This window comes from Camelina sativa, chromosome 1, assembly GCF_030686135.1.
Source record: "Camelina sativa cultivar CO46 ecotype springtype chromosome 1, ASM3068613v1".
NCBI classification, from domain to species: domain Eukaryota; kingdom Viridiplantae; phylum Streptophyta; class Magnoliopsida; order Brassicales; family Brassicaceae; genus Camelina; species Camelina sativa.
The window spans coordinates 10,970,240-11,090,758 of NC_141880.1; the positions used below are offsets into that span (position 1 = coordinate 10,970,240).

General features: G+C 34.2%; 16 protein-coding genes, 4 long non-coding RNA genes and 3 pseudogenes across 26 annotated transcripts; 18 read left to right on the forward strand and 5 right to left on the reverse strand.

Annotated features, from left to right (window-relative positions):
* Positions 1 to 8,697: 8,697 nt before the first annotated feature.
* Positions 8,698 to 11,873, forward strand: LOC104788246 (putative E3 ubiquitin-protein ligase XBAT35). Of its 2 annotated transcripts, XM_010513982.3 has the most exons (10): positions 8,704 to 9,077; positions 9,202 to 9,316; positions 9,677 to 9,757; positions 9,855 to 9,943; positions 10,044 to 10,135; positions 10,275 to 10,356; positions 10,455 to 10,557; positions 10,644 to 10,715; positions 10,887 to 10,972; positions 11,064 to 11,873. In XM_010513982.3, the coding sequence occupies exons 1-10, from the start codon at positions 8,976 to 8,978 to the stop codon at positions 11,634 to 11,636; spliced, it is 1,395 nt and encodes a 464-aa protein (XP_010512284.1). In that variant the 5' UTR covers positions 8,704 to 8,975; the 3' UTR covers positions 11,637 to 11,873. The 2 variants fall into 2 exon arrangements, with proteins under 2 accessions (XP_010512292.1, XP_010512284.1); XM_010513990.3 differs by lacking the exon at positions 10,644 to 10,715 and having other exon boundaries at positions 8,698 to 9,077.
* A 3,706-nt stretch (positions 11,874 to 15,579) lies between these two features.
* On the forward strand, positions 15,580 to 17,060 carry LOC104788269 (protein LIGHT-DEPENDENT SHORT HYPOCOTYLS 4-like). The gene is made up of 2 exons (XM_010514003.3): positions 15,580 to 16,013; positions 16,516 to 17,060. The coding sequence occupies exons 1-2, from the start codon at positions 15,729 to 15,731 to the stop codon at positions 16,816 to 16,818; spliced, it is 588 nt and encodes a 195-aa protein (XP_010512305.2). The 5' UTR covers positions 15,580 to 15,728; the 3' UTR covers positions 16,819 to 17,060.
* Positions 17,061 to 20,982: 3,922 nt separating this feature from the next.
* Positions 20,983 to 24,383, forward strand: LOC104788277 (putative methyltransferase PMT1). The gene is made up of 8 exons (XM_087456606.1): positions 20,983 to 21,492; positions 21,661 to 21,966; positions 22,068 to 22,232; positions 22,316 to 22,498; positions 22,576 to 23,170; positions 23,286 to 23,398; positions 23,499 to 23,719; positions 23,811 to 24,383. The coding sequence occupies exons 2-8, from the start codon at positions 21,685 to 21,687 to the stop codon at positions 24,127 to 24,129; spliced, it is 1,878 nt and encodes a 625-aa protein (XP_087312732.1). The 5' UTR covers positions 20,983 to 21,492; positions 21,661 to 21,684; the 3' UTR covers positions 24,130 to 24,383.
* Positions 24,384 to 28,162: 3,779 nt separating this feature from the next.
* LOC104788309 (uncharacterized) lies at positions 28,163 to 33,361 on the forward strand. The gene is made up of 14 exons (XM_010514056.3): positions 28,163 to 28,637; positions 29,109 to 29,499; positions 29,950 to 30,124; positions 30,529 to 30,612; positions 30,694 to 30,935; positions 31,031 to 31,256; positions 31,439 to 31,518; positions 31,618 to 31,702; positions 31,863 to 31,994; positions 32,093 to 32,206; positions 32,324 to 32,371; positions 32,474 to 32,558; positions 32,654 to 32,710; positions 32,859 to 33,361. Exons 2-14 carry the CDS (start codon positions 29,276 to 29,278, stop codon positions 33,011 to 33,013), a joined length of 1,707 nt encoding a protein of 568 aa, XP_010512358.2. The 5' UTR covers positions 28,163 to 28,637; positions 29,109 to 29,275; the 3' UTR covers positions 33,014 to 33,361.
* On the forward strand, positions 32,859 to 34,953 carry LOC104788317 (uncharacterized protein At4g14342). Its single transcript, XM_010514069.2, has 4 exons — positions 32,859 to 33,647; positions 33,837 to 33,922; positions 34,031 to 34,154; positions 34,726 to 34,953. The coding sequence occupies exons 1-4, from the start codon at positions 33,642 to 33,644 to the stop codon at positions 34,771 to 34,773; spliced, it is 264 nt and encodes an 87-aa protein (XP_010512371.1). The 5' UTR covers positions 32,859 to 33,641; the 3' UTR covers positions 34,774 to 34,953.
* Positions 34,954 to 35,042: 89 nt separating this feature from the next.
* LOC104788327 (putative pentatricopeptide repeat-containing protein At3g23330) lies at positions 35,043 to 37,436 on the forward strand. Of its 2 annotated transcripts, XM_087456603.1 has the most exons (2): positions 35,169 to 35,466; positions 35,579 to 37,367. In XM_087456603.1, exons 1-2 carry the CDS (start codon positions 35,312 to 35,314, stop codon positions 37,233 to 37,235), a joined length of 1,812 nt encoding a protein of 603 aa, XP_087312729.1. In that variant the 5' UTR covers positions 35,169 to 35,311; the 3' UTR covers positions 37,236 to 37,367. The 2 variants fall into 2 exon arrangements, with proteins under 2 accessions (XP_010512381.2, XP_087312729.1); XM_010514079.2 differs by having other exon boundaries at positions 35,043 to 37,436.
* A 531-nt stretch (positions 37,437 to 37,967) lies between these two features.
* On the forward strand, positions 37,968 to 40,183 carry LOC104788337 (receptor-like kinase TMK4). The gene is made up of 2 exons (XM_010514090.2): positions 37,968 to 39,292; positions 39,393 to 40,183. The coding sequence occupies exons 1-2, from the start codon at positions 38,029 to 38,031 to the stop codon at positions 39,926 to 39,928; spliced, it is 1,800 nt and encodes a 599-aa protein (XP_010512392.2). The 5' UTR covers positions 37,968 to 38,028; the 3' UTR covers positions 39,929 to 40,183.
* Positions 40,184 to 40,601: 418 nt separating this feature from the next.
* LOC104706944 (receptor-like kinase TMK4 pseudogene) lies at positions 40,602 to 41,873 on the forward strand (annotated as a pseudogene). Its single transcript, XR_015596931.1, has 2 exons — positions 40,602 to 40,983; positions 41,126 to 41,873. The product of XR_015596931.1 is annotated as a receptor-like kinase TMK4 pseudogene (transcript).
* A 1,876-nt stretch (positions 41,874 to 43,749) lies between these two features.
* Positions 43,750 to 47,480, forward strand: LOC104788345 (casein kinase 1-like protein 10). Its single transcript, XM_010514102.3, has 14 exons — positions 43,750 to 44,257; positions 44,361 to 44,401; positions 44,542 to 44,611; positions 44,710 to 44,858; positions 44,954 to 45,049; positions 45,135 to 45,205; positions 45,502 to 45,563; positions 45,676 to 45,739; positions 45,837 to 45,921; positions 46,021 to 46,147; positions 46,310 to 46,383; positions 46,487 to 46,550; positions 46,771 to 46,889; positions 47,068 to 47,480. Exons 1-14 carry the CDS (start codon positions 44,182 to 44,184, stop codon positions 47,299 to 47,301), a joined length of 1,332 nt encoding a protein of 443 aa, XP_010512404.2. The 5' UTR covers positions 43,750 to 44,181; the 3' UTR covers positions 47,302 to 47,480.
* A 122-nt stretch (positions 47,481 to 47,602) lies between these two features.
* On the forward strand, positions 47,603 to 48,319 carry LOC147949761 (uncharacterized). The gene is made up of 3 exons (XR_015560866.1): positions 47,603 to 47,725; positions 47,808 to 47,919; positions 48,007 to 48,319. It is a non-coding gene; the product is annotated as an uncharacterized LOC147949761 (long non-coding RNA).
* LOC104788356 (putative protein phosphatase 2C-like protein 44) lies at positions 47,901 to 49,255 on the reverse strand (annotated as a pseudogene). Its single transcript, XR_015560862.1, has 5 exons — positions 49,181 to 49,255; positions 48,776 to 49,043; positions 48,467 to 48,692; positions 48,241 to 48,362; positions 47,901 to 48,164 (listed from the first exon to the last, which is right to left on the reverse strand). The product of XR_015560862.1 is annotated as a putative protein phosphatase 2C-like protein 44 (transcript).
* Positions 49,256 to 51,609: 2,354 nt separating this feature from the next.
* Positions 51,610 to 55,163, forward strand: LOC147949762 (uncharacterized). Its single transcript, XM_087456631.1, has 6 exons — positions 51,610 to 51,803; positions 51,915 to 52,008; positions 52,392 to 54,003; positions 54,122 to 54,421; positions 54,507 to 54,763; positions 54,844 to 55,163. Exons 1-6 carry the CDS (start codon positions 51,749 to 51,751, stop codon positions 55,064 to 55,066), a joined length of 2,541 nt encoding a protein of 846 aa, XP_087312757.1. The 5' UTR covers positions 51,610 to 51,748; the 3' UTR covers positions 55,067 to 55,163.
* An 18,164-nt stretch (positions 55,164 to 73,327) lies between these two features.
* LOC147949763 (uncharacterized) lies at positions 73,328 to 74,215 on the reverse strand. The gene is made up of 2 exons (XR_015595508.1): positions 73,894 to 74,215; positions 73,328 to 73,697 (listed from the first exon to the last, which is right to left on the reverse strand). It is a non-coding gene; the product is annotated as an uncharacterized LOC147949763 (long non-coding RNA).
* A 211-nt stretch (positions 74,216 to 74,426) lies between these two features.
* LOC147949764 (uncharacterized) lies at positions 74,427 to 75,147 on the forward strand. Its single transcript, XR_015595511.1, has 2 exons — positions 74,427 to 74,680; positions 74,840 to 75,147. It is a non-coding gene; the product is annotated as an uncharacterized LOC147949764 (long non-coding RNA).
* Positions 75,148 to 75,427: 280 nt separating this feature from the next.
* LOC104788377 (CRIB domain-containing protein RIC5-like) lies at positions 75,428 to 77,026 on the forward strand. 2 transcript variants are annotated; one of them, XM_010514129.2, is made up of 5 exons: positions 75,428 to 75,635; positions 75,731 to 75,802; positions 75,948 to 76,026; positions 76,112 to 76,212; positions 76,303 to 77,026. In XM_010514129.2, the coding sequence occupies exons 3-5, from the start codon at positions 75,969 to 75,971 to the stop codon at positions 76,756 to 76,758; spliced, it is 615 nt and encodes a 204-aa protein (XP_010512431.1). In that variant the 5' UTR covers positions 75,428 to 75,635; positions 75,731 to 75,802; positions 75,948 to 75,968; the 3' UTR covers positions 76,759 to 77,026. The 2 variants fall into 2 exon arrangements, with proteins under 2 accessions (XP_010512431.1, XP_087312774.1); XM_087456648.1 differs by having other exon boundaries at positions 75,452 to 75,631.
* Positions 77,027 to 77,313: 287 nt separating this feature from the next.
* Positions 77,314 to 78,392, forward strand: LOC104706963 (large ribosomal subunit protein eL42z/eL42y). The gene is given in 6 exon segments (XM_010423208.3): positions 77,314 to 77,355; positions 77,406 to 77,456; positions 77,458 to 77,469; positions 77,674 to 77,853; positions 78,021 to 78,095; positions 78,192 to 78,392. Coding segments are annotated over 6 exon segments (420 nt in total). The 3' UTR covers positions 78,252 to 78,392.
* Positions 78,393 to 78,566: 174 nt separating this feature from the next.
* Positions 78,567 to 80,330, reverse strand: LOC104788391 (plastid-lipid-associated protein 6, chloroplastic). The gene is made up of 4 exons (XM_087456655.1): positions 79,846 to 80,330; positions 79,504 to 79,740; positions 79,009 to 79,135; positions 78,567 to 78,907 (listed from the first exon to the last, which is right to left on the reverse strand). Exons 1-4 carry the CDS (start codon positions 80,107 to 80,109, stop codon positions 78,693 to 78,695), a joined length of 843 nt encoding a protein of 280 aa, XP_087312781.1. The 5' UTR covers positions 80,110 to 80,330; the 3' UTR covers positions 78,567 to 78,692.
* A 5,317-nt stretch (positions 80,331 to 85,647) lies between these two features.
* Positions 85,648 to 87,012, forward strand: LOC147949765 (uncharacterized). Its single transcript, XR_015560874.1, has 2 exons — positions 85,648 to 85,829; positions 86,776 to 87,012. It is a non-coding gene; the product is annotated as an uncharacterized LOC147949765 (long non-coding RNA).
* A 2,397-nt stretch (positions 87,013 to 89,409) lies between these two features.
* Positions 89,410 to 93,021, forward strand: LOC104788398 (long-chain-alcohol oxidase FAO3). Its single transcript, XM_010514149.3, has 3 exons — positions 89,410 to 89,900; positions 90,136 to 90,408; positions 91,169 to 93,021. Exons 1-3 carry the CDS (start codon positions 89,682 to 89,684, stop codon positions 92,924 to 92,926), a joined length of 2,250 nt encoding a protein of 749 aa, XP_010512451.2. The 5' UTR covers positions 89,410 to 89,681; the 3' UTR covers positions 92,927 to 93,021.
* Positions 93,022 to 93,134: 113 nt separating this feature from the next.
* On the reverse strand, positions 93,135 to 99,385 carry LOC104788408 (phosphate transporter PHO1-like). The gene is made up of 15 exons (XM_087456577.1): positions 98,662 to 99,385; positions 97,483 to 97,575; positions 96,883 to 97,102; positions 95,908 to 96,265; positions 95,766 to 95,814; positions 95,597 to 95,668; positions 95,380 to 95,509; positions 95,137 to 95,257; positions 94,753 to 95,002; positions 94,546 to 94,650; positions 94,420 to 94,464; positions 94,184 to 94,336; positions 93,828 to 94,106; positions 93,622 to 93,758; positions 93,135 to 93,529 (listed from the first exon to the last, which is right to left on the reverse strand). The coding sequence occupies exons 1-15, from the start codon at positions 98,908 to 98,910 to the stop codon at positions 93,439 to 93,441; spliced, it is 2,352 nt and encodes a 783-aa protein (XP_087312703.1). The 5' UTR covers positions 98,911 to 99,385; the 3' UTR covers positions 93,135 to 93,438.
* An 11,387-nt stretch (positions 99,386 to 110,772) lies between these two features.
* Positions 110,773 to 111,671, reverse strand: LOC147949766 (uncharacterized). The gene has a single exon (XM_087456662.1). It carries the CDS (start codon positions 111,251 to 111,253, stop codon positions 110,894 to 110,896), a length of 360 nt encoding a protein of 119 aa, XP_087312788.1. The 5' UTR covers positions 111,254 to 111,671; the 3' UTR covers positions 110,773 to 110,893.
* Positions 111,672 to 114,012: 2,341 nt separating this feature from the next.
* Positions 114,013 to 115,849, forward strand: LOC104788426 (uncharacterized). The gene has a single exon (XM_087456666.1). The coding sequence runs from the start codon at positions 114,378 to 114,380 to the stop codon at positions 115,698 to 115,700; it is 1,323 nt and encodes a 440-aa protein (XP_087312792.1). The 5' UTR covers positions 114,013 to 114,377; the 3' UTR covers positions 115,701 to 115,849.
* A 607-nt stretch (positions 115,850 to 116,456) lies between these two features.
* On the forward strand, positions 116,457 to 119,205 carry LOC104706996 (uncharacterized; annotated as a pseudogene). The gene is made up of 14 exons (XR_015595512.1): positions 116,457 to 116,691; positions 116,773 to 116,872; positions 116,981 to 117,076; positions 117,152 to 117,198; positions 117,268 to 117,391; positions 117,490 to 117,552; positions 117,635 to 117,694; positions 117,764 to 117,925; positions 117,993 to 118,065; positions 118,146 to 118,240; positions 118,310 to 118,446; positions 118,522 to 118,598; positions 118,696 to 118,805; positions 118,894 to 119,205. The product of XR_015595512.1 is annotated as an uncharacterized LOC104706996 (transcript).
* The last annotated feature ends 1,314 nt before the right edge of the window (positions 119,206 to 120,519 follow it).

A 120,519-nucleotide genomic window follows, 5' to 3' on the forward strand; every position in this document is an offset into this window, starting at 1 on the left:
TGCTCACATTTGTTAAAGATTAGTTTGGGTGGGGAAGGAGGAGACACCAAGTTACAATTTGTCTCTTTGTTTCTTTTATTGTTTTTATTTTTCTATGTTGATGGTGTTCAATTGGTTATGGTGGCTTTGGTTTAAACAGTTTCTTGCTCTTTGATTGGTGTTGATTGTTCAGATCGTTTGATTTTGTTGTTGTCTATTCTATTCATTTTCGACAATCTGGATATTAAGATGAAAATTTTACTGATCTCATGTCTGGTGCGAAAAAAAAAATCTGATGGGTTAGCATTCGGGTACCCATGGGTAGGTTTAGTATTATCGGGTTTTTTTTTTGGTTTACCCACAATATGTAAAACCCAAATGGGTTTTTTTGAGTTTGGGTTTTTTGGATGGGTTTTCGGGTACGGATTGTGCCGGGTTTTTTACCCACCACAACATCTCTAGTGGTATCAATCGATGCAAGATTGGATTTCGCGAAAAAGTTAAAATTAAACATTACGTTTTATAAAAGGAGGAACTCGAGGGTTTGGTCGAGTTTGACCGTTTCTGGGGAAAAAGAAAGAGAGAAATAAGTTTTTGAGTGTTCTTGAGAGCTCTTGGTGTTTGGTGGTTGTTCCAGTAGAGATCTGTAGCTAGAATCTTTGTAGGAGTTTGCTAGGAGGGTAGATCTGCTTGTTTGGATGTCAGCAAAGGTGAGTGCATGACTATGGCTTATCTAAGCTTGAGATTTATTTGATTTGCCTGTTTATGTGTTTAATTGGCTTGTTAGAACGTTGTTGAGTCGCAATAGGCTTTGGGAAGCTTTTTTTGTGGCATTGGTTTGTGTGTTTTGGTGTTTTAGGGACGGAGATCCGGCGAGAAGCTTCGGGGAAGAACGATGCTCGGCAGGTGCATCGGTCGATGCACTTTGTGTGTCAATCGATGCAATGCGAGGACGGCGCGGTTTGACCTAGGAGCATTGGTCGATGCCATGTGGAGGCGTCGGTCGATGTAATTAAGGATTTCGTGCAATGTCGAGCATGCGTCAGTCAATGCAATGTTAGTGTCGGTCGATGCAGGTATTGTAACACCCGCAAATCATTTTTGGTTTTTTGGTGAGGGTGTCGATCGACACGAGTATGGTGTCGGTCGACACCGGTTGCAGACGGTTTGATTGGTTCGATTTTAATCGTCCGGTTTGCAAGGTTGGTTTAGGGAAATCCCTAAACTTGATTTATAAGAGAAAACTCGACTACCTTCGTCCCTTTAGCCGTTTCTGTGAGTTTTAGAGAGAAAAGAAGAAAAGAATGTTCAATTGCTTGTTCTTGAGGTTTTTGGGAGTTTCCTTTGATATGTGAGAGAGTTTCTTCCTAGAGAGTGTGGATCCAAGGCTAGGGACGTGGTGGGAAGGTTGTTGTGGTGATAGCTTCGTCGTTTGGGCTTAGATCTCGTTGTTTGGCTAAGTTGAGTGCATTACCATGGCTTATCTAAGCTAAGATCTCTGTTTATATGATATTGTGTTTGGTTGTTTATTTTGGTTGTTTGTGAGTTTTTCATAGCTCCTGAGGCTTGGTTTTGTTCCTCGGATCGTGTGGGACGAAAAGGAGACGTATGGTGGCGAGATTCGGAGGTTCTGTTTGAAGAAAATCACTGCGACACCAACGCGAGGATGACTCGGGGACTTAGCGAGCGTCAGTCGACACCATGCGAAGGTGTCGGTCGACACCGTTAGGATTTCAGGAGTGTTGAGCAGGTGTCGGTCGACACCCAAGTGGTGTCCGTCAACACCTAATTTCCAGTGTCGGTCGACACCCTTCTGACAGTAACCAGCTTCCGAGGGGTCTCAACCGAGTCACTATGAAGAACAAGTACCCACTTCCCAGGATCGATGAGTTGTTGTATCAGCTGAGAGGTGTTACTTGGTTCTCCAAGGTAGATCTGGTGTCGGGTTATCATCAGATTCCGATAGATGAGGTAGATGTGAGGAAGACTGCTTTCAGGACTAGGCATGGGCATTATGAGTTTGTGGTGATGTCGTTTGGGTTGACAAATGCGCCAGCAGCATTTATGAGGTTGATGAACAGCGTGTTTCAAGAGTTTCTGGACGTGTCTATCATCATCTTCATCGACGACATCCTGGTTTATTCTAAGAGTCTTGAGGAGCATGCAATGCACTTGAGAGCAGTTATGGAGAAGCTGCGTGAGCAGAAGTTGTTTGCTAAGTTGAGCAAGTGTAGTTTCTGGCAGCGTGAGATGAGTTTTCTAGGTCACATATTTTCTGCAGATGGGGTTTTAGAGACCCGGAGAAGATTAAGGCTATCAGGGATTGGCCTAGACCGCAGAATACCACAGAGATCAGGAGTTTTCTTTGGTTGGCAGGTTACTACCAGAGGTTTGTGCAGGGTTTTGCAAGCAGAGCACGTCTGTTGACTAGGTTGACAGGGAAAGATGTTTCTTTTGTTTGCTCACAGGAGTGCGAGGAGGGCTTTGCAAGCCTGAAGGAGATGTTGACTACTAGTCCAGTTTTGGCTTTGCCTGAGCAGTGAGAACCCTATGTGGTTTATACAGATGCATCCAGAGTTGGTTTGGGGTGTGTGTTGATACAGCATGGGAAGGTAATTGCCTATGCTTCGCAGCGGTTGCGGAAGCATGGGGACAACTATCCTACTCATGACTTGGAGATGGCTGATGTAATTTTTGCCCTGAAGATTTTTGAGATCTTATCTTAATGGTGCAAAGGTACAGGTGTTTACAGATCATAAGAGCGTGAAGTACATATTCACTCAACCTGAGCTGAATTTGAGGCAGAGGCAGTGGATGGAGCTGGTGGTGGATTATGATTTGGAGATAGCCTATCACCCTAGTAAGGCTAACTTGGTTGCAAATGCCTTGAGTCGGAAGCAGGCGGCTTCGGCTCAAGAGCAGAATATGGAGTCACTGGTAGGTGAAATCAGTGCATTGAGTTTTTGTGCAATTTCTCAGGAGTCATTGGGTTTGGTTGCAGCTGATAGAGCAGATCTGTTGAGTAGAGTGCGCTTGGCTCAAGAGAAGGATTTGGGGCTGGTGAATGCCTCTAAGGATGTTGGCTTGGAGTATCAGGTCTCAGCTAATGGTACTGTTTTGGTACATGGGCGGATTTGTGTGCCTAAGGATGAGGAGTTGAGGCAGGAGATTTTCAGAGAGGCTCATGCGAGCATGTTCTCTATTCATCCAGGAGCGACTAAGATGTACCGTGACCTCAAAAAGTACTATCATTTGGGTCGGGATAAAGAAGGATGTGGCTAGCTGGGTCGCGAGGTGTGATGTGTGTCAGCTAGTGAAGGCTAGCATCAAGTACCAGGTGAATTGCTGAAGAGTCCTCCCATTCCAGAGTAGAAGTGGGATATGATTATTACGGACTTCGTGGTAGGTTTACCAGTGTCCAAGACGTTTCATGCTATTTGGGTCATTGTGGACCGGTGACTAAGTTGGCACATTTTCTCGTCATTAAGAAGATTGATGGAGCAGCGGTTTTCAAGGCGATAGTCAGATTGCATGGAGTGTCAGCGATATTGTCTCTAATATAGATTCCAAGTTCACTTTGGTGTTCTGGAAGGTATTTCAGGCAGAGATGGGCACTAAGGTGCATATGAGTACAACTTATCATCCCAAAACAGATGAACAGCCAGAGAGGACGATCCAGACGTTGGAGTATTTGCTGAGGATATGTGTGCTGGATTGGGAGGGTCATTGGTCAGATCACCTGAGCTTGATAGAGTTTGCTTACAACAACAGTTACCGGGTTAGTATTGGTATGGCTCCTTATGAGGCTTTGTATGGGAGGCCTTGTCGTACACCGTTATGCTGGACCCAGGTGGGTGAGAGGAGCATGTACGGGGCAGATTTTGTTCAGGAGACCTCAGAGAAGATTCGGGTTCTCAAGCTGAACATGAAGGAAACTCAGGATCAGCAGGGGAGTTATGCTGATAGGATGAGGAGATATCTTGAGTTTCAGGTGGGAGATAGAGTGTAGCTCAAGATGACCCTGTTGTGGGGTCCGAACACAACATTGACTGAGACTAAGTTGAGTCCAAGGTATATGGGTCTGTTCAGGGTGATTGAGCGGGCTGGACCAGTGTCATATAGATTGGAGTTACCTGAGTTTATGCGTGCATTCCATAAGATTTTCCATGTTTCTATGTTGCGGAAGTATCTCCGTGAGGATGATCAGTTGTTGGCTAAGATTCCTGAGGATCTTCAGCCTAATATGACTTTGGAGGCGAGACCAGTGATGGTTCTCGAGAGGAGGATCAAGGAACTTCGGAAGAAGAAGGTTCATTTGATAAGAGTCCTTTGGGACTATGATGGTGTTGAGGAGTAGACTTGGGATCCAATGGCGAGGATGAAGGCAAGGTTCAAGAAGTGGTTCGAGAAGCAGGTCACGACTTGAACTTGTATAGCCTGGTCCCAGTTGTAGTCTGTGGCTGGAGCGGGAATAGAGTATTCCAGCCCATCTCTCTTGTTTACTTGGTCGCTTAGGGGTGGTTGGTTTTGCGACTAAGTAACAAGATGAGGTGGTGTTCGAGGTACGAAATTTCTATGAGGCGGTGGTTTGAGGGAAAGTTTCCAGAAGTGGAAAGTCAAAAAATGTAAAGTTTTATGTGAGTTAGAATTTGTCCATTTTTAGTCGTTGTGTGGCCTTTGTGGCGGGTTGTTTAGCCAAAGTTGCTTGTTTAGGCGGTCCTTCGGGACGAGTGATTTTTGTGACGGTCCTTTGGGACGAGTGGCCTTGGTGGCAGTCCTGTTTAGGATATTTGTTTGGCTTTGGTGGCGGTCATGTTTAGGACATTTGTTTGGCCTTTGTGGCGGTCATGTTTAGGTCATTTGTTTTGTTTTTTTGGCGGTCCTGTTTAGGACATATGTTGGCCCTCGTGGCATTGAGATGACCCTTGTGTGGTCATGAGGTATTCCAATGAGGGGATATGTGGTTGGTAAGGCATTGTGTTGTTCTACGCGAGCCACGGGAAGAAAACCTAGTTAGGGATAGGACTAAGACGTGTTCAGAATTGTTTGCTCACGACTCTTAGGGGACTTCGGTTCTCCTAGTTCTGCTATATTCTAAGTTTTGTGGCTTGATAGTATAGTTGGTATATTGACTTTGGATGACGATCCGGAGGAGCGCTGTAGGGTTGCAACCCAAGAGACGAGTATTGGATTTCTCTATATTATGGCATGCGGGCTTAGGCCCGATGAGGAGCCAATATTATGGCATGCAGACTTTGGCCTGATGAGGAGCCAATATTATGGCATGCAGGCTTCGACCTGATGAGGAGTCAATCAAAACTCAAGGTTTAGAACAGTGAGTAAAGAAAAATCCAAAAGTCAAGAGCAAATAATGCCTGGAACGTGAGTCTATCGCCTATAGGTGACCTTTTTGTAGATCATTTGGAGGAGTGCGGGCTGTAGAGATGGTTGCACGAGAGTCCTTGACTAATGTTTGTTCGAGATTCGAGGACGAATCTATGTTGGTGGGGCTGGTGTCGGTCGACATCGGTTGCTGACGGTTTGATCGGTTCGATTTTAATCGTCCGGTTTGCGTGGTTGGTTTAGGGAAAGCCCTAAACTCGAGTTTATAAGGGAAAACTCGACTTCCTTCGTCCCTTTAGACGTTTCTGTGAGTTTTTGAGAGAAAAGAAGAAAAGAGTGTTCCATAGCCTGTTCTTGAGGTTTTTGGGAGTTTCCTTTGATCTGTGAGAGAGTTTCTTACTGAAGAGTGTGGATCCAAGGCTAGGGACGTGGTGGGAAGGTTGTTGTGGTGGTAGTTTCATCGTTTGGGCTTAGATCTCGTTGTTTTGCAAAGGTGAGTGCATGACCATGGCTTATCTAAGCTAAGATCTTTGCTTATGTGATATTGTGTGTTGTTTGGTTGTTTATGAGTTTTTCGTAGCTCCTGAGGCTTGATTTCGTTTCTGGGATCGTGTGGGACGAGAAGGAAAAGTTTGGTGGCGAGTATTGGAGGTTATGTTTGAAGGAAATCACTGTTCGGCAGTGGTGTCGGTCGACACCAATGCGAGGACGACTCGGGGACTTAGCGAGCATTGGTCGACACCATGTGGAGGTGTTGGTCGACACCGTTAGGATTTCGGGAGTGTTGAGCAGGTGTCGGTCGACACCCAAGTGGTGTCCGTCAACACATGATGTCCAGTGTCGGTCGACACCCTTCTGACAGTAACCAGATTGTGTCAGGTCGCTTGTACATGTTCCTGGTTTGTTTTTTTGTTGTTGTTTGTGGCATGAGAGATCTTATTGCTTGTGTGTATGGACCAATAGAGAATTGCCTTAGTGAGTGTTTATCAAATACTCATGCATCTCAATTTGTGTTTGTGGTGCAGGTAAAGGCAAAGTATGATCGTGAAATCAAGGCAATGAAGAGGAGGATGTTCCGGGGACTCGATTGGATGTTGTATGGCATTGTTAGGTTGCTAAAGTTGGGTCTTTAGAACTTGCTAGGTTGTTGGTTATTTGTTTCTTACAGTTTGATTTTGGAATTGTTATGTTTTGGATATTGGTTATATTATTATTGGATATTGGTTTTGGTTATGTTATTCGTTGTTGTGTGTTTGTGGTTAGGTGACTGGTGGGTATAGGACCACTAGCTGTAGAGTATTTATTTATTTATTATTAAAAAAAAAACGGGTCGGGCCATTTCAGTTCAATTGGTGACAGCTTGTCCTGTGGGGAGGTTGTTAAAGGGTGGATACCAGGGTTCGAGGAATGTCTGGCGCACCAATAACCTACTCGTAGATTTGGATGATTAGTTCCATTTCCACGGTGAGGGGTTAGGATCGATGCCATGCACGACCAGTTTGGGGTCCATTGGGACGGTTAGCGGTGGGCTAGTGGGGTCCGCGGGACGAGTTGTCATAGGTAAATCTTGTATTAGTCGATACAAGCCTGTGTCGGTCAATGCAACCCCAGTTGGTGTCGGTTGATGCAACCCAGTTGGTGTCGGTTGATGCATGGATTGGTGTTGGTCAATGCAGTTGTCCTAGTTTTTTGTATGGTTATTGATTGTTGTTTGTTGGTTAGAGATATTTCAATTGCTTGTGTGTATAGCCCAATACATGGGAGGATTGCATCACTGAGTGTTTATAAAATACTCACGCATCTCATATGTTATGTAGTGCAGGTAAAGACAAAGTGTAATCGTGGAATCGAGGCGATGAAGAGGAGGATGTTCTAGTGGCTCGTTGATGTGTTGTATGGCTTCTGTTAGGTTGCTAGAGTTGAGTCAGTAGGACATTGCTAGGTTACTGATGTTATGCTCTATGACTTGGTTGAATTATTATTGTTATTGGGTTATTAATTATTGATTATTGGTTGATGATTTATTGGTATATGTTGGTTATTTCCGCTGTTTGGTTTTATTGTGGTTAGGTGGCTAGTGGGTATAGGATCACTAGTTAATTAGTTCATTATTTATATAAAAAATAGGTTGGGTCGTTTCAAATTGTCTCTATGATTTGGATCTTACACTTCCAAGGTTCACCACTGCCAACTCTGTCATCGTTGTGCTAACTGTCAATGTAATAAATGTTGTCGTGAGTAAAAAAACCTGATCCAACCCGTACCTGAATTAAGCCCATCCATCAAAAACCCGAATTCAAAAAACCTAGATGGATTTTGAATCTAGTGGATAAACCCGGAAAAACCCGATTGATTTTGGGTAGTTTATAGATACCCGAATTTTTATACATCAGTTTTACTTTTTTGAATTTTTCTAAATTTATGTGTATTTATTAGTTATATATATATATATATATATATATATATATATATTCAATTTATATTTTATAACAATTTAATGATAGTAGTTTGATATAAACATTATAAATGTAAATTCAATTGTAAACTTCTTATATGACAAAATTGGATTTATAAAAAGAATAAACTGTAAATATAAAACAAAAACACATTTCCCCATTATAGCTGATTTGCAACAACAACACAAAAAAAAAAAAAGCTGAATGATACGTAATCAATTAAAGAAATTGACAATTTCGAATAAGTACAACAATCAAATCCCACGATAGCCAAAACCAAGAAAAATCAGACCGATCTTCACAGCTTCTAATAGCAGATTCAAAATAAACCAAGCACTTCTTCAAAATTCCTGAAAATATCAGAACATGAATAAGATCAAGATCAAACGAAACCTTAATCATCAAATTTCATTTCATTTTCAGTTAACATTTCCAAATCTGAAACCAAACGGGATCCCACAAAATCTAAAATCAATCGGATTAAGGTTCAGGGTTTGTGTTTTGATTTTTTTTAGGGTAAACTGGAAAAGTTAAAACTTTATCATATTGGTACATCACAGGTAAAAAAAAAACTGACGATACCCATATTCCTATAAGATAAACCTGTGTAAGACTCTATAGTTTCAGGTTCCCATCCATTTTAAATTAATAAATTTTTTACTAAAAAACAAGTCCGCAAGCCGATAATAAATATGGGTTTCGGGTACCCATTGGGTTTTAATCCATTTTTAACATTCCTAGAGCTAATGTGTAACTTAATCATCTTATTCTCCTAAACAGAGGATGAAATCTTTATACTTTACCAACAAAACTTTAAATAGGGTGTTATAAACTTAAAAATACTTAGAGGGAACAAAAGTGACATTTCCTAAAATATAGGGAGTCATTTTGTAAAATCCAGCAACTCTATAGAAACGTCAAACGTGAATTACGAAGTTTTTTCCTCCTCTGTTTTAATTAATTTATCGCAACTCTGCTTTGCTAAGGAACCAATCTCCCAACTGTGTTTGGATAGATCTTTTTCTCTTTTATCTCTTCTCTTTGTTTGATAAAAACTTCAATCATCCCGAGATTTTGTTTTTGTATATCTCTCGATCGATTCTACTCCTAAAGGTTGAAGCTTTATCTTGTGGGTTGTGTAAAGTTTCCACCTTTCGTCGTCTTCTCTCAATCGTGTCTTATCTGAATCTGTGAGAAATGGGGCAACAGCAATCAAAAGGGGAATTACTGTATCAGCAAGTGAGTTATGGTAACTCAGAAGGGATTCGAACTCTTCGTCGTGATGGTGCAGACCTTGAGGTTTCTTCCAATTTCTGTTAATCAAATTCTGGTTGGATTAAATCGAAATTTAGGGTTTTTACAGGGGACACACAATCGTGTTTTGATTTCGTGTGTGTGTGTGTGTGTGTGTTTGGGATTGTAGTGGATGGATAGAGAAGGGAAAACTCCATTGATCTTGGCTTGTATGAACTCGGAGCTTTATGATGTTGCTAAGACTTTGATTGAGTTGGGCTCTAATGTTAATGCTTATCGTCCTGGTATGTCGTCTAAAGATCTTCCCTTTTTCTCAAAATTGGTTTATTTGAAGTTTGGATGTTTATGCCCAAATTGAACTTGTTGGTTTGTGGTTTATATACGAAATAATGGAGCTTGAGTAGCTGAGTCAATCCTAAGTTAGGATGTCGGTGGCATTGTTATGTTGTGATAGTCATTGAAGTGTTACTTTGTCTAGTTGCAGCTAGTGGAATTTATGAATGTATTTAGAGTTTGAGACCTGTTTGATTCTGTTGAAAGGTTGCATGATCATAGTTTTAGATTTTGAAACCGTTATGTGATCATCAGAAAGAAGTTTTAGTTTTAGAGTATGGTTGAGCTAATGTGTTCATTTTTTCTCTCAGGTCGTCATGCTGGGACTCCTCTGCACCATGCTGCAAAAAGAGGTCTTGAGAACACTGTTAAGCTACTTCTTTCGCACGGTGGTAAGTGTTTGTCCTCTTTTACAACTTGATCAATTTGAGTTTTATAATTTACTTATGGTGTATTTTATCTCATTTGGCGTATCCCATTTTCTTGCAGCAAATCCACTTATTCTCAATGATGATTGTCAGACACCACTTGAGGTCGCTAGAGTCAAAGGGTTCAGCAATGTCGTACGTGCAATTGAGGTATGTTTGAAATACGTGTTTGATTATCTGCTGGTAGCCAACTTGTGAAATACAATTAACCTTTGTGGATTAATAGTCTTTTAATTTGTGGATTCTGTAGAGTCATATCTGCTTGTTCTCTGGTTGGATGCGTGAATTTTACGGCCCTACTTTTCTCGACTTATTTGCTCCGCAGCTTCTTTCTAGAAGAGTGTGAGTATCCTTCCATTGAACTTGACCCTTATCTTTCTTTCTTGTCATGGAAAACTCAGTTTCTTTTCACTGAATTCTGAGGATTATATTTCTGTTATGCACTTGACTATGAAACTTCTTTAAAACTCTTGATTTGCAGATGGGCAGTCATCGTACCAACTGGTTCAAGAAACGCTTCAAAACCTTTTAAGTTGGAGCTTGTTGTATATGCTAGTCTGCAGGTATATGATCATCAATAGATATCAATAAATTCATGACGTGTAACTTTCAATGTTTTCGTATAGCTAATCTGTCTATAAAACTTGTCTGATTTAATCAGGATGCACAGCCACGCACAGTGATGCCTTTGTGGAAAGCAAACTTGGAAGAACCAAAAGGGAAGCAGTCCGATACTTCAGTGATGATTGTTGATAACTCCACAAGTAATTTTTCCGGAACTTTTTATATGCTGTTGCCAATGCAACCTCTAGTTTTGTGGATGTTGATTGAATTTTGTTCTGGTGGATAGTCCCAAGCCGCAGGAAGAAGAAACGAAGGGCCTGCGCCTCCCACGGGAGACGTGGGCCTCAAGTAGTTAGGCGTAAGTCTACCCTGTTTAGTTGCTGACAACTATCCTTAGTTTGCTTAAGAATTTTGTTGACCTCCATATTTTAATGTGCCAAAATTGATGTATCTGTTTTAACTGTTCTTGCGTTATAAGTTTATTTTTTCAGTGAATAGAAACATCTAATCTTGTCTCTTTTCCTTACAGAAACACGTCTTAAACTCGCACCTTCGACTGAAGGTGACACACAACAGCTAAAGTGGTTTTGTGATGCTTGTAAAGGGATTCCACAGGTAATGTCGAAAATAACATCCATTAGGTTTATTGAGATTTCTTGTTTCGTTTCTTCCTTATTGAAACTTGCTTGGAACATATAATATACAGCCTATGCATCCACCGGTGTTTCTCCAAACAGAACCATCTGCTCCACCACCACCATCAGAAGATGAACTAGCCATGGCAATGAACGCCTCACTTCATACTACTACGAGTGATCCATCAAATCTCAGTCACCATTCCATCAACCAAGCAAGTTCCTCATCTGGTCCAAGCTCATCAATAGCACCTCCTCCTCGCTCAGGAAAAGCAAGCGCCTTTGATTACAATAGCCATGGAATTGGCATCGTTCTAGAATCTTCACCATCAGCTCCTCCATTGACAGATGATGATATAGCAACTGTAGCAGAAGGTCCGGTTCATTACCCATCAATCGACTCAACACCAGTCGATGTCCCATCTGCTTCTTCTCTTCCAGCGACAACAGATGGTGAAAGGAAAGAAGACGGGAGCACTGGAACATGTGCGATATGTCTGGATGCTCCATCTGAGGCGGTTTGTGTCCCGTGTGGACATGTCGCTGGATGCATGTCTTGCTTGAACGAGGTCAAATCCAAGAAGTGGGGATGTCCTGTCTGTCGTGCCAAGATCGATCAGGTTATTAAGCTGTACCGTGTCTAAAAATAGACAGGTACAACAAACTCCATGAGAGTGTATCTATCTTTCAACCATTGTTTGAAACTATCTCTATCAAACAACCAAAATCAATTCCTTATTTCTCGTAATCAAAAGCGAAAACAATATGTTTATGTTTTGGAACTTTAAAAACAGTCCTTATGTTCTGTATATATTATGGTTTTGGACGAAAGGAAGAATGTAAAAAAGAGTGTTAATATATTGATGTTTCTATTTTTCTCAGATTTATAGTCGTAGTTACATTCGAAAATTACTAGTGAGCTAAGTCTTAAACATAAAAACTCTTCCCTCCTCCTTCCCTCTTTCCTTTGAGTTAGGCTCTCATCTCAAAGGTAAACTTTATGATTGTTCAATTAGATGGTGGGAGCTAACGTTAATGCTTTCAACTCCTGGTAAATTCAAGATTCTTTACTTAGTTCTCGGAATTGGATCAATTAGAGATTTTTTATGTTTTGCCCTGTTGTCTATTCAATGACTTGAACAACTTCAGCTTTTCATTTATAATGATGGAGTCATCAATCCCAAGTTAGGATCCCTGTGCCATGAATTGTTGTGAATGTTTGCTTGGAGTTTGGAGTCTGTAACCGATCGATTTGTGGGTACCAAACTTCCAAGAATCAAACGAGTGGCAGTCTAGTACCTCAGCGACTACTACTGATCAAGGTAGTATCCTCACAATTTTTCTATGTTGCTGAAAAATACACATTAGTGTTTCAATGAAGTGGAAACATGTAAGTTTGTCTTTGTTTATTTCAGATACAGCTCTTAACATTAGCACCTGCAACTGAAGGTGATAGCCAGCAGCTGAAGTGGTTTTGTGATGCATGTAAAGAGATTCTAAATGTTTAATGTCAAAAACAAAACGTCCATTGAGATTTCTTGTTTCTGTTTCTTCCGTCTTTGTTTTTATAGACTCTTTGAAAATTTAAAAATATATACAGCCCATGCAACCACTGGTCGTTCTCCATACATCACCAACACCTCCTCCACTGACAGATGATGTTGTAACAGCGATGAAGAGAGGTCTGAATCATCATTTCTCGTCAAGCGATTCAACACTTGTCCATGTCCCATCATCTTCTTCTCTTCGAGCTTCAACAGATGGTGGTAACAACGAAGCTGGGAGCAGTAGGCAGTGTGTGATATACTGATATGTCTGGATGCTCCATCTGATGCCGTTTATGTCCAGCGTGGACATAGGCCGGGTTGCATGTCTTGCTTGAAGAAGATCAAAGCCAAGAAATGGGGATGTCCGGTATGTCGCGTCATTATCAATAAGGTTTATGAGGCTTTACCTTGTCTGAAGGAGACTGTTCCAAAGTCCATGGGACTATTTTTCTGTGTGAGATGTTAAAAAATTCAACCATTGAAACTATCTTTTTTCTCTATTGCTCAACAGAAAAAAATTCAATACCTTCCTAACTTGTTGTCTTACAAAAGCTAGAATAGTTCTTATGTTAGTAATTAATGAGTATTGTTGTTATATCTAATCACTCTTTAAATTATTGTAATGAATCCGAGATTGGTTCCAAAAAGCAAGAACAGCATAATTAATCATTGTACGGAAAAACGAAAAAGGTTGGATGGTAAATAAACTGGTTGTGTTCATATAACTTTTTCCCGTTAATTACTCTTTTCTTTTCGACATGTCTAGCTAGCTCCTTGATTCACAATAAGTACATTGAGCAATTATTGTATGTCCTCAATTAAATCTTATAGAAACAAAGATGGGCATTTTGATTAGCTACATTTCGAGGATGAAACATATAACTTTGTCACAACTATAGTTTTGTTATTTTAGAAAATTACAAAAATTTATTACTATTGATTATTTGATATAAAGTTGTAATAGCATAAACCACAATAGTATCTTAATGATATATTGTCAAAGTTTAAAAAAAGGAACAATGATTTATATATAAGAGGATTACATATTCAATTGAAAATTACTACTTTTGTTTGGAAATTGGAGTGAAATAAGTGGGCTTAAAGATAAAGATATCCCCACCACCAAATGTAGCATAAAGAGAAGCTTCATGTCATTGCTATTAATGGCATCAACTATAGACTAGATGTATTAAACAAAACCAAAAAAAAAAAAAAAAAACGAAACTATAGGGTACATGTCTAACAACTAATTAATAACTCTCATATGTGAGGATCGATTAAAAGGATTTTTCATTCTAAATTAACTAATACTTTTTTTTGTTAAAGACAATCTACTGATCTTAACTTTATAAGCTCAATATAATTAATATAAAAGAAGTAAACAATTTACATAAGTTAGGGTTTATTTTTAGTTACAAATTATACCAAAAATATAACAATACGTGAGTCGATTGAAAAAGGTAGTTTGTACAATCTACCAGACTTCGACTGTTTCATACATTTTAGGTATAGAAAATTAATAATTAGTGTTATCATGTATTCTGTGAAAGTTTGGTCAGTTGCTAAATGATGCAACTTTAAGAAAATTAGACGTCTACTTTGTTTTTATACAAGAGAGAAAAGATCCAAAAAGAAACAAACCAAAGTGAATTTTTTTTTCACATGGTCCACAATGACATGAAAATGGAACAGTGTAGATTTGATTGATTGACTCAACATTTCTCCTTCCTTTATTAAGAAAAACCATTCAAAACACACTCCACTGCTCATTTTTTTCCCTTCTCTGTCCCCATCCAGTTTTGTACCTCTGCCACAAGTTAACCCTTGCCCCTAACTTCTTTCAGGGGTTATCTCGTCTATTCATTCCAGGTGTTGTCCACTCACACCAAGAAACCAAAAAGCCATCGTCACTACTATATTCCCCCTCTGCCCACCCCTACTCTCTCCTCTAATTAGTTGATGTATCAACTTGATTTGATTCCATGTTTCTCATTTAACTATAAACTACTGTATTTGTCTACATTTGTAGATGAGTGTGGAAATGAATCATTAGCTTGTAAGTTAGTTTGGTTTAATTCAAACTTTCATGCAATTTTGGTGTAAGAGACTAAGAGACCATCCTATTTGGTTGGAGTGAGTATTTGTGAATAATCTTATTCAGTTATTTTTTTCAAAGATTATGAATTATTGTTGGAGACACCATAGGGAGCCATACATATATGTGATTTTTCTTCGTCAGAAAGAATGAGATATGAGGCGCTGCAAGATATCAACATTACGCAACTTATACTGGCACTATCGAGCCATTCTATAAAATGTATATGGGAAAGCAAAAAATTGTCCATGATCATATATAAAATTGAAAAAAAAATATATATGATCATGAAAAGATTACGTAAACGTAAGAAAATAGGGGCTTAGGCGCTTAGCTCATTCCCATCATGTAACTAGGTCGGTTCCTTCTTCTCCGGTCCAATATATCTACGAAGTGGCGCTAATCTAAAATTTGTTCTTGGGAAAGTATTGAGTCTATTGACTAAAAGAAATGCTGAGAATAAGTCCATTGAAAATATTCGTATGAGTGTTCAGAGATAATATAACCAAAGAAAGGTAATCGAGGAGTGGTGAACAATTTACATGTAAATTTAGGTCAAAGATCATTGATTTGCTACTATACCTGACCTTGTACAAAAAATAATTAATGCAATTAAACATTTGAACCAAATAAAAAGTTAAGTATACTAGATGAAAACTCTTACCAAAAAAAAAGTATACTAGATGAAAATATATATTTTATAAGTACTACTATTTTATATAACATTTTCAACCATACGTGCGCCAAAACTATTCAAGGTCTTCTTACACAACAAATAATGATTAAAGAGATATACGTAATGTTAGTAGTGTTTAACTCAATCTCTATAGTCAAAATACAAGCTTGCATTATTATTTATATCACTGTTATTAGTCAAGCAAAATATTAAATGATAAAAAAAAAATAATAATATATATTTATATGACTCCATTCAATCCACTCTTTATAGCAATGACTCCGATACCCTCTTCCTCTTCTTCTTTTCCTCCCATCATCTTCCCTTATCAACTTAGAGACTCCTAAAGCTCCTCTCTCATCTTCATAACCTAAAACCAAAAAGGAAAACAGATCTTAGCTTATCAGATCTTGATATCATGGATCCTATCATCGGCTTTATGGGCACAACATACATCTCATATAACACAAACCTTATGATCGCCGCCGCAGCCACCACTGCTACCACCTCCTCATCTTCCTCGTCTTCCTCCGGCGGCTCGGGGACTAACCAGCTGAGTAGGTATGAGAATCAGAAGAGAAGAGATTGGAACACTTTCGGACAGTACCTACGCAACCACCGTCCACCACTTTCTCTCTCTCGTTGCAGTGGGGCTCATGTTCTTGAATTCCTCAGGTACCTGGACCAATTCGGCAAGACCAAGGTATAACATTTACACTTACATATGTGTATGTATCTCTTACATTTAAATACTCTCTGTGATAAGTTTTCACTTAACTAGATCCAAATAAAACCCTATATATGTCTAATATATTTGGGTTTCCTTGACCTAAAAACCTAAAACCATTTTTTTTTTGTTATAGTTGGGAATATGATTCTTAGAATAGATGTGTAGTAATATAACAAACGAGATGAGCCTCACTGATCTACATTTATTTAATCCAACTTAGGTTCTATATCTATCATATATTTTCATCTATCACCGACAAATAGTATTGCAATATGATTGTTAATTGTATTTATTCAAAAACTTACTCAATCATTATATGCATATAAATAAAATATAACAGATATGTTCTATGATTCTTACTGGATTCTTACTGTGGTGATAGTTGTGTATATGCTATGATGAATCGTCCTAGAAATGTTATAGAATGAAATTTGCTGATGAAGTTAAATCACCAACTTTGATCTTGTATCTTCAGGTTCACACACACCTATGTCCGTTCTTTGGACACCCAAACCCACCAGCACCATGTGCATGTCCACTTCGACAAGCGTGGGGTAGTCTGGACGCACTCATTGGCCGTCTTAGAGCCGCTTTTGAAGAGAACGGCGGTTCACCAGAGACGAACCCTTTTGGTGCACGAGCCGTTCGACTTTACCTAAGGGAAGTGCGTGACTCGCAGGCTAAAGCACGTGGAATCAGCTATGAAAAGAAGAAGCGGAAGCGACCTCCTCCGCCTCTACCACCGCCTCAGCCCGTGATTTCAACGAGCCCTAATTAGCACTAAGTCATGAGTAAGATGTTTCAGTGATTACGTTTCTTTACAACTTTTATATATAGTATTTGTCAATGACGTCGAACATGCACGAGCTATTTTAAAGTCACATGCCCTTTTTTTTTCCTAATCCTTTATTTGGCAAGCTAAAGAATTTTTTTTTGTATTAAATAAATTTGTAATTCTTTTGCTTGGCCTCACATAAGAGTGTCCTCACATAATGTGGATACATAATTATTTTATGTTTACTTTTAACATATACAGACATTATTAGGCAAGTCACAAGTTTTACCGTAGCACTAAAGGACCATATTATTTTCATTTTTTTTACGAAATTGAACTACGAAAAACTGTAGTTATGTTGGTTCATTATTTCATTTACTGCACGAGTAATTAAAAAAATAACATACAGTACATTTCGTATATGTTGTAAGAAAATGCATAACTAATATATATATAAAAAAATTACGGTTTGCCGTTTGTTCAAAAACGCGGCCGTCGAAGCTGCTTAGGCGCTGGATAATCGCTCGGCGGCAGAGATCTGCCGCGATTTCAGCCAAATAGGAGTAAAAATCGGGAACAAAAAAAAATTGCTAAATTTTGTCTTTTTTGATTTGAAATAATATAATATAAGTTGGATCTATTATCTAGTTAGTGAAAACAGTTTAATTGGAAGTGAATTCTGTTGGAATTCACTTTTTGATTAATATCTAAATTAGTAAGAAAGGTGAAGAAGAGTAAGAAATAAGAGGAAGAAGTCACACAGCTTGAGAAGGGACAAAGGAAGAGTCAAGATCGAGAAGATGAAGAAGAAGACGTGTGTTGTTTTGGTGTGTTTAATTGACAAAGGCTTTGGGCCATTAATTATGTTTAGGCCCATAACTGTTGATGGGTTGTTAAGACAAAACTATAGGTTAAGTCTAAAAGTATATATATGTGAGGTATGGTGTACAATGAATCTTATCCAAGAGAGATTAAGCTAAGACAAAAAGTTCTAAAGTGGCTAAACCTAATAGTCGAACATGGTATCAGAGCTCGGTCAATCCCAGTGACGTGAACCTGCATAAAGTTAACGGAGAGAATGTCTTGATCAATGTACAACGTGAGAAGACAGTGCAAGACCTGTAAGAAGAGCAACCACAGTGAAGGTGTATACTAATTTTTACAAAGTTATGAGTCTCAGTTCTCTAGTAAACAATTCAGACCACATAAAGGTTGTTTTGCTTGTGGAAGTCCTGAACACATTTTAAAAGAATGTCCGAAAAGGCAATTACAACAACAGTTAGAAGGGGAAATTGGTTTGTTTGATGCAGCACATGTAGTGGAACATACAAACAATGATGAAATCTGGTTAGTCGACAATGGTGCCACCAACCACATGACTAAGGAGGAAAGGTTTTTTACTACAATAGACAAATCGTTTAAAGTTCCTATCAGGATTGGAAATGGGGACAAAATAATGACTGCAGGTAAGGGAAACATCGAAGTATTAACTAAGAAGGGAAGTAGGGTCATTAAGGATGTGTTTCTAGTGCCAGGGATAAACAAAAATTTATTGAGTATACCTCAGATGGTAAGAAATAGATATCAAGTATTGTTTGTGGGAAACAAATGTATAATACACAATCAAAGTGGAGACAAGATTGTTGAAGTAGAGATGGTGAGGAACGCTTAGTTGTTACAGATGCAAGTGGTTGAAGAACGTGCAAGAATGACCAAGGTGGAGAACCTATCAGAACTATGGCACAAGAGGCTTGGACATTCAGGCTTTCATAACTTGCAGAACCTACAAACAAGTCAGATGGTGTAAGGACTTCCCAAGTTCAAAGTAAATCATGATGTCTGAAACTAGTCCCGATTAATCACTTATTTAAATCCGATTTACCGATTAATCGCTAGGCACTTCCTCACCGTCGGACTAATGCCTAGCGATTTTTAAAACAAGAGACGTTTACGATCTCATCATTTTTCTTTTAACAATTTCAGTCAACCAAATAAATCCATGGGTTTTCTTTACGCTATTTAAAGGTTTTTATATTTTACAATACTCATTGAAGTTTTCGAGCACGAAGAAGCTCATTAATTCGATTATTTCTAAACTATAACTCTATAAATTGTTTTTTATATGTATCACATTATACAAGTACTAACTAGTAAACTTACTAGTAATGTTTTGTGGAAGTGGGACACTATATTAAGTTAAAAAAAAAAAAAAAAATTGCGATCGCCAATGCAAGGCCAAATATGGATTAGTAAATTATATAGTAGTACTAATTAGGTTTGATTGTCTTATTCTTATATACTACTTAAATTTTTCATAAATGGCCTCTCCAATCGTCGAACGAACTTATAATATAAGTTGAATATTATTTTCGATAAGACGTGACAAAAGAAAATTTTGCAGAATCAAATGGTTGTTCGTGTCTTTTCATGCTAGTGTGCGTGCGTACGTATGCCTTCATTTGTAGCGTCTTAATTTGGTAGGGAATTGGCAAATCATTCAGTTTCTTGTCCTTGTTACAAAAGTCTTTGCCTTTCTTTATTTTATAAGATATACAAATATTATTTGTATCGGTAAATTCTGTATCTCATTTAGCATCTGACTGTTATTTTATTTTTGCTAAGCAGCATCTGACTATTTACGTTCTCATTTGATTGCGCTTAAAATTTACATGTTATATAGTGTAAAATATCTTTATAGTCTAGTTGTAAGACTCTTCAAGTAATATTCTAGATCTTTACGGTAAGATATTGTATAATGAAACTAGATCTTTGGTATTTAACACTAGCATTGACGATGAATAATGCATGAAACATAACACATACGAGTTCACATGGAAACAGTACGAAGACAACAAATTTGCTCCTAGTCATATTACAAATTGGTGGTGTCAATAAACAACTATTGTTAGTCAATTAATTATATCGTATAAAGAATGGTGGCATAACAACATAAAAAGGGAAACATTACATTACATAGGTGAAGAAGATTTGATTGGTGGACCAAAGCGGGTCAGACGGCATCACACGCTCTCACCGCCTCATTTGTCATTTCATGTCAGCTCTTCTGCTCAAACGATAATGGAGAAAGAAAAAAAAAACTAGTTTGCCTAACAGACAAGTCTTTTTTCCTCCGTTAGATCTTCAAGACGTGGCTCAATCTCTGCCCTACTTGTTTTCCTCCTCTCTTCTCGGACTCGGGGTTAAGTTTTGAGTCTTTTTGACTTGTTCCCGATTTCCCATTCAACGTATAAAGCCCATTTGTTTACAGGCTTAAGCATTAATACAAGTTGTTTTAGTAATTTTATTCGTGAAGGGTTTGATTGAGAGAAACTCTCATGTGTATGTAAATGTGGCAAGGATGGAGATTCCAAACTTAGGAAAATAAAAGTCTACTCATTCTACTCTTAAGAAAAAATGAACCATATGGATGGATTAACCGCTTTCAAAAAGGTGTGTTTTGGTATTTGTCCATTTCGGTCTATTGAAATTTGGCGATTACGTAATTAAAAACCTAACAATCATAACATTTATGGACTAGGTTTTAAAGGGTTTTGTTTCAATGGACAAATTGTAGTGAACAAGTTGTTGTGACATACCAAAACATATTATGGACAAGTTTTGGATGAACAAATCTCAAAACACCCATTATAGTACTATATTGTGTAAAAGTAGCAAGTCCACATGATTTTCCAAGAAAATGATAAAATTAGTAAAGTTCCTTAGACTATAACAAAAATTGAATAAAAACAGTTTCTTGTAAACAACATAGGATAGACTAAAAAAAGAAATATCGTGGGAATCATTTGCATTTTTCCATATATATGTTTTTTTTTCAAAAAACTTAAAACATATTTTGAATCATATATATATATATATATATATATATATATATAAAAGATAAATTAAAAACCATACCACCCCAATTGAGTAACTTTTGTAAATAATAGAACTTTCGAAATATTCACTAAATTCTTTTTTTTCTTACTTTTGTTAAATAAATACCTAACACTGTATACATTACTCAAAATCAGTCTGTTAATTTTTGTTGTGTATATACCTAACCTAACTAATAACTCTCAAGTATATTAAAATCGGGACAAGTCAACCATTTGGACATGTGTAACCATATCGAATCATTTATTTTCTTCCTAGTAACACTCCACAAAAGATCATGAATTTTTTTTAAAAATAGCGTAGATCCCCAGAGCCCATACAAAAAAAAAGTCATACCATGAGTCATTAATTAAAATAAATAAAACTTTTTTAATCTCTTCATATTTTTTCATGTTACAAAAACAAAAAATAAGATCACCGACACATATACACATTACTAAAAAAAAAAAAATTTAAATTCAACGAAACAAATAAATAAACGAATAAGACGCTTTTTTTTTTTTCTTTCTTTCTTCACTCTCTCATGTTGCCTTTGTTTGCTTTTTTGTTCGTTCGAATCCCAATATAGACTTTAAGGAACGAACGAAGGAAGAAGAAGAAGGAGAAGAAGAAGCAGTCTCTGAAACTTCATCGTTAAGATCCGAATCTCGCTCTTGTTTTTTTCTCCATCTCTCTCTCTCTCTATTTCGAATGACCTCCCCACGATTTTAGCATCTCTCGATCTTGATTGTTCTGTTTTGGTATTCGTCTCTTCCAAATCTCTACGCTACTGACTGGTGACTGGTGCGTAGTTTTTTTTTGGAAATCCCTAAAATTGATGTTGAGATGCGATTTCGATTTTTTGTGTTTGTGTGTTTGATACTTGTTTGAATCAGATCTCCATGATTAGCAAACTTTTTTTTTTAGATTTTGTTAATGGCATCATTGATCAGGATCTATATATGTTTTTAGATACTCACAAAAAAAAAAAGGGAGATGAGGGGGAGATCAGATGGAGGGAAGAAAAAGCCAGTGATTGTTTTAGTCTGCGTTGCATCAGTAGTACTTGTTTTTGTGTATCTCTTCTTTGGCTCATCTAACCATGGAGCATCAGCTATTGAGTATGGGAGGAAACTTGGGTTAGGTGGTGATGACGATGATACCAAAAAGGATGACTCTTCTTCTTCTTCTTCTTCTTCTTCTTCTTCTACTTCTTCTTCTACCTCGTTTTATGTAGAAGATGGAAGCAATGATGGTTTCACACCAAGAAGCTTTCCTGTGAGTTGTGTTAGATAATAATTTTACGCTTGTTCGTTTGACTGATTGATTAAAACAGTGTGGGTTTAATATTTGTTTCTTTTGTTTTTTTTCTTGCAAAGGTGTGTGATGATCGGCACTCAGAGCTTATTCCCTGCTTAGATAGGAATCTTATATACCAGATGAGATTGAAGCTTGACTTGTCTTTGATGGAGCATTATGAACGCCACTGCCCTCCTCCTGAGAGGCGATTTAACTGCTTGATTCCTCCTCCTCCAGGGTATAAGGTTGGTCATTTCCTCTGGCTCTGGTGGATAAGATCAGTGTCTTGACTTATTTTGAAGCTAATTTCTCTGTCGATAATGTGTAGATTCCAATCAAGTGGCCGAAAAGCAGAGACGAAGTTTGGAAAGTGAATATTCCTCATACTCACCTTGCGCATGAGAAGTCTGATCAAAACTGGATGGTTGTCAAAGGTGCAAAAATCAATTTCCCCGGTGGAGGCACACATTTTCACTATGGTGCTGATAAGTATATTGCATCAATGGCAAATGTAAGGCAGTTACTATAGATTATGTGCAACAGAGATATGCCTTTTCCTATTACTGATACCAGTCTTGCAAATTGCAGATGCTTAAGTTTCCAAACAATATTTTGAACAATGGGGGTAATCTGAGGACATTTCTTGATGTTGGCTGTGGTGTTGCAAGCTTTGGCGGTTATCTTCTTGCATCAGAGATTATGACAATGTCCTTGGCGCCAAATGATGTTCATCAGAACCAAATCCAATTTGCTCTTGAGAGAGGAATCCCTGCATACCTCGGTGTTCTAGGGACCAAGAGGCTCCCATACCCGAGCAGATCCTTTGAACTTGCACATTGTTCACGTTGCCGAATTGATTGGCTTCAAAGAGATGGTATACTTCTTCTCGAGCTAGACAGGGTGCTAAGACCTGGTGGCTATTTTGCATATTCATCTCCAGAAGCATATGCACAAGATGAAGAGGACCTCAGAATTTGGAGAGAAATGAGTGCTCTTGTGGGGCGTATGTGTTGGACAATAGCTGCGAAAAGGAATCAGACTGTAATTTGGCAAAAACCTTTGACAAACGATTGTTATTTGGGAAGAGAACCTGGAACCCAGCCTCCTCTTTGCAATTCTGACAGTGACCCCGATGCTGTTTATGGTGTAAACATGGAATCCTGCATTACTCAATACAGTGACCGTGAGTTTCATTCTTCTCCTTTCTTTTCATGTACCGAGAACACAATTCCGTTTCGTGATATTGCATATCTGAGAACATGTATGCACACTGAATCATTTTTCAACGTTTATATTAGATGACCACAGAGCCAAGGGAAGTGGATTGGCTCCATGGCCAACTCGATTAACCTCTCCTCCTCCTCGGCTAGCTGATTTTGGCTATTCTACTGACATGTTTGAGAAGGATACAGTAAGGCCCACAACCTTTTTTATTTGTTGCAATCCAAGCTCCAATAATAAGATGTCTATATAGAGGTTTTATTAACCGTAAATTTTGCTTGTCCATGCAGGAAACTTGGAGGCAGAGGGTAGATACTTACTGGGATCTCTTGAGTCCAAAAATTCAATCAGACACTGTGAGGAACATAATGGACATGAAAGCAAGCATGGGTTCATTTGCTGCTGCTCTGAAAGAAAAAGATGTTTGGGTTATGAATGTTGTTCCTGAAAATGGACCAAACACGCTTAAACTAATATATGACAGAGGCCTGATGGGCGCTGTTCATAGCTGGTTAGTGTCTCCCTTGGCTTTTCACTTAATCAAATTGCATTAGTATATATATATATCTTCCTCTGTGATTTATCGTGTGATTATATCGCAGGTGTGAAGCGTTCTCAACTTACCCGAGGACTTACGATTTACTCCACGCATGGGACATCATCTCTGATATAAAAAAGAGAGGTTGCAGTGCAGAGGATTTGTTGTTGGAGATGGACCGTATACTTCGGCCAAGCGGTTTCATACTCATAAGGGACAAACAATCAGTAGTCGACCTTGTGAAGAAGTATCTCAAGGCTTTGCATTGGGAAGCAGTTGAAACCAAGACAGCCTCAGAATTAGACCAAGACTCGGACAATGTCATACTCATTGTCCAGAAGAAGCTGTGGTTGACAAGTGAAAGCCTCAGAGATTTGGAGTGATGAATAAAGATGAGGCCAAAAACTGCCTCCAACATGAAAAAAAGAAAACCACATTCACAAGAGATTTCTTTCTTTAAGAGAATCTAATCGAAACATACAAACGAAGAAAATTCGTTTTATAGCGGCAATTTTAACGTTCTTTTCCTCATAAATCTTACTTTCGTTTACATAATTTATATATGTTGTTTCATGTTTGTATGGTTCGGTAGAGATGACTAAAGTTTCCTATCAAATGAAACTCTTTTTTGGTGCAATTTATGTATTAAATCGTTGATTAATAGATTTATAAACCCATTGATTATTCACTGATCATTGCTTCATTAAACCTTATCCAACAAAACTTTGATGATGAGGAATCATCTCTACAAGCTCTTTTAAAATGGAGAAAGAAATAAAGACGAAGGAAACTTAAAAGAAGCGTGACAGTAACAAAGGCATGCGTGTTATTTACTTAGTAGTCCCCCATTAGATGAGAACTCAGGAAGTAACTTTACTGTTGTTGGAAGAAATCTTTAGGTTATGTCTCAAGCACAATTGAAGATAAGTGATTATATTCTATGAGTCAAAAAGGAAATAATTAAGAATAATTGCATTTGATGATTAGGAAATTTTATTGGTTCAAAAGGAAACTAAAAACATGTGAAAGCATTCTACAATGGACACAACAAAGTTGAAGCTGTTGTCCACTTCTCTAAGTTAACTCCCATAATCGATGCTCCCCCCCCCCCCCCCCCCCCCCCCCCCCCCCCCCACTTTCTTGATTCTATATGTATTCTATCCAAATAATTGGTTTGGAAATTTATTAGCCTTGAGTCCATGACAATAACATCTATATATTTTTGCATTTTATAGCTAAACTCATACATCAATAGTTAAACGAAGCTAATAGAAATCCAATATTCAACGATAGATAATAAAATCTTTAGAAACTGACCGGGTTAGATTTTTTTTTCTAAACATAGTTGTTGTAGTTAGCAATGACTTTGTTTGGAATTTTTTTTATTTGAAAACATCTAAAATTGACAAGAAAATAGCATTTTTGGCATGTATCCAAATTTCGTTTTCTAAATTCTAGCCATGAAAAAGAAGTTGTAATCAAATTAATTCATATCTCAAATTATGCTATGAAAATTTCCTGAAAAAAAATTATATATTGTATATTTGTATACTCCAGTCTTGAACAAATATTATTATCGTCAACTAGATCCTTCTTACGTTCAGTTTAGCTTAAATTTATAGGTGATATATATGCTAAAATGATATTTAAAATGTTAAAAAGTACATAAAATATTTTGGGCATAACTTAATGCATACTTTTATTAGTTGTATTTTAAGATTTTATTTAATATATCCGTATTTGTGGTATTATAATGAATTAAAATATAAAATACCAATATAAAATCCAAATTAGTAGGTAGAGATAAAAGTCTATTTAATAACTTGAAAAGGAATGACATATAAAAAATGACTACTGACTTCAAATGTTAAATATTTATATGGATAAATCATTCAAAACTCTTTTACCATTTAAATCGTACCAACGTAATAATTGTCCAAAATTTTGAAGTTATATATACGACAATTAACCATGAAGAAAACATTGACCGTTAAGACATATGATAAAACAAAAATAGTGGCTTCTGTTTCTATTTTTGTTTTTTTTGTTTTCGTATTACTATTGTTGAAACCGCTGCAATTATACTCGTCGTAGTGATACATCTAAGTTTTATGAATAGTACAAGACATTTAAATTTATTTTGAAAAATATGAATGTGATACATACCTACAAAGTTTGGCAAACGCAAAATGGTCCCCGACGTTACTATCCCCCACCTCAAAGTTGTTCATATCGCCCTTCAAAGATTGTGAAAAACTTCTTCTTAAAACTCTTTAAATGTGTTTTTTTCCTAAAAAATAAAGGTGCTTTTTTTTTGAATTCGGATTATTGTGGCGGATAAACAATGCAGAAATATTATTTTAAAAAGTTTTAACTGTTAGACAGTTCATTTAGCAAAATATATATTATTTTTAAATTTTGTAATCCGTAAATGTTATGAACCAAAAATCAAGGAAGCACAGCATGTTGTCTTGAAAATTTAGAAGGTTAAAGAGAATATATATATATTTTTTTTGAAAATGAATTCATTGATGTCAGTTTTTTTTTTCTTTCAACTTTTATTTTTATATTCTTGTACTTTCGACAACTTTGATCACTTATATAATTAAATATATGATTCCTCAAATTGATAGTATTGAAAGTGTTTTTAAACATGAAGGAGGCATAACAAGCAAAAAATGAAGAAAAAAGGAATGATTTTTTTTTGTTTTGAGGAAATAAGTGAAATATTGAATTTAATTTTATTAAAACATATTAATGAACGAAAACCAATCCTAGAAATATTAGTATAAAAATTAATAATATAAAATTATATTACAAGAATTAGCTTTATTTTAATAATATTTTTTATAACTAAAAATAAAGAATTAGTTTCTACTATCGATATATAGAAAACTTTACTTACTAATATGAAGATTTTGGTAATGAAAACTATTAATAAAGTTCCTGCACATTAACTTTTGGTGTGCCGAAGTTTATAAAACTACCTTAAAATGGAATTAATAATTTTGGTGAAAAATTACAAAAGAGAGCATTCAGTAGTTGGAAAGCTTAGGACCATGGTTTGATTTAGAAGTGCCACGGGCGTGATGCATAATGCATCTTCAGCGGACATCAAGGCTTTTGAAACCTTTTTCCATTTGTGTGTTAATTTTCTTGTCAGCATGTTATATTGATAAAAGAAAAGCATCAAGTAGAAGAAGTGATCGAATATTTACAAAGGTATAACACAAATTACATGTATGAGTAATAAGTTAACAACCTAACACATTAAGTTTAAAAGTTACATAGCGTAACAAAATAAACGTATAAACTTTGTTATCGCATGAATTTAGACAATTCGGTTGAAAAATTTGGTTATCCTTAGTTATCAAAAAAAAAAAAAAACTTTGGTTGTCTTTAAAAAGAACCTTCATATTAATTAGGTTTGCACCATCTTGATCCTGAACGGATGACATGATTCACATTTGTGCTTCCACTAAATGAAGTGTTGATAGGCTTTTGCTTTGTTACTTTAATCCAAAAATGTGTTCTTGTCCCTATGGGATATATAAACCATCCTTGCCCTATTGATTATTCATCTAGCTTCTAACTAAACACCATTCATATGACAAACTAAACCTTTTTCGATATTTGCTGGTGTGGAACACTTAGAAGGCTTCGTCATGTACATTTATTTTGACACATTTAGTTTTTGACCACACTTTCCATTCAACATAAACCTGATGAATAGTATCAGTTGGGTCACCGTCCAAAGATTTAATTTTCTTTGCATTCCTGATTTTCCATATAAAATACATTATCCGCAAGTATTTGGATTTCTCTATATATAACTTGAGAAGTTAAATAGAGAATTTTTAAACTGCAGTTATTTGTACAGTAGTTAGTACGTAATATACAATAATGCTATTAAAACGAATATCTTTGTTATGGATGGTAACAAATAATTTATCATACAGTATTGAAAATTTATGACATCAATATCTATTATCTATATTTTCGGCTAAAAATTTTAGATAAAAAATTAGGTTTATAATAAGATATTAAATAAGGTTAAATTTCTTGACTATTGACATAAATATATTGTGCTTTTATAATTTTATTTCATGTATTTCTTTTTGTCTACAATAAAGTTGTGAAATAACTGAACATTTTACCAAATAATATTTATTTTTGATTTCCTACTAGTATTTTTTAGTTCTTGTGAAGTACATACATCTTTCAAAATATGTATTAAAGTTATAAAAATATAAAAATTAGGGAGACTTCAATGATTTGAGATGAAGTAAGTAAGCGAGGTGGAATAATCAATTTATATAATATCTATATATGTCTACATCAAAGATAAGGTAAAATATGTTTTTAATAACTACTCGAGATCTTATACAAATTAAAACTCCCTAATCCATAATTAATGTCAAATATTTGAGATTAAACCAATTCCCAAAAGTGTTACAAAAAACAAAGTCCTATTTTGTTGCCCAAACCCAAAGAGAAGCCAAAGAAGAGCAGTTGGTTGGTGTTTGTGTTGAGTCTCTCTCTCTCTCTCTCTCTCTCTCTCTCTCTCTTTTGTGAAATTTACACATCAAAAGCAACAAAAAGCTTTAAACTTTCCTTTCTCCTTTCTCTTTCACTGCAAAATTTCTCTCTAAACCCACAAAACAAAATGCGAAATTTCGTAACAAGGAATTGAGAACGAATCCAATTCCCTTGATTCGAGGGTTCTTCTCCACTCCTCTCACTTTTGGTTCTTCTTCTATCTCTGTCTCCTTCTTGTGTTCCAAATTCTCTCGACGCCCTTGTTCTTCTTCAGTGTATCGGTCTGCTTCGTCGGAACTCGTTTGATTTGAGATTGAGAGTTCTGCTGCATTTTCTTTGAATTTACCATAAAGTACATATTTTTCACTTTCTTTTGATTGTTTTGAAATCGATTTGGTATTGCTTTATCTTCAACTGATCATGTTATTGAGTTTGTTTTTGGTTAAGTAATCATGGGCAATTCTCAAAAATTGTTCTTCTTCTTTTTTTTTAGATATGTTTTGATTTGGGAATATACTTGTTAGGGTTTGGCTAATGTGTGATAAAGTTTTAGAAACTGGTGAGAGAGTAAAGGTGTCAACTTTTTACTCGTTTTAGGTTATTTATTTTGTACCAACTTCACCGTTTGGTATAAGTTCACGAGGGACTTCGCATTTGACTATCAACAATGTTCAGAGTTGATTGGTTTTGCTTATCCTCCTTCTATCTTGTCTCTTTTGTTGTTGTTTGTATCAATTGGTCGAACATTTCTTGGTACTTTTGAATATGCTCTTTTAGATGTGTGGAGTCACTGTGAACTTATATATGTTATATCTCGTTGTAGGTGCAAGGCACTGGGGAAATCTGTCCAGTCGCTTGATGTCTGAATTTTATTGTTGTACATAGCCCTGGAGTAGACGTCATAGTTCGTGTATATCAGACTCTCTACTGACTTTTACGTAAAGGGTGTATCTTGATATTTGGGTTGGGAATTCGAATTAAGGGGAAGCGATGGATACTGCCAAAGCATGGTTGAATAAGTTAAAGTCTAAAGGGAAGGAGAAATCTTCGAAAAAGAAGGAAGCTACTAGAAGTAATGTAAAGGATGGACCCAAAACAGCTGGAGGTGAAGAAGCTGTGTCAAATGTAACAAAGCAGAAGGCTGCAGCTGCGAAACAGTATATTGAAAATCATTACAAAAAACAAGTGCAAAGTCAGCAGCAAAGAAAGGAGCGGTATGGTTTCATTGCATATTTTTAAGATATAAAATGAAGTTTTTGTTCATTAGCATATATTCTCGTGACACCTGCACAAGTTTATGGCATACATATGTCTGTCAGCATAATTTGGTTCTTATGCATGGAAAGATAGTCATTTATTTGGTACCTCCCAAGGATCAGGAAAATTAGACATATGTGTTGTTGACGATTAGCAATCAAAAGGAGTCTTTTAGAGTTTGATATCCTTAGGAGAAATTTATTTATCCGAGATGTTAATGTGGTTTGACGAGAAGTTGGTGTGATGATTGTATCTTCTTTCCCCTGATTTTTCTGGAAGTTTTTGTTTGTGGGCTATAGCTATGGAAGAAAATTTTGGTATAATAGATGTTTTCTGCTATTTATATGGGAACTTCTATTCATATCTTTTGCCTAAGAGCGTGTTTTGGGTAATTGCATTTGCTGCAGACGTGATATGCTGGAAAATAAGTTAGCTGCTGCAGAAGTCCCTGAGGAAGAGCAAAAGAATTTGCTTAAGGATTTAGAGAAAAAGGAAACTGAATACATGCGCCGACAGAGACATAAAATGGGAACTGATGACTTCGAGCCATTGACAATGATAGGAAAGGGAGCTTTTGGAGAGGTATCGTTAATGTTACTGTAAACTTTTTCTTCTCTCTCTGTTGTTTTGTTCAGCATCTCTGCACATCATCTTGATTGTCTCCTGTGGAATAGAATTGTTGAAACATCATTGTTTGTAACGGTTGGCCACCTTGAAGGGCTTGCATTCATGTGTACTTGATTTTTGGGAAGATGAACCTACCTGCAGTAGTTTTTGTATTCTTTGATCTATAGTGAGTTAGTGGCCTGTATGGTTTTTGCCACCTGAGAATGATTACAAGTTTTATTTGCACTCAGATTGCTTTTTCTAGTTTTAAGCATGAACCAGGCGTTGGGGATACTGCTTAAAATTTGAAATGTTCATGCTAACGTTGGCCAAAAGTACTTATATGGTTTTTTTATGTGTATTCTCTTCCCTTGATGCAGGTTAGGATATGTAGGGAGAAGGGAACAGGCCATGTCTATGCGATGAAAAAGCTTAAAAAGTCTGAGATGCTTCGTAGAGGCCAGGTATCTCCTTCAAGCTGCTTTTATTTGAAATATCTTTGTTTTTTTTTGGAACGTGTTTGTGGAAATTTGAATTCTTTTCAGGTGGAACATGTGAAAGCTGAGAGAAATTTACTTGCAGAGGTTGACAGCAATTGCATTGTGAAGCTGTATTGTTCTTTCCAAGATGAAGAGTATTTGTATCTTATTATGGAGTATCTACCTGGTGGAGATATGATGACATTACTTATGAGGAAAGATACACTTACTGAAGATGAGGCAAGATTTTATGTTGGGGAAACGGTCTTAGCTATTGAGTCCATTCATAAGCACAACTATATCCACAGGTCTAGTGAAGCAATCAGGCTATCTATTATTAGCTCTTGAGTGGATTTTATTTTTACTGTTCTAAGCATCTATTTACTTCTCCAATTTACTACAGAGATATCAAGCCTGATAATCTGCTACTCGACAGAAGCGGTCACATGAAACTATCAGATTTTGGATTGTGTAAGCCATTAGACTGTAGTATTCTTCAGGAAAAAGATTTCATAGTTGCACACAACGTTAGTGGGGCTCTACAAAGTGATGGCCGCCCTGTGGCACCAAGACGCACCCGCTCGCAAATGGAACAACTGCAAAACTGGCAGAGAAATAGAAGGATGCTTGTGAGTTTATGTTATACAAATCATTCTTTTCTTGTTCTGAGATGTCCACTTATGCAAGATTGAGCAAACAGTCATTAGTCATTAGTCATTACTTTATTAATCTTAGGAAGTCTTTTCTCTCCGTTGATATATAAGTTTTCTGTTCAAATACAGTTTATTAAGTGAAATAATATCATTTACAGGCTTATTCTACAGTTGGAACTCCTGACTATATTGCTCCAGAAGTTTTGTTGAAGAAAGGATATGGCATGGAATGTGATTGGTAGGTGCAGCAAACTTGTTGCGCTTGTTCTGTTTTGTTTCTTTAATTCAGAATAGTTGTTGTTGATGATATCTTTTTGGGGTTTTTTTATTCCCTTAGGTGGTCTCTCGGTGCGATCATGTATGAAATGCTTGTGGGGTTTCCACCATTTTATTCAGATGAGCCAATGACAACTTGTAGAAAGGTATCCAATCCTCACTTTAACTAACTTCCATTAATCTTAAAGTTTTGCATTCGATTTAGTTCTTGATATTCTAATAAATGCGTCTATGGTAATATGTGCAGTCGCCTGCCTACCTTTTAACCTTTCATCTCTGAATATCTTCTTGTTCTTTCTAATGCAGATAGTAAACTGGAGAAATTATTTAAAATTCCCGGATGAGGTTAGGCTATCAGCAGAAGCCAAGGATCTTATTTGTAAACTTTTATGCAACGTAGAACAAAGGCTTGGAACAAAAGGAGCGAATGAAATTAAGGTGCTTTGTGCTTTAATATTTGAAGGTCCCTTATCTGAAGACTCTTGATAAATGCCTATTAAACGCTTTCTGACGCCTTTTGTTGGCATTGGTTATAGGAACACCCTTGGTTCAGAGGTGTCGAATGGGAAAAATTGTATCACATGAAGGCTGCTTTTATTCCCAAAGTCAATGACGAGTTGGACACTCAAAATTTCGAAAAATTTGAAGAGGTAAAAAACTAAGTGTTTCAGTCAGAAAAATGGTTAACATATCTTGATAATGGCACTGGTCCAGTGATGTGGATGCAGCTCTTGATATAGAACTTAATATAAATTATTCTGTAACAGACTGACAAGCAAGTTCCAAAGATCTCAAAATCAGGTCCATGGAGAAAGGTACAAAATTTGCTTGAATTCATGCTTATATGCAATGTGTTGTCATTACTCATTAGCATTCTTAATATTAAAATGTCTTTGTTTGTTTTTTTGTATCTCCAGATGCTCTCATCCAAAGACATTAACTTTGTGGGTTATACTTACAAGAACGTTGAAATAGTAAATGATGATCAATTACCAGGGATAGGTAGAATCTCACTTACATAACTGATTTTGACTTGTAACCAAAACACATCCTATGTTTGCTCTGTTGTTAATCTATGTTGTGTGTTACTGTTATAGCTGAGCTGAAGAAGAAGAGCACAAAGCCAAAGCGACCATCGATTAAATCCCTATTTGGTAAATGCTCTACTGAAAACCATTACATAGACAACATTATTACAATCTATTTCCAGTTCATTGTCTCAGAATGGCCTGATATAATATATATAATATGGTTTTAGCTCTAACCAGAATTGTTATAAATAAATTAAAAAACATTTCACAGAGGATGAATCAGCCAGTAGCACAAGAAGTCACCAAGGAAGCTTCTTGAAACTCTTGCCAACACAGATCGAAGTTCCAGAGAAAGAAGGCAAATCCAGCTCATCTAGTGAAACCCTATCATCCTCTGCCACGCGTTTGGATAATGCCACAGCCTAAAGCCACCAGACTCTTTGCTACACAACAAAAGAAGGTTTGAAGTGGTGGCAGATTCATCATGGTTGGAGAAAGTACAGTTTCCCCTTTGGGAAATGGATTGTTTGATTGTTGATAGAGTGACCTTTATAAAGGATTTGTTCCAACATAGGGATAACGTTTTTGGGTTAATATCTTCTTCCTTCTTCTTCTTGTTCAAAAGGTTTTTTATTAGTTGAAGCAAAAAGATAGTAAATATTCCTCTTTCAGAAAAATGGGTTTCATTTGTTTGATTGTTTTGTTTGTTTGGGAGTAATCACAAATTTGGTTTGTACCACACAGTTTCTCTAATTACAGAGGAGATTTGTTTTATTTTCTCCTACACTTCATCTCTCTCATTAATTTGATTTGGTTTGATTGCAATGTACGGTTTTGGTTTAGTTTTCTTTTCTGTACCGGTTCTCATAGTTATTAAACTTCACGTGTTCCGAATATTCATAGTGTTGGGCCAGGCGGTCTGGCCCAGACCCATTCTCACGGCCCAGTCAATTTCTCAATAACGAGCATTGTAGCAGAAGCGACGGCATTATAGAAGAATCCGAGTCTGCGTATTTTGAATCTTCCCGAAGAGCTTCTGCGAAATCTCTGAAAGATGCAGGTATGTCAATTTCGATTCGAAACCCTATACGATTTCTTGTTCTTGTTACCTCCAATTTTATACGATTTCTTGATGATTAAACTAAGCATAGCTAAAAATCTGGGAATAATTTGCCTTTAGTTTTTATTTATAAAGGTTAGGTTTTTGTTATGAAATCTCACTTTTTTGTTTTTGTGGGTGTTTGTGCAGGCGAGTGATAGGTTTAACATAAATTCTCAGCTTGAGCATCTTCAAGCTAAGTATGTTGGTACGGGTCATGCCGATTTGAGCAGATTGTAAGTTTTTTTTTTTTCCACTTTTTTGTTTGGGTTTTTTTTTTTTTTTTTTTTTCAGGATTCTGGATTTGTGGACTAATTGGTTATTTTTGTATGTTTCTGTGGTAGTGAATGGGCTGTGAACATTCAGCGTGATAGTTATGCTTCATACATTGGTCACTACCCGATGCTTTCTTACTTTGCAATAGCTGAGAACGAATCCATTGGTCGAGAACGCTACAACTTCATGCAGGTTTGTTTGCTCTCTTTTTCTTGCTTCTCGTGTAGTTTCATGTCAAGAGTCATGTTTGTGTTAGTGTCTAAGGGACAGGAAGAATCAGTGTTTGGATTATGATTCTAGGTTTTGGTTGATGAGGGCTCTTTTGTGCAAGATTGTTTCTATGCAATATGTAGAGTATCTATACTCCATTGCTTCATTCTTATTCCTGTCCTTTTACCCTCAAGATTCAGATACTTTGCTTATAGCTGTTTACTTAAGTTTTAGGCAGCTCTATTAGGTTACTTGGCTATAGCTTTGCTGATCAGTAGACATCCTTCTATGGGTTACAATCAGTTTATAGGGTAGAAATTAGTTCATGTTGTCTCGCACCAAAGTTTGCAACTGAGTTACTAGTTTAACCTAACAAGGGAATATATTAGAGACAATGGAGATTTAGAACTCCTGATAGACTGACATTGCAAGGCGGAATTAGATATTTCCCTTCTAATCCATTCTACAAACTCATCTTTGATTCAGAATAATGTCAGTCTCATGTTTTCCCGTTTGGCTAATAACTCCAAAATCCTTTGATTTCTTTTTGCAGAAAATGCTTTTACCTTGCGGCCTTCCTCCAGAAAGAGAAGACGAGTAAGAAGAGCTTGCAAATGTGTCTGTGTATGTGGCATCTGGAATCAGAAAACATTCTATCATGTCAATGTAATTGCCAAAAGGCTTCTTCTGGTTTCTAGTCCCGAATTGGTTGATACTTTGATGCCAATTGTTGAACATGATCGAAACTTTTGTACTTGGTTATAAAATAGTCTTGATACAATTGTGTCGCCTCAGTCTTTTTGCTATTCATTTAAAAAGTTGGAAGTTTTTAAATAGATGACCAACAAATAAAAAATCAAACCTTTGTTGTTTGTTAATGGCGTTTCCCTGAGGAAAGAGAGAAGTACGCACTCATTTCTTAAGATGAGTTCATCCAAAACCCTAATCAGAACCCTGATTAAGAACCCAACTCGGATCAATTCCAAATCTCAAGCCAAGCAGCTTCACGCACAGTTCATCAGAACTCAATCACTCTCTCACACATCAGCTTCAATCATAATCTCAATCTACACAAACCTCAAACTCTTGCACGAGGCTTTGCTTCTATTCAAAACGCTCGAGTCTCCTCCTGTTCTAGCATGGAAGTCAGTAATCAGATGCTTCACAGACCAATCTTTATTCTTCCGCGCGTTAGCTTCGTTCGTAGAAATGAGAGCTTCTGGGAGATGCCCAGATCACAATGTGTTCCCTTCTGTGCTGAAATCGTGTACGATGACGATGGATTTGAGATTTGGTGAGTCTGTTCATGGGTGTATCGTTAGGCTTGGTATGGATTGTGATTTGTATACAGGTAATGCGTTGATGAATATGTATGCTAAGCTTCTGGGTATGAGTTCAAAGATTAGTGTAGGTAAAGTGTTCGACGAAATGCCACAAAGAACTTCATGTGACGATTTAAAGGATGAAACTTGCATTATGCCTTTAGGAATGGATAGTGTGAGGAAAGTTTTTGAAGTGTTGCCTAGAAAGGATGTTGTGTCCTATAATACTATCATTGCTGGGTATGCACAAAGTGGAATGTATGAAGATGGTTTAAGAATGGTTAGGGAGATGGGAACTACTGATTTAAAGCCTGATGCTTTCACTTTGTCCACTGTGCTTCCGATATTTTCTGAGTATGTTGATGTTATTAAGGGAAAAGAGATTCACGGGTATGCGATTAGGAAGGGGATTGATAGTGATGTATATTTTGGGAGTAGCTTAGTTGATATGTATGCAAAAAGTGCTCGGATTGAAGACTCGGAAAGAGTGTTTTCACGCTTGTCTCGTCGGGATAGTATCTCATGGAACTCGCTTGTAGCTGGTTATGTACAGAACGGTAGATACAATGAGGCTCTGAGATTATTTAGGCAAATGGTGATGAAAAAGGTTAGGCCAGGACCTGTGGCATTCTCAAGTGTGATTCCTGCCTGTGCTCACCTAGCTACCTTGCACCTTGGGAAGCAACTTCACGGATATGTATTAAGAGGTGGCTTTGGCAGTAACATATTTATATCTAGTGCACTTGTCGATATGTACTCGAAATGTGGGAATATTAATGCTGCTAGGAAGATTTTTGACAGGATGAATGTACATGATGAAGTATCATGGACGGCTATCATAATGGGGTATGCGTTACATGGTTATGGGCATGAAGCTGTTTCCTTGTTTGAGGAAATGAAACAGCAGGGAGTGAAACCGAATCATGTGGCGTTTGTTGCTGTACTAACTGCTTGTAGTCATGTGGGGTTGGTAGATGAGGCGTGGGGATATTTCAACAGCATGACTAAGGTTTATGGTTTAAACCATGAGTTAGAACATTATGCTGCTGTTGCGGATCTTCTAGGCCGTGCAGGGAAACTGGAAGAAGCATATGAGTTTATTTCAAAGATGCGTGTTGAATCGACAGGTAGTGTCTGGTCTACCTTGTTGTCTTCTTGCAGTGTTCACAAGAATCTTGAGCTAGCTGAGAAGGTAGCGGAGAAGGTATTCGCTATTGATTCTGAAAACATGGGAGCTTATGTTCTGATGTGCAATATGTATGCATCTAATGGGAGATGGAAAGAAATGGCGAAACTGAGATTGAGAATGAGGAAAAAAGGATTGCGGAAAAAGCCAGCTTGTAGTTGGATCGAAGTGAAAAACAAAACTCATGGGTTTGTTTCAGGGGATAGATCGCATCCGAGTATGGACAGAATCAACGAGTTTCTTGATGGTGTAATGGAACAGATGGAAAAAGAAGGATATGTTGCAGACACAAGCGGTGTACTTCACGATGTAGACGATGAACATAAGAGAGAGCTTTTATTTGGACACAGCGAGAGACTGGCTGTTGCCTTTGGTATCATCAACACAGAACCTGGCACGACGATTAGAGTGACTAAGAACATAAGGATCTGCAAGGATTGTCATGTCGCGATCAAGTATATCTCGAAGATCACGGAGAGAGAGATTATTGTAAGGGATAATAGCAGATTCCACCATTTCAACCGTGGAAACTGTTCTTGTGGAGACTATTGGTAATGATGTCTGAAATTTTTTGACGGCATGTTAATCCAGAGTCACGTCGCATTGGGAACATACGTTTCATTACAGTGATTGTAGTGTTAGACTGATAGGCAAAGTAATGAAAACAATTCTTTTTGTGGTTTGTAATTGGGATAGTTCTTGAGGTGCAACTCAATTCGCATATGACCATGTGATCTTTTTGAGAGCTCAGAAAAACAGTATCATCAATAGCCGCCTATGTGGTCATATGTGATTTTATATCATTTAGTTCGGCCTAACTTTACAATTATCTCTTCTGTTTATATCATCAATAGCCGCCTATGTGGTCATATGTGATTTTATATCATTTAGCTAGGCCTAACTTTACAATTATCTCTTATGTTTAGTGGTCTCTCATAATGCATAGTTGTTCTTTAATCTTAAAATGGCAAACACGTTTTCAATAAAATGTGAGCTTTGCCGTACAAATTATACATTTATAAAGTAATAACGATCATGGACAATAACGAATAATTTTCTTTTGCTTTTTCAGAACAATAAAGTACTATTAGTTACAGGACCGAGTTAGCACTTAGTTTGTTTAATCGCGTGGTGGTCTGAACATAGTGAAATCATTACATACTAGCGGAGAAGCTTTTTGACCAACGACACCAACCTACGACAACTTTACTTTCCTTTTGGACACCAACCTACGACAACTTCACAGTCTTCACTTATAAATATTTATATTCTTCTTCCTTTTGTCTTAAGAAAGATTTTAAAATCCTCTCTGTTTTGTCTCCCTCGCTCTAAGCCAGTTCTCTGAGCCATGGAAGCTCCCAAGTCTCTCCTCCACCTCTTCTTCCTCCTATGCGCTTTCAACTTCCTCTCCACGTCCATCGCTGACGATGGAGCGACAATGCTCACTTTGGCTAAATCGTTTAGTCATCCGCCAACAGACTGGTCAACAACTACCTCGTCTAACAACTACTGCCGATGGACTGGCATAAGCTGCATCTCGGCCCGCGTTTCCATTGTGAATCTTGAGAAGCTTGGTTTAGTCGGGTTTGTTTCTCCGGCCATTGCAAATCTCACTTCTCTGAAGAGTATCTACCTTAATGACAACAACTTAACCGGCATTATACCTAAGGAGTTGACATTTATGACTAGTCTACGGTTCATCAACGTCTCCAACAACAACCTCACCGGGAAAATACCGAAGTTCCCGACTTCGGTTAAGTTTATTTACAAACCTGGTAACTCTTTGCTGGGAAATATTGCCGGATATTCTTCGACAAAACATGGAACCGGTGCTAGTTGGAGTGTTTTAAAGGCTTGTGTGATCACTTTCGCAATCACGATTTTTCTTGTCTTTTTAGGATGGGTGGCTCGAAAAATCGTTCTGAAAATGAGGAACAGGGCGAGCGATGATGTCTCTGATGTTGGTGGATCTGCCAATGGACATGGAGAAGGAGAACATAACGTCAACACAGGTACTGATGAAAATCGTAAGGATCCTTTGGTTCTTGAAGGTGGAATCGTTTCTTTTTCAGTGGAGGCTCTTCGTGAGGCTACAAATGGTTTCAGTGAGGATAACATATTGGGAAAGTTACAGGATGAAACAAAAGTTGCGGTCAAGAGGATGAACCTTTCATCAATGGGTGGTGAAAGAACGAAACAGTTTGACGCCGAGATTGCCGTGCTCGCCAAGGTTAGACACAGACACGTGATCGCTCTATTGGGTTACTGTGTGAACGAGGACGAGAGATTGCTAGTGTACGAGCACATGTCACAGGGAAATCTAGGACAGCATTTGTTCGACCCAGCTAAACATGGTTACTCTCCTCTGACTTGGAAACAGAGAGTGAGAATCGCTTTAGACGTGGCACAAGGTGTTGAATATCTCCACAAATTTGCTCCACAAAGCTCCATCCACAGAGATTTAAAGTCCTCTAACATCCTTTTGGGGGATGACTTGAGGGCCAAGGTTGCTTATTTCGGATTGGTTAAAGTTGCAGCAGTTGATGGGAACTACTCTGTTGATCTAAAAGCAGCAACAGGCACATGTGGTTATATAGCACCAGAGTACGCCTGTAAGTTCATTGCATTATTCATATGTATTTGCCTAGATTGCATTAATTCTATATGAAAAAAAAGTTGTCGAAGGTAATCCATATTAAAATATTTTTGCAGCCACTGGGATGTCAACGGCGTTAGTGGATGTGTACGCGTTTGGAGTGGTTCTTATGGAAGTGATAACAGGAAGAAAAGCATTAGACAATGATTTACCATATGAGAGATCTCATCTAGCCACATGGTTTAATGAAATCCTAATCAACAAAGATAAACTCCCAGAGGAACTTGACCAAATCTTAAAACCGGACAAGGAAACAATGGAGAGCATTCACAAGGTCGCTGAGCTAGCGGGGCATTGCACAGCCCGAGAGGAACAGAGACCAGACATGGGCCACGCGGTTAATGTGCTACGTTCACTTGTAGAGATATGGAAACCGTCGTACGAAGAAAGAAAAGAGAATTTGGGATTCGATATGGAAATGAGTTTACCTCAACGTCTGCACAGATGGCAAAACAAAGGAGCATCGTCGTCAATGATTAGTGAACCCTTGCTGAGCCCATTTGCAGACAAGGATATACCCTCGACGGAAGAAGAGTGGAAACTGTTGTTCGAAAAAGACAGTTTGGGACTCTGGGAACCCCTGTGTACATGAGAATTTACACATTCCCACTTTCCATGTTTTGTAGGAATCTCCGTCGTTTGTGCTTCATGTACTTTGCTATTTAAAAAGATGAATGGGACCTTGACTCAGAGTCTCAGACCACTTTCGTGGTGTGCCAAGAAAAAAATAATTTAGATTAAGAGGCATAAGAGAGAGAGAGAGAGGGAGCTTTTGTTTGGCCATTGCGAGAGATTGGTTGGCTATTACTTTTGGTATAATCAACAACAACAAAACCTGGCACGACAATTAGAGTGACTAATCCGAGATCGCATAAAGCACCTATGTTTTCATTACACTGATTCTGTAGTGTTAGGCAAATCAGTGTTTTACCATCCCTTCTTTAATGGAACTCAACCATTTTTTATCTTTCTTATCTCTATAGGTAGGAAAAGTAGTTATAGAACAATCATGTGGAAATAGACTTCAGAAGAAGATTGTTTCAAACGTAAAGTGGATTTTGCAAGGTTTTTGTATTTATTAAAAAAAAAATAATAATAAATGGAATGTTTGGTCATAAATATATGATCTGTTGTGTTTGTGTATACAGCAACAACAGACATAAGTTGACCCGTGCATACCCAAAAATATTCACATTATTTATCATTGCCCATACTCCATAGCCATTGGATCCTTTTCATGGCACTACGATCATTCGTTTTCTGTAGTGGAAAAAATCGACTATTCGTTATTCTATTGGGTTACTATGTGAACGAGGACGAGAGATTGCTAGTGTACGAGCACATGTCACAGGGAAATCTAGGACAACATTTGTTCGACCCAGCTAAACATGGTTACTCTTCTCTGACTTGGGAACAAAGAGTGAGAATCGCTCTGGACGTGGCACAAGGTTTTTGTGTATTTCCATCGTTTTGCTCCACACAGCTCCATCCACAGAGATATAAAGTCCTCTAACATCCTTCTAGGAGATGATATGAGGGCCAAGGTTTCTGATTTCGGGTTGGTTAAAGTCGTAGCAGCTGATGGGAATCACTCTGCTGTTCAAAAAACAGAAGGCACTTTTGCTTATATAGCACCAGAATACGCCAGTAAGTTCGCATTATATTCATATGTCTATACTTAACGTTACCGTACCATGCAAGGGATCTTGGCATCTTACATTGATGTGAAAAAAATGTTTTGATTATTATTATTTTTAGCCTAGATATTCATGTTAAAATTTGGTTGTAGTTGATGGGAACTTAACGACCAAAGTGGACGTGTACGCATTTGGAGTGGTGCTTATGGAAATGATCACAGGTAAGGAAGCATTAAAGGAAATATCAGGAAAGAAACATTTCAACTAGTCCCATGGTTCAGAAGCATCCTAGTCAAGGGAAAAATCCGAACTGCACTTGACCCAACCTTAGATTGCGACTACGACGAAGTAATAATAAGGATCATTCAGCAAGTTGCTAAGCTGGCAAGCTATTGCACGTCCCGAAAACCTAAAAGGAGACCTGACATGGGCCACGCGGTTAACGTGCTGATCCAACTAGTAGAGAAGTGGAAATCGCCGTGCGAAGAAGAAGAAGAAGAAGAAGAAGAAGAAGAGAGTTTGGGGAATGATATGGACATGAACTTAGCTCAGTGTTTAAAGAGATGGCAAGACGAAGGAGCATCGTCCTCGTCAATGTTTAGCGAACCCCTTCCAAATGAAAAGAAAAAAATCATTAGAGAACCTCTGCTAAGCCCACGTGCAAAGAAGGAGAAATATTCTGAGGAAGAAGAAGAAGAGAGAATGATGAGGCTACTTATGATCACACCTATAGATGATCCGGAGCAATTGAGGCGCATGATAAGGTACAAAATAAGGAACAGAAGTAAACTAATAAAGAATAAATTTTTGAAAGTTTTCCAAGATCAAGTTAAGGGCCGGGAGTCTAGGAATCTCTGTGATTCCATCGTGTGTGTTTCATGTACTTTGCTATCTATATAATAAAATTTGTGTGTTTTGAACACAACGAGATTGGCTAGCTATCGCCTTTAGTATTGATCACAACACAGAACCCGGCACAACTATTAGAGTAAAAACATAAGAAGTTGCACACAGATTGTCATGTCCGGATCAAGTTCATCACGAAGATATAAGGGAAAGAGATATTATCGTTATGGATAATGTAGCAGATTCCACCATATGGTCCAATTCAACCGTGGGAAGTTGTTGTTCTTGTTGAGACTATTTTTGACTTCATGTTTGTCCACATAGTCAGAGCAAGAACGCATAGGGAACATATGTTTTGTTACACTGATTGTAGTATTAGGCAAAATAAAAGTTATAATGGAACTCAACCAATTTCTATCTTTCTATCTCTATAGGTAGGAAAAGTAGTTATAGAGAATAATCATGTGGAAATAGACTAAGAACAAGATTGTAAGAACGTAAAGTGGATTTTTGCATGGTTTCTGTATTTATTTAACAAACAATAATAAATGGAAAATAAATGGAATGTTTGGTCATAAATATATGATCTGTTGTGTTTGTGTACACAGCAACAACAGACATAAGCTGACCCATGCATACCAAAAAATATTCACATTATTTATCATTGCCCATACTCCATAGCCATTGGATCCTTTTCATGGCACTACGATCATTCGTTTTCTGTAATGGAAAAAATCGACTATTCGTTATTCTATTATAGAATATGTTCATTGTATATATATGATTGGATTTGATTGTTGACACAACGCAATGACGACGAATCAAACGTTTTATAATTTAACATTTTACATTTCCAAATATACAATTTGCAAGAAAAGCAAAAGATAAGTTGTGCTAATTAATCCAACTTTGTGATCTTGTAAACATTATTGGGGTTTTGAGAGAAGTCGGTAAACACCAAAGCTTACTTTGCTTTTTAGTTTTCTTGTCTTTTCCTTAATTTAGGTTTTGCTTTGTGGCTCTACATCGATCGTCATACATACATATATTTGGCAATTTTGTAAAGACAACAAAAACATTAAAGAAACTTTGGCAGCCATCCTCGACTATTAAATTCAACTTTCTTTTTACAAAATTAACAAGTCATAAAATAAAACTTTTTAAAGGAGTAGATATCCATTTTTGTCGACATGAGAAAAAGAAAAGAGAAAGTATTTATTGGTTTATGCTGGTTTGCACCCATGATTTGGCTGTCTACCAAACCGGTTTAGTAAATCAGTAAAATCAGTAAACCCGTTTACTCTTCTTGCTCCTATGCATATTTTTGACATCTAAAGTGATACTCTTACCATTTTACTCCCTCTGTTTGACACATACAAGTGTCATTCTACATTTTGTTTTGTTTCACAAAATATGTCACTTTATATTTCTAATGTGATTTTTTACATTAAGTTTCTTGTTCTATTTTTAAACCAAAACATTTTTTATTAAACTTAAATGATTAATTATTCATTAAATAAATCATATATGTATAATTCTAGTTTTTTTATATAATTTATGTGCAGTGTGTCAAAATGACATTTTTATAAAACAGAAATAATATGATATTTTAAGTAAAAATACGTAGATTAAAAATTAACTACTTTAAAAAAAGTTCAAACAATCTGAAACAAATCTACATAATATAAAGAATTAAATTAATCTAAAATTTGCATAAATTTTTTTAAAAATATACTATATTATTAAATATAAAAATTTATCTAAAATATAAAAGAGAGAGAGAGTATATTTTTAGGTAGTAATAATTTTAAGCAAGAAGATAAACATGTTACACTTGTTTTTTTAGTGAATCATATAGAGTAGGAGGAAAAGTACAACACTAAAATATTATTATTTGTTTGTTATCTGTCTCGTTTATTTTCACTTTCCCGTGACAAAAATAAAATAAAAAATATTATTAAAATTTGTTAAAAAAAAAAAAAAAAAGAAAAAAAAAAAGTAAAGTAAAGAAGAAGAGAGAAGAAGATTGAGATAATAACATGTGTCTCTGTTTCTCTCTTCCGTCTCCTCTACTCACTTGAGTCGGTCATCAAATCCCATTTCTTTCTTTCCTTCCTTCCTCTCCCCCAACTCTTTATTTTTCTTTTCTTTTCTTCAAGATTACCCAGAAAACAATTAAAAAAAAGCTCAAAACTTTTAAAAAAATTCTTGAGCTTTGATATCTTTTAAAAACTCAAACTTTTAGAGATTCAGATTAATACTTCGTTTATATAAATTCTGGGTTTACTTCGTTTTGTATTGATGAGAGAATTTGTTATGATTCACTAGTAGTAGTATAGAGTATTATCGGAAAACCGAAACGATGGATCATATCATCGGTGGTAAGTTCAAGTTAGGTAGGAAGATTGGTAGTGGATCATTCGGTGAACTTTATATTGGTATGTATCATTCATTCATCAATTTGATTGCTTTTTTTTTGGTTCTTTCTGGTCAATCTGATACTAATTTTGAGTTTTTTTTTGGTATTTGTGTGATTTCAAGGGATCAATGTTCAAACTGGAGAAGAAGTTGCTCTTAAGCTGGTATGTTACACTTTCAATTTTTTAGTTTCCAGCAGTACTGAATCATGTTTTTATTAAGCTTTACTTAGATGTTGTTTGATCTGTTCTCATAAACATGGAAAGCTAATATTAGAACCATTTACATTTTTCTTTGTTGATAGGAACCTGTGAAGACGAAGCATCCTCAACTACACTATGAATCAAAAGTATACATGCTTCTTCAAGGAGGGAGTGAGTTTTCATTTTCCCTGGCTCATTTCACTTGATGTTATTTTTTTAGTTTCTCCATTAGTCTGAAATCTTTGGGTTTTTTTTTTCTATTGAACCAGCGGGTGTTCCGCATATCAAATGGTTTGGCGTTGAGGGTAATTACAATTGTATGGCTATTGACCTTCTTGGTCCCAGTTTGGAGGATTTGTTCAATTATTGCAGTCGGAGTTTTTCTTTGAAAACTGTTCTAATGCTTGCTGATCAGTTAGTAAGTATGCCATTTTTTTTATTTCATGATATAGAGATAATGTTTTCGTTGAGGGATCATTGCTAATCTTTAGCTCTTTTGAATATTGCTGCTAGATAAACAGAGTTGAGTACATGCACTGTCGAGGATTTCTTCACCGTGATATTAAACCGGATAACTTTTTGATGGGTCTCGGTCGCAAAGCAAACCAGGTAATAAGGCTTTCCAGTTTCCGCTTTTAGTATGTCATACAATTTGTTCTTAGTGCGTGATGAATTTAGAATACAATCTCCGCAGGTGTACATTATTGATTTTGGGCTAGCTAAAAAGTTTAGAGATCTTCAGACACACAAGCATATTCCATACAGGTGAGATTCACAAATGTTTCCCTCTCTCTCTTTTAGGATACATATGCTTGTTGATTATAGTGTTTGTCTTCACTATAGATTTAATTTAGGAGAAATATTGATCTTCTTATTTTCATCTAACTAAGAAGCTATCTAGTTATGTAGTTGATCTTTCTTTCAACAAGAGTCTATATCTGGATTGGTGTTTCATTTAACATTTCATTATATTTTTTGAGAAGATAACTATAGTAAGTTTAACGTTAGACCTGAGGGACAATTTTGCATCCTTCACAAAAGTTGGTTGAACTTTTTTACAGGGAAAATAAGAATCTAACAGGAACTGCTCGGTATGCAAGTGTCAACACACACCTTGGGATTGGTGAGAAATATTTCCATGTCACACCTTTAAATGGCTTATATTCTCTATATATGTGCTTTAATCGTTTAACTACTCTTCTCCTTGTTTTGAAACATTTCTTATCTTCTGGCAGAGCAAAGTAGACGAGATGATCTGGAGTCACTTGGTTATGTGCTAATGTATTTTCTACGAGGAAGGTAGGAAACAATTTTGGTTATGTATACTTTCGATGGTGAAAGTTTAAAGAAATGCAAAATCCTTAAACTTGGGACGACATGCATCTTCTTGTCTCAGTCTACCATGGCAAGGTCTAAAAGCTCTTACTAAGAAACAGAAATATGAGAAGATTAGTGAAAAGAAGATGCTTACTCCCGTAGAGGTATGTCATTGTCTGTCTATAATAGTAGTTTTGTATTGTGAAAAGACTCTGTTTAGCTTTTCTGGAAGTTTTCGATAAAGATAATTTTGCTGTTTACAGGTCCTTTGTAAGTCATTTCCATCCGAGTTCACATCATATTTCCATTACTGCCGATCATTGAGGTTTGAAGATAAACCAGATTATTCATATCTGAAAAGACTTTTCAGGGACCTTTTTATTCGGGAAGGTTAGAAACCTTTACTGTGTTTTTTCTCCTTTGCCTCTCCATTATAATGTTACTCATGGTTTTTGAAGTTCTATTCTATGGTCTATAAGTGTAAGAAAGACTCTTTCGGTATATGGACCATTTACACCAGTCGTGAGTTACAACATTTGCTAATGCATGCAGGTTATCAGTTCGACTATGTGTTTGATTGGACAATCTTGAAATATCCTCAGAGTGGCTCTATTTCAAAACCAAGGGTTAGTGCTTTCTGCGTCAACCTGTGCTGAACAAACTTTAAGAAACCGTAAACAGACTTTAAAAATCTCATATTTGTATTATATTGTGTCTCATTTGCATTAGCCAAATCCAAAACCAGCTCTAGACCCTCCAGGACCATCTGCAGAACGAAATGACAAGCATACAGGTATAACTTGATTTTCAAACATGTTGACTGCTTGTGGAATCTGAGACTTGAGTGTTGAAAACTTTGGAACTTTCTCTGTGAGCCATGATATAGAGATCTTGTTCCGAAGCTTGAAATAGAGATCTTGCAGCCAGATACTTGACATAGATTACGCTGAGATAGTTGAAGATTTGATTTTGAAGTTTATTTCCTGTTTTTTTTTTTTTTTTTTTTTGTTTAGGAGGGCAGGATCTGCGTGATAGATTCTCAGGTGCAGTTGAAGCATTCGCCAGACGAAATGTATCGAGTCAAGGGATTCGCCCTAAGCACAATTTTTCTGATGATGCTTCCAAAGAAGTGGTTAGTTTTCTTTTATGATATCTTTCTTTGCATCTTCTATAGCTGTACCTCGTCTGCGAATTGTGTTTCTGACTTAAAAAGTTTTATTCTGCCGAGTGTATGGCATCATTCATGAGATTTGTTTACTTCATCATCCAAAAGTGATTGATCTCATATTGATGTTTGTTACAATATGCAGCAAGTGTCTGAAAAAACTCGAAATGAGATTGCCACAAAGATGGCAGTGATGTCGAGCAGCCAACCTGGCTCATCAGGTGAGCTGAGTGAGAACCGCACAAATAAACTTTATTCAAGCGGTGTTGAAAAGATTCAACCGGGCCAAGAATCTAAGCCATCCACAAGGCTTGGGCGTGATGACGGCCTGATGAGAAGCTTCGATCTGCTTACCATTGGTTCTGGAAAGCGGAAATGAGTCTCACCATAAAAAAGATTGTGGGGTTTGGAAAAATCTGCAAGTGTGAAAGCAATAAAAACACGACAGTCCATTTTCCCTTGGGAAGAAGAGGAGAGAAAGTAATCCGTCTCCCACTTTATGTGTATATGTAACTTGTAACATAAGTAATTTATTTAATATTAATTGAATTTGGTCAATTACTCAAATCTATTAATAGAAGTTAAAAGTGTCTGAAGCTAAAAAATGGGATTGCCTATGAGAATGTTTGGTGTGAAGCTCACATTTAAGTTGATTTGTGGGAGACAGAAGAGACCATTCAGTTTTGGAAGTTGATGATGGGAACACTTTGGTTTGGAGAAATCAAGAAACAAGCCTCTTCGTTTCTTAAAGACGAGTACAATGTTGCTAGACTTGTCCTCACCGATGTTACCGAAGTTGAGCTGTGAGACTTTACTAAGAACATAATTAGCTAACCAATTATGATGACTATATTGAACTCTCTAATTCTTAGGTTAGTAGAACAGGTTACAAGTGATGATCCTACTTCACCAGACGCTAAAACGATGACGAAAATAGCTGAGGCATCGTTCCATACAGTGGACTATTGGAGAATCTCGTTGATGTTCTTCATAGAAAGTATGATTTCATTGAATTAATTTTGTTTTCTGTTGGAGATTATTATGACGATTAAGGGATGATTAAGATAATGACTTTGAATTTCAGAAAATGCTCTCCAAACAGGTTTAGTCGAACCGGATTACAACACAAGAAATACTGCTTTTGCTAATCCTGTTTAAAGCTTCTTCAGCTAAACATTTTGCAGCTTCTTTAGGATCTTCTATGTGTCTGATTAGGTTAATCGCTTCTTGATTCTTCATCACCTGTAACCAAAATCGATTTCGCTAAGTGATTTGATCGTTCTGTATTTTGATATTAATTGATTGATCTTGATCTTACCTCCCAAATCCCATAGCTACCAATAATGATAAACTCTGTATCTGAATTAATATTTTCTGTAACAACTACAAGTTCTGAATTTCTTGGATCTGATTCATCTTCTGTTTCTCCTTGTTTACATACTAAAATTGCAACATGTAAAGAAAAGATTTAAGATCTCATTTTGTTTTCTTCTCACACAAGTAATCTATACAATGAAAGCAAAACCGGTTTGAAGAAACAAAACCTGGAAAGAGAAGTTGTGACCAATTTTTTGTTAAGTATCTCCGATTCTTATCTCTGATTTGATAAGCCTCGCCGTCTCTACAAACCACCACTCTATGGCCGCCTATACTCGCCAGAGCTACCTTCTCTCCATTCACCACGGCCACCAAAGCAGCTGAGCCACCGGTTCTCTCTTCCTCAGCGTATGCTCTTCTCATAGTCTCTTTACACTTTCTCATAATTCCGAGCTGAAAAAAATGTCCGAAATACATTTTGCCTCACTTGTAAAGGTAAAACATAGACTATATTCTGTAGTCATAATTTTAATTACCTCACTAGGAAGCTTATCAAATAAATGGTTTTGCATATATTTGACCATCTCTTTCCCTGTTTCAGAATTTGAAACTCCAATTAACCAAACCTCAAGCTCTTCATTTTGCTGCTCTCTCTGTACGAAAACCAAATCTTCATTCGATGAATTGTCGGTATAGCTTGACCGGTCAACGGTATTATCCGTGAGAAACCGGAGTTAACCATGATGGTTTCTTCTTCTTCCTTCTCCTTCCATCTCCAACTACAAGTCTATTAAACCGGAACGCCTGTTGGATACACCATTCTTAAAGATTACAAACTTTATATATATATATATATATATATATATATATATATATATATATATATATATATATATTGTGAGGTTTTGAAGAATACAAGAGGAAGAAAGAAAAATTATGACCTTGAACATGAAAGGGAGATCTAAGAAGGCCATCCTCGTTCATAGCTTCTTCTTATTTGCTTACACTATCTTATAAACTTTCAAATAGCTTTTGATGAAAACAAGAAAACTTTTTCGATAATTCTCACAATTTACTGTAAGAAGACTTTTTCAATTGCAAGATACACTTTCTTTAGTCATTTTTGTATACTATTAAATTACATTTCAGGTGCATATTTATTACGTAACGGTAGAAAACTATTAAAAAAAATTATAATAAGCATTTAGAATGTTGTCGAGGAAACGCTTATTGTGAATAATTTAACAAAGCGTCGTCATATAGTAACGTACGTACGCTTTTTTCTCTCATTCCATTTATACTACTTGTGTCTTCATGTAACCTTTGATTACGTTTACGTTTCATTAGAATATATAACATATATACGTTTACGTAACTTTCAACCTTAAAAGACAAGCATTCGAGATATTATATAACTTATAAAGTCATTAATAAAATCATTAGAAAATAACACGGCTATTTCCACTTTGAAACATTTAAAGCTTTGGCATGTGCATTAGTATGTATCTTCAATAAACGATCAATGAAACTAAAGCTTTAGACCCTAGACCGTTTTTGTATGTGCATTAGTCTATTATCGTGTCAATCATATCTCTATATTTGGTTATTGCATAATGAAACAAATTTGCATACCAAAAAAAAAAGAGAAGAATGAAACAATTTTTTTTTGTTTTTAATTTCATGAACTTATGTGACATACAAGCATATTATTTGTTACTTTTTATGTTTTTATTAATATTCGGAGATTTGAATTATTTTTCGATTTGATAATCATCCCTTTTCTTGTTTCAAAAGAAAATGTTATGTATCATAGAACACATAGAAGTTGTATGAGTTGAACCATAAGTGCTTCTATGCATAGGCATGACATTTACATGAAAACTTTCTATAAAGTACAAACCAAAATGCAGTTGTTTGTATTCTTATTTGTTGAAGGAAGACACATAAAACAAAATACAGAATAAGAACATGAAGAACTCCTCCAGTCAAGGGCGGATCCACGTTGAAGGGTGTGGAGTCAATTGACTCCTCATTAATTAAAAAAAATTTAGTAATACATATATTAGTTTCAATCATCTTATTCAATCCAGGTAATAAAAGAAAAATATATATATATTTGGTAGACTTTATTTGTAGTGGTCCACTAATATTTTCTTTACCAAAACAATTAAATAATTCTAACTAAATAATACAAAACTTAACATAATAATCCTAAGATTACGTCAAAATTTTATATCTTGTTTTGCCTTGCTTCAACTTCTCTTCCTCTGTTCCTCTATCAACTTTTGTTTTTTTGATCTTGTTCTAAGAATATATTTCATATAATTATATATTTATACATATCTATATTGAAAATTAGATAAAATTCATGAAAATACTAATTTTCCCAATCAAAATTACTAAATTAGTATTTAATATTTGCCATGAGCTGTTCATTATTGTTTATGTAGATTTCAAATTTTTGGTACTAATGCAAGCAAGCAAATGTAGATTCTAGTACTTTTACAAAGGCCATTGCTTTTGATAGTTTATTAGCTTGACTAGTTGTGATTGACACTTTTAAATTATTAGAAATTTATTCTTTGCAAAAAAAAAAAAAAATTCAGGAAAATGCATGAAACAATGAGAAAGTTTTTGAAAAGAAAAGATTTGGTCGAGGATACAAAATTTGATAGATTATAAGATATAGCTTTAATCGATTTGTAATTATATCATTAGAACTAGTCTAAACAATCTTTTTTGTTTTCTTTATATAGATTCTAATTTCAGGATATGAAAACTCGTACAATGGTTTTGTAAGATGTTTTATATTTATGTTTTAAAAAAAAATTAGTTATGTTTTCGACCCCGCTAAAAATAATTTTTAGATACGCCGCTGCCTCCGGTCCTCCTCCTCCTCCAGTCCTCCTTTTTCTCTTTCTATTTCACTAGTAACAAAAAACAAAACAAAAAATGTGATACATTTCAGTAGGAGGAAGATGTGTGTTGATTTGAGAAAAAAAAAAAAAAAAAAACTGAAAGGTGCATGTTACAAATGGTAGAGCTGCAATGAATAGTTATGAGTCAAAATGTAAGGAATAAAACTATATGGGTCAATTTAAGTTTTTAAGGCCAAAACTAAAATTCTGACAAAAAAAAAAAAAGAAAAGCCAAAATTAACTAAATTCGACATATCTATGGGTGTTAATTTGGCCCTCGTACCGATCCGAACCAATAATTAGCTTAAACCAAACCAATCCAAATATAATATTAGTAAGAGTAACATCAATCCGGTTAACCCCAATAATATCCAACGGTTATATCAACAATTTCTCATTTTCTATTGGGCTTTAGATTTAAAATCAAAATCGAATTAAACCAATGAACCATCGGTTAAGTACTAAACCAAAACATTCTCTCGAAAACCTGAAAAAAAGAAAAGTGTCCGGTTCCAGAGCTTCTTCTTCTACCTTCCGTCTCCTCTCTTAAACCTCAAAGGAAGGGTTTTTTGAGGAAAGCTTCTCGAGAAAATGGCCATTGGTCGTTTACTTTCACCCAAATTAACTCCACATTTGAACAACAGAGGTGATGAAACGTAAACCCTTTTTTTGAATCGTCTTGATTTTTTTCATATAAAGCAAATGATTCGATATTGACGATTCTGGAAAAAAAAAAAAAATTGATTTTTGTTTACAGGTTTGATACCTTTGACGAGAAGGTGGTTATGTTCTTCTCTCGAGGATGGTCGGAAATATGATAGATTGTCAGAATCTAAAGCTTCCACGAACAAGTGAGTATATATATACTTAGATGGGTTCTCAATATTGATTTAGAAAAGGAAATAATTTAGAATCTTTTTTGTCATCAGAAGAAACTGAGTTATGGGTTTAGATTAAAGTTTACTAGTAGTAACGAGTATACTTAGAAACAAAATCTGGGAATGGGGTTTTGGTTGGAGTTTTTGGTGGTTTGATTTCATCATGTTTTTGTGTCTTCGAACTGTGAGTGGATTTACCATTGTAGACTCTATTGTGTTGGAGCTAGCAACTTAATGTGTCATACATTAACTTACTGATTCAGTTTTCATGGGTGATGCATTGGTCTTCTTCCATTTACTTTTATAATGTATGATAGCTGCTCTGTCTTTCTTTTCTTTTGTTTTGTGATGTGTAGAGATATTGGCCAAACGGGAATGCGTTGGTACTCTTTCGGAGGTTTACTGACTAATCTTAAGCAAAAGATTTTGGGAAGCGTATATTCGATGGACAAAACTTCAGGTGAAGACTCGCTAAAATCATCCGTGGTTTCCTCATCTGATGTGACTGCAACTAAAGTGGTCACCTTGCAGAACGTTGCAGAAAACAGAAACTGTATCACTTCGAGTGTAAAAGAAGAATCTTCAGTCTTTGAAGTGGGATCTCAAGATGCATCTCAAAGTGTTGTTGTAGGAAACAGGACCTGTATCGCTTCAAGAACAAATGAAGAGTCTTCAGTCTCTCAAATGGGATCTCAAGATGTATCTCAAAGTGTTGCTGCAGAAAACAAAACTTGTATCGCGTCAAGAGTAAATGAAGAGTCTTCAGTCTCTGAAACGGGATCTCAACATGCAGCTCAAAGTGTTGCTGCAGAAAACAAAACCTGTATCGCTTCAAGAATAAATGAAGAGTCTTCTTCGGTCTCTGAAGTGGGATCTCGAGATATATCTCAAAGTGTGGCAGTAATGGAGACTTCTGGGAAGAGAGAAAGCTTATCTGTAAATGAAGAGAGTTTAGATAGTATTGATAGAGTAGATGGCTTGAATTTTGCGCAGGAGAAGGTGTTGAGCGGAATACAACCTGAAAGAGTGGATCCTTCCGAGGAACCAAGTTCCAAAGATGTCGCTTCAGGTTTCTTGACTAAAGAAGTATCAGAAAGTCTGACATCATCTGGGGAAAATATGGGGAACCTGCAGCCTGAGAAAGGGCAATCCGATCAAGCGAAACCACCTAGTAATAGTCTCTCGAACTTGTTTGTAAACTCGGATCCATATAAAGAGGTGAAGCTTCCTCTGAGATTTGAGGCTTTGAGTAACAGTAACTCCAGTCAGTCTACAAGAGAACGGTGTAGTGATGCAGGCGATCAACACGGTCTATTTGGTGAAATGCTGTCTGATCCGGTCCAGAAAATTAAAATTATCTCCAAGGAATATGATAAGGACATATTGTCGGATGCTCCTCAAGCTCTAGGCTCTTTGGTATCAATTCTATCAAGGGGTGGGATTCATGGTCAGAGTGGAGAACTGGCTGCTACTAGAGAAAGAAAAAGTATATTTTCGTTTGAAAGCCCTAGAAAAACCACAGCACCTCTGGCAGTGAGTAGCATGGATAAGTTGATGGAGTCTCTTAACCTTCCGGCTGACAATGGCACGGGCGCAGATGCCAACTCGTTGCATTCCAATGGTAGAGAAGAAATAAGCGTATACAAAGGCAATCCTGCAACGCAAAATGGTTGTGCACTACAGGAAGAAGAATCCAAAGGGGAAACTTTAGTAGTGGAAAACCAATCATTGTGCAGTCAGGCTACCTTTGCTGCTACCACCGTGAATCCTAAGGTAACAGAAAAGAGTTTGTCTGCATTATCTGCTGGAAAACACTCTCCTAACAGAGTGCTGCTAAGGTTTTTGAAAAAATCATGTAACAAGAACGACATTGTTGAAGTGTTTTCTAAGTTTGGAGCCATTTTGGATGTACAAGAAATTCCCTCTTTTGGAGGGTGCATTTATAAAGATGCTCTCTTAACTTTTGAGGTTAGTTTTTTTTTCCCGCATTCTCTATCTGGAGAAACGTGGCACACTGTCTTCTTGTGTAAACTTTTTCTTAAAGAGTGTTTTTCTGCTGACCTGCTCTTTGCTTCCATATTTGTAGACTAACTCTGCAGTCAAGGAGGCTCTCAAGAAAGGTAGTGTGGCGGTGAAAAGTAACAGTGCAGTTGTTGAGGCAACTTGTCAGGAAGACATGGTAGAAACGATATGTATTCCGGATCTCATTGGCGATCCACATGTGCCTATTGCATTGGTGAAGGAACCAGCCCGAACAGTTAAGATTCATCCGCTGACGCATGATTTTAGTTCAAATCAGATCAAAGAAGCGCTAAGGTTCTGTAGGAGTAACATATCAAAGTTTATCTTGGGTTCATCGAGAACAGATGCTTTCGTGGAGTTTGAGGTGTGGTTTTATTGTAGCTTCTCTTGTTTACATTCAGAATCAAATGCCAGATCCACCGTAGATAAATCTTCTACTTGTGTTGCAGACGGAAGACGGCAAAGAGAGAGCACTTGCAGAGCATTCAATTAGCATCTGCAACACACAATTGTTTATCTCTAGGATTGATATACCGAGGACAACCGTGGCAAGGATTTCAAACTTGTCGGAATCAGCAGGGAGAAATGTACGAGCATTGTGTTCTCCTTATGGACAGATCAAACTGGTATATATGAAAGGATACGACATTGCAGATGTGCATTTTGATGTCTCTGAGTGGCCAAACATGCTCACCATTCTCAACAGGTAGAACCAGAAACCAAACATCCTTTTTCTTAACATAACAAACAAAAGTCTTGACCCCTTTTTTGTGTTCTATAAAACAGCTTGAATGGTACGGAGATAGATGGTAACAAGTTGGTGGTTCGAGCTGCAAAAGCAGTAATACCTCCTGAAATTTTGAGGGTTTTGTGGAAAGATCCTAAAGAAAAGAGATTTGTGAAAAGTGTAATTAGGAATCTGGTGAGAGAGATTGAGCAGCCTATAGATGCAACTAGTTGCCACACTTATGGCAGATTTACTACTATAGCTTCATGTAATCTTAAGTAACCCTTCAAGATTAGAGGCTAGAGAGCCTAGCTAGAGCCATTATTTTGGTAAAACGAATTAAAGGAGGGAATCAAATATGCCGATCTCAAATTCAAAATTAGATTGGTATTGAAGTTTTTTTACGTACTATTTGGTATGCTCAATATGTTGGAAATTAATTAGTTGGAATCTTTTGTTTTAAATGAGTTCATAGATATTATCCAAATGGATACAAAAAAAAAAATCACCACCTAGAAGGTTTTTTTTTTTTATTATTTATTTGGTTATACCGATCATTTGGACCAAAACTATAAATTTTTCTCAATTGGCTTCAAAATACAACTATTTTGTTAATTTAAGTGAAAAATGGATGAGATGATTAAGTACAGAATAGGACACAGCTACTACATATAATATGTAGTTTGTTACATGATTTGTCATTACTCATTAGATATTATTTTATCTAGTTGTGTATATATTAAAATGGGTAAGAAACATGTCTACATATGTGAGTTGTTTAACATGATTATTATAGTCAAAGATAAACATTTGGTATATGTACATTTGATGTAGGATTCTGTACAAAATAATAAATATACATCTTATATATTAAAATAGAGAGCCATTTACAAACCTGCTCTCAAAGCCTCTCATGTGACATATGTAGATCTGCCATGTGTCTTCATTTTTAATTTCTAGTTTCTTTTTTATAATAATAATAATAATAATAATAATAATAATAATAATAATAATAATAATAATAATAATAATAATAATAATAATAATAATAATAATAATAATAATAATAATAATAATAATAATAATAATAATAATAATAATAATAATAATAATAAACAACTTAAGTCAAAATAAATACATCTATATATATAATGTTAATTTTGCTCACTCCTCCTTCCTCCACATCAACATCCACCTAATCAATTTTTTTTTTGCATAAAAGTACTATTTTTAATATTCACTCATTGCATATTTATGAATTATAAACGAATTAACTAAAATTAATTAAATTTTAAAATAGTATAAACAATAATATAATTTTTAGTAAATAATAAAAATAATAACTATCCAAAAATGAATTAAGTAAATTAAATGAAAATTTTAAAATAGTAAAAATAATACTAGAAATTTGTTTTAGTAATAATGTTATTTTAAAATTATAACCAAAAAATGATTATATTTCAAAATTTATAATGGGTTAATGAGTTTTAGAATGTAAGTAAGATTTTAATGCATGGTGGAGTAAAAAAACAAGTTATGTAATTGTATTTATATAAATCTAAACATGAAAATAAAATTGAAGTGAAACATTAGTTTCTAAGAAACATATACCATAAAGATTTATTATTAAATTTTACTTATAAGAAAGAAAAGATTAATTACTTAACTTAACTTAACTTAAACGTTTTGATCTAAAACAAATACATTGTAAGGGGCACACTTTTTTTGGAAAAACTATGAAAAAGAATTTTGAAAAAAATAATCTATCTAAAAAAAAAATCAATGGTCAGGAAATATAGAAAAATTGATATGCAAACTGTTACAAAAAGTGGCATGTGATTTGTGTAGCTATCTCATAAGGTATATTATCAACTGGAGCTACAATTTAATAACATGATAGAAAACATACAGTATTTAACAAATATAACACACACACACACACACATATATATATATATATATATTATCAAATGATTTTAACACAAAACATTGGCAAAAACAACATATTTTAAGTAAACTATGTTTTTTTTTAGAAGACGAAGTTGTGGTTGCATCACAAAATTGACATCTGCAAATAACATATGAGATTTTTAAAAAAAATGTAGCTTGGATTAGTGAATAGATATTCATTGTGGGGTTTAAAATGTTTCATCATTTAAGCATTCTTGACTTAGTCTGAAATTCTATTATGGCAGATAATGCATTTTGACAACCTCATTGTAGCGATATAGCAATAAAACTGTTCATGAAACTTGTATTATTCGCATTTAATGTAGGATATTGATATGATTAAATGGTTTCTATAGTTAGGTCGACGATTGACATTGACGTTAGAACTTTTAAAATTATGTTTTCATGGGATATAAATATGGAATAAACTTTTTTAAAGATAAAATGTCAGAAGATTGTCGACAATATTATTGCGACACTAGACAATATATGTTATATATAGATTAGTAAAATAAGTACTGCTTTTATATAGATTTATCTTTTAATCTTCAAATTATTTTCATATTCAATGATTCTGATTGATAAAATTTTTAACTAAAATCCCACGCAAAATCGCAAATAAATATAACAAAGAAATATTATCTTAAAATATTTAGATGTTGTATATCACTGAGTAAAGTAAGTTATATATTTACTAGGTACTAACCCGCGGTTTTCCCCGAGCTGAAATTTTTGTTTGATGAAATTTTTTAATGAATTTATATTTTTATTATGTTATTTATAACAATTTGTGATTAAAAATTTGTTTTGCTTATATTAAAAGTTTTGTGTTTTAAAAATGTTTATTTAAAATCTGTCAATAAAACATTTGCATGTAATAAACTTTAGATTTTATTAGATTAGATTTTTATAATCTTACCTGTTAATTTGTTTTTTTAAAGTACGAATTAGTTTTGATTATAATAGATATTTTTTTACTTTTCTACAATTTATTTTATTTTATGTGTCTACAATTTTCCTTTTTAATTAATTCTATTTATTTAATTAATTAATTAATCTTAATTAAGTTTTTCTAATGGCAATTGAATGTAATTTTTTATATATTTTAAGGTTAGTTTTATATTTGTACTTCCCAATTAATATAGTAGGATAATAATAACACCGTGATAAATTTGTTAACCTTAAAAACCTTAGTTATTATGCATAAGAAACTTTGTTAACACTTCAAAGTCAAAGATTGCGTTAAAATTGACACATGTCACGATATGATGAGTTACTAACTTGGATGTTTAATCGTTAAAACTGACATTTGTGACGATATGCCGAGTTTTTAACTTTCTGATCGTTAAAACTAACACGGTTCACAATCTGGTGAGTTACTAACTTTGAGAACCAAATAATAAGATACTCAAAAGTTGGAATGATTATATTTGAGCTCAACAATTTATGGATAAGATATATTTAAAATTAAAATTCTGCGCGTGCGCGGGTACAAATTCTAGTAATATAAATATAGAAATATTAAATTATTTTGGAATTTCATTCTAATTATAAAAATTAAAGTATATTTTAATATATAGAATTTATAATAGTTATAGATAAATAGCTCAATTCATATTTCGTTTAATTAGATAACGAAATATGTATTTAAAATTTTAATTTGATTAGTTTGAAGTTCCTATCATATATTTCTATTTACAATCATTTTGAATTTTTTATTTAAACCAAAAAATCAGTTCTTTATTCAATTATTTTTAAAAAAATTTCTTACATATTTTATAACTCTCATATTAATAATCATATCCATATTTTAAGGCACTAAATTTTAATTAATTGCAATTTATTTATGTTTATTTTGATGTTTTTGTCACCTCCATAGTATTTATAGCATTGCAATGAATGATTAATGAAAATTAAAAAATAAAAAAAAAATAAAAAATAAAAACATATTAATATTAATTATTGCATTTTTGTAACTCTTTTATAGATTATGTAACTGTTATGACAATGAAAAATGAATTGATATAAAGATTAGTGCAGCAATTACTACCCAATTAAATAATGAATTTATAATATGATCTTAACTACAATTTTACCAATATATAGTAATACACACATCTAACTAACTTTCATATCTAAAATCTCATAATTTTGTAAATTTTGTATATTTTTTAGTATTCAGCTAACATTTTTTAGCTTATTTCAATATATACGTGTAGCATATGCTATTATACACATCTTTGTTCTTAATTTTTTTTGGGGATATTATTACTGCATATATATTACCACTGTTTTAGAAATTGCTAGGCGCTAATTGGGCGGTCGAGGTGGTCCTAGCGGCTAAAGTAAAAATCGAAGATTAAACGGAGATTAATCGGAGCATAGTTGTAGGGTTATTTTATTAAATTAATACTAAAATAAAATATATCGTACTAAGTATATGTATAATCCTATTTATGTTAAAAGAAAAAACAACAAACAAAATATAAGACTATATTATTTTTTTTGATATTATGGTAAAAACATAAAAACATAATTTTAAAATAAAATTTTATGATTTTCACTAAAAGGTTGTCCATTAGTTATTGTAAAATATCACAAAGTACAAACTCTTAATCTAAATGTCTAAATAACAAAAATATATATTTGAACTATATTTAGCTACAAAAATAATCGGTATACAAAAAATTAAGCAGGAAATAATTAGATGAGATGGGTTATAATCAAATTAAACTGGCATAATTAGATAATCGATGCTAGGCGGGGATTAGTCATTAATCGAAGTGGAAATGGTGAGCCTAGCGATTTTACGTGGTGTAATCGATACTAGGCGGGGATTTTTAAAACATGGTATATTATTTATATATTATGAACATCATGATGTATAGTTTTGAGTAGCCAATAAACTGATCATATCCTAGAAGATGATGTGTAGCACTCTCTCATTGAAGATTAATAGTTGGAGCCAATGACTCGGCCTCTTTTATCACCAGTTTTGTTTTCCTCTATTTCAACATTTGTTATTTTGTTTTTTTTTAGATTTTGACGTTTAATATATATGATTTCATGTGGTGTGTAACATTAGTTATCTTTTAACAAAAACATAACAAGTATTACTTAATTAAATTTCATATTTACTTGAATTCCAAATTTTTAGCTTTTAAACGTCGAAATATGTAGAGCATTCTCATACTTACTTTTCTTTTTTTTTCTTCAAACACTTACTTCAAGTATTATTTCTTCTTATAAAATTATGATTATTACAAGTTTCTTATAAGTTCAACATCTGCAGATAATATGATTCTCAAGATAGCAAGCGATTGACGGAAAAAACCAAAAACATCAAACTCTCCTATATGCTCACCCAATGATGGTATGAAGTCCTATGATCTAACTTTAGACACCTATTTGAATTCATTTAGTTTTTCTTTTTATAAGATTCTTTTTATATATCCTAAAACATCTTCTATGACTCCCTGTAACCTCCCGACTGCCATCTTTTAGTGGTCTCCATATCCAATCCCAGTCCATGGGCCCACCTTGTTTAATGGGTCTCACGTCATTTCACTAGGTCTGTGAGCCCATCCATATCCGATGGACGTCTGGGAGGTTTTAAAGTATTGTTACCTTCTCTACAAATCACCACATGATCTTCCCTGTGTTTTGTCCTCACTCTCACAGTTCCGACAGTTACTTCCCGGAAGGTCATCCATCCTAATATTACTACAGTTCAAATATGCTTAACTCCAAAGTTCTCTCAGGACCATTGACCGAAAAGATAAGTATACTTTGGTGACATATGTGGCCAAATCAATTCTTTTAAACCTCTACGCAAGTCTTTGAAAGCAGGGTGTCATACTCCCATACATGTATGTTACCTTCCATGGCTGCTAAGAGAGCACAAGAAAAGAAAAGAGGAGAAATATGATTGCACAAAAAAAAAAAAACAAATAGAGAGCCAACTACAACCAACAAAGTCAAACACTACTACTTCCGGCTTCAAAAATATTGGTAGATTACGTGTTATCAATAATTTACGATTCAGTTATTTCTGCTTAAGTATTTATTTTCTCACTTAATGTATGAAATAAGTACGCCACATAAGAAGAAACAACAACCAGTCAAAATATCCAAAAATATGTAAGACCTAGAAATAACACAAAAGAATTTGTTCATAATTTAGAAAAAGGATAAACTGATCAATTTAAATAAACTATATAGTTAATGAATACAAATAAAACAAACCCCAAAATAGATATCAAATGTTATTTTTTTTAAACACAGTAAACCATTAACAAACCCCAATTACTTTCAACCAAAAAATATATATTAATATAAAGAAATCCACCTAGTGACTTGATAAACGGTGGTGTCTAAGTGTTTACTTCAGATTTGCTTCATCATTTGGATGATTCTTTTAGTCATTTTTCAGTACTGCATCATCACAAAATCATTGAAAACAGTTCTGGATATTCCCGAAAGAGTTAAGGTACATTATCTCATCATGAAAAACCAAAAACCTAATTTGAGTTAAAACTTCCACATGACAGAATGATCTGTGTTCCATGGTTTGTTTATGTTTGCTAAATTGAGAGATTTGTCTTTAGCAATGTTTCAGTTTTGGCTCTGAGACTATGGTTTTGCAAATAAGAACTCAGATGATTCATCATAACCAAATTCTGAACTTGAAGAGAGTTAAAATGGTGTTGTGTTCTTATAATAATAAAGTTGTCTAACTTTAAACCTTGATTCATTTGAATGTTGATGATTGGATTATGTGACACGCCGGTTTCAGAGACTCGCGGAGAGATTTAAAAGAATTGATTTGGCCATCTATGTCACCAAAGTGCACTTATCTTTTCGGTCAAGGGTTATAAGAGAACTCCAGAGTTATGTGTGTTTGAGCTGGAGTAGTCTCAGGATAGGTGACCTTCCAGGAAGTGATTGTCGGAACTGTGCGAGTGAGGTCAAAACACAGGGAAAGATCATGTGGTGATTTGTAGAGACGGTAACAAGTCTTTAAAGTCTTCCGGACATAGCAAACCGATCGTCAGATATTGATGGGCTCACGGTCCTAGTGAGAGGACGTGATGCCCATTAAGAAGGTGGGCCCATGGACTTTGATTGGACATGGGACCCACTAAGAGGTGGCGGTCGGGGCATTATAGATGCACTACAAAAGATAAAAAACAAAACTTATCAATGAAACGACTCGACCCATTTTGTAAAATAAAATATTAAACTAGTGATTCCATACTCACTAACAACCTAACCTCATTCAAACCAAGCAACAGATAACATAAACCAATAACCGATAAATAAATAACCAATAACCATATGTCTACAAAATCTAAACCAATCAGTCAGAAACAAACAACATAAATCAAACAACCAACAACCTAAACAACCGTTCTAGACCACATGGTTCCATTCTAGTAACCTAACAATGACATAGAACACACAACCAAGCCTCTAAAACATCCTCCTCTTCATCGCCTTGATTCTACGGTCACACTTTGCATTTACCTGCACCATAACCACAAATTGAGATGCATGAGTGTTGTCATAAACACTCAGCGAGGCAATCCTCTCATCTATTGGGCTATACACACAAGCAATTGAGACACTCCAACCAACAAACAACAATTAAACAACAAACCAGGAAGTTGGTGTCGACTGACACACTCCTTACATCGATCGACGCAGATTCCAAGCATCGTTCTCCTCAAAGCTTTATGCCAGATCTCCGTCCCTAACCGCACCAAACTCGATCCAAAGTCACAAAGGACTCTCACTAAGCCTCAAGTACCACGAAAACACTCCAAACAACCAAGAAATCAACCACATAACACATAAATACAAAAATCAGATAATCTCAAGCTTAGATCAGCCATGGTCATGTACTCACCTTTGAAAAAGAAGATCATGACTCTAAAACTGACGAATGCACACTCCTAGCAAGCTTCCCACACGATCCTAGCTCCAGATCCCCTAAGAACAGTTAGAAATCTCCAAAACTCACAAGAACGCTCAAAAACACTTTTTCTTTCTCTGGAATCGACAAAAGAGGTTCTCCCCACGACCTAGTTCGAGTTCCAGTTTATATATCTCGGTTTATAGCTCACTTAAACCAAACCCAAATTGAATTGTCGATTAAAACAAACCAAACGAACCCGAAATTAGGATGTGTCGATCGATGCATCCACTGTGTCAATCACACATCACACATCTCTTTAAACCGACCAAACCGGTTCGCGGATGTTACAATCAAAGTCTATAATCAAATTTGTATTTTGTTTTTTTCTATCAATAATCAGTTTTCTTTTTTTTTGAATCTTCTTGCAGATTTCACTTTGTGGCAGCTTACTTCTGGTGGAAACAGAACACCACCAAGAGTTGAGGGAAGCAATGAGTAAAATGTGCGGAATTAAAAATATGTTTTTGATCTAATCCTATAAGAAATTTAAGTCATACAGTATATGGATTTTTCAGAAGTTGGATTCCAATATAATACTTCGCCCAATTTTGAGTTATTATTCTTAATTTTCAGAAGTTGGATTCCAATATAATACTTCGCCTACACATTTTCAACATTCTCTCTAATTGTGATTTTTACACCAGTATACGGTAACCCGCCAATATTATGAATTCACTGATCAGTTTCGTTTTAATATCATACATATTCTGTAATCAACTATAAATCTGAAGATGATATAGTGAATTAAACAAATTTGAAGTTGTTGTAATATCAAGTATAAATCTAACTTCACATAATCAACTTCTACCAAATGTAATCTAGTGGTTGAATACTCGCCATGTTAATTAGTCGGTAGTAAGAAAATTACATGCTCGTACAGTCGTACATTAACATCACACCTCGATTTTATTCCTGTTTTTTTTTGGTTCAAAAAAAAGAAAAAAAAATCTATATGTTACATATATATATATATATATATATATATATATATATTAGGTACCAACCCGCACATAGTGCGGGATAACTTGATTTAAATAAAATATTATGAATAAAATTATTATTTGAGATTTAATATTTGTTTGTATAAAATAAAATATGTAAGAAAGTTTTTTTCGTGTATTCAAATTTGCGCTTATTTTCTGTAAAATACGTTTCACCCGTGAAATATTTGAACTTGCAAAATAATTTTAAAATGGTGTAGAAAGTTTTGATGTCTTTTTGTGTTTCTCAAAATCAAATTCACATATTTTCTGTTTCACATTGTTTTTAATATCACTATATCATTAAATAGATAAAACAATTTTTTTTAGACAAATTGATTTAATTTAAACTAATCCTAAGTTTAAAAATGCAATGAGAAAAATGATAAAAGTGGTAAATAAATGAATGATTTTTTTTATTGTTTGTAAATTGTAATTTACTTTAATAAGTAAATAGATTATGAAAATAATAATTAAATATATTATTCATAAATTGAATTTATGTATGTCATATATATAAGTGAATTTATCTATTGTATTTGTAATTTATTGTTAATAATGTTTTCTAAATATTACAGATTCAATTCCAATACCATAATATTTACAAAATCTGAAGTCTAATCTTATTTTACTAATATTGTCTCAATTCATAAATTTAAAAATTTAAATTATTAAACATATATCTATAATAAATAATTATTAATTTACACTATAAAATAAAATAATTATTAATTTATAGATAAATTAATATCACTATAAATTAATAAAATATTTTGGTCCCAACATTATTAATTTATAGAGGTTTTACTGTATATTTTTCAAATTAATATATTTATTAAGGTCTAAGCTAAAAAAAAAAATTCCGTCATGTTACCAAAATGAAAACGGAGTTTCCATCATGTTTCCAAACAGAGATTTATAGGAATCGTGTTTTCGTGACTTATTTCTGTGTTTCTGAAACGTTTCGGAAATGGGAAACGGAACTTTAAAAGAGTTTACATGCAACTATTGAAATAACTTGCATGAAGCGTGGAATTTTATAGTAACTTTTGTGGACTACTTAATTAGTACTTAATTTATAATAACTTGCATGAATCCTTTTATAGTAACTTTTGTGTTTGATAAGGTATTAGAGAAACACTGAAAAGTGAGAACTAAAAATAGTCATGTAAAAATTAAGGTTAAGGTGTTGACTTTGGGTTAGTGTTCCCAATGGTTGACTTAAACTACTTAACAAAACAGATTTGTATAAAAATAAAATACTAAGACCAACTCCAGTGAAAATGCTTATTGGGTTGCTCATATTTTTTGTGGCCCAAATTTTAATTACAAACTAAAATATTGGCCCCGCTAGAAAGTGAATAGCTTCTGAAATTGCTGTTGTAGAAACGTTTTTTCTACTGTTTGTAGGCCATAGACAATTTTTATTGGTTCAGCTTTATTAAAAAACTAAAAATATAACTGTATATTTTTTTTTTGGAATATCCGGCCGTTTTTGGGTTGAAGATGCCCTAACTTGATATTTTTTTTTACTGGACTTACTGACTTCATTTGAAAAATATACAGTAAAACTTCTATAAATTTTGTTATACACTTGGAATAATTAGTGAAATTTTGTTTGGTCTTAAAATACAATTATCTGATATAGTTATTATCTATATAGGAACCGGTTGCTAATAACAGTTATGGCGGCAGCGGTAATTTGTGTATTGGCAGCGGTAATTTGTGTATTGGCAGCGTTTCCTGCTTTAGTATTCGGTGTATTCCTAAGACAACTTGTTCGACTGATATGTTGACGATTGCTATTGACGAAGAGTAGGAACTATGAACATGTGGCTCAAACTCACGTAAGAAAGGAAAATGTGTCAGCAATGTTACAACTATAATATGTCTCTTATTGTCATTTTATAAAATTAAGACGTTGATCAGTACAATACAATAGTTCAGCAATCTAATGTGGAAGATTCATACAATTCATATATAATTTTATTATGTACTAAAGAATCTACGCCGGAACATGTGAAAATTATGATGTAAATACACCAGATTCAAAATTAGATTTTTACTATCTGTTAAATATTTCTGACTAATTTAACAGATGTATCTGTTAAAATTTTATGAATATGCCGGAATATGTATCTGTTAAATATTTCTGACTAATTTCATGACTGTTAATTACAGTCTGTAAGAAATTATTTTTTGGTTAGGAGTTCTTTAACATTTAATATTTTCCTCTCTTTTCAATTCAATAACAAAATATATATATATATATATATATATATATATATCTTCTCGGCAAGCTACATGTTTATTAGAGAATTACTGAATTAATAATAAATAAATAAAACTAATACATGCTATTTTGTTTTGTTTTGTTACCCACCTCACTCAAATACATATTTAAGCTGAGTTATCCAACATTTTATTATATAAACCTTAGGTTTTAAAGATAGATCGGTAATATTTTGACATGTGCGAAAAGAAATTTTATTTAATAATTATAAGAAAATGAAAAAATTCTAAATATAAAAGGATTACAATTAATATTTTTGAAAAGTATATAAAACCAAAAGTAATCTATTAAATCACTAATTCTAATAGGAAAGTCATCTATTAAATCATTAAGTTCAATAGAAAAATATATCCAATTAATAAGGAAAATATTTGCAATTAATAAGGAAAATATTTGCAATTTAATTACAATTATTATTTATTATAATCATATAGTAAAAATAAATTTATACAGAAAATTGATTAAAGTATAAAAATGTTGAATGTGTTAAAATTAGTGATTAACATAATATAAGAAAAATAAGATAATCAAAATACAAACTTATGTAATTTTCTTAAGTTTTTCAATCGGTAAATTATTTGATAGCGTATTCAATATTAGGTTATTATATAAACCTTAGTTTTCCAAGTTAGTAACTCAAGTGATCGTGACAAGTGACAAGTGTCAATTTTAATAATTAAAGATTTTGTCATGTATTATACAAAAACTTTCTTTTAACATATTTATAAATTATAAGAAATTAAAAGTTTAAACAATTTAAATAATAAAAGATAGTTCATATATATACATATATAATAATACTAATTCTAACTTTAAATTACTGATTCTATTAGAAAAAAATTGAGAAAATTATACAATTAATTATTAAAAGAATAAAATAATTAATTAAATTATACTGTCAATTATTAATCCTAAAAGAAAAAGGACCGTAGATACTCACCTTAACATAAACAAATAAGTTTCTCAAAATAACATCTTTTTGATTAATTTGTAAAGAAATATATAAAGAAAATATAGGAAAATATGTCTTTAAGGGAAAATTTTATTATTTTTATATGTTAAATTATGTTAACATTATCTAATTTGATATTTATTTTAAACTTTAAATCGTCAATAAATAACCAAAAAATTGTATCTTAATTTTCTTTAACTATAATGCATTTTGATATTTAGTTTCTTAAGTATAATGATATAAATAAATTCAGTAAAAAAAACGATAACAATATTTAGAATACAAATGTCAAAAATGGAGAGATGCCACATGTCAACTTATTAAAGCATGTTTTATAGTGATCTCTATTTTATTATATAAGATATATATATATATATATATATATATATATATATATATATATATATATATATATATATATATATTACCGTATTTAGATTCTCTAACATATTCAAATTTAAAATTTATAATTGAATATATAAATCTAGTAACTAATAATAAAAATAACCAAAACATACTAATGAAAATATCTTTCTATATTTAATTTTAGGAATTGATATGTTTTTAAACTAGTGTATGTATATATGTCGAAATGAGAGGATCTCGTATTAAAATGGGTTAGAAGCATGTATACATTTATCAAACATTTTTATATAAAAACTGCAGTTTCACAAATAGATTACAGTTAAGGATAAACATTTGACTATGTCGGATTATATGTGTAACATCCGCAAACCTAAATCCCGGTTTAGGGGATGCATCGGTTGATGCAAGGTTAGTGTTGTGCGGACGAGTTTAAGTTAAACATTGCGTTTTGGGGTTAGGAAAATCCTGGAACCGCTTATAAAAACAGAAACTCGAGGGTTTGGCCGAGTTTGGCCGTTTCTGCAGAAAAAAAAGAGAGAAAGAAGTGTTTGGTTGTTCTTAAGCGTTCTTGAGATTTTTTTGGGTAATTGGAGGCGTTTCCTGTAGAGATCTGTAGTTGAGATCATTGTAGGAGCTTTCTAGGAGCGTAGTTCTTCGTGGTTGAGGTTCAAATTCGTCTTGGCAAAGGTAAGTGCATGACCATGGCTTATCTAAGCTGGAGATTTCTTTGATTTGCTTGTTTATGTGTTGTGTCGCTTGCTAGAATGTTATTTGAGGTTTTGTGAGGCTTTCTTGGGGCTTGGGATCGAGTTTGATGCTTGTAGGAACGAAGATCCGGCGATAAGCTTTGGGGAAAACGATGTGTGGTATGTGCATCGGTCGATGCACATTGTTTGTCGATCGATGCAAATGCAAGGACGGCGCGTTTGACCTAGGCGCATTGGTCGATGCCATGTGGAGGCGTCGATCGATGCAATTAGGGATTTCGTGCTATGTCGAGCATGCGTCGGTCGATGCAAGTAAACCTTGTGTCGGTCGATGCAACCCCAAGTTGGTGTCGGTCGATGTATGTATTGGTGTCGGTTGATGCAAAGTCATGGTTTGTTATTGTTTGGTTATTGATTGTTGGTTGATGGTTAGTGATGTATCTATTGCTTGTGTGTATAGCCCAGTAGATGAGAGGATTGCCTTACTGAGTGTTTATTAAATACTCATGCATCTCAATTTGTGTTTGTGGTGAAGGTAAAGGCAAAGTGTGATCGTGGAATCAAGGCAATGACGAGGAAGATGATCTAGAGTCTTGTTTGTGTGTTGTTGATTGAAACGACCCGACCCTTTTTTTTTAAATAATAAATCTATGAATAATATTAATATAATAATCCAGACTAGTGATCTCATACTGACTAGCCACCTAACCACAACCACACCAAACAGCGGATATAATAATACCAATAATCAATATTAAACCATAATAAATCTCCAAACAACATGAATCAAAGAACCAACAATCCTAAACAATGTTCTAACGATCCAACTCTAGCAAGCTAGACAACAACCAGGTGAATCACTAGAACATCCTCCTCCTCATTGCCTTGATTTCACTCTCACACTGCCTTTACCTGCATCACAAACACAAATTGCAATGCATGAGTATTTTATAAACACTCAGTAAGGCAATCCTCCCATCTATTGGGTTATACACACAAGCAAGAGAGACATCTCTAACCATCAACCAACAATCAATAACCAACAATAACAAACCAGGACTCTGCATCGACCGACACCACACATGCATCGACCGACACCAACTGGGGATTACATCGACCGACACTAGCTTGCACCGACCGACACCAACTGGGGATTGCATCGACCGACACAAGGTACACTTGCATCGATCGACAAACAATGTGCATCGACCGACACATGCTCGACATTTCACGAAATCCCTAATTGCATCGACCGACGCCTCCACATGGCATCAACCGATGCTCCTAGGTCAATTCGTGTTGTCCTCGCATTGCATCGACCGACGCACATGCCAAGCATCTTTTTTCTCCGAAGCTTCTCGCCGGATCTCCGTCCCTAAACCACCAAATCACATAACACAAAGCCATAAAAAGCTTCCCATTGCCTCCTATGACTTAACCACGATCTAACAAGCTAATAAACACATAGAAACAAGCAGATCAGAGAGATCTCCAGCTTAGAAAAGCCATGGTCATGCACTTACCTTTGCCACGACGAATCTAAACCTTAAAAAAGCAAAAAAAACGCTCATACAAAGCTCCTACAATGATCACAGCTACAGATCTCTACCGAAAAAGCCTCAAACTCCAAGAACACTCACAAAACTCTTTCTCTGCAGAAACGGCCAAACCTCAGCCACAACATGACAAATCCCTTTTATACACGACCTAAGGGTTTTTCTCACACATAACGCAACGTTTAACTTAAACTCGTCCGCACAAAATCGACCTTGCATCGATCGATGCATCCCCTAAACCGGGATTCCGGTTTGCTGATGTTACATTGATTATGATAATGTTTATGTTGGAACCTTGGTTAGAGTAATGATAGTTTATTGGATAGAATGGATAGTGATACTAGGATTTTTTTTATGTCTATCCTAGCAGGTTCAATTAACCTTATGTGTTGTAGTACTTAAGGTGTCAATCCAAATGGGATGTTGCTAGCAATCAAGATGCAATCAAGAAATCACAAGTTAAGCCAAATCAAAAAGAGTGTTTTTATGTCTAACAATCCTAGAGTGATCAGAATGCAAAACGAAAATGAATCACAGAACTAGAAACGAAACAGTCTCAGGAATGTAATATCAATCAAAAAGATAGAAGTCCTAAGGATGGGAGTAATTGATGTTGGTGGAGTATCCTAGTCTACAGAGTGTTTAACATGCCACAAGCGATCTATCCCTAAACAATGAACATCACAACTTAGCTAATCCAATCTCTTGGAAAAAGCTACTCAGACTCAACCACTTCCATACCCAGCTCTCGCTAGAGAAACATGGTTGAGCAGGCGTGACAGACAAGTTCATTCACGTCAACAAACATCCTAGACAACTAATCTCTTAGGCTAGGAACGTAAGTCTCTGACACTAATTGGTCAGACATTTCATCAAACACCTTTTGGGTGTGGAAATGTCTCGAACCTAGTTCCAATTGATCAGAGAGAAACTAGCATTTCTAACACTAGTCCAGAAGGGAATCATAAAAATCAAAGCTTAAACACTCTACATCCTAAGATCCTCCACCTAGTCTATCCCATCCCCAAGAACTCTAGCACTACTCAGATCCAGAAATCATCACCAAAAACACAAATCCAGAAAACATAGAACAAAGCATAATAAGATAGACAAGAATGAGATGAACAACTTTGTAGAAGAAATCAAAAGCAAAAACTAAATGGATTAAAAGATATTTGGATACAAAGTCTCAAAACGTTTTAGGTGGCTAGGTAGAACCTTAAGAACAAAACGAAAATGAGATAAAAGATAAGATGTCTCAGCCAAGACTTAACGAAACGTATTTATAGTAGTCCAACATGGAAAACCCTAAAACTTAAAACGACAAGGTAAGGAGTCGGTTTTGGGAACTCTCTCAAGCGTGTGATGGAACGTCTTCCTGACATGTGCGAACGAGTGGTGGCTCGAGTGGGTGATGGTGTTGGCGAGAACGGGTGACTCGAACGGTGCTGGGTCGACTCGAAGGACGTCGACTCGAACGGTGCTGGGTCGACTCGAAGGACGTCGACTTGAACGGTGCTAGGTCGATTCGAAGGACGTCGGCTCGAACGGTACGACTCAAACGGTGCGACTCGAACGGTGCGACTCCGACGTTTCCTAAATACCTGAAATACTCCGAAATGCACAATGTATGCGAAGATGATGCAAGAACTACCTAAATATGCAAAGTGTACAAAAGAGACTAGAAATTTATGCAAAACAACTAGTTATCCTAACTAAATACATGACAAATACATGTTTAGCAGAGACAAAATATAGACATATCAGATAGGAATGTTGTAGTATTGATAATATACTGGTTTTGTATTATTGGTATGTTTCTGCTGTGCATAACGTTTATTGCTAGTTGATTAGTGAATTGTGGTCGAGTTAAGTTAATTAATTAATATGAGATGCTTAATTATATATTGTATATTATATATATATATAAAGAAATGTACCGGTTGTTTCAATATGATAAACATTAATTTAACACATTATAATATTTTTATGAAAACTCTATTAGTCATCAAGCTTAAATTATATTTCGGTAGATTTTTATGTTTTGTTTTTCTATCTATATGTACAACAAAAATTTATAATAATTGAACGATTAGATTTTTTTTTTCTAAGTATACAGAAAGGTAATCAAGGAAAAGTTCAAAATATGATATGATGGAATTCAATTGAAATACAAAAAACAAATGTAAAAGGAAATTTTTAAAATTGTTTAAGAACATTACTAAAAGTTATCTATTAATTTTTGTTATGTTTTAATTAATGTGTCATTTCTTCTACTAAAAGTTTGATAAATTATCTCAACATCAGTTTAGTGTGATTTGTGTTTTATGGATAAACATCATTAATAAAAGTTTGATTCTTTCAACCATACCAAAACACCTTTAAAATCCATTTTATGAATTCAGAAATGCATGTTGTAAGAAGAGCGAAAGACAGGAAACATTAACGTTGTACAACCTTCAAACTCCATTTCTAACTTCTTTCGGTTATTTTACAATGGAACCATGGATGATAGTGGCAGGAGCTATTTGCATTGGAGTGTTCATCTTGGGTACTTTGTGTTCTTTCTTTTTGGCTTTCATCAGATACTTTTCCTCGGAACAGGTCGACGGCTAATGCGTGAAGGAGACTTACATATATATGGCAGATGAAATCTCTCTTAGGAATTATTTATATAATTTATGACAAATATATCTATATGTTGAGATATATTTGTTGGATATAAAACAAATAATATATAATTTTCCGGTTGATTAAATAATAACTTTTTTATTTATTAACCTTTTGTTGGATGTGTAAATGTGTGAATTCCTAATCTGTTAGAGAGATTGAGCACCCTTTAGATGTAACCTGTTTTAAAAAATTCCTGTTTATCACTAATTATATCCCGTAAAATCATCAGACGTATCATGTCTGTTTCAATGACTAATATTTTATAAATTAATCCAATTATAATCCGTCTAATCCAATTATTTTCTGGTTAATTTTGTGTTTACTGATAATTAATTTTTAGAGACAAATATAGAATAAATAATAAAAAAAAAATATATATATATATAGATATTTAAACTAATAGCACGTGATGTTTGCAATGTTTTGACACCCTGATTGGATCAGCCGGTCAAATCGGTTTAACCGTGAACCAAAAGGTATTCTGGTCCGGATTACACTTCCACCCCGAACAATAAAAAAATCGGATGAAACCAAAAAAACTCGGCTAATCGGTGGTTGACCCGACAGTTTGAGTTAAAACAAATGACTAATTGCCTAACTGGTAATTGTTTATCTTAGGAACCTATATAGTGAAGCAATACTTCTTCCTCTATACAATCAATGTGGGATAAATTGTATATTGTGCAGTTTTTTTCTATTTCATCTGTCAACATTTTTTTAATTTGTTCATCTAACATTTTTTATTATTAATCTCCAATTATATTTTAGTGCTAGTCAATTTGTTTGGATTTAAAATCATAAGGTATAGAAATTTATAATTAATGTTGAAAGATAAATTTACTATGATAAGATATTAATTTTTTATTTTGATATTCATAAAACCCAAGATATAATATATATATATATATATATATACATATATACGACTACATACAATGAAATTTAATGAATTATTGACCCGCGTTGGACCGGCTCGATTCGATGACCTGGTGATCCAGAAGGTCTTCTGGTTTGCTTTCCGGGTTGAGTTTAATAATATTGGATGTTTGACAATAATTAATATACAAACTTTAAAAAAAACTCAGAAAATACTCTTTAAAAATTACGCTTTTATGTAATTATCATAATTTTAAAAATAATACTATAGTTTTATACTTTATTTGATTTTTTTCTATGAACATAAATAGAATTATACATATTTAATAATATATATTTTTATTTTATTATTAATCTAATAAATAAACCTAAAACTAATTTTCCATTAGTGTTTGTTTAATCTCCGCTTTTTTGTTAGGTGCTAAGCTCATCCCGACTATCTGACTAAGGCTTAATGGTTTATAAACGGATGTAACTCGTAAATTCAGTCAAAGAGTTAAACATCAGCTGATTAATTTCACCAAGCACCAAGATTTCTGTTTTCTATATCCCGAATATAGAATCGATGTCCAAAAATGCCTACCTACAATGTAATATCGATTGACAAACATAAGTTCTCTAAAATTTCAATTCTTGTTTATTGACGTTCCTTATAACTAAATACAAGGATTAAAAATAAAAGGAACACTAGGGAGTCTATTGTTTTAGTTGTGGGAGAAAAGAGGAAATGATAGGTAACATATATAGATTATACTTAAGTTAGGGATAAAAAAATTCACATGTCAGATGATCATGATACGATGAACATTAAGATTATTATTGTTATACAAATATCTCAACTGTAAGATTAAATTATGAGATTGTTAGTTAATTTTATTTATGGATCCAGTTAAAAATCATGAGATAACATAAAAAAATACTTCTAAAATTTAGAAAATATGTATTGAAAAGAAATTTGTATTTGTAAAGTTATTTAAAAGATAAAAATTAATACTCGAAAGCTTTTATTAGTAATATTTTGAACAAATTTCTAAAAATTAGCTTTTATAGCTTTAGGGATACAAATTTGAGTATGTGGGATGATATGATGAACACTAGATTATTTTATTTATGATTTTTATACAGTTATATAGCTTAAAACAAAGTTAAATTTAATTTTTCAGAGATATTTTAATTAATTAAATTTATATATACAATAAAAATCCAATTTATTGAGAGATTTTTATTTTTAAAAATAAAAAAAAAATATTTATGGATAGGAAATCTGTATTTATAAAATTTATTAAAAAGATAAACGAAATACTAAAATATAGCTTTTGTAATAATTTTTTGAAGAAACTCTTACTCCTTGAAAGAACATTTTTTATAAAATTAAGTCAAATTAATGTTTTAATGTGCTTTTGTGTTTTATTGATACACACATCATGCACACCCAATTATTGATAGACAGTGGCGGAAACAGAGTATAATCATGTGGGTCAATTGATCCTGGTGAAATTTTAAATTTAGATAAAATTTTAAGGAAAAAATCAAATTGACCTTGGTATAATAGCATAATTGACCCTGGTAAAATTTTTAAATCGCATAATTGATCCTAATAATTTTTTTGATTCTGATGTGATGATTTCGATAGACACAATATCATATTGTGAATCCAACCATTCATGTAGAAAGTCAATCCCCCAACTATATATAAATGAATTTCAAACTCCCATTTCTAACCAGGAACGAGATCTCTTTTAACAATGGAGTTGTGGACTAAAATCTTGATAGGCGTCGCCATTGCACTGTGCGTCATAGGGATTGTGTTCAGTTTCCTTAAGTTGCTCGGCGTTAAATTCACCAAGAAACCGGATAACGACGACGACAACTAAAACATTACAAGACAAAACATCTCATTCTGCAAATAATAAAATTTTATGCTTCTAATTTTTAATTACTGACATGTGTATTTTTATATAGTTTTACTAAAATATTAATGGATTTGCCTTGTTGGGAAGTTGTTGACTATAATAAAAACTAGTATTGCAAAATTCTATCGATAAAACTAAAAAATATATATATATATATTGAGAGATGCATGTTTTTTGCTCGATAAGATGATTTTTCTTATTGGGTTTCTCTAAAAAGCTAACAAAGAACCGTATCTCCCGCGTTTGCCAGTAAATAAAACTATTCACATCATCTTAATATAGAATTTGAAGAAATTGCATTGAAACCACCAAATAAGGGAAAAAAATCTTCTGGCTATCCGTTGACTTGCAACTTCTACATCCAATAATTATCCACCACGTAGGCTTTAGGCATATGTAAAAAAGAAATAGACAAGAAAAAAAAGAGAGCCTTTGTGATCGAACAAAGAGGACAAACACATTTGAGATTTCTTTCTTCTTCTTACGTGACCTCTCTTCTCTCTTCACCAAAACAAGAAAACAAGATAAACAAACACAAGAATTCGACTTTTTTTTTTCAGATATTAGTTTGAAGAACATAACCTTTTAAAGTTTTTATAACCAGGCAGGTATCTTGTTTATTTTCTCTCTTCTCCAAAACAAAAATTAATAAATTGTATTTTCTTTCTTCTTGTTTGTTTATTTATTCCACTAAAATTTGCAGAAACTCATAGCTCTTGGAAATCTATATGAACCTATTTGTTTGTTAATCGGGTTTTATCTACTCCATAAACATGTAAGTTGTTTTTTCTTCTTCTTAAGATTTTTATTTCACAATTGTATAAATATAAAAGTTAAAACAAGAAGAATCTCTATAAAGAAAAGCATTGAATTTACGAAAAAACATTAAGGTTTGTGATTTTGCTTGGTGTGCAAGCTAGGTATGCAGCTGCAAGTTGAATATGACCTCACAAATGAAGGGTCTATTAAAAGGGTTGAGGTACATTGCTCGTATCTTCGGTGAGTTTATTCGTTCTCCAAACAAACTCATACATATATTTCTACATACAATAATCAAACATCTTAATAAATGTTATTGTTGTAGAGGATGAGAAGGAACCAGAGATGCAGATTGGGATACCAACAGATGTCAAACATGTTGCTCATATAGGATGGGAAGGGCCCTCTGCTACCACACCAAGCTGGGTATGACCTTCTTCTCTCTCAATGAATATTACTCTATGAATAGGTTTTGCTTGTGAATTAAGTCAAATGTTTTCATGGGAAAATATGCAGATGCATGATTTTAAGTCTCAAGATCGCACCAAGACTGAGACGAAAGGAAGCTCTAACAAGAAACCTGGGAGTTCCGGGGAGAAGCATAGAAACAAGGGGAGACGTAAGACATCAACAGGAAACAACTCACCTACAGAATCTCCATCAAGGGCAGGAGGATCAATGAGGCCATCAAAACGCAGTACGGGTAAACAGAGAGAACAGAGCACAGGTTCGGGGTCTGAGTCAGGATCAGGGTTAGAGTTACCTCAACAGACTGATCAGCCTGTAGCAACAAAACACTCGAGGCAGAGAAAGTCAAAAGGATCATCGGGAGCAGGAGGAGGAGGAGGAGGAGGGGGAGGAGGAGGAGGAGAACCTCTTCCACCTAATGGACCAGCAAAGTCGAAAGAAACAGATATATCTGTGAGAGCGGTTTACCCTTGTGCGGGTCTTGGAAGTTCTACAGGAAGATGAAAGATGAAGAGGAGAAAGAAAGAAAAAAAAAGAGAGTGTTGTTCTCAAGTTTAGACTAGAGTGGTGGTTTTTGCTTTTCTTCTCATGATCTACTACACAGTTTTTGTCTTTTCTCTCCCTTTTCTTGGAAATGCTTTTGCATTACAAGACTACAAGAACAATGCTTTTCATATCAAGTCGAGAAAGGAGAACCCTTTGATGATGATTGTGAATAAGGGATGTGAATTATATATGCTTGCTTAACACTCTAAGAATATTCAGAAGCAAACCTTTCTATTGTTTTCTTAGGATTCGATTAGTATATTAGCCTTGATTGTGTCTGACATCTATTAGACTTCTACTGTTTGTTGCGTTTACATGTATTGTTCAAACGAAACCTCATTTGTTTAAATTGTAAATTTTTGATTTGGATGATTTCGATTTATTTGATCACTACTTCAAGTTCTAGAGGTCTTTGATTGTAATCAATGTTTTTATTTTATACACAAAACAACCCATCAAATGACAGATGGGCCTATAGTTTATGTCCAACCCACATACTACAAATATTGAAATATGGGCCTAATAGTTTATACTAAGGCCCAGAGTCAGATTAGGGTTTCAGAAACTGTACTATAAAACCTTTTTTTATAAACATCTTCGTTTAGTCTAGTGGACGACGACGGCACACAACAACAAGCTTCACCGGAGAGCAGAGAAGACGCGAAAATGGTAAATTCTTTCTTCATTTTCGAATTCGTAATTGTTCGTTTCGGGTTTTGGGATTGAGATCTTTGAGGAACAACAATACTTGATGTGTGGATTGATGTATTGTTTTTTTTTTTTTCCAGATCTAATCTTTAAAGTGTCTCTTTTTGATTATATGTATGTGTGTGTAACTGATTCATTTTTTTTCTGGGTTTATGAATTTGAAAGGTGAACATTCCAAAGACTAAGAACACTTACTGTAAAAATAAAGAGTGCAAGAAGCATACTTTGCACAAGGTTACCCAATACAAGAAGGGTAAAGACAGTCTTGCTGCTCAAGGAAAGCGTCGTTATGACCGTAAACAATCTGGTTATGGTGGTCAGACTAAGCCTGTCTTCCACAAGAAGGTACGATTGAACTATCTTATTTTGATAATTTTGCTTTCATGAATTAGGGTTTAGGGAACCATTGATCTTGAATCTTAATTGTGTAGTAGAATCTTGAAATTGGAGCAGTGAGAACATATTCCAATAGAATCAGTTTTTTGACTTGGTTACATCTTTGTATTGAACAGGCTAAGACCACGAAGAAGATTGTGCTGAGGCTTCAGTGTCAGAGCTGCAAGCACTTTTCTCAGCGCCCAATCAAGGTGAGATGGAATCATCTTTACATGCTTCAGTTAATGTATACTGGATATGTTACTTGGTGATTTGCTTACATTGTATTGTTGTTGTTTGATTAACAGAGGTGCAAGCATTTTGAGATCGGTGGAGACAAAAAGGGGAAGGGAACATCACTTTTCTAAGTTGGTTTCGTCTTATGTTCTACAATTTTTGTACTTTGTTGGATTTGGAATCCTTCTGTTTTAGCTCTCGTATAAGATTTTCTCGTCTTTTGCTTGTTGACTCTTGTATTTTGATTCATCAAGATATGGTTTTGCTGTTAATCATCGACCTTTCTATATAACATTTTGCTAATCTGTTCTCTCTCTCTGAAAAATTCAAGAATCTGACTCATTAGAGACTGCAATATAGTGCAGAATCTGAAAGTACTATACCGTTGTGCAAATTAGTTTAAGTCATGCAGTTCATTCATATAGCTAAATTAAACAGGATACTCATTTCCATATGAAATGCTTACTTCTTTATGACTTTATCTGTTCACATGATTTGTACAAAACTCATGAGGCTGCTACAAGCAGAAAGTTTGTTTTTTGTCTGTGTTTTTACATGTCAACGCTTGAGAATTAAGCAATGACAAATACCCTAAGTTCACCTCTGTCCCCGCGAGTTATGCGCATGCTATCATCAACATAGGTGACTTCAAAATCTCCAGTTCCAGGGTTTGACGATGGCCGGAAACTGTCGGGAAGCCTCGGGATATCAAACGGAGGAATCTGCGATAAGTTTCCTGATGTCTTCACCGTTGTTTTCTCAAATGTTATCTTGATCTTGCAAGTGCCTGTTTTTCCCATCAATATCAAAAAATGCTGCGGATTAACATTTTTCTCGTACACAATTCAATAAGCGTAAAACACGAGAGACAAAGAGAGACACACAAACCTAAGAGTTCAAATTTGTGAGCCAATGTAGCAGTGGCTTCTAATGGCGGAAATGGCCAAGGAGCACCTAGTTCCACCTCTGCTATGTTGTCAAAGTCTTTGCTAAACACATCAATCCGTTGAAACACCTGGTTCCACACTGACTCAGGTTAGGTGCGTTACCAAATGTGAACCAAAGAAAGCAAGAGTCTTAGCTCATCATCATTCAAGTTTAACCAAGACTACCAATGAGAGAACAAACCATACACATACACATACACATACACTTGGCAACATAGAAAAAGGTTTGCTTTCGAGTGATTTGGAGATAGATGACATTGCAAAATTGAAACCTCAAAAAGCTAGACTCTTATCTCATCGCCATTCAAGCTCAATAGACTATATATAGTACACAGACACTACTCAACCACATACCCGAACAACCAAATCTTGAGGGATACAATACAAGTAAACAGAGCAAATGATTCAAGAATGAGTTGACAATCACAAGATATACCTGACCAAGAGTAACAGGGATCAAACGACCAGTGGGTAAACCAGGACGGCTACCACCTAAAGACCGAGAAGAGAAGGCGCTGCTATACAACAACCTCCATTTCCCTTGGAGTATATCAAGACCATCGGTTAAATCAACAGGTCCACCAGCAGTTTCAAGTTCTTTAGCAGCTTCCTCAGCTTTTCGTAAATCATCAACACTCGCCACAAGTCCTCTGTTCAATCCCGAAACTGCACTCTACAATTCTCACAACAACAAGACACATAAAACAATCTTAAAAACCCTAACTTTATTCTAATGTCACAAAATCGATTCTTTTTTATTTGAATCAGAGAGACTCACAAGCAATTTGAGTTTGAGCAATGCGATTCCCTTGTCGTCTCCTCCCGATCCAGATGATGAAGGTGGCGGAGGATCTCTATCGCCGCCAATGGATACCTCAACGAGAGACGAATTCGCCTGAGTGAAACGCAAACGAGACGATCTGGGAATTGGAGAGGAAGAGAAAGAGCATCTGATGGACGGCGGAGGAGAAGAGCGATGGTCGGAAAGAAGCGCCGGTGGTGAACGTAGTAGTGATGATGAGATAGTAGAAGAAGCAGCCATGGTTGATTAAACAAAATAAAAATAAAACACGAAGAGAGTTGAGATATTTATTTCTAGAGAAGAAGAAGCATCTACACACAGAACAGAAGTAAAAGATTCTCTTGTCTTGTCTTTTTTTTTTTGTTGAGTTTGTGACTGTGTTAGTGCGTAAGCTGTCACGTTTCCTAAAATACGTGTTTAGTAACCAAAAATGTTGTCATTATTACATTCATATTTTCTATAAAAATGATGTCGTTTTATGCAATTGTATTTATGTAATAAAAAATCGAGTTAAATAAGAAACTCATAAAGCCCAAGAAGATATCAGAAGATGCCCAACAATCCAACAATAAAAGATCAATCTTTTCACATTTCTTTGATTCTTTTGCTCCAGTCTACAATTTAGCTCGATCTAGTGTTTACCTATACAAAAGTTTTGACCCCCAATATTTTTTTTTTTTTTTTGTTATTTAACCCACCTCATCAAATTCTGACATTCACACGTTCATGATCAGAGGTTTCTGGTTACATTTTTATTAATTTGCCCCGTACATATTTCTCCAAAAGCGTTAGAAAGTTATTGCATCCTAACCAATTTATTAAATTGACGAATAATTAATCGACATAATTGTAAGGGACAAATTACTATGCTTCCAATACTTAGTACAGTTGTGTTTCTCTCTTTTTGTCATATGACATGCATGCCTTTCAATTCATATATGCATTTTTTTTTTTTAGAACAAAGTATTATGCTTTTCATAGTATTGGCGATGAAGTTTGAAAAATAATATAACTTCGTATGTGAATATATGTTTTAGTACTGTATGAATGACTTCTTACTTGAGAAAGGAAAAAAAAACGATTTATGAGGTCATCAATTGAGTAAAGGGCTTTTTTTTTTTTATGGAAGAAGAAACTTTCTATTTTTATTTTCTTCTTATCTTTAGAGATAATATCGTCCAATTTTTTGTGGCACCAATTCAATGATTGAAAACTTCAGTTTGTGATGACTATCTGGCAGTTGGATTCTAATTATGTTGAACAAAAATGATGTTGTAGCTAGTTATATTGGGTTGTAGTATTAAAAGCTTGAATTCAGTTTGTTGACATTTGTGTGTTTAGTTCTGTCGTTTACAGTTTACTATTTATGTCCATGATATACCGCGTGCTAAACCATGGGCTCTACGAGGTTTTTACTTATTTAGTCTTTCCTTTTCTCAATTTGTGGTTATTTGCAACATGTAAATGATAATGACGAACTGTTCGACAAAGAAAAGTAGACGTTAGTGTGAATGGATCTAAATGAAATTATATGCGTACTAAACAAACATAATTAGTGTTAATTTAATAAAAAAATTAGTGTTAATATATACTTGAAAGAAATTCAAATTCGAATATAAGATGGGAAACAGTAAGAAATCATTTATAACTTCTGTAGTACTTTCGTATGATTCTAGTATAACATTATATATACATATATATATAGTATATCATTTGTGGACAATTTATACTCCATTAATGCTGCAAACGCAAAGCAATGCGAGTTTTCAAAGTCAAATTTTGGCGAGAAAAATGGTAGAAAATGAACGTTTAATCATTTGATTACAAATTAAAAATAATTATCGAGTTACAAACTTAACTTCTATTTGTTTTTACAATTTTCAGAGATATTGGGGCACAATTTCTAATTACATGTTGATTGTTTTCGTAATTATGCAGTAATTGTTGTATCTAGTGTGCAGAGCCGGCCTTGAGGCCAACCAAGCTAAAGCCAAGTCACCTAAGCATGTTCTTGCGACCATTTACGGGATAATTAATTTTACGGTTCTAAATATTCTGATATTTCCTTTAGCTCAGTTGGTAAAAGGTGTAAAAATTGATGCTGAAGTAATGGGTTCGAAGCTCTAAATCACCTATTTTTGCTTCTTTTTTTTGTTTTTCATTAATTTGATAGCCTAAATTTCTTTTGGGCTTGCGGCATGATTATTTGAAGCTATCTGGTAATTTAGTACTTTGAAGCTATCTTGTAATTGAAGCTATTAATGTTTAAGGTTTTTGATACACCAATTAAAAAGACACAAAACATTTATTTAATTTATCTCTTTTACACAAAATATCATGAAGTTAATTTAATTCAACCAATAAGAAAACATGATGAAAATTATAATTGATCATTTTTTTTCATAAAAGCACTTGTGGACGAGGGTATCTGACAAAATTGTATTAATAAAAAAAAAAGTAAAGATTGAAAAGAAAGAGACTGTTACTAATCACACATAAAATCATTTTATTAACTTTTTGGATAAATGTCACATATACAATGATTTAATTACTAAAAGAACATTACAAATGTATAATTAAATATATACTACATATATATATTTAAAGAAATTTCACTGTTTATAACGATAAATCTGCTCGAACATTTAACTTTTTGCATGTAAAATTGAACACATTAATTACTTTGAAACAACTTTCCCTAAAACATCATTTATATTAAAACGGAAGAATACTAATGAACAAGAAGAATATTAGCAATAGTTTTAAAAGAACTATAAGATATATGTTTTAATCATATAGTTAAAACAGTATAATCAATTGGCACTATCGCATTTATTATTTCTTTGCAAGTAGAACTTGTGAAAAACACATCTTCTTACACATAAAAAAAAAATAGTTGTAGCACCGAGTCAACGTCGCAGTCCTTCCCCTCTACATTCGGAGTATCAGGTTTTGATTTGGGCGAGGAATTCCCTACTAACGTCGGGTGTTGACTGTCAGAGCTTTGAAACGGACTGCACAGAATTAGTGGTGATGGTGCAGTCTCCTGATGAATGGCCCGCTTTCTCCAACCTTTTGGACGATTTCAACTTACTCCAACCATCCTTCCCATTCTTCCAGCTCTCAAGGATTCCACGGATGTCAAACGTACGGGCAGATTGTCTGGCTCGTTCTTCGAGATCTTTATCTTCTGAGACTTCTTTTGTAAACTCTTATCCTCCGGTTTGGACAACCAATCTTGGAGTTATTTTCTAGATTAATGTTTGGTTGAAAAAAAATATTAGTCGTTTTTCTAAGTTACCAATACTTTAACCAAACGAAATGCTTTTATGGAAGTAACTTGATTAACAGAAATGGTCTATAAACAAGTGGGTTATCTTAAAAATGGAATAAAACGTTATTTTGCTTTACATTATTACTTAATTAATTACACATCTTTAATTGTGCCCAACCACATTTTTTTTTATTAACAGAAATTTTATTATAATAGACTTCCCAAAAGAGCGAGGCCTTGAAATGCACAAAGTTACAACAGTTTCAAAAACATAGATTACAAGTAGTTTACGCCAACACCTTGAAAATCGCGGTAACATTTATTTGTACTTTTATTTGTAAAAGCGGAACATGTCTTCATTACCAAACAATTAGACCATAACCAACGGCAGCAACGCTCCATGGTTGCTTTAAAACAATTAGACCATTGCTGCCGCATATTACAAAATTACATGCTTTTGTCTGGAAAATTAAGTATCCTCCAAAGATTCAGCACTTTTTGTGGCAAGCGGTTACCGGTTGTATGGCCGTCTCTACTAATCTCCGGAAGCGCAGATTGGGTTGTGATACCCAGTGTGTGATTTGTAGATTGCAGGAGGAGACCATTAATCATTTTCTGTTTGAATGTCCACCGGCTCGGCAAGTGTGGGCCTTATCTCAGTTTCCGACACGTCCAAGGGTTTTCCCTTCAGATTCGGTCTATATGAATATGAATTTCTTTTTTTGGCGTTTCTCGGATATTTCTACTCCAGAGATTTATCCATGGTTCTTGTGGTTTTTGTGGAAAGCCCGAAATGATAAATTTTTTAGTAATCTGGATTCAAACCCAGAAGCGATCTTACGGTTAGCGGAGGAGGAATTCAGAGCTTGGTCTATGGTACAGTTAGAGGGCGTGGCTGAGCCTCCACTTGCGGTCCCAAGGATAATTCTGGATGGTGGTAGTGGTTTCTTGGTTGATAGGCGTCAGACTAGCTATTTATGTTATGTGGATGACTCTTCGAAAGCGACAGATCAATATGCAGGCCGAAGTTGGTTTTGCTCTTCCCTCTAGGGGAGGTCCCTACTATGGGGGCAGCCAATCTTCGTCGTAGTCTTTCCCCGCTTCATGCAGAGGTTGAAGCCCTCGTTTGGGCCATGCGATGCATGATAGGAGCGGATAACCATAATGTTGTTTTTCTTATCGACTGCTCCGACTTGGTGAAGATGTTGTCCTCACCTTTAGAGTGGCCAGCGTTCACGTCTTATTTGGAGGATATTTAGGAAGATAAAGAAGAGTTCACGTCTTTCTCGTTAATCTTGATTCCTCACTCGCAGAATAGTAAAACAGATAATCTAGCACGACGAGTTCATTCCGAAGCGCACCTTATTATCTATGTAAATGATGTCTCGTCTCATTGGCTCTAAGCCGATCTTGTAAGTTGTTGTCAAAAAAAAGATGATTCTTCTTTCTTTTTTATATCTTTCATCAGTATATTAATTTTTTATTAATAAGTCATCTCATTAGATATGCCCTTATGTACCGATAACCTAGGCAGAGGAAATCTTCTAACCAAACCATTTGGGATCAGAACATATATTATTAGTAAAGAATCATATTTAGCTTAGGTTACACTAAAACTAATTATAATATAGATAGAGTTTATTTTTTGTCTGACTTGTTATCAGATGCTTCGATGACACTTGACTGGTTAGATGGGAACTGCATGACCACTCTTGACTGTTGCATGACATGCAAATGCTGACTTAAAGGCAACTGATTGGCTTCCACTGATTCCCATACATTTGCTGCAAAATACGCCATTTTAATAAATAATTCATCGAAATTGTGTTTTAAGTATCGATACATTATGTATCATACATATCGATTAATATCGCCTTAATACTTCTCTTTCCTTTGACTCTTACATGAGTCCAAGCCTTGAAATTTTAAGCATATAAAGTATACAATATTTATTTACTTTTCTAGTATATCAATACAATAAAACTTTTTGGATTTTCACCAGGTGCTGACAGCTCAACTTTTATATTAAAGCAGAAGCTGACACATCAGTAAAAATAGCTAACCAATAAAATTATAACATTAATACATGTCAGCTTAGATTCTGTTTACCTGTCAATATTTAAGATTCCAAAAAGAAATTAAAACCCTGTAGAAAAGGCCCCTTAACCGAAATTTTTAAACATTTGATCAAAGTTTTGTTTGTGTGCTTCGTATCGAATTGGGATTTTTTTTTTCCAAGAATATTGTTCTGTATTGATTCGTGAGGAAAGTATGTTTTTTCTTGGATCTGATTATAGTAGTTTTGTAAATTCACTATTTCTCTATTTCTCACCTTATAAATCATCGCCGTTGGAATAAGAAAAGAGAGATTTGCATAAGGCGAGATCTAAATAAGGCAATAATACACTTACGTCTCTGCGGTCATCATTGAATATTCGAAGACGGGAATAAAGCTCGGAAAATCGTTCACTTAGCTCAAAAGGAAAGTATTGGAATCGTTCACTAAATTAGACATATATTAAATTTTAAATCAGAGATTTGTTTCATTCTGACGACGGAAGGGCGGATCCAGGGCATCATCGGTGGGGCACGTCCCCCACACGACAATAAGATTTATTTATGTAATCAGCTAAAAATATTATCCCTTAGCTCGGTTGGTTATAGTGTGCCCTATGCTAATTGTCAGGTGCCAAGTTCAAAGCCCTTCTTTGCATCCGCTTACTTGATTTTTTTTTTCATTTTTTCGTTTTATTTTGTTTGCCACTTGTCATGTCATTTTTCAAGTGTCTTTCTCTTTCCTACATGTTTTTATTCTTCATTATGATCGGTGCATTTTACATATTCTTTTTATTATCTCTCAAATAAATTAGGTTCATTCAGTTATATTTTAATCCTTGTGATTATATTTTAACTTTATAAAAATATCATCATTCTAAACTGTAAAGATTACATTTGAATTAAGAACATATTAATGAAATGAGAAACTTAGTAAGCATTTTATCATCTCATTTGTAGTTTGTTTCATATAGAATTTAATTTTCTATGATATTTTAGAAATGTAAATTCAAAACATATTTTTAAGAATAAATTGCAAAAGTATCAATTTATAACTGAGCAAATGAATTATTTTATACAAGATATGTAATAGAGTATATAATTTAGAGACCAAAATAAATTAGTGTTTGATGACAAAAAAATAAAGAAATAAATTAGTGTTATGTCAAAAAAAATGGTGTATTTTTTGATGTAACTGTGGCGGCGTAAGACGTTTTGATTAAAACTCTCGAGGCTTCAGGTCCATAGCGCCTGGTTCGAATATTTTTCCCAGTAGAAGGCCCCTGGATGGTTAAAAATATATTTTTTTAATTTTTGCTAAGAAGTCAAATTTTGAGCTTTATCGGCTTCAGAAGTCTAGATGTCGTTGTCATCTCTTGAAAAAGCCATTGATTAGTCTCTTCCAAAGGATTCAATTTCTTTGTCACCGGAATTATGAAGGAGAAAATGGGAAGTTGAGAAAAAGAGAGAGACAAGCTTTCTTAGTTATTCTTAGTAATACGCAAAATCAATAATCACATATATCACTTTAAAACACACTTTGAAGATTTTTTTTTTTGTTTTTCTTCGTAAAATAGCAAGGAAGATGGATGAGTATAAGAAATCACTGAGGCTCGAGACAATGGAGGCTCTGTTTTGTACAAGGGAATGGCTCTGAAGTCTGAAATAAAAATAAACATATATATATATATGAAATAAAAAATATATAACAAAAAATATCTGCGACGTAGCGCAGGTTTAACCTATTGTTAAACTATCTTTACTGAAAGTTGCTTCCTAAATTCTTTTAATAAAAAAATAAAAATTTTCCAAAAGGAGAGAGGAAAGAAGAGAACCACTAAATAACAGTGTAGCAACATTTTTCATACATTTTATACAGCTGTCAATTTTTTATTAATTATATATTAAAATATTAAATTTTTATTTCTTTAAGCAACGGTGAATTAGTTCTCTGCTGATGATGCTCTTAGTTCTCTGAGCAACGGTACTTGAATTTAGTTTAATAATCAATAAAGTATTTTTAAAATTAGATGGAAAAAAATCATCCCCTTCATGAAATACTCGATGACTAAATGAGATAATTTCATATAGATAATCGCTCACATGGTTGCTAAACCAGTACACTATTTTGATTTTTGTTATTAGTTATGTAGAACAAGTGAACAACTAAAACAATAAAAAGTTTACTGCAAACCTTTCTGTATCGGTTATGACAGTTTAGCAACATTTTATATCTTATTTATTTTGTCTAAGACAAATGTTTTTCTTCGTTTTCTTCATATAGTTTTAATTTGGATTAAAATCTCATACATCTTCATGGATTTACGCCTAGGCGATAATACTATATAACACAGCGTATATTATCTATCTTAACATTTTTGCAGTAGATTTTTGTGTCATTCTCTATTATCATTGTATCCAAACAAGTCTCAACTAAATTCTCTACAATTCTTACAACTAATCACAATTATTTCCTTATTTGATAATATTAATTTCTTAAAATCTATCTATCTAATTTAAATCAATATGTTAGACTAAAATATAATTCTCCTTTCACTTTTATTTAATCTTATATTTCATTATTTTAATTATTATTTAATACAAAAAGTTATTAAAATTTTAGATTTTTTTCAGGAATTTTTAAAAATGGATAAATAATTTTAAAATTGTCTAACTATATTTGTAACCAAACAAGTATATCCACATATAGAGCTTGAAATACATTTTTGGAGTACAATAGGGTGCCATCATTTTTTGACAACTTCAGGTTGGGTTTTTAACTAAAATTATAACTGATTCATTTACCCGGATCCTCCTTAAGATTGCCGAATATTTTGGGCCCGTTTTTAATCTATAGTGTACTTATTTACATCCGCTTAATGCCCATTGTATCTTAGGAAATATCTAATTTGCATGCCGAATTTCTAGGGCCGAGTTTGACAAAAAGAATGATAACACAAATTATGTAATCACATCTTCTTAATCAAATCTCTATAATATAGCAACTAATTCAAGATGAATACATCTTAATAAATATCTAATTTGCGTTTAATAAACGATGACATATTTGGTAAGATCTTATTAGCTTTAAATGTACACTATTAATCCAATAATATCAGTTGAGAATCATAATAAGAATATGTCATATCATTCATTCTTAAATCATAACTAACCAAATCGTAAAATTTATATTCTCAACTTGCAAATCAAGAGTTTCTACAAAATCCTACTTACAACCGTTAACAGTATATATATATATATAATCACCATCGACTACAAACACCTCTAAATCATTACAGTATCATATCAACAAAATAATAAATCAATGGTGTATCACGGGTAAAACCTAGTATATCTGAAACTTAGAACGAAGTAAAACTAGTGTTTGCCAAAAAAAATAAATAAATAAAAATAAATAATGTAAAACTAGTTTCTTGCCCAAACTGCCAAACTACCACTCTATTTAATGTATATGTATTTTGTAAAGGATCGGCAACGTTGTATATTAGTATTTGTTTTTAGGGTTACGTGTACTTATAAAGTGATACACGTATGCCGAATAAGAAAGCCAGTAGATTCGTATTTAAATCTACATATAATAATTCGAATTTGTGAGAAGAAATCGAGTACACGTATACCAAAAAGGAAGCTAAAAAAACGTTATGGGGGCTCTTGCATTTAACTCACAAGTTAGCTATCACAAGTTTCAAATTGTGGTCTCTAGAGCATCGTAGTAGTCAAACAAACAAACAAAAATAAACAAATAAGAGCATCACACGTGATTTCTTCTCCACTCGTTTGCTAAACTTTTGTTACTTTTTCCAATCATTAATTAATCATTAATTACCAATCCTTTCGTATAGTTGCCCGTTGTTTTCACATGTTGCAATCTTAGGAAAAAACTGAAATAGACTTCACCCATACGAGTGCCTACTAATTGCATACTAGTCCCTATATTTTGCAATTGTTTAGTTTATTAACCACTATTTCAGATACAGTTGACATGAGGTCCCTTAAAGATATACACTCTATCAACATCGTATGACACCTAATGAAATTTGGCATTTAAGTTAGAAATCGAAAGAAACAACAACGTGGGTTTATATACATCGTTTCCAAAAAATCCTCAATATTTTGGTAGTTTACTTATACAATTAGATTGTCAATTATCATCATAACTACTAAAACGCTTTTCATATACAATTAAAATTGTCTATTATCATCATTACTACTATCACCACAAATAGGTACATCTACTTTCTAAAACGACAAATAGAAAAACTATAATCATCAAAATAGAATTAAAACAAGATTTGAGGGTTCTTTTAGCAATTTTGGTTTATTTAACTATTTCTATATATTGCAGACAGCTGTAAGCTTGTGTCCGTATGTATCATAACGAAGATTTCGCTTCGAAAACACTTTAAGAAACCTTTCAGTTTGTTCTGTTTTGTTTTTTCAAATTTGAGCGAATTGTGTAATTATGGGTAAGCAAAAAATCGCCGGAAAATTTGGTCTCCCAGACATCAAGGCGGCAGAGATGGAAACCTTAGCTAGCTTTTGTGAAGCTATCTTTCCTCCAGTGGCGCCACCACCGCCAGAAGAACTCTCCGGTGCAGGTGATACTAATAAACACCGGAACACCGAGGCTCTTCGGTCGTTTTACTCAACTTCGGGATCACAAACTCCTGTCCTTCGCCAGGTACAACATACTTTCTCTGTTCACCGACTCAATCCTCTGTTTTTTTCAAGTGCTCAAAGTTTTTTTTTTCTTTTTTGGTTTTTTAAAAACATAAATCAAGAACGTGTGACCGAATGATTTGTTTGTGGTTCTCCATAAACCCTAAAATATCAAAAAAAAATATTGAGTTATTAAAAATATAACCCTAGGTTTTGTGTAAAAAAGTGAAAGACTTGTTGTTATTTAATGGATGCAGAGTATTGAGCTGCTCACAAAACGAGGGACGATGGAAGCTTATCTTGTTACTAGGCTTATATTGTTCTTGCTTGCTACTCGGCTTGGGACCTTGCTCATTTGTGGAACCGAGTGTTTGGTCACGAGATGGCCTTTTGTTGAGAAGTTCAGTGAGCTGTCATTGGAGAAGAGGGAAAGAGTAATTCAGAAACAATTCAGAAATTGGATTTTAACTCCTATTAGAGCTGGTTTTGTCTACATCAAAGTTGTCTTTCTCTTCTGTTTCTTCTCTCGGGTATATATCTCAAATCCTCTCTGTTTTTTTTTTTTTTTTTTTTTTTTTTACACCAAGTCCAAGGCTTTGTCTCAACCACATAGATAGATTATGTTGTTCAATCCGGATAAACTAGTCTAAAATCTATCCAAGTAATCGGAAACTGAATCTTATGGTTAAGATTTAAATATTTACTATAAATCCAAAGTTTAACATAACTACAAAATCCAAAAAGTGAAATCAAATAGAGCCAAAAGAACTGAAACACGTATCTTCTGTTAAAATTAATGATATGTTTTAAAGTAAAAATTATACAAGTTTAAATCGTTTTAAACCAACACTCATACTATATAATATGTTTTATTTTAGGTTATTATTAATATTCCAAATATCTACAAATTAGAAAAATAGAAAAGCTTAAATTTAAAACCGTACCAAACAATTATTAATTTATACGAAATTTACTTTAGCGTATGTAACTACTAATTTCACTGTTATTTGGTTACAAAAGTTACTAATTTACTTTACATCAACAATTGGTCCCACAAATATGAAAAAGCTAGATCTCAAGTGTATCAAGCTATTTAAATAGATTTTTTTGTTCTTTCAATTTGGTTACTAAAGGCATAACAAAACCAAAAAAAAATGAAAATCTTATACCAAAACAGAAAATTCGGATTAAACGCCTTTATATTTCAGTATGATTTTACGTAAAACAGAGCTACTTATATAAATCTTCAAGAATTTCTTGATTTATCTGTTGCTTTTTTTTTAATTGTAGGTGAGTCCAAAAGGTGAAAACCCGGCATGGGAAGCAATAGGCTACCACGTGAATCTTGACGAAAACAAACCATCTGAAACCTATAAAGCAAGACCTCTTGAGAAAGGTATAGTGGAGACTATGAATGAAACAGAGCAGACTCTCCTCGAATCACTAGCTCGAAAAGGCCTTAAAGCTGACCACGATATGGACCAGGATACCATCAGAATCAAGTGTGACGCTGTGGTGATCGGATCTGGTTCAGGAGGAGGCGTGGCTGCTTCAGTTTTAGCAAAATCTGGTTTGAAAGTGGTTGTTCTTGAAAAAGGAAGCTACTATACGCCGTCGGATTATCGTCCTTACGAAGGTCCTGGCATGGACAAACTATATGAAAATGGAGGGATTCTCCCAACTGTTGATGGGAACCTTATGGTTTTGGCTGGAGCTACGGTAGGCGGTGGATCTGCTGTGAACTGGTCTGCGTGTATCAAAACGCCGAAGTCGGTTCTTCAAGAATGGTCAGAGGATCAAAAGATACCTTTTTACGGTACTAAAGACTATGTTTCGGCTATGAACGTCGTGTGGAAAAGGATGGGTGTCACGGAGAAATGTGAAATGGAGAGTTTTCAGAATCAGATTTTGAGAAAAGGTTGTGAAAATATTGGGGTTCATGTCGAAAACGTGGCGCGTAACTCCTCAGAAGGTCATTATTGCGGATCTTGTGGGTATGGATGTAGACAAGGAGACAAGAAAGGAAGCGACCAGACCTGGCTTGTAGACGCAGTGAGTCACGGCGCTGTGGTTCTAACGGGATGTAAAGCGGAGAGACTCATACTCGAAAAGAAGGGTAGTAACGTAGGAGGCAAGCAAATGAAATGTTTGGGAGTGATGGCGAAGTCTTTAAACGGAAACATAGCAAAGAAGCTAAAGATCGAAGCTAAAGTTACGGTTTCAGCAGGGGGTTCTCTTTTAACACCTCCTCTGATGATCTCGAGCGGGTTGAGAAACCGAAACATCGGTAAAAACCTTCACCTACACCCTACTTTAATGTCGTGGGGTTACTTCCCGGAGAAGGAATCTTCTAGTCTCAGTTTCAAGGGCAAGTCCTACGAAGGTGGGATCATAACATCAGTAAGCAAAGTGTTATCAGAAGATTCAGAAGTTAGAGCCATCATAGAGACAGCGTCGTTAGGACCAGGTTCATTCTCGGTGCTATTTCCTTGGACCTCAGGGCTTGACATGAAGACGAGAATGTCTAGATACTCAAGAACCGCGAGTCTCATAACGATAGTTAGAGATCGTGGATCAGGAGAAGTGAAAACCGAAGGAAGGATAAGCTACGTCGTGGACAAAACCGATAAAGAAAATATCAAAGCCGGGCTTAGACAGTCGTTGAGGATACTAATTGCAGCTGGAGCAGAGGAAGTGGGAACTCATAGAAGCGACGGGCAGATACTAAAATGCAAAGGTGTTGATGAGAAATCGATCGAAGAGTTCTTGGACTCGGTGAGTTCAGAGGAAGGGCCAAGGGGGATGACTGAGAAATGGAACATTTATTGCTCAGCTCATCAGATGGGAAGCTGTAGGATCGGAGAAAATGAAAAAGAAGGTGCAATAGATGTGAATGGAGAGAGTTGGGAAGCTGAGAAGTTGTTTGTGTGCGATGCAAGTGCGTTGCCTAGTGCTGTTGGTGTTAATCCTATGATCACAGTCATGTCTACGGCTTATTGTATCTCCACACGGATCGCTAAGTCTATGACCACTGGCATATCTCATTAAAGCTAAGTGGTTTCTATATCCTTGCATAAAATTTCGTATTTATCTTAGATGTAAAGTTATTCCTATTAATCAAAAGTCAAATTATGTGTGACGAATATGATAATTAACAGTTAAAGACTCGTCGGCTACTAATTATGTTCACCCTAAATAGACTAAGAAATAAACAAGAAGAATTGTAAATATATAACTTGAGCAGATAGTGACATTATTTTTATTAGAAAAAGAAGACTTATTGAAAATAAAACTCAAATCAAAATTTACAGAAATCAAGATATAACTAGGAAGTTAAATTGTGATGTTCGTTTTACACTTTGGAGGGTTTAACAGTTCTAGAATTCATTAGTCCCATGTTTCATATTTTAAAGGATAAATTGGTTAGGCAATTTCGAGAGTTTCCCAAAGGTTATTCCTCGATATGGTTACATCGATGCAAAATCCGAAATGCTTCCTTCATATCCTTGGAACTTGGTTCAAGACTTAAACCATCCAAAGTATAAAACCCTTATATTTGTTTAACCGTCTGAGTCCATGTCACGGAACGGTAATGGTACGGTCTTCACTGCCCTAAACTGGCCAACATTGTTCAAATGCTCATTCTCCACTCTGTAATTACAAAAAAAAAAAGATTATTATTTTATTAACATCCATAATCAAGTTTAACAGAGTAATCTCTAACATAGGTGAACATTTTTTACCTGTAAAAGTTCCAGTGTCCTCGACGAATGACTTCAAGGGAGGCCAATAAGAAATCTAGCAAATGAGACTGGACAGGGCTTACCCTGAATCTCATTATTGTCTCGATCCATGCAACTCGCAACACCAAATTCAACGCCTGAACAACTCATCATTTAGTTGAAGATCTTAACTTGTGAAACACGTTATGACTATGTGATAGACTTACAATAGAGAGGTAGTAGAAGTTCTTGTTCCGGAGAACCAAATTGTCCCTTAGCCATGGATTTTTGGATTTAGGGTTTAGAAGACCCCAATCCTTGACGAAGTCCCAATATAATTGGTAAATGGTGGCCACAACAGAGCTCACAAGCACCATGGTTAACCACAAGGTTGTGCTTTCTCTCGCGTAGGTTATGCGAACTCCGGCTGCAACCATCGCTGATACGTATTTCCCCATGTTTATTAGATGATCACTGTTTGATTCGTCCCACCATCTCCTTATACACTGTAAATTAATGCTCATAGTATGTTAGTTAAGAGGTTTTAAGGGACTTGATTAAAAAAAACAGAGCGCAAACTTACTTGCATGGCACGCCAGAAGTAGGGTGAGAAAGAAATTAAGTAAGCAAGTTCTCTGTAGATTCTTCCGTTTTTGCAGGTATTGTATTCGTGTGTTTTGAAGCTTTGAGCCATGAAGTAGCACCCAGTTGACTCAAGATGTCTCAGCAATGGAATCTGAATAGAACACGATTAATACTTTAGTTATCGACTAAATTCTATGTCGTAACAATCTATGAATGTTGAATCGGTCAATTTACCTGGCTAGTAAGTTGATCGGCCATGAAGAAATCAACCATCAAAACCTATTCCGTACAAAAACCAATAAACATTAAAATCACGTTTCTGCAGATCGCTTGTGTTGAAAGTAACCAAAGTATTGGTACCTTGTAGAAAGGCGAGCAAACAATGTTCCGCAAGATGCGAATGAAGCAGAATCTTGTTGGACGATAAAATGTGTCCAAAGGGCAAATCAAGACACAAATGAAGATCTGTCGCATGCACACACAAAAAAAAAAGATATTAGCGTTTTGAAACTAGGATTGCGGTCAAAACGTTCGATATGACTAATCAACCTAAGTAATTGAATTTACCAGGAGGAGGATGCCAGGAATGGTATCGACTTGACTGGCGGAGAAACCGGCGGCGCGGAGGATGAGATGTACGACCATAGCGGCCACGACGGAGGTCATGAACGTGGTTCCCATCAGAAACGCGTCTCGGTAACGCAATGCTGTGTTTGGTGCAAACTCGAAGATGAACGTATAGTTTATCCTCGTGTTCTTCCACATGAACAGATTGCATCCGTACATGAACATATGTAGACTCAGCAACGCAAAAACACTGCATTTTGTAAAACAACGAAAATATATACAAATCATCAGAATAAATTCTCAAAATAATTTAATCTGTTCTCTTTGTGTTGAATTGGTATGTTTATATTTATGTTGCAAATAATAAATATATTCGTTAATTACCTGAAAACAGGATAGACAGTCTCCATATAAGAGACTTGCGCACCAGAGGTGAAGATTCCAGAAAGATGTGCCAGTATTATGTAAATACTAAACAATGAGATGAAGCAACCCGTAAACAATCCTGCAGAACCAAAAAAAACTCAATTTTAATTTGTTTAAACTCTTGGTGAATTGTTTTTTTTCTTCTTGAAAATAAAAGAAGTAAAGTAGTAGTAGAGATAGAGAAAATAAAAAGGTAAGTACCAACAAAGAAAGTGACCATGTGAGAATCTTTAGTCTGGTGGGGTTTCAAGAATTTCATGGCCTTTTTCCTGTCATTGTTGGCGAAGTGCTTTGTGAATACGGACTCCACTTCGTCCATCAGTCTTACCACCTTCGTTTTTTTTAATAAATCAATTAGTCTTTCAATACATAGCATTAGACCTCCTTTTATTTAACTAATTATAAGATTAAGTATTACCTTATCAGAGCTGATAAATTGCGATCTCTTTACGACTTTGAGATAAGTTGATGATGCTTGCTGACCAGAAACCTGTTGGTCCATATTTAAAAGATTCATCATTTAACCACTATAATTATATTTTTGTCATTGGTTTATCACCGAAAGTAAGATCTACAAGCCACTTTACCTTATCAAATTTCTTCATTATTTTTGTAAAAGCTATCATATTCAACGAGCTGCCAAAATAAAAAGCAAAACCAAGAATTATAAAACATATAAATCATTACCAAATAAAAATATTATGATATTGATTCGGTCAATGAATCTACCTGTAAGTCTTTAGCAAGCCAAGACCTCTATAGAGCTCAACAAAGGCACTTCGTATCATCTTCTCGGCGCATTGAATCTTTTTCCGGTTGATGAAATCTCCTCCGCCGCTTCTTGGGTTGTTGACGAGCTCTTCCCACAGGACAGAAGTGGCAGTGGCTATGGATCTTGCACCGCCACCTTCGGCTCCAGCCACGGCGTCAGGGATGTCGACTCGAAGAGACATTTTTGGTTTGCCTCCTTTTGTTTTGCTCCTCGTTGCAGAGTTTATGAAACTCACACCGTTCCTCTCTAGTGCATCTATGATTTCATCAGTTCTTGATGTTTCACTTTGTGTCTCACTTAGTTCTCCTGGAGACCCTAAACAATTATATGAAAAATAAATTCAAAAAATTATATATTTTGTTACTAATAACAAAAGACACAAGATCTCAGAGAAGAAGGAAAAAAATAAAAAAATTGTCGACCTTGTCATCTATTGTCGGTCCATTTTTATTTTCTTACAAACATTTCTTTTGTTTGTTAGTCGAATTCGATTTGTGTTCTCATGTTCTTGTCGGCCATTTAATATATATGTCGACATATAAAATCTCTAAACTCTAAAATTCTCTCTTTCAAATATTTGCAGCTTCGAGTTTTGCAACCACGTTCAATAGATTCGTAAGCTTAACAAATTGTTATTTCAGTACTAAAATTTCTATAATTCTATTGTAAATTACTTGAATAATTTGAATTATTAATCGTAAATAGAGTTATAAAAGATTAAATAACCTACTTTTCTTTTTACTAGCCGCACTACGTAAACGGCCTTTAAGACATGCACTTTTGTGGTTTTCTAATGGGTGCAGACCACGTCATATCTCAGATATATTAATGGCTAGCTTTTTATAGAGTCTATGTTAACTTGTGGAATTTATTAAACTACCCTCAATCAGACCTAACTTGTATTAAAAGCATTAATAAGAAAGGTGACTGACCTGCTGAGAAATCAGAGTTTCGAGCAGAAGAAGAGAAGGAGCGATGTGATCCAGACAAGTTTCTCTTCTTCCGATCACTTAAGATCTGTTTGAGTTCTGCAAGAATCTCCAACTGTTTCTTCAGAATCTGTCCTCTTCCCAAAAACTCTGTTTCTTTGGCCTTGTGAAACTGATTCACTTTGTTTAGTTCTTCATCTAGTCTTGCGAAAAATACTTTAACCTGAAGAAGCAAATAAGAAAAGCATCCAAATACTTAATTCAAACGTTTACGCCTCTAGTGGAAGAGAAAAGAGTAGTTCTAATTTGACCATCTTCATTAGGATTTAGGAAGTGGGTGTTGTGTGCAATTTAGGCTAGCAATGAAAACACTATATCTTATTTAATTTTCTGTTTTTCAATAGTAAGAAAAATAAATTCCTAATATTAATACTGATAATAATATAAACAAAGTCGTCAAAATAAATGAACAAAAAATAGGTCTTTATTTCAAGTCTTTTTTTATAGGAAAAAGAGTATTAATATGGCTAGTTATAGAATCAGAATAATAGATCAAATACTTAAGTTTTAGCTTTATAATGCAAATGATAAATGTAATTATACCTCGTCTTCTTCAGAAAACAGCTGAACAAGTTCAGTTTGGTAAATCTCCTCAACGTCATCCCCAGTTTCTGAGCTATTTCTTCTTCTCCTTACCTGTTAATTTCACGAAAACAAAAACATGATATTAAGGATTTTCTTTTTTATTTTGTCAACAATTTTCATTTAATTCAACAAACCATGTAAACATCATATTTATTTTTATTTTGATATTTTCTTAGACGTGTCATTGAATTAGGGGTGGTGACTTGTGAGTTTGTTATGTCTTTATATAATTTTTTTCCCGTCACGATGGTTTCGTGAGATATCACAATCTTCACAACCGTTTCCGCATCTTTGGCTTTCGTGAGACTATGAAGAAAAACAAACCTTATTTTTGGAATTAGCGATATCAAGCTCTAACATGAGAGTAATACAGTCTAATAAGTAAGCATTTGTTTTCTGAAAAAATATAAATATTGCAGATCTTAGGGATAGTGAAGTTATAGGATTTTTCTTAAATTAAGAAACCGGTAGGTTACTTAAGGTTAGGTAAGCTATAAGGTCTAAATCATATGTATAAATGATTGTTTTCCTGAACAGTTATACTAAGATATGTAAATATTACATATTTGATACACACTAAAAAAATTTCCAACTTGGTCCACAAGACTTAACATATCAAAACTCTACCAAATATGTAATATTTACATATCTCTATAATAAAAATGTGAGAACCAAATAAAATAGAAAAACAAATAATTGAAAAGGCAAATTTCTCATGTAGACAAAGCAGAAATAACCGGTAATTCTGACGCGTAAGCAATTACAAAGACGTAAGCAGACACGAAACTCCATCGAAACAATCATAGGACCAAACAAGATAATAACTAAATCATTACATAAACGTTCTCTTAAAAATTATATTCCAAATTTTTCAAAGCAAAAATAGTTGAGAGTAAACACACACAGTTTATCCGACAAACTCAAAACATACGGTCTCACCAATTATAATATTTTAGTCCCTAAGTGGTATCAATGTTCAGACTGCGGGTAAATGCGTTTAGACTTATAATCTAGTTTGATTAGCAAAGGTTACAAAAAAGTTTACACGGAACTTAAAAACTAATCATTCGTACCGACAAAAGAGTCAAGCATGTTGTCTTAAGATAAAAAATAAAAGTAGCTAACTTATTAAATTACCTGGAGGATCTCTGGTTTTTCTGAGTTGGAAAAAAGTTTATCCGAGAACGTCCAGGCTAATTTGCGAATCGGGTCCAAAATTGATCGACCAAAATCGGAGTGATGAGCAATGGGGTAATGAGAAGCCGGTTTTGGTTTACGAGAGATTTTGATTTTCTTGATTTGTTTCTTTAGTAAACAATAGTTAACAAAGGCCTCTTTCCACTCTGGTATGAGTTGTGCCTCTAGCTCCTTGGAGAACTTCACCATCTTCTTCGCATATAGTTTCTTCCGTTTTGATTAGATAAATGTTAATAGTGACTTGGGAAGAAATTATAATGTGAGGAAGAAGAAGGAGAGAAAGAGAGAGAGGTGTTTAATGTTAAGAGAGGCATTAAGAGGGAAAGAAGAAAGTTTGTATATATAGAGAGAAAGACGTGTAGAGAAGGTGAATTTTTTGTTTCTATATTTTTTTTTAATGGTCACTAACTATTTAATTTAATGGAAATAAAATCTTTTTAACACACATGGTTTGCAGCTACGAGGAGATTTAACTTTTTGATGCGATTTGTTAAAAGTAAAGTTAATAAAAATGGGAAATGGAAACTTTTGTTTTTTTATATTAAATTTGCTTGGCCATTATGCGAAGCTTAATTACACTCACTTATATATAGATTTGAATATAACGCACTCATTAGTATTGGTGTGAGTAGTGCAACTCGTCACGAATCCCACACACAAACACACTTCTATTGCATTCAACATGGACAATATTTTAATTTATCTTGTATACATTCTTTTTCCAAAAATAGTAGTACTTTAAATCCATTATACGTATAATTATGATCCATGATGTAATATTACGTGTATTATGAATTTTTTTCTAATAATATGAATCGTGATACAGTAAACAACTTCTTGATAGCTTTGTTATGCTGATCGAGAGACCAGATTCATATTAAGGCATACTTCCTCCATTAAGTTATTTTCTAAATTAATATTTGTATTTCGTAAAGTTTCTTTTGTCATTAATTCAACATTTTTGTTCTAAAATTTTGATTAACATAGAAAAGACAACATATATAAGATTACAAAATTTATGTTATTTTATTAATTCATATGAAAAAAATTAAACATAGCACTTAGAGGATGGTACACTTTATCACTATCGAAACTTACATAGTAGCAACTACAGTATATATGTTTCAAGAGTAATACTATAAGTTTCGATTAAATAACTGTTAATAAATATTCTGAGTGCATTCAATCCCAAAATCTAAACCATCCAGAAGTTTCGCTTATTTAAACGTAAGCACTTTGGTCTGCGTTTCAATATTGAATAATTTCTTCCATTTACTAAAAAAAAAATATCTTCACTTTTTATCAAATATTCTTTAAGTTTTTAAACACAAAAGCAACACACAAATGGATTATATACCAAAAGTTTATGTTTGTATTGGCTGTTGTATTTTATTTTTCTTATATTGATTAAAATACTAAAAGTTGTGGATTGCTTTGTACTTAAACATTATTAGAACATATAAAAAAATTCTGCAAACACAAAAAAAATAGAAAAATAAAAACATCGACACCAACAAAACTATCGAGACCATAGTCATCATCAGATGTATCAAACTGGTGATTGATTTTTATTTTTTCAAATGTTAAGCAAAGCATTTTTGTTTCCCAATAATTATCTACATAAAACATAATGCTGAGAATTTCATGAGCATTCTAATGCATATGGAATTTTACAGACAAGAATAATGTTGGAGTCGGAAATATGAAAGGTACGGTCATGGACCTACGAGTTAATTAAGAAGAAAACTTATAAACAACCACGTCAAAAGAGAAAAAAGTTTAGTGCCAAGGACATCTTGGACAAAGAAAAGGAAGTTAACTTGGACATAAAATTTATCAAAATTTTAGAAGAAGAAAAAAATGAAAATGAAAAAAAGTTAATAAGAATTAGGAAAACAAAACAAAGATGTTAAGGAAAATATCCTAACTTATCATGTGTACTTCTTTTTTTTTTAATAGAAAACCACGCACAAAAGTCTTGTTAGAGGGTGGTATTGGATTCTAATTTATGAAGATTTTTGAAGAGTTCAACAAAATCATTACAAGTGAATAAGTAAAAGATTGTTAAAAATTGCTAGAGAGTTTTGTTGATTAATTTTCTAAAATCTTGTAAAGTCCTCCAAACAATCCATGTATTCTTGTGATATTTTCCATGACTTTATTTTGTAAAAAAAGTATCTAAAATCATGAACCAATAACATAATAATTGAACTCATTAACAATCATAGATTCTATTGTTTTAATTGAATAACATAAAACTTTTAATGACTTTATAAAAGTTTGAATTCAATAACCCAAATTTATTAAGATTTTAAATAATTTTTTACAAATCACAAACTAATAACACTAAACTTTAACATAGTTTAACAAAATCTTGATCTAATAACAATGGATTCTACATAACATTTCAAATCTTTAAAACTCTATTCAAATCTCAAACCAATAACCCCATTTAGTCTTTGAATATCATGCATGGATAAACTATGTGAGTAATGAGAAGCATATGCGGGGCGTTTTCGAAGATCTATCTTTATATGAACTGTGGTTCTTTTTCGGTGTTAGACTATAGTCCCTCAAACTTTTTGGTACTATATATGGATGTTACATATGGTTATTTATCTAGTTAAGTTTGATTGAGTTTAGTTCATGGATGGCCAGCTCTTAAAAGCCCATTTAACAGAACAGTACGTATTTAAGAGGGTTATGACTGGCTTATTTGTTTGCTGCAAATGGTGCATTTGAAAGCTAACTCTAGTTGGTTTGTTTCTAAACGTAGTAATGCGAAAAAAAAACAGTTTGCAAGTTGTTTGCCTTCTTTTTCTCTACACTTAGTAAACTTTATCTAATTTTCAAAATCAAAACACAAGTAGTAAAATTTTAATCAACTGGTATATAGCGAGATGTAGAAAAATTGCGAGTTTCGTAAGTAATTTATGAGAATGAAACTATAACTGATGTCATAATAAAGCTAAACGTATTCAACCACAAATATTCAACATTAGGTGATCCATGATCCTATGAAAGTTGAAACCAGAGAACTTCATAATAGTTGAGTGGATTAATAAATATAAGTACATACTAACACACATTACTATTAGCATACTCTGATTTAAATGAGAACAAAAAGGTTATAATTACATGAAAAGAATACAAAAGAAATTAATGATGGCCTTTGGAGTTTCGCTTAGGATGGCAATTGTTTCCGATCATGCGTACATCACCACTTTAGTGCTAATGCCAAATATAAATTACGAAAAAAAAAGAGAGTTTCTTTTGTTTTCTTTTCCCAAAAACACACGGCATCTTGCTTTGTATATGGTATCAACTGAAGAGAATATTCCATAGATGGCATCAAATGGCCTTGACCCGTTGAATCCAAAACCCCAATGTTAATGAAAATGTTTATAAAATCAAGCTATTAGATGCCCTCCTATTCATTTGTGATAGTCGAGGATTTTGGATCAGTTTTGTATGGTACCACATGTTTTGTTTTTCCCGCTTATTTTCGTCACACAAATCATATTAAATTTGCGTTTCAAATTATTTGGTAGTGCAAATATAAAGTACGTTATCGCATGGTAAATACATTTTAGTTATACAAATTGTGAAATCAATTATTGTAATTCATTCAACATTCACCATTTCACTTTTTAATGTTTGGGTTATTATACGATGATCCGTTTACAAAATGCAATGCTCTTACTACAAACCAATCTTGAGGATGTGATCCATCCTACACTACTTTATTATCCCATCATTTGTGTTTGGTTTTGATACCACTTCGTAAGGTTTTTGATCAATTCTATATCTATTTTCTCACATCTTCCACCCCACTATCAACTCATAAGTCTTATCCTCTTCTAATTTTTGAAAAGTAAAATTAAAGAATTGTTTTTTAGTTATGTCGATCAAATATATACTTTGTTTTCTGTGTTTTCTTTCTTTAATCGTACCATATTGGCAGTCTTTTTCTAATAATATACACTAAATCTTGTTTTTAAGTGTATAAACCCGCAAAAAATATCAAGTAATGGCTCCAACCATAAAATATTATAATTACTTAGGAAAAGCATTTGTGACGAAGAAATAGCGACTAGCGCCAAACCACAGGTTACATTGATTTCTTGAAATAGCGGTATGAGTTGATAACTCATTTTATAAAGTTGTTGAACATTAATTTATTTATATAATAAAACTGATTGTTGGGAGATAATAGTGTAAAATATTGTGACAATTATGAAATGATATTATTCCCACTATGGATCATATTCATATGATTCGGACATAATTTTAATAGAACAATTATATCTATGTACATATTTTCGCTTTTGATATAGAAATGAGATGGTATATTCATAATCTGAACTATATATATATAGCGTCACAGGCGCATAAATTCTCCTCTCATTATTGCATATCCAAGTAGTGTAAATTGGTTGCTCATCTTCCATGAGCCACAGCTTGCCCAATTTCTACGGTTTCCCATCATTAACAAATAAAGGAACTACATATATATAAGGATGATACAAATATATTCATTACATATACGGATAAATTAAAAGAACTTTTTTTATATATAAGTCCGTAAATATCTTTAGTGAAGTCCAAACCATATATATATATATATATGTTGTGATTTTTAAGATTTCTACGTTTTCGGTAACCAGCAGTTTAACCATTTGTTTGGTAATAACATTTTAAATGAGGCTGATCAAATAATATGATTTGTTTAGCTAATAATTTATCAGTGTGTGGAAATTTATATCCATTATTCTGATGGTTCTAACCGTCTAAGCAGCTAAAGTTTCAATAATTTTTAAGAACTTAATTAACAAAAAAAACATATGTAAACTTAAGCTTTTTTCTTTAAGATAGTGGTCCTAATTATAATACAAACAACGACGTTTTTGTCACTAATATTAGTATTATGCATAATACTCAAATTCATGCTCACATACGACATACCAAATCTATGGAAAGTTGTGAAAATTAATCCATCACTAACATAGGCTATACATGTTTAAAGTTTTTAGATTGTTTTTTTTTTTAACTTTTACTGTAGATCTTAGTTCTCTCAAAAATTGAATGATAATTTGTTTAGTTTCTGGTTTAATATATATATATATATATATATTCTTTTTTGTTTTTAAGATAAGTTTTCATTTTTATGTGTTTTATATTACTAGAATTTTCACCTCAAATTTCACTAATGTAAAAATATTTAAGAAATATTATAAATCTCACATAAATTTTGTAAGTAATACCAAAGAAATATTATAGATATATATGAGAAAGTCTGATGCTCATCACTGTGTCTCTTCTTTCAAACATATCATAGAGTAACCATAGTTATGAGTTGTTGCTTTCCGTCTCAATTAAAGTTTTTTTTTTTTTAACTTGTAACCACTCTTAATTTATACATAGTATATTTTTGTAGGTTTTTGTCGTAAATATTCTTTTAATGTTCGTACTTTGTAGTTTATGTATGGAAAAAGTTTTAGTTTGACTTCAAGCCTAATTCGGACTATTGATAAAATTGTAGTGATAAATAGATTATACTCTCTTAATAAACCAGATTTGAAGTACTTGGAGGATAAAAAATCTCTCTGGTTTGGCTCATGCACGTAACTACAAAACTATTATGTTTCCTCTTAAGGGTTATGTTTTCAATGATGAGTTACCTAATGCAGTTTTCCTTTAAACTATTGAAGTTTTTTTTTGTTCTTAGATGGAAAAAAGGTTCAAGTAAATGTTATGATTTTTCAAAGTAAGATTTAGGTATATGATAAAATACTATTTTTCTGTCTGATATACGCAATTTTCTACTTTTAGTTCTGATTTTTTTTTTGTATTTTTTTTCAAACTAATTAGGAGTTTTTGTTGAAACACCCGAATGATGCTTCAGTCCAACCTGTGTGATGGGACTGGTAACTTTAACGCATATAAATGTCACAAGATTTGCCAATCTAAGTTCCTACCTATTGATTCAACTAACCAAGAATTCAACTAAACCGCACTACTATACTTTATCTCACGTAAAAAAATTCTCGTACGTGTCGCATTATTTTTGGGTAAATATTATGTGGAAACTTGACAGCAGATATGCAAATAAGATATTTACGTAATATCTTAATACTAATTCAGAATCAGTAATTAGGGTCTAACACTTATAGAATTGCAAATAGCTTTTAAAAGATTGAAAGAGAAGTCGTGACTGTCGTGTGATCAACACAAAGTATGAAATCCACTCAGTCACTTAGGAACGAAGCAGCCACGGAAGCATTAAAATTATATCATTATATGAAAATTTGGGATCAACGTGGATTAAATAATTAATGAAATAATTAGTCGATTAATTAGGCGTATTGATAAGTTTTAAAATTAATTATGTTCTCAAGGGCCGTTTATGCTGTGCCACATGATTCATATGTCTCCTCTACAGCTCTACTTTTTTGTGCTCTCTACATGATCAGTTCTGAAATCTGGAAGAGAAAATTTTAAACATCCCAAGGATCTTCGTTAGATAGCTAGTGTTCTTGAGAAAGGTATAATATTTCTATCTTTGTATATCCTAATTTTTTCATATTCACATGTTATGAATTATACAAATTATGTTTCTATCGTCCAAACTGTGATACTCACTACCGTCTAGCTAGGTAACTAGTTGTATCTAAACCAAGGAATTTAACCACGTACGTTTCTAGAAATTCTAATACCAATTAACTCATTCGTTAACCTTTACCTATACGTACTGCTTGTACTAATGTCTAATACAAATCTTAACGGAGCAGGACTCTTAATCTGGATCAATATATAATGCCTATGCTTGCATGTGATGAACTAAATGAATTGTATATTAACTTTGAATCTCAACATATCACTTGGCTATATTACAAAAGTGGTGATTGCTTTTGATGCTCTTAGAATATGAGCTTCTCTTTGTTTACGATCAGATCCACTGTACTTTTAGAATCTCGAATCCCCCAATGTTTATAAATTTATAATCAGTAAACACATCATATTGCTGATGTGCGTTATATATATAGAGATCGTATAACTAAAGGGTACGTACACATATAATATAATTTAGGCAAAACCATGGCCAAGTAAATAATAAAGAAATTAAAGAAATAGAGGTATTGTGGTTTAGTTGTACTCCACAGTATCGAACGAGTGACACTGTGAAATAATGCATCTACTGAGAATTTGGTGATAGAAATTTAATAATCCATTTTGGGGAAAACATAAAAAAAGGTTTTTGTGTTCTTTCACTTTATTCTTCTTATATTATCAAAATCGCATTAATGTGATTAAAATGACGTTGGAACAGTCCACTCCATAATTTTTGTTTATTTTGTATTTTTTTAGTAATTTTTATTTATTCATGTTGGTTGATTTTGTTCGTCCACTTGATTTTTTTTTTATCCTAAATCTGAATCACCAATATTCCTAGTGGATTTGTTGGTACTGTTGAGAATCTTGCATCTCAGCTTCGATTCAAATACGTACTACGTAGAGTATTATATATCGAAGCTAATTACAAACGTAAAAGTTTAACGAGTTCAGGAACGTTACATGTATGGCACATTGATCATAAATCATAATACACCAATTCAACACATTGTTTTACATCTTCGAATGATCGAAATTTATCGACTTGCAACACCTTTTACGAAATATTAATAAGTAACAGGAGATAGTTAAGTTATAACAACATCAATCTTTTTTTCTTTGTCAACCAAACAACATCAATCTTATGAAATAAATTAGAAGTACTATACTAATATATATGAAAAATGTAAGAACTATATATATATATATATATATATATATATATACCCCTTTGCAGTAGAGAATCTAGTTTTCACAAGTCACAAAAACTTTTTCTGGATGTGAATTTTCAGAAGAAAAACAAAATGAGTAAACCACATATATACTTGGCCACCAAATGTGTTCATACACACTTGCAATATATTCTTCAAAAGTTGTACTCTCAAGAAAGATACGAAAGAAAAGTAAATGCATACATACTATTGTCAGAACTCAAAAGTAGCAGACAAGTATTCCAACTATTTCTCATCTCTCTCTTCTCATGCCAATGTGTATTATTTGGTATTAAAATCATCAGTATTTGCAGATCCCACCACTCTCCTTGTCCCATTAATCTTTTATTGCTATACATATATATATATATATATATATATATATATATATATATATATATGGGACAAGTGAACAACGAGTGATCAAATGTCGTGAGATTCTAAGATTCTATAATCATTTACATATTGATATATTTATTTTACGGGAATATCAAATACATATATGTTTAAAAGATACACATACTAGAAAAACACTTTGTTTCAGTTTGTTTCCTTTTTACTGTAGATAATTTTCTTAATATATTAACATTCAAGAGATTTTTTTTAGAAAGATGTAACATAAAAATATGTTTATAAAAAAATTGAAAATTTTCTCAACCTATCTTTTTCCTTTTTTTTGGAACTCTGGCAGACAACCAAACTTCCACGAAGTGCTGACACGATTCGTTGCACTTCCTAGCTTCTATTAATAAATCAGTGCCCACAATTTTACTCATCTAAATTTTTTAACAAGTGGGCTACATATAGGATTTAGCAATTTAATTCCGTACGAGATTTATTAATATACTATATTAAGGGATATCTAAAACAATAATATACAATTATAAGCACTAATTCTATGAGGTCAAAGGGAAAAAAACAAAGATCATGTCAACGACTGGGTGGCTGTTAACGAGCTTTTTCATCCCGTCTACGTGTATTCACATCTTTGTTTATACAGTAATTATCTATTTATTACAATTATTTGATAAAAGATTCTATTTTCATATGAGTACATGTAATATGAAAGCCTGTTGAAAAAAAAAAATTCATGCTAACATATTCTAATAATATGTATTTTTGTTTAGTTAACACTGATGCATACATTTGTTGCAGTTGTTCTATACGTTATTATCATTCAGAACCATATATAATATCTATATCTTGTTGGTCACATAGAAAGTCTTACCAGCCTAATGTACGTAGAACCAATACACGGATTCTAGGAATTTAAATTTTTAAATACCGCTAAAAACTTTTATTTAAATTTGTATTGTGGACTTGAAAAATATAAAGCAGTAGTCGTTAAACACTTTAAGAAACCAAGCCATTAAAATACAAAACTCTAGATAAACTCAAGCTTATAATGGCACAATCAAAAAGATTTTGAGTTCTACCAATCCCAAATATCTGAGCCAGAGGTCAACTAAATGTGACAATGTGTCTTTTCAAATTCATGGAACCATTTGATAAAGTAAGAGATCCGGTAATGAATTTAAAACTGGAAATTAAAGTGGGAAAAGTTTAAAGATCGATTGGCTAATGGTGGTTTACTGATATGCTTTCATCTCTTTAACCGAAATGACATTCATAATATATGAACTATGAAACATCAAATTGGATATTTATGGATCTCGAAAAGAACTTTCAAACTGACTCACAAATCCACTATTCCATACTGTCATTGTATTATATCTTTAAATCTTTTTACTTTTTTCTCAGAAGTCTTCCACATTTCTTTGTACCCGAGGTTGACCATTAACACATGAGGATATTTATAATTGAATAATTTTTGACAAGTAGTTTAAAGCTACCATTTATAACCTAATCGTTATCCGAAATGATGATGTAAAGACGTATCAAAACTTTTAGAGGCTTTTGGATGATCTCAAACACAAGTTCGTAATAAACAATGAACTAACAAATTACATTTTTGTATAATATTAACGAAAGATAGTCGTCTTATTTGCATTATTATTATCACTATCGAAAGAGTTTACTAAATCTTTTTGTCAATTCATTTAATTTCCATAGAGAAATATGTTTGGCATACTGCGTTAGTACCAGATCAGATATCCCTAAATGAATATAGCTTATATATAAGGAAAATGGGAAAAGAAATAAGCAACTAAAAGTGGGTAAGTGTAAAAAGATCGGAGGCTGATGGCTTTCCTACAAGTGATTCAATGTGAATAGCATATGAAAAATGATCGTATATAACTAAATTAAATTATCATAAAAGCATGAAAGATTTGGATTAAATTTATAAAAGCCGCCAAGAAGGAAAAAAAAAAGGTTATATATATGTTTTGTTGTGTTCAAGTGATAGAAAATGTGAAAGTGTCTTTGACAAAAGATGTTGGTTCGACTCATAGAAGACAACCACGTATACACAAGTTAAATTCTAGTCTAATGTTTTCATTAGTAGCATTTATCATAAGTTAGTTTTCATAATTATATTTGTATATATTAGTTGTAGCAGATTTAGATATCTAGGCTAAAATTGAACAAGCATGTCCTAGATTAAGGAGTTAACATGATGACGTCTCCTCTAATGGCTATTATTTCGATACTCCATATTTGGATGAACAATGTATGACGGTGATGATAACAATGATCATGAACACCATGGGGTGGTGGAAATTTAGGTGGTAGCTATGAATCATGATGATTATGATCCCATCATCAACAGTTTCATGATATTTTACATATAATTAAAACAAAACAAATCCAATTTGGCTGTGAATGTTCAAGTCATATATTTTGGCCAATGCAATCATAGGAGAGAAAAAAATAATTGAAAAGCAAGATCAACGAAGATAATTGGTGGTTACTTAGACCTTTATATCATCTAGTGATTATGAAAAATGCTTGTATCAATTATATAGTGGTGATAATTTGAGTAGTGGACCTTCCTTTTGTAATGGGCCTTAAGTCGTATCTTCTTCACATTATTAACTTCTTAATTCTTATTAACCCTCTCACGACCTCATTAGACCAAATGTTCTATGTTTTTTTGGAAACAATCATTTCGTTTTACATCTCTACTTTATTGACCCAATAATATATTTTGAAGTCCTAAATATAGTTAGCCACTAGTGTTGCAACTCGTACCAGTTTTATAAACTACTTTTAGGTTTTAAATTGAGAATATGTGAGTCACACTTGAAACACACAAAATCAAGTACCAATATCTATATAATATGCATAACTCGATCAAATGTAATAGGTTAATGCTACAGAAACTTCTCTTACGAAATAAATTACACAAACCTCTACTTTTGGTTAAGTTCGATCGTCTTAAAATAACAAATATGGTTCAACGTACAGATCATCACTTCAGTTATGGTTATGGAATCCCAATTAATTATATTTGTATGTATATACATATATATATTATGATTTATGAATGTGTAATGTATTATGTATGTTTATGATTAATTTGTTTTATTCAAAAATTATTTTGATAAAGAAAAGTAAACGAAGTTTTTTTAAAATCTTTGCTTATTAAAATGTCTTCAATATCCCCCTTTTGATCATTGCTTATTAAATTCTAATTTCAATGTTCCCCACTTGGTTTTTAGAGGTCGCTATTACCTTCTTCCCACCGCATTTGCTTTGGTTCATAATTATAACTTTTTTTTAATACACTGAATACAGTTTTTTCACTAGCTAATTGCAAGACCTCTAGCAAAAATTTGTGCAACAAAGATCGACAGACCCAAAAGATGGTAATAATTACAAACTATTCAACGCTTTGTTTTCTTGGTAGAGCGTTTTTGCTAGCTAGGTCGATTGATATATCTTTAAAAAAATTTGTGGGCGTGTCTTAATTGATGAGAATCGGAATGTGACAATCTCTAGAGTTATGTAGGTTTGTTTATGGTGCTGATCATGTGCTCATTTCCTCAACGAATTCGTAGATGCCACTTTGAATGATGCTTAATTTGTTTTACTTGTGCGTGAATATTGTACTACAACCAATGCATGTCTCTCTTCATCCACATATGGTTCACACACACACGTGTGCAACGAACCACACAGACACAAGTATATCTTTTCACAATTTTCACTATAACTTATGGTTATGCAAAAATCAAATAATGATGAACCCATTTAAAGATGATGGCCAGACCTTTCATATATAAGATCGAGATCCAAGTTGATGATGTATATGTAGCTAATAAAATGACAAAACACAAGTCTACAATTATTATTTCATCATTGTGTGACACAAAGAGACTATCGTTAAGAAAACACTAAAATACACGGAAAATTAAAATGTTAACGACCTTAGTAAAACTGTAGGTTCACATCTGGATCCATTTAGCAAGCTGGGTCGGGTTAACCACACCAGGGACGTGGTTCCCATCTGTTTTGAACACATCCGCCACGTCAGAGTAGTAGCTCTGCCGAGCCTTTTTCGTTTCCCTCTGTTGCTGCTGCTGCTGCGGTAGTGGGGACGGCGAGACAAGCGGCCCAACTTCGGCCCATCCAGGATACAGCTTTCGGCCCAGCATAGTCCCGCACGTGAGGAACTCGTGCGCCATGTAGCCAGCCAAGAGCCAGTTCGGTGCATCAGCGCCCTGACTCTGAGAATGAGTGGCGCCTCTTCTTGGATCACTCGACTGTACGCCACGCGCTTGGTGGTGGTATTGGTTTTGATTCATTTGTTTTTCTTCTTTTATCTTTATGTAAACAAGGATCAGGGGTAAAAACGTCAATTCATTTTTAATCTGAGGCGAAAAGCGTCAAAACGCATGACTGTCGAGAAAAATAAGCGAACACAGACACAAAAAAAAACATATAATAATATTATTTTTTTTTCAAAATTAAGATTTAAAAAGAAAAAAAGTTTTTTTTAAGGGAATAAAAAAAAAACGATCGGAGGAGGCGGATGAATCTGAGAGTATACGGTGCCTTCGTGGATCGGGGAAGTATGATGCAGGCGTAGATCAGAGTTTGAGATATTGTCGCCGGAGATCGACGGAGGAGGAAAAGTGGATAAATTAGAGAGAGATAGAGAGAGAGAGAGAAAGAGAGATGAGAAGTGGAAAAGTCGCAGGCGTGAATTCTTCTTATTATCTGGATGTTTTAAAAACAAATCTCAAAAATAATAATAATGAGGCCTTTAATGGGCTTGAATAAATACTAGTGTCTAGTGGGTTTAATACAGGCCCAATAGTAGAATTGAAAAGAGCTTCGTCCTTTGTGTAACTTTTCTCTACAGTTTGTTTTCATCTCTTTTTCTCTTAGTGGTTTTTGTAGGCAAGAGAGTTATCTTACGAGACCGTATCCGTAATACAGCCCGTGAACTTGTTAAAGTCTTCGTGTGTTTAAATCGCGGTTCTCAATCTTGACATAACGAGACGAGGTCACGATCGAGGATCACGAGGTACGTACTCACGACTGTATAAGTGGTAGTAGATTTTCATGACTCAATGATAATGACAAAACAGAAAAAAAAATAGTGTTTTTAAAAAAAAAAATATTTCAGGGCTCTAGACAATAGATTAATGCTATAAAAAGTGTGTACAACTCTAAACAATCACACACATATACACGAAACCATAGATGAAAGAGAAAAATATAGACTTTTTTTCTTTCTTTTGTAATCTCATTTGTTTTTCTCAAATAAAAGTATAAGTACTAAACTATCAGTAATAAAGAAATTTATACAATATGGACACGAAAAACAACATTCATAAAATAAAAAGCTAGAGTAGCGACATTATTCATAGAATTTTGCACCATATGCATGCATTGATTACAAATTCTGTTCAACTTACATATTTGGTAATTTGTTCTTTTAACTATTTAAAATCCTAATTCTTTCATGTCGGGACGATCGAGTGTGGATGAAGCAAATCGGGATGTGGATTTATTTAAGAAAGTAGACACCAATCTCTTTCAAATACTGTTTATAGGAGTATAACATTACTCCAACCTCCTATTAACTGCATCAAAAGTCCAAGCGATTAATGCTTACTTTTGATTTTTGTTTAAGCACTGTCATTTAATTCATTTTGGTCTACCCTACTAAGAAAAAAAAAGCAATTATGAGACGAGAAGTAAACTAAACTACATTAATGAAATTTGGTTAACACTATGGGTGGCTAGTTTAACCAAACCAGAGTCGTCTATCGGTCTATGTGTAATCTGTTTTAGGTTAACTATGTACAACATGGTCGGTTAATATAAGATGGAAACCAAGTTGAGTCGATAACCTTAGTATGGTTACTAATGATAGTTTAACATTATTATTTTGATTGTAATTAACCGAACTGAATCAAACTCGGAAAGAGCCAAAAGAAACATAAACCACTCACCCCTAAGAAACGGGAAAGGATATTAAGATCCTCAGGAATTCCATTGTTACGAAATAAACCCAAAAGTTTGTCAACCACTGAAACAATTCGTGTTCCATGTAGCAGTCTCTTATTGGTGGATGAGTACGTACACAAGTGGTCTGTATTTATTCAATATCATTGCATTTAGGTTAGGACATAATAGGTCAGAAAATAATGGACGGCTTTTTTTGTTCAAACTGCAATAAATTCTTCATCTAACTCGCACATGGTTTGGTATGGAAGCTCCAATGGTTATTTGTTTCTTATTAAAAAAAATATATTCATATGAATTAGATTTATATGAAAAACTACCAATGACGACATTATAGTAAAATAAATTAATATCACTAATCAAAAGAGTTCACGTGTGAAATTATCATCGGATGCATTGTGAATTTGTTAATGTCCAAAAGACATTATTTATTTATAAATCAATAACACAACATGATAGTATTTGATCTAATCAAACTATAAACACATCACCTTTGTAGTTGGTTACGTTAAAAGAAATACAACCTTTGAATTGTGAATTGAATATAAGAAAAACAAAATGCACACATTACAAATATATTAGTTTTTTTGGGCAAATATTTAGTATTTTTATTATTATTATTTGTTTTTTTTAATTGATTCCAATCCAAAAAATAGCAAACTCATTCCTTAAAGTGAAAGAAAAAGTAAAAGGGGATCACATTATCATTATAAAAAAAAAGTCTATTCTACAATTATGCAAGTGCAATGAAAATGAAATTTATATTTTCAATTCAATTAATTTCCTGCATGAATATTAAAATTTGAAACCAACCTCTTTTGTTTTCATTGTATCAAAACTAGCAGAGTTTTGTGGCACAATTGACAGAATTTTTTTTGTTGGATTTAGTATTTATAAATGAAAGCGGCGATGAAAAGATTTTGATATAAGACAAACAAAAAGAAACTGACGTATTAATTAATTCATGATCAGTTGTTTTGTTTTTTTTAGATTTACTTATGAGTTCTTTACTTATCATAATAAAGAAGATAGTAAGATACAATTACTTAATTATCATGAGTATTTTATTCATCATATTAACAGACTGTTACGAGCTCCTCTAACCGTTGATGTGTCAGATAGTGCAAGGTAATTTGGGTAAAAACGGTTAAAAGCCTACTTGTTAGATATACATATTAAGTGGGTTTCTTGGTTTTTTTTCTACAATATATGATTAATTATTAGTGAGATTTGTTACAAGAAAACATGTGGAGAAGAGATCGCAAAAGGATTTAGGGAATTGAATGCAGTGAGTAAGTAGAGTACGTAGTAGTTAGTAGTTGCAGTAAGTTAATGCAAAGATTAAAGTAGATAATTAAGTGTTGCTATATAATCGACCGTCTTTGCTGGTTAGTTTTGATCATCGGGCAGTGCAATCTGCAAATTAACAAACATACTCCAAAAAAAAAAAATATGGGGCGTCTCGTTAGAGGAGCTACTCTCGTGGCTTTGTTATGTTTCCATGTTTTTGTGGTGAATGTTGCTGCGAGAGATGTGAGTTCGGGAAAAGATGAGGACGAGAAGACTTTAGGTGGCAAGGGTGGTGGCTTTGGCGGCGGGTTCGGTGGAGGATCCGGTGGTGGATTTGGAGGAGGAGCTGGTGGTGGATTTGGAGGAGGAGCAGGCGGTGGTTTTGGAGGAGGCGGTGGTGGAGGTGGAGGTGGCGGAGGAGGTTTTGGTGGTGGACATGGTGGAGGTGTCGGAGTTGGCGGTGGCTTTGGTAAGGGTGGTGGAGTTGGTGGTGGTATCGGAGGTGGACACGGTGGAGGAGTTGGCGGTGGCATCGGTAAAGGCGGTGGCATTGGTGGTGGAATAGGCAAAGGTGGAGGAGTTGGCGGCGGCATTGGCAAAGGCGGTGGAGTTGGTGGCGGCATTGGCAAAGGCGGTGGAGTTGGTGGCGGCATTGGTAAAGGTGGAGGAGTTGGCGGTGGTTTTGGTAAAGGCGGAGGTGTTGGCGGTGGAATTGGCAAAGGCGGAGGAGTTGGCGGTGGTTTTGGTAAAGGCGGAGGTGTTGGCGGTGGAATTGGCAAAGGCGGAGGAGTTGGCGGTGGTTTCGGCAAAGGTGGAGGAGTTGGTGGTGGAATTGGCAAAGGTGGAGGTATTGGCGGTGGCATTGGTGGTGGAATAGGCAAAGGTGGCGGAATTGGTGGAGGCATTGGCAAAGGCGGAGGCATAGGTGGCGGTATTGGTAAAGGTGGAGGCATTGGTGGTGGAGGTGGATTTGGTAAGGGTGGAGGTATTGGCGGGGGTATTGGCAAAGGCGGAGGCATTGGAGGCGGTATTGGCAAAGGCGGAGGTATTGGCGGAGGAGGTGGATTTGGCAAAGGCGGGGGCATTGGAGGCGGTATTGGCAAAGGCGGAGGTATTGGCGGAGGAGGTGGATTTGGCAAAGGCGGAGGCATTGGAGGCGGTATTGGCAAAGGCGGAGGTATTGGCGGAGGAGGTGGATTTGGCAAAGGCGGAGGCATTGGAGGCGGTATTGGCAAAGGCGGAGGTATTGGCGGAGGAGGTGGATTTGGTAAGGGTGGAGGCATTGGAGGCGGTATTGGCAAAGGAGGAGGTATTGGCGGTGGTATCGGAGGAGGAGGTGGCTTTGGTGGAGGAGGTGGCTTTGGGAAAGGTGGAGGTATTGGTGGAGGAGGTGGATTTGGTAAAGGCGGAGGATTTGGCGGTGGAGGTTTCGGAGGCGGAGGTGGAGGAGGCGGCGGAGGAGGTGGCGGAATTGGACACCACTAAACGAAAATACATGAAGACGTTGCATTGAGTGCATGTCTCACGTCACGTCACGTACAACATGGTTTACAAGTTTGAGTGTGTTACCAAATATACTACTAGAGCTTTATGTACTTTGTCTTTATTTGAATTACGAGCTATGAGTTTTGTTAGACGCACTCTAATAATTTCCATTTTATTATGTAAAACACTAGGATTTGTATTTGGTGGGAAGTCAATGTTCTTATAAAATCTGTTGATTGTGACTACACAACCGGATCAAAATGAAGAACAAACAGGATGATTTAAGAACTTGGTTTAATTAAAAGGCTTTGATCAATATAATTGGTCTGTTTGTAATGGTTAAGGTTGGTTATATTGTAACCGACTATACGTAATTCATGAGCTCGTAACTTGTGAGGTTTCTGTTGATTCTTGAACTCGTTAACTCGTTAAATCTTTTGCTTACTTCTGCAACAAGTTTCTTAGATATTCAACGTGTTGGTTTAAATATTAAAATAATTCTTGTGAAGTTTTCGAAACTTACGAATTGATTTGTGTTGCTGGCATTTTGATGATATAAGATTTTGAATTGATTTTGGTTGATCCATATCCGTTAGGTGCATGCTTAGTCTTAGGTGTCTTTGTTTAAGATCACCTAACTGACACTTAATGGATCATAAAAAACAACACCTACGCTACATTTCATTGTCTCTCACTCTCTCACTCTCTAATGCATTGAAGTTACATTTTACACATCAATGATCACACAAGCAATATATCTCTCAGGCTAATACTATCATTTCTAATTATACCAGTTCTCTCCCTCTACAATTTTGTTATTATACCTTCTACTTCTTCAGGCTGGTAAAGTGGCTTCACAAGGTCTGTTAGGTAACGATATGGTGACTTCTTCGAGAAACCAAAACCGCATGGTCATGTCTCTAACTGAAAAAGTGGCTCGGTTTTTCGTTACTAGATTCTTGACACAATCCATATCAACCGGTTGTGTAACGTGAGTCCCCCTCCTCTGTCTAAAATGTATAACTTCCTAATTCTGTCATTAGAAACGTTACATTTAGTTATATCCTAACAGAATAATTGAAGGGGAACCAATGATCACATTCCAAGGAGAGGATTTGAGATGTCACTTGAAGTCTGAACTAGAGATTCACAGTCCTCAATTTTACTGGAAGGTTAGCCTAGAACATTGATGGTTCAAATTAGAAGAGCTCTTTGGATCAGTGGAAACTGTTTTCTTCTGAAGCTCAAGAACTGGATTCTTGATTCTTTTTTTCCCACAGGTTATGACACGGTCTGATTTAGGACTTGCTGATGCTTATATTAACGGAGATTTTTCGTTTTGCAATAAGGAAACAGGACTTTTGAATCTTATCATGGTATGGTACATAACATTATTGAAGCATGGAGATTGATTTTTCAAAACTTCTGATCAACAGATTGAAAACTTGCAGATTCTCATTGCCAATAGAGATTTGAACTTAAGTCTTGCTAAAAATAGGTAAAGTTTGAAACGTTCAGCTAATTTTTTTTTTCAGTTGTCCCATTGCACTTGTTTTGGATTTTGCAGGGGTTGGTGGAAACCTATGTTTCTGACTACTGGTTTAGCATCTGCAAAGCATTTCCTAAAGCATTTCTATAGGCAGAACACTTTAACTCAAGCTCGAAGGAACATTTCACGTCACTATGACCTTGTAACTTGTCTTATGCCCATATGTTATTGTCTCAAAGATGAACATTTCTTTGCTGTTGTAAGTGTAATGATTTGCATCCATCATGAGTAAACTTGCAGAGTAATGAGCTTTTTGCTTTATTCTTGGATGATACCATGTCTTATTCCTCTGCGGTATTCAAGGTGACAATGAAACATCTTCACTCTCTTGCTTTTTGCTAGTCCGACGTTAAACTTTCGCCATTTAAGACGTTTATATTTATAGTCAGGTGATGAAGATCTAAGGACTGCACAAATGAGAAAAATATATCTTCTCATTGATAAGGTAACATATATATGCAAGAACTTGACATTTTCTCTGTTCTTTAGAGAATTGAAAAGTGGGAAATTTCAGGCTAGGATAAAGAAGAATCATGAGGTTTTAGATATTGGATGCGGATGGGGAACTTTGGCCATTGAAGCGGTGTGAATAACTGGATGCAAATACACTGGCATTACTCTTTCTATTGAACAGCTTAAATATGCAGAAGCAAAAGCTAAAGAAGCTAGACTTAAGGTTTGTATACAATCCATTAATTCAGTTTCTGATCTCCAATGCTATATTACTAACTATTTAATTTCAGGACCGGATAACATTTAAGCTCTGCGATTATCGCCAACTATCTGATGCTCAAAAATATGACAGAATTATATCTTGGGAATATCTCTCTTGTATATCAAAATATGAACTTTTTGTGTTATGAGTCTATGACGACATAACATTTTCGATGTTTTCAGTGAGATGCTAGAACATGTTGGCCACGAATTCATGGAGACATTTTTTAGTCATTGTGAAGCTGCGCTTACAGAAGACGGCATTCTTGTCCTGCAGGTAACACTTACATGCATGATTTTTTTTATCTCATGTTTGCACAACCGTTAATGTTTAACAATAATACAGTTCATATCGATACCTGAAGAACGCTACAATGAGTACAGACTAAATTCTGATTTTATAAAAGAGTACATATTCCCTGGTGGATGCCTTCCTTCGTTAGCCAGAGTTACTTCAGCCATGGCCTCTTCTTCTAGGCTATGGTATAAATGCATATATGTATTGTTTTTTTCGCCATCTCTCTTTGTCAAATCAATTTAATACTTAAGAAAATACAGCATTGAACACGTTGAGAACATTGGGATTCATTACTACCAAACGATGAGATTGTGGAGGAAAAACTTCTTGGATAGACAAAACTAAGATAAATATATTAAAACCATTTCCTCTGTTTTCTGTTCTTGACTAAGTATGTTTCCGCTCATATTGTCTAGATAAATACTATCATCTGTGTAGACAAATCACGGATCTTGGATTTGACGATAAATTCATAAGGACGTGGGAATATTATTACGACTATTGTGCAGCTGGTTTCAAGACTCGTACCCTTGGAGACTACCAGGTAACACACAAACTCGAACGTGAGCCAGAAACATATATAACCATGCATCTTCATTCAAATAACTAATTGCTTTTATGCAACATTGCAGGTAGTTTTCTCACGTCCCGGGAACGTGGCTGCATTCAGTGATGATGATCCATTCCGCAGCTCTCCTTTAACTCATGAAAAACAACATTTGATGAATCACTTCCAAATTCCAATCTGAAGTACCTCTCCTATTTGTTGTGCTTCACCGTAAAGTTGCATAGTTTGTGAGGGATAATATCTGGATTGTAAATAGAATCTGTTCTCATTAAGTTGACTCGTATATAAGCGTAAATGACTTCTTCTGTGGTCATCAGACTCATCACTACCGTTTATATTTGATTATTCATAATCTTTAAAAATATCTGATTTTTTTTTTTTGTATATTTGCTTTACTTTTTGTTGTCACCCGGAAAAAATTGTATAAAATCAGATTATATTTATAATACTAAATCAAAAAAACAAATTAGTTGTTTAACCAAATAGATATTTCTAAATATCGTTTTTTGCAACGAATTTAATAAACTAATATTTTGTCTATTCTAATAAAATTGTCTTAATTAGTCTTAATGATCATATATTTTTTTGTTGTATTTCTAATGGCATGTTAATTTTTATACTTTTAATGTTATTTTTATAAATATACTTCTCAATTAAACTTTAAACATTGGGGGTTTTTGCTTAATATATATGTGATTTTTATAAGGGACACTTGCAAAAATAGACTACAAACTTGAGTCAATTGCAATGTTAGACCCCTTTTTTTCTCTTTCCAACTTTTGCCACTTTCTCTCTATTAAATCCTTGTCCATTCATTGTATTCACAAAAATGCCATTATTTCTGATTTATTTGAATTTCTTGCGAAAATGTTTATTACATCCATATCCTCATCTTCTTCTTTTATTTACGGTTGTACCACCGCCATCAATTTTCCAACAACCATAAACAACCAAATTTGAAGCTCTTAATGCTTCAACAACCTGAATTTGTAAGCTTAAATAACAGTCAATGCTAAGAGAACTTCATTTTCTTCCATCTCCTCTCCATTTTAATCCTAGAAAACATTTATCTTGCTATATATCATGATTCTTGGATAGTGATTAAGTTAGCGCTGGGTTTCTTCCGTGGTGACTTAAGACGACGTCCTTGGTGTTTGACATTGCGAACAACCACCGTCAGGTTATTTTCTGGTAGATTTCGTGATTTTTCTTGTGTTTTTGTTGAAATTAGACTTCATTTGTTAGTCGAACCATCATAATATAATGTAAAGTATATTATTTGGTCAGTTTTGCAATTTAAAGTTTATCGAGTTTCGAGCCCGTATACTAAAATGTCAGTCTCCTTAATTTCATTTGGAAACAAAAAAATATGTCTTAGACTGCATTATAATATTTCTAACGGATACTTCCTTTACAGTCTACTAAAGTGTATTTTTGCAGTTGACCAAATTATTGACTTTTTAGTCCAGACTGTCAAACGAAGTCTTCACATGAAAAAAGGTAGTAGACTTCTATAGTGGTTAGTTTTGCAATTGACCAAAATATAAAAGTATTGACCATAATATTATTTATAAAAAATTACCAAATTGACTGCAAAAGAAGTCTACTAGTGAAAAAATTAAAATGTTGGTCAACTCCAAAAATGACCAGGGCAGACTGCAAACGAAGTCACTATTTATGGAGACTTCGT

Excerpts from the sequence above, each read along its gene's own strand:
- LOC104788246 (XM_010513982.3), top strand. The coding sequence starts at position 8,976 with ATGGGGCAACAGCAATCAAAAGGGGAATTACTGTATCAGCAAGTGAGT. Across the intron at positions 9,758-9,854 it reads GCTACTTCTTTCGCACGGTG|CAAATCCACTTATTCTCAAT; the intron begins GTAAGTGTTTGT and ends ATTTTCTTGCAG. Across the intron at positions 10,558-10,643 it reads GATTGTTGATAACTCCACAA|TCCCAAGCCGCAGGAAGAAG; the intron begins GTAATTTTTCCG and ends TCTGGTGGATAG.
- LOC104788269 (XM_010514003.3), top strand. The coding sequence starts at position 15,729 with ATGGATCCTATCATCGGCTTTATGGGCACAACATACATCTCATATAAC. Across the intron at positions 16,014-16,515 it reads ACCAATTCGGCAAGACCAAG|GTTCACACACACCTATGTCC; the intron begins GTATAACATTTA and ends TTGTATCTTCAG.
- LOC104788277 (XM_087456606.1), top strand. The coding sequence starts at position 21,685 with ATGAGGGGGAGATCAGATGGAGGGAAGAAAAAGCCAGTGATTGTTTTA. Across the intron at positions 21,967-22,067 it reads TCACACCAAGAAGCTTTCCT|GTGTGTGATGATCGGCACTC; the intron begins GTGAGTTGTGTT and ends TTTCTTGCAAAG. Across the intron at positions 22,499-22,575 it reads ATATTGCATCAATGGCAAAT|ATGCTTAAGTTTCCAAACAA; the intron begins GTAAGGCAGTTA and ends TGCAAATTGCAG.
- LOC104788309 (XM_010514056.3), top strand. The coding sequence starts at position 29,276 with ATGGATACTGCCAAAGCATGGTTGAATAAGTTAAAGTCTAAAGGGAAG. Across the intron at positions 31,703-31,862 it reads CAATGACAACTTGTAGAAAG|ATAGTAAACTGGAGAAATTA; the intron begins GTATCCAATCCT and ends TTTCTAATGCAG. Across the intron at positions 32,711-32,858 it reads ATCGATTAAATCCCTATTTG|AGGATGAATCAGCCAGTAGC; the intron begins GTAAATGCTCTA and ends AACATTTCACAG.
- LOC104788317 (XM_010514069.2), top strand. Across the intron at positions 33,923-34,030 it reads CATGCCGATTTGAGCAGATT|TGAATGGGCTGTGAACATTC; the intron begins GTAAGTTTTTTT and ends TTTCTGTGGTAG. Across the intron at positions 34,155-34,725 it reads AACGCTACAACTTCATGCAG|AAAATGCTTTTACCTTGCGG; the intron begins GTTTGTTTGCTC and ends TTCTTTTTGCAG.
- LOC104788327 (XM_010514079.2), top strand. The coding sequence starts at position 35,097 with ATGAGTTCATCCAAAACCCTAATCAGAACCCTGATTAAGAACCCAACT.
- LOC104788337 (XM_010514090.2), top strand. The coding sequence starts at position 38,029 with ATGGAAGCTCCCAAGTCTCTCCTCCACCTCTTCTTCCTCCTATGCGCT. Across the intron at positions 39,293-39,392 it reads TATAGCACCAGAGTACGCCT|CCACTGGGATGTCAACGGCG; the intron begins GTAAGTTCATTG and ends ATATTTTTGCAG.
- LOC104788345 (XM_010514102.3), top strand. The coding sequence starts at position 44,182 with ATGGATCATATCATCGGTGGTAAGTTCAAGTTAGGTAGGAAGATTGGT. Across the intron at positions 44,612-44,709 it reads CATGCTTCTTCAAGGAGGGA|CGGGTGTTCCGCATATCAAA; the intron begins GTGAGTTTTCAT and ends CTATTGAACCAG. Across the intron at positions 46,890-47,067 it reads ATGATGCTTCCAAAGAAGTG|CAAGTGTCTGAAAAAACTCG; the intron begins GTTAGTTTTCTT and ends TACAATATGCAG.
- LOC147949762 (XM_087456631.1), top strand. The coding sequence starts at position 51,749 with ATGGCCATTGGTCGTTTACTTTCACCCAAATTAACTCCACATTTGAAC. Across the intron at positions 54,004-54,121 it reads ATGCTCTCTTAACTTTTGAG|ACTAACTCTGCAGTCAAGGA; the intron begins GTTAGTTTTTTT and ends CCATATTTGTAG. Across the intron at positions 54,764-54,843 it reads ATGCTCACCATTCTCAACAG|CTTGAATGGTACGGAGATAG; the intron begins GTAGAACCAGAA and ends TCTATAAAACAG.
- LOC104788377 (XM_010514129.2), top strand. The coding sequence starts at position 75,969 with ATGACCTCACAAATGAAGGGTCTATTAAAAGGGTTGAGGTACATTGCT. Across the intron at positions 76,027-76,111 it reads GTACATTGCTCGTATCTTCG|AGGATGAGAAGGAACCAGAG; the intron begins GTGAGTTTATTC and ends TTATTGTTGTAG. Across the intron at positions 76,213-76,302 it reads CTGCTACCACACCAAGCTGG|ATGCATGATTTTAAGTCTCA; the intron begins GTATGACCTTCT and ends GAAAATATGCAG.
- LOC104788391 (XM_087456655.1), bottom strand. The coding sequence starts at position 80,109 with ATGGCTGCTTCTTCTACTATCTCATCATCACTACTACGTTCACCACCG. Across the intron at positions 79,741-79,845 it reads TGCTCAAACTCAAATTGCTT|AGTGCAGTTTCGGGATTGAA; the intron begins GTGAGTCTCTCT and ends TGAGAATTGTAG. Across the intron at positions 79,136-79,503 it reads TCCCTGTTACTCTTGGTCAG|GTGTTTCAACGGATTGATGT; the intron begins GTATATCTTGTG and ends GTGTGGAACCAG.
- LOC104788398 (XM_010514149.3), top strand. The coding sequence starts at position 89,682 with ATGGGTAAGCAAAAAATCGCCGGAAAATTTGGTCTCCCAGACATCAAG. Across the intron at positions 89,901-90,135 it reads AAACTCCTGTCCTTCGCCAG|AGTATTGAGCTGCTCACAAA; the intron begins GTACAACATACT and ends TAATGGATGCAG. Across the intron at positions 90,409-91,168 it reads TCTTCTGTTTCTTCTCTCGG|GTGAGTCCAAAAGGTGAAAA; the intron begins GTATATATCTCA and ends TTTTAATTGTAG.
- LOC104788408 (XM_087456577.1), bottom strand. The coding sequence starts at position 98,910 with ATGGTGAAGTTCTCCAAGGAGCTAGAGGCACAACTCATACCAGAGTGG. Across the intron at positions 96,266-96,882 it reads AAACTCTGATTTCTCAGCAG|GGTCTCCAGGAGAACTAAGT; the intron begins GTCAGTCACCTT and ends ATAATTGTTTAG. Across the intron at positions 95,510-95,596 it reads AATTTATCAGCTCTGATAAG|GTGGTAAGACTGATGGACGA; the intron begins GTAATACTTAAT and ends AAAAAAACGAAG.
- LOC147949766 (XM_087456662.1), bottom strand. The coding sequence starts at position 111,253 with ATGAATCAAAACCAATACCACCACCAAGCGCGTGGCGTACAGTCGAGT.
- LOC104788426 (XM_087456666.1), top strand. The coding sequence starts at position 114,378 with ATGGGGCGTCTCGTTAGAGGAGCTACTCTCGTGGCTTTGTTATGTTTC.